This window comes from Xiphias gladius, chromosome 17, assembly GCF_016859285.1.
Source record: "Xiphias gladius isolate SHS-SW01 ecotype Sanya breed wild chromosome 17, ASM1685928v1, whole genome shotgun sequence".
Classification (NCBI taxonomy): domain Eukaryota; kingdom Metazoa; phylum Chordata; class Actinopteri; order Istiophoriformes; family Xiphiidae; genus Xiphias; species Xiphias gladius.
Genome location: NC_053416.1, coordinates 13,579,284 through 13,701,751, shown reverse-complemented (window position 1 = coordinate 13,701,751; position 122,468 = coordinate 13,579,284). Strand labels below are relative to the sequence as shown.

The following is a 122,468-nucleotide window of genomic DNA, read 5'->3' as shown; positions in this document are numbered from 1 at the left end:
ACAACCCCACAGATTTATGTAAATGCAACCAATCTATAGCTAATATGGTTGTACAGATTTGTGTAGTTGAACTTTGTTTTTCTGCTTTCCTACCCCTTCCTACCCCATCCCAACCACTGGGTTGGCAGGCACAAAATAGTTAGAACAAGCTCCACCTCAACCACCTACAACAGTAAAATGCAGCTTACAAATACAGTACATGCATCAATAACACCTGAAGTGCAATATAAAGTATAGAAAATATATCAGTCACAGGGGCCGTTCTACTTTAAATTGAATTTTGAATTCAGGGCTTTTATTTTGAATTGAGTTTTTTTTTTTATTGCGCTTTTCCTCAAGTAAAGGCTCTGAGTACTTCTTCCACCATTGCTGACATGGTTCCTACACACATCCCACAAACATCAAAGAAGCTGGTGCAGGTGAATAATCGGTCATGCTGCTGTGTCCACCTGAGACAATGCAAATGAGATGTACAATAATGTCCACAGAGGCAAAGTGGTTTTTGTTAGTAACACTGAAAAGACTTGAAATGTCTCATATTGTTTCCAGCCTTGCAGTTGTCTTCCTGTACAAAAAGCAGTTTGAGGGGTGGCTGTGTGGGTTAGTGTTGTGCAATTTAATACATAACAGATGCAACAGTTGTCTAATTTTGGTCAGAACATGACTATACAGATGAATGAACAGGAATATAAGTGCTCACAGATCATCTCTGCAATATGATATATATCTAATTTCGGCCATGTAATTATTGTGACCAACATGTGCGTGGGTTTGGATGGCCTTCACTGTAAAAACGCAAAACAATGTGAAAATTTGGAAAATTCTTTTATCTAATGTAAACACAGCTAGTCTATAGCCCATGAGATTCAAAAGACCATGTTAGCTGAGGCCAAAAAGAAATGGATAAACTGAATTTTAGCAGTAGAGAGGTTCAATGGTTTGAACAGAACAGTGTAAAGTTCTGTTTCCAGCAAAGTCATCCAACATACATTACACATCAGCTTTTCAACATAACCTATCCAAAATTTGAAGTAATTTGCAGAGAATGAAAACCCAGAAATCATCAAACATTGACAGTGAACTGCACACATCGCATTCATACAACACAGGCAATATGGTAAAGCTTTATACCAAAGGATGCTAAAGGATGTTATTTAATTTCAGTTTATCTCTTCCCATGGATGTGATCAACATTTTGTTAAAGACAGTTTAGGTTTGGTGACTATGATTCCTCCTAATTTAGATTTTTTTTTTTTCATGATTCATAGCCAAATTGAGTGTGGTATTTTTCTCTTTCTGGCCTCTTACAATCAATAAAGTGAAGATGCCAGACAAGTCACAATAACTCAAAGACTTTGGCTGCTCAGGATCTTATTAGTTTCCTGCAAGCGGTCTCCTAGTTGCGGTGGAGGCACCTCCAATCCTTCATACCACACATCCAAGCCATCACCTCCCAGTGAGGAGTCAAATTGTCCTCTCCCCACATTTTTACCACTGTGCTTTGATTAGAAAAGTCACTGCTGGGTATTTGAAGCTATACCACCAATTTCATCTGTTTGAATCCTATTGTTGTTAATGGGTAGCAATCTCCCAAATGTAACTAAGTTAAGTTACATCAACTGGGCAGGAGCCGTCAGCCCATCTGCCCTAGCATTGATAGGACTAGAGTTACCTTACTTTTGGTTTATCCCTACCACACTGTTAGCGACGATTGAAGATCCAGTTGTTCTCAAAGTATTGCAGTTAAAGGTGCTTTATGCAAGTTTTTGCTATCGCTACATAGCAAAGGTTAGCATTAACAGCTGTTTACTTACCAAGAGCTTCAGCCATCTTTGTGTTTACAAGAGGTTTGAATACGCCCTCTGGGCAGTGCTACTTCTTCATCCTCTCATGTTGGACTGGGGGATGCTACAGTTACTCCCTATCTAAAAGGGATGAGATGGGCCAGGCTGGGGATTGCTGGTTAGCATGATACCTTCAATAGAAGAAAATAAGTGACAGAAATAAAAGCAAAACAAGAGTTAACAGTAGCATTGCTTTCCACAAGAGACAGCTCCTGGTGAGTAAAGGAATGAATTCTGATGCTGAACTCGCGACATCTGTTCTAGACTGGTAAGTGAAAAACAGCTGTTGTTGTTGCTGCTGTTGGCTATGTAGCCATAGCATCTTTAAATGAATAATTTGACATTATGGAGACTGCAGTTATTCTTTCTTGTCAAGAGTTACATGAGAAGATTGATACCATAATCCCAGTCTTGTGTCTAAATCTGTTCCCCTGTCAAATAGTGTTTCCCTCCCTTTAGAATGGTGTTTTTCCATACTTCCCCACTCTACAGCAGTGGTTGGGACTTAGGTTGGGTCGTGGTTAGGCGTAGCAGACGTAACTGTATGGGGTCAGATTACATTAGGCAAAACACATATTGACATGGAAACAGACCTCAACACAACACCGGACCATTTCCTGGACTGACGCAGTAACCTCCTGGAGTGTCTCATGGTTGCCTGGCAACCTCACGATGATGACAACACTCCAGGATGTTACTGAGCCAGGCCAAGAGATAGGTTAAGATATACATGTGAAAATGTGAAAAATGTGAAACTGCAACATGTTGCTTTTACACTTTTACACTTTGGTATGCATTAAACAGATGAGATATGAGATATAATGTGTTAATTAGCTAGCTTTAGCTAAACTAACCTAACCTCCTGCTGGCTGTAATTTCATTTTTCCCATACAGACATGAGAGGGGTAGAAAAAGAGGCTTTTTGCAACATACATTGGCAGCGACATATTAGGGCCATTGGACATGAAAAAAAAAAAATTAACTATAGATTTATATGAGAGGAAAACTCGGATATTATCTGACATTATTAAATTGTAAATTTGAGAGAAAAAAATCAAACATTTTCTGAGATTAAAACCATAAATTTAGAAGAAAAAAAAACTCAGAAAAATAGTGGGGGAGGTTTTGTCAACCAACCACATTGCTTCACTTTGAAAGGTTGGATCAACCTCATCACACCAGACGTCTGCTTGCTGTGTATTGTTGATGATTTAATCAAATTATACCTTGTAATCAAATTTAGTAATAAGGAAATACTCGTGATTTTAGCCCAAAATCACTATATTTTCACAAGCATCCGGACTTTCAAGAGACATTTCCGTGAGCCACATTGCTTCACTTTGCAAGGTTGAATCAACCTCATCACACCAGAGATGTAACCATCGATATCCTCGCATCTGCCGATGGCGTTGTAGTTCCTGATGTAGAAGTATTTCACGGCAATGTCTCTTCAGAGTCCAGATGCTTATTATTCCAAGTTTGACTTTATAATCTCAGAGAATATCCAAGTTTTTTTATTTCGTGAATTTACCCCCCTCTCCCAGCTCCGTAATTATTATTTATTTATTTTACCTACAACGGCCCGAATATGCAGTCAAAACATGCACAGTCCTACTGATTTGGCTTTTATTTCACTCTTTTCTCTTTGCTGATCATCTCCTGATGGCCATCCAGTTAGGAAAACACAGCAGCCCTATCTGACTCATACCTTACCAAACCGTAAATCAAATAAATCCCATTCCTACTGGCTTTGACCCCTTCCTCATTTTGCTCCACTCTCCAGGGCCAAAAGGAGAACATGTGGTCTGGTGGAGGACGGACAGGGAAAAAGTATCCTCTGGATCATTGGTATCAGACAGAGTGCTGCGGAACAATTATGCTCCATTCTAATTCAATGTGTGAAAAAAAACAAAAAAAAACTGCAGAAAAAAAGAAAACCACACAGTGACACACACAATGAGATTAAATCTGCCAGAATCAGCTGGTGATGGAATTGTTATTCTAAACCCCAGAGCAAGTTTTTCTACAAAGCCTTAGAAAGTCCTTATAATTAAAGAGTCAGTGCAAGACTGCATTATTGTAAATCAATTACAGAGACAATACCTTTTCAAGTTTTATTCTCACAGAAAGCTTGTAGAAAATGAAAACATGAGAATTGAATATTTTCACAGATTTTATTTGAGACAAAAGTAAAGGCAAGATATGGACATGTAGGAGATAAAATACATTTCTTAGCTGGGACTGAAAGGGAAACTAGAAAAACTGAGAAAGAGAAATTAAACTTTTAGATTAACACCAAATATACTACATAGAAAGTGAGATTTTGTCGATAAACTTTGCCATTTTGATGTCCCGTTTTGACAGTCCTCCACAGTCGTGTGTAGTCAATGTAATCTGGACCTGTTAGGACACGTAAGCATTGTTTGCCATCACAAAGCAACCGCAGGTCAAGCAGAAAAATTATAATTATTGTTGCAATTAAAATAATCTTACTGGGTTAAAGATTTCTAGTAATAGGTGAGGAGACTACAGGAGTTGAGTATTTGATCATTAAGTAATAACTTTTTTGGTGGAGTATTCCTAGTGTTTTGCAACCCTGAAATAATAACAATGCAGTCTGCTAGTCATTTATGCTTTCATGCTTTAAGTTAACATTACTGTGTATTGGCAACTGTGCCTTATATTTTTGTTGTTGACTTACAAGTTTACTTTCACAGGGAGTTGGGTGTTGGAGGTATTTTCTTGACTAACAACAGTTTATCCAACAACTCAGTAATTCTGTGCAGCATCTCCAGTTATCGCGCAGGTTGGACTATAACTGACTCCAGCTCTGTACGTAACGCACAGACATGAGATTGATATTGATCTTCGGAAGGAAAGCGAATACACATATTTCCCAAAAATGTAGAAATGTTTTTTTTATTTAAGTCTTGAACCGCAAAAAGTGGCATACACTCAGTTGCCAGTTCATTAGGAACACCTAGCTAAAACTAATGCAGTTTAATACAACAGTCCTGCAATAAATCCACCCTTCATGAAGGTTATAATGTTTAGTTTTTGTTGAAACTGGTTTTGATTCAGATGGTGGTCATTTTGGAGGCTGCAGTTTGTGGATGCCGTGTAGGCGTACCCAATGAACTGGCAAATGTACGTATATTGTATTGAAATATGGCGGGAACTGTGATAAATTCAGTGGATGTCCAACTCTTCCTTCAGCAGAATGCATTCAGATACTTTTGAAGGGACACTTTTGGCTCCAACCACTGGAATTTGACTCAGCCAATGAGGTTGCTCCCCTGTAGAGCCGCTCTGGCTCAGAAAAAAATGATTACTGTATAAACTCACATTTTAATATTGAAAGCCACAGAAAACAGAACAGACCATGAATGAATATTAATTGAATATTAGCAGTAGCCCAGTATACAGCATCTATTTTGTCGAGGCTGAACCTCAGGCATTGTGGGATTTATGTTCAAGTGTCTGTGTGGAAAGTGCTGCGGGGCCCAGAGACCTGTAGCACCATTCTACAGCCACTTTAATAAAGAGTGGATTAGGTGCAGCATTCCTCTCTGAGCGGCCCGGTCCACCACACAGTAACTCAGTGGCTACAGCCTAATGCTGAGAGATTTTCAGGGACTGGGTTTGTCATATCAACCATTACTTTATTTCTGAGGCACAGAAAGTGAGAGAGTGTGTGTGAGTGTTGGGGGGTTGTGAGGGCTTCGTGGAGGGGAGGTAGAGGTATTTGCAGAGCTTTTCACAAGAAAAACGATGGGATTACATTACGAAGCTACTGCGTTTTTTTTTTGTTTTTTTTTTTTGTTGCTCTGACTAATGAAGTGTGTTTCAAGCTTTGAGTGGAGAGCTCTCCAGAACAAGTGAGGATTGTTTGACATGAAAAAAATCTGACTTTATCCAGGGTTGATTGATCTCAGTGTGTCTGTAATTTTTTATAAACCAACCGTAGCATTGTAAATATGGCAGTACTCAAACACGTAGCCGTGATAACACTGTTTGATTCTACAAGCCGTGATTTCTGTAATGGATACTAAGATGCAGAACTGTAAGTGAAACCTCAAACACTATTACAAAGTGTGATTTGAACCATAATGCGGAGACATTTATTACCTTATTATAAACATTGAACCATTCTGGGTGATGGTTCATCTTCTCTGCCTGCAGAGCCACCCGAGACATGAAGCCAAATGCCTGGTTAGGAAGAAACAATCAACTGTCACTCAAAAACAATTCAGGGAGTGGATTTCTCCTCTAACAAAACCTGCAAAGCTATTACCATTATAAGGCTTTTTTATGCAATTCTTTGTTGGACTTTTTCATCTAATCTGCCCTCACTGATATAAGTGGGGTGGACAAAATATTGGAAACACCTCTCAGTAAAATGCAATACAGTTCAACAGCACCACAAAATGTGGTTGAATCATCGCTTCTATGAGGAAGCGATGATTCAATTTAGATTTCTTCCCTAGTGATTAATGTTAGCTGCAAAACCGAAGCATAAAAGCTGCCTCTTTGTTTCACACTTAAAAATCTCGGCCTAACTGCTCAACAGTAAAACCTAAGCCAACTGCACTCTGATTTGCCACAATGTACTTGACACAAAAACATCAATGTCTAAACCTTACTGGAAGAGATAACTCCTTACTTGGAGTTCTCCATTTTTTTTGCCATTTATAAGCATTACACAAACATTTAAGAAGACATGTCATATAATTGTAACTGTGTTTTACTATATTTTCATTCATTATCTGTTTATACACCAGCAGCCACTTACGGGTGGCCACGGGAGGAGTTATAGTTGTTGACAAATACATTAATAAACACTTGTAGCTGCTTATACCTACATTATAATTTGTTATTAACCATTTATTAAAAGCTTATACAGCATACTGCCTATAAATGCTGAATAGTTGGACTTAAAGGTTAACGAGAAAGGCTGAACCTGAAGGACAGACAGTTTCAAAAGAGATGGAAAACAGATTTTACATTTAATTTTTCGAGCTTAATGTGACTGCTTCAAATCTCAGCTCCAAGAGGAAAACTGCCGTTCTCCAGGGATGGAATTTAAAGCAGCATGGCAGGAGAGGAGAGGAGAGGAGAGGAGAAGGAGTTTTGTTCTGGGGAGTATATAAATGAAAGTTGCTCTAAGTAAGTGACAGTAAAAATTTAATAAATTGAAAATTGGCCAAGAATATATACTCAATCATTTTGTTAAATTTTAAAATCAAAACATTTAATTTGATTTGAAAAAATCTTCCTTAAAGAAACTCTGGATCTTACAAAAATTAAAATATTCAATCAAAACGAATGCCACTGTACCAAAAAATGTTCCAAAGCACTGAAACCACCTTTTTCTATCAAGGTCTGGGTCAATAAACTGAGGATGAAAAAAAAAGTAAAACAAGTAGTGGACGACGCATGCAGTGCAAGGAGCTATGCTGCCATCTGAGGCACAGAGAAGCAGATGTAGAAAACCCTCATGAATGCATGTGTGCATACTTTCACGTAAGGAGCAGAGAGCTTGTATGCAAACACTCGGAAACATACACACTCTTCATATTTCAAGTTCGGCATGTGGCTCTCTCCAATCACAGGCCATCCAGGGAGTGATTATGGTTATTCTAATTATCTACAAAGAGAAGAGTGAAATCCCCCGTCATGTCCACTGTGAGGAGAGGAAAAAAAAAATCAGGTAGACCTATTTCAGAGCAATTTCCCACTGCAATCTCAATTAAGCCCCTAAATACTTCCTCCCTGCCTAATTAAATCCACTGAAACGCCATTGTTTACAGGTCCTGGCTACAGCCCCGTCCACCACCTGACATGACGAAACAGAATTACTCTCACAGAGGAAATTGCGTTTAGCCTTTTTAGTGCGTTGTAACCAATTTCTGAGACGTCCTGTTCGGTGCCCGTAGAGAGCGACGCATGTAACACAATCGGCAGCTTGATCAAATTGGTTATCAAGGAAACCGCCTCCTGATCAATTTAAGTAATTGGCATATTCCTGCAACTTGACCCCACTGGCACCAATTTGGAGACTGAGTAGGTCTGCTTTTTCTCAGTTCTCATTGGCTCTAATGGAGATGGTTAAGCAGCCTGTCATGTCAGGTGTTGCCCAAACATGTCCTCGCTCTCTCAGGGCCAAGCTCAGGCTAATCTGCTGCTGAGGAACATTGAGTGACAGGCAAAAAGATTCAATGTGAACACTTAAGGGTTCACGCACACGATCCCCTTTCAAAACACCACGTTCTTTCAAAAACTCACTTTCCATTACCTGACTTATTAGTAAGAGATAAATATCAGTTTCTGCTTCAGAAATCCAGTATTAATTGGACTATACTTAAAGCAGCTACAATTGATCATTTTAAAATGTATCAAATGACAATGTAAAAACAGTCTGACACTGTGAAAGAAGTCACTTGTAGTGATGAACCTACAAACAATTACCATCTGAATCTGAAGCTCCCCTTGGCTTTACAGAGGTTTATAGTGAGATTCGGGTCGTTGTTTAGATGTCCGGCCCACACTTTACTGGTATGGTTCCCTCTCACCCTCTCACCACTCGTGTAGTGTCGTTTTTGGTTACAGCAGGCAGTCTTTAGTGAAAAAGCTATAAAAAACCTACTCTACACTACCTGCTCAGCACCAAAAAGCAGACAGACACAGGTAGCGACCAGCTGCTGAACATAGTGGAGCATTTAGCAGCTAAAGAACCAGATATTTCCCTCAGGAGTTGGTAGAGAGAAAAAAAAACAGGGATAAAAGAGAGTGAATATTGGGTTGACATTGACACACATACACCAGACTCCAAATGAATTATATTGTTGGTCTGTTACTGCTGAATGTGTAAATAAGCCACTCACCACATTAACGTAAGAGGTGATGCTAATGTTGTGTTTATAACTTCTTTACACTGCCCCCAAGTGGCCAAAACCTGCAATAACTATTTAATTCCTTGGCTAAATTGGACCACTTTGGTTAGCAGTCCAAATGTATGCTGATTATGGCTGTGTTCATGACGATAACAAAATAGGGTTGCTTTTCACTGGAACGATTTCATATATGAATCACCGAAGACAAAGTGGCTCCTATCCTTGATAAGCATGTGTGAATAATGGGTGTACTTCCCTCTTTAATATGGGGAGGATACCATGTAACACCACGTCTGCCAACTGGGTCACACCACTCTAAAGCAAAATTATCACAATAACACAGTTGTAGATTCACTGACATTATGAAGGGTCTCTAACTGCAAACATCTGCAGTCACATCTGTGTGATGCATTTCCACAAGTTTCCAAACTTGGCAGGGGAAGAAACTTCTAAACTGGACCGATAATTGGTCACTTCACATCAGTTTTAATTCAAGAAGTATATTTTTCTTCCAAAGCCAGCTCGTGGCATGATGAAGCCCGCCAATAATTGAGAACAAATGCTGTATTAGTATTCAAATAAGTGTGTTTTTTATTTGCACTTTGAATCATTTGAATTGACAGTGAACCAACCCCAACCAGAGCTTATACTCATTATCCAAACTTCAAAGTCCCTTACCAGAAGCAGGCTGCTATGCTCAAGAGAAGTGTTACACTTCCCAAAAAGTCACATGTCCCTGTTTAGAACTCATTGATGTGCAAACGAACCACAGAGCAAAATGTAATGTGGGGAATGTGAAACAGAAGATGACAAATTCAGTCTGTATGCAATATGAACCCTGAGAAAAGACACTGCATGTCTCAAGAAGAAAAAAATAAGAGGAGAAAAAGCAAGGGAAGTAGTAAACTGCCAATACAAATGAATTGAAGTTGAATGTCCAGAACACCTGAAATCCTAAAAAGGCCTGAAAAATCGTGCCCTGCATCTGCGTCCTCTCACAGGTGATGGTCCGTCAGGGGCAGTAAGCAAAGAAGCAGTACACAATACTGGCGAAGTGGCAGCGAAACGCATGTCTGTCACCTGTAGGTCATCTCTACGCGCTCCACTTGGGCCAAACAAGAAAATAAAACCAACGCTCCCATCTGAGGTCTTATGTCAACAGAGGTCAAGGACTCTCTTTCTCAAAGTGCTTTGTTTACCCCATTTGTATTGCACGGGCCACACTTCTGGAGTCAACAGGTCAGCCAGCCAGTCGGCTATCAATCCTTTCAGCCAGCCAGCCAGCCAGCCAGCCAGCCATTCTTTCCAACTGGCCCAACAAGCTGTAGCTGTCAGAGTCAAATAATTTGACATGACATTATGCAGGCCCCCATCTCAAATAATCAGAAACACCCAAAGGCAGACCCCCACTATGCCCCTTTCCCCATGCACCCGCTTCTGAGGAGTCATTTTGGTGCTATTACGGCATGATTGTCATACAACACTGGATGAGACAATTTGACGTCGGAGCAGAGTGGTGTTCTCTCTCTCATTGCGGCCATGGGCTGGAATACAGGACTCAGTTTCAAACACATGTGTCTGTTATTTACAGATCGGTTTTCCACTGCCGCGCGGTCCAGGGGCTTAGAAACGCCTGCTCTGCCTTGCCAGGACTAAGTGCATGCAGATTGTGCCTACTCTTACTAGCCTCTGATAGACACACACATGCACACTGATGCATGTACAAATCCACATATGCAAACCTCCTCGGCGTGCACACAAGTATGTGCCGACACACACAAAGACGACAAGCCGGTCTCCTCCATTACACACCACCATGACTACCCGATGATTACCCTGGAAGCCCCATCATCACCCGCGTCAGCATCAGCCCCCTGGAAAACCTTCACTCCTCCGCAGTGAAAGGCAAGAATGCTGTGAATTGCACGGTGGTGCTGGTGATGATGATGATGATGACCACACCTCTTATGTCTCATTTCTCTCCTTTCCCAAACAGCTCTTCACAAGCTTCCAGCTGGCCAGGCAAGGCTGCCCGCTAAGTTGACATGAAACTTCAAACAAAATATCGAATAATTACGAAGCGAAGCTGCCAAGCGCTGAGGTTCTTTCATGTAGTAGAGAGAGCTCTGCTGGGCACCCGTAACATCAGCGGTAATAATCTTCTCAAATTAACGTCCTCAAAGTCAAGAAACACAGAGAAGAGCTTCAATTTGATACTCTGACAAAGGTGATACATGCTCTGCTGTGCTATGAACACTCAAGTGACTAATATTGTGTGTAACAAATGTTCACACACGTCAGCTCCTATTTATGTAAAGAGTGTCATGTAATGCTCAAGCATGGCGTTAACGCCAACTTATGCAAACCCCCTCATTAACTGCAGGGTTACCAGCAAGGGTTTAAAAAGACATTGGGCTCGTCAAAAGACAGCAGACGTCAGGGCCATCTTAGCTTACCCAAGGACTGATAGCCAGATTATCTAACCACCTCCGCTTGGGCGCCACACCTCGCGGCTTCCCTCTGGCCATTTTCACAAGATGAGATGAATGCAGGATGCCTCCAATTCCCAGGGAAAGTTCCATTTTGGAGACGGAGGTAGGAACTGTACACCGCTGAGCCGATTAACCGGCCTCTCGCTCTGAGTAAGGGATATGGTGTGAGCGCTTGTGCAGGATGTATGTAGACGTGTACATACGCGGGTTTAGATTAGATTTAGTTGACTATTACTTAATGTTTTTTGAACATTTTCTTGCCCGTCTTCTGTCCTTCCACCAGAATTTTATTTTTGTCATGGTGGAAATGCTGCTGAAACAGTTTATTTATGACACCAAAACTGTCCACTGACAGAATTCTTTGAGGGTTAGCAGCTCTTTAAAAACAAGTTGACTCACCGTGACCTTTCCATAGTAGGGAAACTCTGGGAACAACATAATTAAAACAAAAATTGAACAAAATAATTAAGTTAGTCCTGGAAATAATCAGCTGTAACTAGTCAAGGAGTTTTTCAATGAATAATTTCATCCTTATTCAAAAGTATTCATTTTATAATAATATGACGCAAAGAAAACCATGCAAATCATGCAGTATTTTTGGAGCTGTAGCCAGCAAATTGACGAAATGAGGACTGATCGTCATAATTCAAAGTATCTGTCACACGACAAACACTCTATCAGCAAAAAATGTAATCAACTGATTAATTGCCCAAATAAAAAACAATTGAAATCTGAACTTTGTACACATAAATAGAGAGTACACTGAACTGATATCAAGGAAGTGGCCAATATGTGTGTGTGTGTGTGTGTGTGTATGTGAGAGAGAGAGAGAGAGAGAGAAACATGAGTGGGGTGGCTGTGAGAGTTTGGTTTACCCAAGGGCTCAGTTTTAGTTGTAGGACAACTTATTCAACACAAGCAGAGCGAGGCCCATAACGAGAGGCAGAGGCTTGAAGGAGATCTGGTGGTGAGGAAGCCCCTGACTGAATATAAAAAGGGGGATCAGCCCCTGAGAATGGAGCGAGGGGAGCAGAGGGAACTGTCTGAACACAGCACCACTCTCCTCAGAAATTACAGCACCTGCCTCAGTCTCAAAATTGGAACCGAAGTCCAGAATCTGTGTGGACTCGGCCGCTTTTTCTGGTTGCTTGTAATGCAGTTATTGTCTGTGGAGAACCGCAATTTTGGTGTGTTGTTTGTCTCAAGTTTGTGTCATATTCTTTTTTGGTTTTTTTTGCAATATTCTTTGCACGACTAAGATTGTACATGTTGTGAATTTCAATTAATTTGCTATTTGATTAATTTATTCTAGAAAACATCTTGACACTGAACAGCTTTGACCTCAAAACAGTTTCTAAAGCAGCTTGATGGAGTTTTACTGCATCGCAGCATCAGTCTGGGACAATTTTGTGCTTGTTGAATGTGGCCAACACATCTCCCTCTCTTTCCAATATTTGGAGGCCTGATTGCTGAGCATTAAAAACTGAATTTCGATATACAAGTATGTCTTTTCATCTTATACATGGACATGTACAGAAGTCACTGAAAGGTTTGGGGAACATAAATGCAGCAATATAGCCCCTACTAAGTAGATATTACCAAATTAATAATGCAAATATTTACTAAGGATCTAACAATATATTATATCATATTGGTTAAAACAGCAATAAATCCTTTCAAACCATGAGTTTTGTGAGTTTCCCAGGACCTGCAAGGAAATGCTGTTTAATATTTGATTTTAATGTGTACATTGATAATGGTGTAGACAAATGAGGCCATGTAATATGAGCTGTGTGGTACTTCAATTAACTACGTGAACTCAGTAGATGAAGTATCCAAAATAGGGCTAAAACTAAAGTTTGATTATTGATTAACCTGTTGCTTAATTGGTCGATTGTCTGGAAAACTTAATGACCTCTTCACTGGTGGACACCCTAATTTTCCTGTTTATCTCGTAAATAAAAATAGTCAAAACACACTCTGGACAAACATTTACCTGGTTTGAAAGTCTCTGCTCCTTAGTTAAGGAATGGCTTGCTCACTTTGCAAGAGAGACTCACGACAACCATTGGCCATTTTTCCATCCCGAATGCAAATTTTGAGGGATTTTGTTTGTGGGGAAAGAAGGAATGTCATCGTCGTGAGCATGCATAGCTGAGCATGCATAGCTCACCTCCCCTGTACAAACTGCTTCTTAAGGCTACCCATTTCACTTGTGTCACATGAATGTTTCCACTTCATCCACCGAAATGTAAAACAGATGGTCATCTGTAAACATACATAACATAAAGTTTGACGCGTAAACAATATCAGTGCCTGCGACTTAAAAACATGCACATCTCCAACCAAAATTTACAGTATTAAAGACACACACACACACAAACACACACACACACACACACACACACACACACACACAGATGTTTCCACATATGATTGCAGGGATTCTCACTGACCAAAGTAACTCCAGAGAGAGGATTTCACCTCTCAAACCCGATTAAATACACTGGACTTGACGAGGAAAATAACTCACATTTACGTCTCAGACTACTGCCACTAACAGCGCAGAGTATACCCACATGCCGCAGATAAATTACTGTGCTGGTTACAACAGCGTCATTTCCACTTGCTGTAATCAAAAAAAAAATAAACTCGAAAATGCAAGTCCAGCTGTCATGTTCTTTATAACTTCATTTGCAGCTATGAGTGGCTCTATGCCTCTCGTATTCGGCTCCCCTTCAACAGATGGTCACTGTGGATTTACATAGTCATGGGTACAGCTCTACCACCCCCTAGAGACCACAAGAGGAAGTGTTTCAACTCACAGAGAGGGGATTTGTTATTCTCATTATAAACTCTCAGGGATCTGATTTCCTCAAGCCCATCACTGGCAGATAAGTGGCGAATGGAAATCAGCCAGCATGTCGCTCCTCATCTCCACTCCCCTCTGGTATGGCCCTTTAAGAACAACCCTGAAAACCCAGCTGAAGAGTTTGTGAAAATGCATCAGAGAAATGGGGGGGTTGCTGGAGAAAGAATAAAAGAGAGTGAAAAAGACGGACTGAGAGACAGACGGAGAGAGTTGCCAGCATGTAAAAATGGAACAACATGAGCTCATTCCCCAATAACATGGGGCACAGAATGGGAATGAGAGACAGACAAAGATGGAGAGAGAGAGATGGGGAAAGGAGGGTGGCAACGAGCAAGAAAAAAAGAGAAAGCAAAGCACATCTACCAGAAGGAATGATGGGGTTGTTAGTGGTTTGTGAACCAGATGAAACATTTTAACCAATTTGATTGTTTGTGAAAGAAATCATTCTGATCGAAACCCCAATTGCTGCCAACTGGCTGCCTGGCATGTCTCAGGGTAATGCAGCCTGACGTGTCGGGGTAAGAGGAGAGGCTTTAGAGCCCGGAGGAGCAGATGGGGGAGGTGAGTGCTCGCCCCCCGACTTCAAACACGGGGAAGTGTAAAAACAGACTATTTTGGGGGCTAAAACAACTAACGACAGGATTAGAGGAAGTCCGCTAAGTGGCCTTGAGATGTTACAGTTTACTTCGCCCCAATGCAGGGCTGATGCAAAATAGAAAGCTACCTACCAGTGCTCTGCCAAAAAACATTTCTTAAAGCTTTTCTTTTATCCCCAGAAGTGTTAGAACTGGTATCAACTGCCATGAAGGAAACACAATATCTATGATACTGCCGAGAGGTCTCCTGACTTGTCCTGATTTGATCAACCCCGCCCATCGGGTACAACCAGGTTTTTAGATTAAACACTTATTATTGTTTGCAGTATTTCTTGAGGTAGTTCTATTACTCAGAAGATCCTGAAGAACAGACTCTTTATATAAAAAACTTTCAATCATATCACAGCTTTATGAACTGGTCATATACGGCTTGTTTGTGTTTCAGATCTTATACACGTGACCAAACTGTGTACTAGGGTAACACTGCGAAATTTCCATTTGCTGAAGAAGGCCGGAAGAAGCTAGTGAGTGAATCTTGAGTTTTTAATATTTTACAGTAGCACTGTAAATACAATGCATTTTCTTCATTTCACAAGCTTTGGTGAATTTGATGCAAGTGTAGAATGTTATATAAAGTTTCCATCACATTTTCTCACAACTCATCAGGACAACATAAAGTTTACACCAACTAAAAACCCACTTTTTAAGTGTATGGTGTATATAACTGCATATTTTCTCCCTTATCTATTTTTCACTTCTGACACGTCTATTATTTTTTCACTTTTGTTTTTGATATAAATAACTCATCCACAGTATCCTTGGGTGGCTTGAAAAACACTTCAAAATGAAATACCTTGTCATTAATGATATGAAAAGGGTGCACACAGATATTGGGGCACGAGCCTCAGCAACATGGTGTACCAAAGTGACTGACATGACCTAAACTGTCCTGTAGTGATTAGGGCTGGGCAATGAACCCACAACTTGTCGAGACCAAAATGTGTCTTGTGGTATAAAGTAACGATTTGGCATTGAATGCTTGTTTGGCATGCTTTGTGAAGAGAAAAAAACAGAAGGATTGTTATATCTTGGTCTGAGACACAAGTAAATTAGTTAAATTATAACAGATTGTGATTAAGCTTTTTTGAAATAATGCAATGACTTTAAAACTGACGCTTTTACAATGTCAGTTTATTTAATCAACACATGGACGCAAAAAAAACGGTGTTACTACATGTGTATATCAATATTCAGTTTTTTTATATGGGCAAATCATATTTTCTGTTTTTATAGGTACACATATTGTTTAGGAACATGCGTAGTATGTGGTATGCAGTCATGGTCTGTCTTCTCATTGTTAACTGAAGTCTTTATTTATATCTGGTGTCATTGTACTGTATGTCATGCAATCCAGTGTCAGATGGGACATCTCAGTGGTATGACACAAAAATGAAACATTAATTTATTCATTCAGTCATTCATTTGAAAAACGTGTTAATACTGCTCAAAGTAAGGGATTTAAAAATTGTTCTCTTTGCTATCTGTAATGTAACTTAGGTACTCTGTTGGCACTGTTATTGAAAATTTTGAAACAATACCCAGTCCTAGATTTGATAAGCCTGATCATGCATGTCCCACTGAGCAGATAACAGTGAGAAGGAATAAAGGTTTCTTTCATAATCAACCTTTCAATAGTCATTTTTCAACCATCAAAAGTCATTATAGAAAAAAAAAAAAAAAGACTGTTCATCACAAACTCTGCCATCCATCTGGAATAAGAAACTACAGACACCGAAGCAGATGTCAGCTGCCTGTGTTTGTGTTCTTATATATATATAAGAATATACACGCTCTCACCAGCTGCACATTGATGCAGATTTTGTCGGATTTTGTGATCCCAGAGACGAGCTATAACTGTTAATCTCAATTATTTATCTCAATAATCTAACATCTGCTCTAAAAAGATAAGAAGTATATCAGCATAAATGTATATGCACACACACCTGATTAAAGGTTTTAAAGTGAAGCTCTTTGAAGATGGCATCGCGGTCCTCCACCTCCATCCAGCCAGTGGCCCTGAGCTCCATCACCAGCTCCTCCCGGTCTGCAGGAGTGAGCCAGTGGGAGTCCGACGACTGGAGACAATCACACACGAGTACATTGCGCATCATTTAGTTGTTTGTTTTTTTTTGTCATAGTTATAACTATGCTAACTGCTTACTCTGTGTCTATTCGTACTAATGGCAAACAAACAGTCTTCTGTATCAGCTTCAGTTGTAAAACAGGGAATCCTTCATTGAACAAAGTCACATCTCTAAAACTAACATTTCAACTGTCAAACCACATCATTAGTGGTCCATGGTGTTCATTTTGAAGATGTCTTTTGAAACCAAGGTCACTTTGACGCAAACGTGCCGATCAACCTTTCCTGGCCGTGTGCAACCACAGGCTTAATGATTCATGTGTCCAGCTGTCACGTGCGTTGCAGCGGTGTCCCGGGCGCTGTTACCGCTGCGGCCGCAAGGTGGCGGCCTAGCACCAAAAATGAGCACTAGTGCCAAACCAAACGAGCAATGGCCACGCAGGAGTGACACTCACGTTACCTGTGTAATCACTGAGTGTGAACTCTCCATATGTACACTTAAAAAAAACCACACCAAACTTAATCATTCATTCTTAATCAGTTTAATATTGGCCTACTTATTAGCGAACTTAAACTCGCAACAATGTGATTTCAACCCATGACTGACTCGTTAAAACGCACCCTTCTCCTCGGCAATTCAACAATCCACACATCCGAGCTCAATGTGAAAAAATATTCGACTTAATGACATCGCCATCGCCGCAGAATTTAGGTCCCGCACGACGAAGCAATAACCGTTCGGGAGGAAGGAGCACAAACAAATTAATGAAATTTAGATTTCAAGCCAATATTGTCTGGCGAGATACAGCCGTCAAACTATTTACGCCGAGTTGAAGAGTAGCTCCGATGAACCCGAAATGTGTCACAAACTCTGCTAAAAAGGGTGTATCAGTTCACAGCTATACATGCAGACGTTTAATCCGGAGTTGCTCGAAGGGAGTTTGGCATACGTTTTTGCCCCGCATGGCATTAAACGGAGCGGGTGCCATGGGGCTTTCCCCACTTGTTATGTCAGCGCCTACAAGTTTGCACAGCGCGTCGTTTGCCTCAGGAGCTTTTACTCCCACCTGCATCGCTGCAGCCTCGTATACAGTCCGTAGATAAGATGCTTGTACATGCTAACGCCGAAAGACTGGTTTCCACTGCAGCACTCACCATTTTAGACGAGTTGTTCCTGGAGAGCGGAGGCAGCAGCAGACCGCCCAGCCGGCACAGATGGCTGCAGGGCCATGAGCTGCCCGTCCTCAGGCTAAACATTAACCCAAACATAACCAGCGCTTTGTCTGCTGTCCTCTTCCTCCACTGTCACCTCTTCGGCTCTCTGCTTGTCCTCTCCTGTCGTCTCACACTGCACCATAGCTGTTCAGTTTACTGCCTGATTAAAATCCCAAATGTTACATGGGAGTCTGGTTATGCCAAAGGGAATACTAGGTCTTTTTCATACAGTGATATGGGAGGTCTTGTGAGCCAGATCCTGTAGTCAGTGATCATGAGCACATTAGTATCAAATCAATTCTAAATCCAGAAGTGCAATAGCTTTTGATTAATGTGATCCTTCATCCCACTTGACCTTAATAAAGTTACAGTTTATTTGTACTTTTAGAAAAATACACTGAAAACAAACACAAGCTCATAGTTTGGACTTCTGTAATACGGCCAACAGTCCTTAAATGTTAACACCAGAAAATTAGTATATTCTTTATTATAAATCACAATGGCTCAAATAATTAATTTTGTCCATCAAACCCTGAAAATATAAGCAAATTAAGAACTGTTAAATTTAATAACAAACTAAACTGTTCATCAAATAATGTTTACATCCAGTGATTTGTGTTTGTGGGGGTGTTTTCAGTCCTGATGCTCGTGCTCCTGGCCCGGTATTAGCCAGCGGATGCTGTCTGTCCGCAGGATGGCGTACAGAGTGAAGCCTGTGATGAAGAGGATGGAGAAGACCAGCAGCCAGTCGATGCTCTTCACCGGGACGCTGGGGAGGGGGCCCAGGTGGTCTGCGTCTGTCACGTTGCTGTCGGGGCCGGCTTCAAACCCTGCAACAGACAGAGTTTCTTAGGAAATGCAGCATGCTTACCGAGCGGTGTTGGAATATACATGGTTTAAGGTTTTACGAGTTTTTAGCAATGGTCCTTAAACCTTTTCAGGAAAGCCAACAACACCTTGTCCAGGGCAAGGAAAAAAAAAAAAAATCAGTGATTCAGAAGAAACACATGGGATTTCTTTTGTAAAGAAACAATCTATTTTCAGAAATATTTTTACTTTTAAATTATTAATTTTTATTTCATCATGTCTGGTCACTAACAAATAGCAACCAATCAAAACTAAATCTGTACAGAGAAAGAGAGCTGAAATTACCATCAATGGACAAAACAAATACATTTATGAATGCCTTCAGGACAGCTGATGGTGCAGTGGTTAAACATGAAAACAGGACTACTTCAGACTGTTTCCACTTCGTTTGTACCTGTCTGGTTAGCGATGAAGGAGGTGAGCGTCTCCAGCGTTCTGTCCGTGTGGTTGAAGCGAGCCATGGGTTTGGCCCCCTGGAACAGAAGGATGTTGGGCACTGCCACAGTCCCGAACCTCGTGGAGAGGCTGGTGGAAGATGGAGCCGGACAAGGCACACGAATGACAAATGATGATTCAGTTCTAAATATTCACCAGAGTTGCTGGTCTGGTCTCTACACAGAGTAATCAAACCAAACATAGAGATGTTCTTAATAGACAGTGTTCTTTTTTTGGATGAAACTCTTTCAAAAGGGTGTTGATTGAACTCTATGGTTTTTTTTTTAATCTGTAGTTATTGGTGACGCTGTGCTGCTATTACCCTGAAAGGTGTTTCTAATGCTTTGTGCCACCCCATTTAGATACATGAGGGTTACAGATACAGATGTTAGAAACATCTCTTTATATAATGCAATCCATACTTTAGTAGCTTTGTAAGCTATTGTAAGCACTGTCTAAGGCAGTGGTTCCCAACCTGAGGGACAATTCTGTAAATCTGAGGGGCCACCAGATCATTGAAGGAATAAAAAAATAATTTTACAGAAAATTGTTTATTTTTTTCTTACTTTTCTCTCATTTTGCTTTTTACTTGTAAAATACTGGCTACTGTCACCTCTTCGGGCCTCCAAGTCTTTAAAATGACTGAGGCCATAACCTGTGATGAGGGATCAAAAACAGACATTTTGTGACACAGGTTTAATGTTAAAGTGTGTGAGAAAAGAATCTTCGTAAATTTATTTTAAGGGGTTACGAGCCAAAAAGATTGGGAACCGCTGGACTAAGGGTAGGGAGCGTTTTTGGTTTACACAAAGCTTCTTTAAATAGGGTTTTTCACACCCAAAAACAAAAAAAAAACCTTATTTTACAGTTTGTATTTTTGTTCACAGGTGCACACACATATGTATTTTCATCTTCTAAATACATTTTCAATAGATGTCTAATCTAATAAGCTTAATGTTAACTGAGCCACAGACAACAAAGGGTAATTAAAATCGGAAATGCTTTAATGCCCCTTTAAGGTGGGCTTTTACAGGTGGAGGGCTGACACATTTTAAAACCATTTACCTGCTGTGTTGAGAGGCATCAAGTGCCAGGAAGTGCATGCTGGGAAAGACTCGGGGCAGGGCATTGAAGTGAGGTGCCAGGCTGGCTGAGAACTGGCACCAGGTGGTGAAGAACAGCACCACAGAGCACTCTGTGCTGTTAGCATTCAGGAACTCCATCAGGTCCTGAGAGAAGTACGGGAGAGGGACACAGATTGAGGAATGGGTTTAGTTTTCTCCTCATGAAAGAAATAGGAAATCCATCCCTTCTTTGTGATTTTTATCTGAGGAATAAAAACAGAGGAACTTCTGGACTTTTTTAGAGGGCGACTGTCAGTCACACACACAGTATAACACTACTGTCTTAGGTCCATTAGAATGAAACAAAACTGGATTTATACTATACACAACTGGATCTCTCATTTTTATATTAGGCTACCAACATTATGAATGAATAATTCGGAAAATAATGGCAAATTTTAAAATGTGTTAAACACCAAGTTGTCTTAAATGTAAGATATTAAGGAAACAGCATTCTAATGTGTAGTTTTAAAGGCGCTCCTCAACTGGTGAGCCTCAGAGGGCAGCACGAATACCTGCGAAGCGTTGAGGACATGCACAGTGAAACTGTCCATTCCCGTGATGTTCCTCTTGTCACAGTTCACTTTGTACGTCTTGGCGGTTTCTGTGATGTTCTGCTCCTCCGTTGCCGTCCCGTCCGCATGCACTATGTCAAGGGTGACCTGGAGGTAAAGACCCAAGGAGAAGTCAACTGCTGGGTACTGCACTCTTCATTGTGTTTATTTTAACTAATCTTACCTGAGGGCTTCAGAATTGGCGCTCAGAATGACATGAAAATATAAAATCTAAACCAAAACAAAGCTTAAAGGGAAACTCCAGTAATTTTATTAATGATGATCAGTTTACTTGTCACAAGAAGTACCACTGAGCCTATGATAACAGTTGCAAGATGTTTTCTGTTGCTCTGGAGGGAATCTCCTTGTGACTATCCTCCAGTTAAAGGAGTGCTTCACTGATTTAGGGTCCCTGAGAACTACTGATCTCAGTGGTTTACAAGTAGTATGTATTCATCAACTATTTTGCCATTCACATTTATCTGCTGCAGGTGTGGCATTTAATTTTCGTGGTATATTTAAAAATCGGGTTGTCCTTTTTTGCTTCTTCATCTTACCACAATGGGTAGCACAAACAAATATTCTCTGGCCGTTTCTACTGATTCATTCGCCTTCTTGATTTGAGGGAGAGACAGGAAACGTCACACAATGGTTTCTTATCACCAGCCACAACCAGACTGTAGTAGCATTTTAGAGGAGGTATCTACTCCTACCACACAATTCTCTTAGGGTCTCAATTTGGAACAGCTCCTATTCACACCTCCTCATTATTGTGCTTCTAGGCACCAACCTGCTGTGACGGTTCAGTGCTCTTCTCCTCCAGCGACGCTCCTTTAGCAGCCAAAACAGGCGAAACACGCTGGGCACTGTTCTCGTCACAAGGCGGGGAGAAGCCTGACTGGAAGTCTTTCACATTTTTGGGGAAGAGGGACTCGATGTCAGACGGATCGATGGGGACTTCAGTGCCCATCACAGCATCTGCAATCTCAGCTGTCTTGAACTGCCTCTTCGGCAGAGATTCCAGGTCTTCTGATTCCACAAACTTGGGGCTGTTCTCCAAGTCGGGCACTGCATCATCTGACAGCATGAGCTCCTGAGACTCATCGTTCTCTGAAAAAAAGTTTTAAAAATTACAATACATGGTGAGCTCCGTACATACAGTCTCCCGTAGCTGTCCTTCCTGTTTGCCTTTGAATAGTGTAAGCCACACTGCTAAAGATAAGATTTCTGCGAATTTCTTTTGAAGAAAATCTCTTATTTCTCTGCCACAAACTTACATTTACCTCGCATGAAAATTATGTAGTATTCCATATAAGGACGGTGCACTGAAAAAGGTCTAGCCTAGTTCAAGACCTCTGGATCACAAACCATAATTTATCTGATTCAAATAGAATGAATAAATGAAAGTGAAATGGCAATTCAGTCGGACTATCAGGCTAGAAGAGCTCAATCATATACATTCAGTTGCCAGTTAATATGATACACCTTTTTAGAACAAATTATGGTTGCAACTAAGGATTAGTTTAATTATGGATTAATCTGCTGATTTGCTCGATTAATTAATTAATTGTTTGGGCAATAAAATATCATAAAATTGCAAAAAAACAAAAAAAAAAAAAAAAAACAAAGCTTGTTGACATAAACTGCAAATATCGTGTTAAGTGTCAGTTCGCAGTGTTTTGCTAGCACTGTGTCGCTAACAAGCGGCTCTCAGCCTCTTACCTTGTGCTGTCACTGACGAAAACCTCAAAACGCCAGAATGATGCAACAAAAATAACAAAACACACGAAATGTAAAGACTGTTCCAGATCCCCGTCATATTCTTCAAATGTTGCTAGACACAAGTATGACTGCTTATCACGACATGTTGAGATGTGGGGTCATGTTGTTTGGCTCGTAGGAACCGATGTTTCGAGCTGTGGCGGAAGAAAAGAAATGCTACACCTCCAGCTTCCGTTGTGCTAAAGTGGGAGACGTGAAAATGGCCTCTTTCTAACGGTGTTCACTTCTGGGGGTTTTTCCAGACTTCTTTTATTCAGCCATCATAAAAGAATACAAAAACACGAGGAATACACTTAATAACAATAAAAGAACAACAGCAAGAAAAAATGTACCTTTCAGACCATTTGCATTTATGGATATAAAACTTACCATATAAAATGAGAAGATTTCAAATAAAGACATGACTCCTGTCCAGATCATTTTTCCCACACTAAAGAATAACATCTCTTTTCTGTAAATTTATCGTAGTCCAGCATAACATATCAAATACATGTTTAACATCAGTTCAGAGGAATTTAACATTATTGCATTCATTAAATAAATCTAGTGAATTGTTTCTGTGCAAGTAATTTTTAAAAAAATTATAATTTTTACATTTTTTTATAGAAAGTTTGTTGGATAGATTAAATGCATAATTTTAAAATACACTCCAATAACTTTATTTTTGGCAAAATATTTGTTATAGTAAGTCCAAATCAAGTTGCTAGGCAATATATCATTTGTCTAAAAAATCTGTCATTATAATTGTCATCCTTAATTTGATGCCATTTAACAAAGCCTCTGTCTCAAACATTGACTGTTCATTAGACACATTGCTGCCTTGCAACAGTCTTTTAAAAAATGCAGGTACTGCATCAAATGCTCGTGCAGGTATTGGGATAACAAATGTCTTTAGGAATTCAGTGGATGTAAATAAGTGACCTTTCTCATCAATCAATTGTGACATAAGCAAAATATTGTTTTAGACCCATTTAACATGGAAGATTGACTTTTTTACACTTTATATTTTCATTATTCTATATCAAATGTTTGTGGGGAGAGAAATTGTGTTAGAGGCTGTCTGTGAAAATTAGATAACTGAAGAGGGAGTTTATTTACATCAAAATTGCATTTAAGAAGAAACTCTATGCTGCCTTTTTCTTAAAGATAAAATTTGGAATTAACTACTATAATTTTTTTTACTTTTAATATAATGTTTAATCCACTTGAAGTTGAAAAATTATATTAGATTTATGGAAATCAAGCACATTTAAGCCTCATTGATTGTATGAATTACATAAGATATTTCTGTTTAAATAGTGAGGCTTGTTTTTCCATATAAAGTTGAATAAGGTAGAGTATTTTTTAATAAAAGATTTTGGAACACCTAATACTTTGGCTGGATAAATTAAATATGATAATTCTTCAGTTTTGGATAAAGTAACTCTCACATATACCTTTATACCTTTAACTTTTGGAATGAGGGGTTGTACATTTGACTGTACTCTGTCTAGGTGATTTTTACTGATATAAATTCCTAAATATATTACTTCCTCTTTAACTGGAATACCTTTCAAATTCTGTTGTATGAATATTGTCCTCTTTAAGTGGAAAAAGGGTGCATTTTTTAATGTTTAGAGTCATTTTTTAACCTGCTTTTCATCCTTTAAAAAGATAGCCTTATCATCAGCTAGCTGACAACATTTGATTTCTTTTTTCTGAATATTTTGATGCCTTGCAAGGAATCATTACGCATATGAAAGGCCATTATTTGCATGACTAAAAGAAACAAAAATGGAGCCGCAGGACCTCCCTGTTTTATACCTCTGGAAATGCTGAACCTACGAGTGGTTCCCCATGGAAGTTAAACTGAGCTACTGCAGTCACTATACAAAGTTTGTAACACCCTTTTGAAGAATTGACCAAAGCCAAAAAAATTCCAATACATCAAATGTACGATTGTGTATTGCAGTGTCAATGGCTTTATGTATGTCTATAAATAAAATGTAACTGTTGTCTGATATGTAATCCTTATAGTGAGTCAAATTTAAGATCAGTCCAGTATTGTTACAGATGTGTCTTCCTTGCATAAAACCAGACTGATAGTCATCTCTAGTTGTGTCTAAACATAAGTTTAGTCTCTGTGCAAAGATGTGAGCCAACAATTCATTATTTCTGCATCATTATTAAGTGAGGTTATGGGCCTCCAATTATCAAGCAGTAACAGATCCTTATTGGGTTTCAGTATCAAGGTAATTAAACTGTGGCACATAGTTAAGGGAAGCTTACAAACTTCTATAGCTTCCCTTGTGATGGAGTTCTCGGCAGAAACCCCGTGTCTCAAGCAAAAGCAGTTATTGCAGCTTGATGCATCAAGGAGAAGAGTGATGAGCAATACAGTGTTAACAATTTAACTTGTATCGTGCCACCCCAAATCTGCCGGCTGTCCTTGGAAGGGTATACTTAAACCCATGAATCCTCACCATACATCCTCACATGGCACAGATTAACATGTTGCAGACTATACGTCCATAAAAGGTTATTCTCTCTTCTAACTACATCTTTTATATATATGTGTGTAACGATTCTATTGGATACCTAAATCTAAACATCAACTTATGTCCGACCTAACTCGACTTCTGTCTTAATAAAGAGGGAAGACAAATAACTAACTCAATGTCCACGAGACTTTACGGTGACACCTACTTATCCTGCATGTTTACATCTTCCTCCTCCTGCTTATCTCCATGGCCCTGCTGTAGCTTTGGTTGCTATGGCCACGGATGACGGAATGGAGCAGCTGTGAACTATGGTGACCTTTGAATAACCTTGTGTGTAGGCCCTTACAATACAGCCCAAGACAATACAGACTTAAAGAAAATTCCTTCACATCCCGAAAAACATACAGTAAAAATTCAGAAACATGATCTTGAAATACCTCATAAAATTTGCCAGTAAGGCCATTATTACCTGGGGATTTATTATCTTTCAATTGACTAATATTGTTTTTCAGTTCTTCTAGGGACAAAGCTTGATCACAAGCTTCTTTCTGAGTTTTGCCAATACTTCGTGCCTCATTTTTTTCTCGAAGAAAAAAAATCAAGATGACCTATGACTGTTATTTAGTTCAGAGTACACTTTTTTAAATAAAATTCTTCCACAAAGTTAGAGATTCTTTGGGGATTTTCAGAGATCTTAAAAACTTACTTTTTTTTAAATTCATTTTTTTATGTTAACATTATCTGAAACATAAATGTAAATTTGTAAATGTTAATAAAAATGGCTACACTTTTGCCAAACATATTTTAACCTAAAATGTTCTGTATTCTTACTTTCACTATCATGGTATCACAAAAATCTCTCTTTTTCATCCAAAATTTCTTTAAAATCAATTAGCTTTTAAGGATGTTTGGTAGCAGATAAACACACGGGGAGATTGATGAAGGCAGTCAATAACCTTTGGTGGAGGCGACGGGTTACTTTACCAGAAATGGCAAAATCATAAAATGCATGCAAGTTTTTTAATATTGACTGTTTTGCTAAGGACAAGAATTCAAGGAAAGTTTTCAACAGACTGTTTTACTTTCAGATTTATTACACAACTTTTGAACATTCCACAACAATCATGCAGGAATAAAATGGGAATTATACAAAGCTTTACAGGCTTCGCCAATCACACTTTAGGAAGAACTGGGCTTCACATCTTCTCAAAAACACCCAAAATGTGAGATAATATTTCTTTTAAATCATCATCTACAGACAACAGACCATGTGTTGATTTAATGCTGAAGATAGTGATACAAAAAAATCACTCAAAAAACAATAAAGAAAACACAACCATTAGTATCTGTGCCTTGTGTAAGTGTTGATTTAACTTGAAAGATTACAGCTAAAAATGACAGGAATGTCAATAAAATAACCACTTGAGTCTATTTTCGGTTTTCCACCCTCTATAATCATCCTTTAACCCCTTGTCCCTCCTGCGATGTCCTCCTCAGGGGGTCTTGATCCAGAACGTCAGTGCCTTTCATCAGGTAAACAAAATTCAGAAAAGAAATATAGCATATAAATTCTTACACCTTATCCATACATTTATCAAAAATATTTTAGATGAGAACTCAGAGCTACATAGTGAAACAGATGTACACAGACTTTGAGGGTGCTCTGAGGTTACACCTAACATGCTGGCAAATGCATCGGTCATTGCACTGTCATCATCTCAGGGTCTCGGATTTTCACCATTTAGAACAAGTCTGTGAACGGTGCAGAAAGCCAAATGTCTGACATAATATGACACAAAACCGATGTGTTGTTCAGGTGCTCTTATGGTGAAGGAAGTCCTGCTTACATTCTTACCAAAACCTTAACCATGTCAAACACTTGTCTGACCACAGCCATCTCTAATCCCTGTCTAAATGTACGAAATGCACTTCAAGCAGCTCGATGCTGATCAGTCCGCTTTTAGAAGTCCCTCTCCCCCTGACGTAGCCAAACCAACATTTATAACTCACTTTTTCTTTCATCGGTCTGAAGCTGAAACATGTTCCTGGCGTTTTATCTCCATATTCTAAGCTAAATTAATATCTACTGCTACTGCACTGGATAATAAACTTTGTGCAACTCCTAATATTAACCGAGTCAATACGACGTCATTTTGTAAGCATTCAACAACAATACATCCCATAAAGCCACAGAGAGCCTAAGTGAAACCAAAACCTTTGTGTTCTTCTCCTGAAGAAAACGTCATGAAAACGTCATTCAAAATCACATCTGTAGTAACACAGATTATTAAAAGTCCAGACCTACAACATATCCTTGTCTAGCCTGATAATCAGACTGAACTGCCATGTTGTTTCTCTGAATCGCTGAACAAATCTGACACGAGGGCAGCAATTCAGGAGGTCTGGAGCCAGGCTAAGCTAAGCTTTCTCAACAGGACATCATGCTGTTCACTCTATATGCTAGAGACGGAAAAAAAAAAATTAATTTGTTGTTATTTAATTTATTTTAGGGTTAATTTTTTCACCAAACAACATTTTAAACAAGATCAAGACCTCCACGGGCCTTCGCAGCTAGCTGCGGAGCAGCTGCCGGGCAAACTAGCCCACTGTCAGAGCCTTATTGGAGCTGCAGCTGTTGAAGCGACAGTAGACAGTCCATTAGCCAAGGATATGGAGGAAAAAAACGCAAAACATGTTTCAGTTATTCAGTAAGAAAGCCTCATTAAGTGTCAGACGCTATGCAGCAGAGGCTACCTAGAAGATGGCCTTTTTCAGAGCAGATAAGTTCTGAAGCTGTGTCTAGGAACAGTAATGAGCTAGTTAGGTGTCCCAGTGAGCCATGACAGTGTGACAGTGAGCTAGCAGGCACAGCACCAGGACCCTGAAACTGAAGCAGCTAAATGGAATTAAAACACGTGACATCTCAAAGTATCTGCTGTGAAAAAGGCAGATGGAGCGAACAGTGCATCCTACCAGCATGTTAATCTTATTAGGCTCCATCTTACTGTGTGACTCTAAAACCTTAAAAAAAAAAAACAAAAAAAAAAAACAAATGATTGAAAATAAAATACAAAACTGAAAAAGAAGGACACATACTTCAGGATGTGAGACGGCCAGGCATCACGTCAGCCGTTACCTCAACAAAAAATGGTCAGTTACATATCAAACATGGCTACATAAGAATTCCATACAAAAAGAGAGCTCTTCCAATGTAGACTGACAGATGGATATAAAAACAAAGAAATGTAAGGAACTAAGTTTACATTGTCAGTGTATTGCAATTTACAATGCATTCCATATACTGTTACGTCAATCATTTGAACTGCGAAACACGTACACCGGCATGGTTAGCGCTCCAGACGCGACATTTATTCAAAGGTTTTGTATTGATCTTATATGTGATAGCTGTCTCCAAGTGCTTTTTCATTTACATTGTATACAGGAGTTTTCATGCTAAGGTTATTTTGTGAGATGTTGGAATATTCAAATCAAATAGTATAAATGCCTACAGTTGGATAACATCATATTCTTTGGTAAAGGAGGATGAAAAGGATGTTTGTATGTGACGTTTCAGTCACCTCTGTTAACACTACACACATCATCAAAACAAGTGATAAAAGGCCTTGTACACCAGTATCAAAATACAACAATAATAAAAAGTGATAGTATCAAAGTTTCCACAGTACAATACATACAACAAATTATTGCACTATATTTAACAATTTAAAATTTTGTCATGAGAGAGCAACTCAGTCAAGATGTACTATTTCTTCACTCTCAGGATTTGAATTCTCAATAGATCACTAATACCAAAGACTGAATGTTCATCGGGGCAAGTTGTAAGACTACACAAAACCTCATTTGCCAAATGCTGAAAACTTGAATACAACACAGTGGCAAGAAGTCCAACAGCCGACCGGTTATTTTGGATCAAAATCATATTTGACCATTTGTGATTGACTGTATTTACTATGCATTAAGCATGTTGTGAAATATCAAACCAATAAAACTATTGCATCTCCTCATTGCTTCCTTAAGCCTGTTTGAAGTAAAGGATTTCATGTTACATCAACATTTCACAAAAACACCACCTTCCCCAACAGTCAGATTCAAGTGCCCTACAGGGATCTGATAATGTACCTAAAAAACGTAATAAATAGCAACATTAAAAAGTCAAGACATGACTTGACCTTGCGATTACTCCTTTGAAATACTGACAGATACCGTTATTGTTCAAGTGACTGTGCAAAGTAAGAAGTAACATGTAGAAATTAAAAAATCCAGACATAATAGTCAGATTCTTAAAACTCTGGTATAACTTGGTGAAATCATTAACAACGATGAGACCATGACTGAGTTGGCTTGTTGTCTCCGTCACACACCTGTGGTAGTGGTTATAGATGCTCCGCAAGTCTCCACAAATGTGGCTATGAGTTGTTCTTCTCCGGCGTGTGTTGACAAGGATGAACATGCCGGAACTAATCTTTCTATTCACCGTTGACTCTTTTGATCTGCTTCTGATATCTCTGACGGCTACGGGCTTTCGCTCCGGAGGGAACAGCGCCCTCTGTTTGCAGATTTCCCACCATGTTTAACCTAATGGCTCACAGTGTAAAAACGCGGCAATAGGGGCCAGCAGCGGCGGGGCAGCCTTCTCAGTGATGGTCTCATTTGTTCACGATAACTTCCTCAGCATTAAATTGTAAATCAAAACACGTGTCTTGTAAGTGTCTGCTGATCTGTGAACAAGGACACCAATAACATATTTGAGGCTTTACTGTATATAAATGTCTGTCACACGAATATCACATCAAATAAATGATAATAATAATAATAATAATAATGATAAATGTTTTTTTAAAGATAGTTTGTGTAAAAAAGTTTACAACTACAATGTTACTGCCATATCAATCATAGTCAGTGCATTCAGCGACACATTCATGTTACAAGGCTGATATTTTGAATATCAGTCTGCTCATTTACTTGGGACAAATGTAACATTAAAGCAAAATCTACCGTTATTTGTACTTGAATTTTGCTCCTTAAGTAAGTTTTTCGTATCCTTGTTTAGCCTAAATAATGCAACCAGTGGTCTTGATGTATAGCACAAAAGATACCGAGTATTTCTATGGGTGACAGACTTTCCCTACAATGTGACAAGACAAAATTACAAAGCGTCTCTTTTAAGTAAAGCAATGTAGTCTCTCTCAATATATACATATATGAGAAGTCACAGAGGTACAAAACTGACCTGATTAGGCCAGATTTTGTTGTATGAGTTGGGACATTACAACAAAAATCACAAAATTTAGTCAGCTTGGATGGTAACCACAAAATAAATTTTTAGATATATTGCCAAGAGACATTTTAGGACAAGATTAAGGCTGGGTGTTTCAATACTTTGGAAACCAAACAAAATGTGTCTGTAGCAACAGGAATCAAACATTGTCAGGTATCGAAAGTTTGAACTGAATACAAGGTCAAATTTTTTTAGTCTTGTATGCTCATTCTTTGATCAGATAATACCTGATTTAAATCAAAATGTTGCTAATTTAAGACTGTATTTTATTTAAGAAAAGTTTTGTTATGCTGCTTTAAGGTGAGACAAAATTAAACACAGATGCTTTTGAAAATTTTGGAGAATTCTGTATCATGCAAATCTAAAAAAAAAAAAATTGGATTGTGTACAGAAACAAACAGTTATAAAACATGTAATTTTGGTATCTGTAGCAGCAACCAACCCATGGCAAGCTGACAAAATGGGACCAGAGAAACCACTTCTACCAGGAGTACACTACCAAATTTCCCATTTCCACAGTGAGTCCACTGTGGGAATGGGAAAGTAGGGGCGAGTAGGGGTTTTGAGCTGTCTGGTGGCCGAGATGATCTACCTCAAATTTTACTTTTATGAAGAGCAGTCAAGTACCGAGCGGAACATATAAAACTGTTCATCCACCTGTTTGCCCACAGACAACCTTTCCATGGCGACTACTGAGCAAATGAGGCAACTGCAGTCCACATTAACAGATTTTTGAAGCAGGTTGTAAGAAAAAGCAGGAGGTGAACTGAGTTGCTGCAAAAGTTTATGCATTTTTAGTTCTATACTTTTAGGTTAAAAAAAAAACAACAAAAAAAAACACTAGTTCGGACTTGGATTTCTCACAAGAATCTGTAAATTGACTCAGCTTTTATGATAACATTTGCATGCAAATAATATGTAAACATTTTGTGAGGTGACCTTCAGAGAGTAAACAGTAAGAGTTTATTAGCAGGAGTCATGTTTGTCATGTGTTAAGTCTGGAGCTGAGTGGAAAAGGTTATATTAACTAGATTTCAGTATTGGAGAGCTGCTAGCCTGGGGGATTATCTGTACATCTATCACTGAAGTGCCATTGAGCAAGGCACTTAACCCCAACTGTAACTCTTGAGTCTGCCCAAATGCAGACACTCAAACTAAAGACTTGAATCCAGTGTTTATGCCTCTCATTTTACAAATGTGACACATAAAAGGTTCTACATATAGCATTTTGTTTTTTAAATTAAAAGCCACATTTCCAACAAACTTTCCTGCTGCAAAGACTACATTGCTGCTTGTCCCTTTCTTTCCTTCTTTCCTGCTTTGCATGTGTTTGTTTAAAGTGGAAAAGCAAAAACAAGAGTCGATATCCAACAAAATGAGCTAATATAATATGCAAACTGTAGTGTGATGGACATACAAAGTAAAATTAGTCCTTGTTTTGTGCTGTAAAGCATCCCAGCAAATTTCACACAACTGTGGCTGTCAATCTTCTCAACAATGGTCTCCTTTGTTTACAGTAACGAAACATTTTTAAATGAATCTTTCAATCATTTGTTGACGTGAAAATGCTACATATAGCACACTAGAAATTAAACTTGTCGGGAATTCCCGCTACAGTTGTTAGTAAGATAAACCCCCCTTGCTCAATGAACATCCGGTATTACTTTTCCAAGAAAACAGATACAGCAATGAGTAGTTAAACCTTTCACTGGCTATGGATCTCCAGCAGTAGCACTGAAAAACAGTATCATATCAGGTGGTAGGCACACAGATGACACCAACACAAATCAGCGAAAATCTCCTCCTCTCAGCCTCACAGCAGACTGGGAAAGATTACTGTCGCCCCCCAGTATCTGGCAGGAAACCTGTACAAATGGGACTCTTATTCCACTGATGGAGGGTGAGTAGAAACAGCGTTTAGCCTTTACTCATTAGCCGTCTTCTCTTTGCAGGAAGGTTCACAGAGGATTTCTTTGTGTGGTAGCGGATAGGGGAAAGCCGCTCCGCTGCAGGTGCTACCATAGGCCAGTTTGTTTAGGCGAGACAGGCCTTTGATGCTGCCAGGAGGCCGTCCGGGGCTGACCTTGTACCCCGCTGCTCTGGTTGTACCTAGTGGCCTTCCCGGGCTCGTCTTAAAACCGGCAGCTCTGGTGGTGCCAAGGGGTCGCCCCGTGCTGGTTCTGTAACCGGCTAGCTTAGTCGTTCCCAAAGGCCTCCCGCGTCTGCCCGTCTTCCCGACAGCCTTGTTCTTCTTCTTTGGGTCGTCTGGCGCTTGATCAGTGCTTTTAATGCCTGGCATTTTTCCAGGTGTGTGGGGGTCACCCCCAAGCACTTCCTGTCTCTGGCACACCATGGGCTTGTGGCTCTGTGTGGGTAAGGCCATGGGCGTCAGTGTCATCTGAAGGGACGATGGAGGGGGAGGAGGGTAGAACTTGTTGGACTGGGAGGTGCACAGGTCAAAGTGGGAGGCGGGGTGGTGGCCATCCTCTGCCAGGCAGGAAGGCCTGCTATTCATGCAGAAGTCACTGCTTGTCACCTGGCGCATCATCGTCTGCTGGGACTCTGAAATAAGTTGTAAGTGTGTTATTATCACACAAAGATAAAAGGAAAAATATCTCTGTGTAAAGTCAGTGCTGTTGTCTGGGTAAAAATCAAATGAAACTGAAGACAGCATTCAGACGAACTGCGAAACTTCTTCAACTCCGCAAAAAAACGTGAAGACGTCAGTATTTTGACCTGCACAAAGAAAAGAAACCTGGACACACTTAAGGCTTTACAACCTTCCATTCTCAGGCTTGGGGTTTAGGTAAGTCCGAAGCCTAAGACATGCAAGGGGGAAAGCCCTAAAAATGTCCAGGGTTTAAATACGCCCTAGCCGTAAGAAAGTCTAGGCCTAGTCTCCTTTGGGACCGTCTCATTCAATGCGTGGGAGACTGTCCTGAATGGTTTAGGGGAGGCAGCAGTGCGCCGCTGTTTACCAGAGGTGGGGAAGTTATCCAGACATGCATCTTCTAATTTTAGCAATACATTCTGTTCTCCTTTCCATTGTTTTTTCAAACTGTCAAGGTGTCTGGATGTGTGCCTGTCCACTCAAGGTGCCATCCTGATGATCCTGCCTTGAAATCCAGTTTCACGCTCAGTTTTTTGCGTTATGCTGGGTTTTCCAAGCCAAACACTTCTCCCTGTTTTCTTTTGCTTGTTTCGGATTTTGATTAAACCTGCCCATTTATGAATATGAATGTTGTACGAATATAAAAGCAGTTTTGCAAATGGACCGGGGTCCGGATGTCCTGCAGCCCTTTCCCTGAGGGTAGTCGACCAAACAGTCCTCTGGACAGGTCTCTTTAATGAATCAAAGAGCTAAAAAGACAATCAAATTGTCATGGTGGAGGAGGATTCTCCACAACCTGGCGACACAAAAGCTGTTGTTATTAATAGCTTATAACTGAGCTACACGTCATTAGTAAATGACATGTTGACCATTGATAAAGCCATCAATTAAAGTTAAAAAGCCTTTATAAATGCTGCCTCGTCAGAAAGTGGTACCATTTCAGCAATACGCTGACGCTATAAATACTTTTAAAAAAAAAAAAGCAAAAAGTCAGACTGCTGCCGGTGAGACTCCCGTCTTCCCTCCTCTGCACAAGAGGACTGAGGATGCAAGGAGGTGTGGACTTTACTACCACATACACTACACTGTCTGTAGTAATATTCATTCACAAAAAATATGCACAGGGATTCCGCATCTTTTGCGCCCGGACGACAAAACCTCCCGCTCTCCGTGTCACTTTGCCCCCGTGCAACGTTACAGCACAAGGCTCGTTTTGGCCTGAATAACGGTGTTTGTAGAGGGGAAGGAGGGGGGGGGTTAAAATTTGACGAAAGAGCGGAAAAAGTGCGCAAGCAGCTGATTTGGGAGCCCTCGTCTAAGCCGTTTGGTCAACCCAAATACACCCCCCTGCCACCGACGCTAGACACGAAGGTTACTGTACCTCGATTGTTCGCAGATCACGGAGCAGAAAGGGTTAAGGAGAAAAATGATCTTTCATCCCTCAAAGCTCGCGTCGATCCATTTTCCCCCGAAATATTGTCGCACCACAGGACATCGGCCGGCTAACGTGTCGTCACCACATCGGATTGTTCTCGGTGCGAACGCTAGTGAGACGCGACTGGCTTTAACTGGTTTTTAATTCCCAGCTCCAGAGGTTTGGATAAGAAACGCAGCCATTTTCCATTAAAAATTAATAAGACGAGGGAGCGCAGTCTGAGCATGCGCAGAGAGGTTCGTCTCCTTCCCCCTCCCGAACCAGCTTGACATCCGAGCGCTGTTTTCACTTTAAAATCCAGAAAACCGTTCATTTGCATCCAACGAGCGTTGAGAATGCCGCAAAAAAACCTGCTCTTGCTTTTAATATTATTGTCCAGAAAACTGAGCCATAATACAGTTGCGCTGCTTTCCAAGCAGCGCCTCCCACTGCTGATGAATAATAAACAAACGAAAGGCTATTGAATAATTGAAACAGTGCACAGTGTCTACCACATTTGTTCATGCAAACAGCTGTACACATCAAGTTTACTTCCTTAGCAACACATTGTTTTTATTCTGAGGGAAAGTAAAAACGTCTTTCATCATAGGATTGCTTCATAAAGACAATGGCTGGTGTAATCTGACCAAAAAAAATAACAATAAATAAAATGTGTCTTAAAACTAAAGACATATTTTAGTTAGCTTATTTTAGAATTGTGATGGTTTGATGATGACAGAATATGAAAACAGAATCATATTTTGGTATTTCTGATGTGTTGGTATGAAAATCACTGGAAAATCAAGTGGAGCACAGAGGAAACTAAGGGGAAAAGATGAAGAATAAAAACAAATAACAGACACTAAACTTATGTTATTGAAGTTAACATTTTTAAAAAATATAGACTAAAATATTCTTCAACCAATCCGATGAAACAGTAGAGATGACAGGAGACTGTTGACAAATGGAAACTCCTCCAACAATCCTTGGTTTCTCCTCTACAACACTTTGTACCGGCCTTTGCTCGTTGGCTGGTAGGAATTTTGCTAGAGTGAAAAAAAGAAGGTAAAAAAGGGCAATGAGCAACATATTTCATTGATACTTGCTGAATACTAACCTACCACATTTTATGTTTCCTGCTCTAAAATCTAGCGACAGGAAAAATGTGAGACAGGCTCCTGTTTAGCCTGATGTCAGTATGAAATCCACTACTGGTTATTGATTTTAAGAGGCACAAGATACTTACTAATCTGATGAGCTCCTCTTTGATTAACCTTGTAATCTCTGTTTTGGCTTTCTGCACAGCCAGTTCATTGGCACCTAGTAAACACAAGAAAACAGGAAACATCAGATTCCAGAGATAGATATGGGATGTTAAAAGAAAGAGTGGGACTAGCATTTAGAAAGTGTAAAAATGTCCCCAACACATACTCTCAATAGCCAGGTAGATCTTGCGTTCTCCCTCCTTGGGCTCTTTGCCTGGAGGGAAATAGGTTCCTCTGATGGTGATAGCGGCTTCAGAGTATTCACCAATCCTCTGCAGAGCTTCTTTAGATGTCACCTTCCACCTGGCCGTCTGGGGAAGAATGGAAGAAGGAAAATTTTATATGACTTTTATTCAATTCTTTTCTTTCTCCAGTTGCACCAGAGTGGCCATCAAAGTAGAAAACAGTAGGATAATACCAATTGCTCTGAATTTAAAAAGCAGGTGAAAGCATGTGGAATTCTTACATGCAGCAGGAAAACAGACAAAGTGTAGATTTTTAAATACTCTCTATTTTATCAACCAGTCTTTCAACATTAAAAGGACCTGAAATCAAATATTTGCAATTAGCCTTTATGATGTGCGATGGAGTCCCACATTATCACACAGTCTTTTGTTATTTCTCCCTTTATGATAGTTTTGGGATTGTTTGCTTGTGTTGCCATCAGTGTCAAACAAACCTAACAAACCACACCCATGCAGTCCTTATGAAGCAGATTAGCTGAGGTTTTGAGTGCTAAACTGTTAATAAATAATAAGTGAGGAATGTTTTTGGTGCTGTGTTGCACCTGTAACCAACAGTAACAGTAATGTCATGGGATCCTGCGAATACACATGTACATCACTGCAGCAAGGTGAGAAGTTAAAACCAGTGGAAGTCAACAAAGACAAGATTTTCAGGGGTGTGTTAAGTTACTTTGAGATTTGACACCAAGTTTTCAGGAGCTTAAAAAAGCTTAAATCTGGGAACAAATAACAGTATCGCAGACGATCAAAGGGAAATAATTGATGAGGTCGTGGGGAATTGCTCCTGAGCAAGCTGCATGTGACCGGGCTGAACTACAGTTAGTGGTGTTTATAATGAAACCCTGGCATTGAAAAATCCAAAGCCAAAGATCAACAATAAAAGAGGAATCTGCTTCATATTTTAGCACAGCTCTGCAGCGTGTGCTGCTGACCTGAGGGAAGTCGTTAATCTCCAGCTCCTCTTCGTATCTCTTGACGGTCTCTGCCTGTTCAGCTGCCTGCCGCTCCTCCTCCAGCTTCTCCACAGGAGTGTAGTTCAGCTTGGCATTGATCTTCTCCGCCAGCTGCTCTGCGATGGTCTTGGCTGACACTGAGGGTGTCATGATGGTGCCGCCCCGCAGGATGGCGTTTGTGGCCTGCTGCATCACGTCCTGTACATGAAGAGAAAGCCAGTTTGACTTGAGTTGGTATTTTTGGGAGGAAACAAATCTTGACACATGATACATATTACAAAGTGATCAAACAGTATAAAAACAATTGAAGAAAAATGAAGTGAATGGCAGAAAATGACCAAATTAAAGAGGCATTAGGTGAAGAGCCTTCGCACATTTTAAGTTTAAGTTTAAGATGAATAAATAAGAACTGTTGGACCAACAACCTGAGGGCAGCGACCACAGATGGAACAACAATCACTGTGACTATATATACTGTGATGAAAAATACAGTTATGGTGCAGTTTTAGTGGTAAACACAGATTTATAATAGGAGTGAGCACGTTCTACACAGCACATCAATTCAGATTTTATTCCAAAAGGAAAAGACATCACCCGAGCAGGTGGCTAATCATTGTGGCTTCAGAGTCTATATGCTTGCGTTAAACTGACATCCTGCTCACTGGCAGATACACAACTGAATTTAAAGTTATTAATCACTAAGTACAGTATGTGATGATTCAAAAATGTAACATTTGGAGAAAAAAAATTCCCTTCAGTCGTTACTCTGGTAATCTATGTCCTGCAGTGCACGCGGACACAGACCTGCACTTATACTGTATATTAAATCTTTTTGATGTACCTGAGCCTCAGCGCCCAGGTTCTTCTGAGCGTTGATCTTGAGCGCCAGCCTCTTGGCCATCTCCAGTTTTTGGATGTTTCCAGCAGATGTTGGTCCGAGGCCTGGCAGCCCTCCGGGGGCGGCTGCTGTGGCGGCAACTGCTCCTGCAGGACCGGCAGCTGCCCCGGAAGCAGACAGATCCTTCACCCTCTTCTTGGAATTGAACATGCTCTCGATTTGCTCCTCAATCTGAGGAAGGGGGAACAGTAAGAGAGATGATTGAGATGGGCTGGAACTAATCTGGTATTGATTAATTAGGAATAAATATGTAATTGTAACTGGGAAGACAACTCAAGATACCAAAAAGAAAATACATCTTCAATATGATAACGATAAATCAATATATCTTCAATATGATGCTGCCTTTGTTCCATAAACATGATGCCAATTTAATGAAAAATTATCAGAAGTTTAAGTCATCTAATGAACAATGAAATTTAAAGGTTGCTCACATCCAGGGCTCCATCCTCATCATCAGAGTCCTGCAGTCCAAGAGCAGCTTTCTGCAACTTCTTTCTCTCATTAGCCAGGGCATGTTCTGTCTCGTCAAACTTGAAGCCTTTTCCTGAGAAGCCACTGCTGCTCTTAATGGTCTTACCCTCCTTTGTGGATGAAGAAAAAAAAAAAAAAGGATGAAAAATAGGGGGAAAAAACGTCAGTATGGATCACTTTTAAAAGCTGTACAAGAATATCTTTCTTCACAAATATTCCAGATCATCTCAAACTCCAACAAATTGGATCCATTTAACTATGATTAATTTCAAGTAATGACATTATCTTTCTTAGCAAATCTTCTTAATACAAAGCAAGTGATAAATGAATGAAGAGTAAAATATAAAACAGAGAGCTAGTACTGTGCAACTGTAAAGAATGTGTTGTAGAAAAACTTCCAACAGTGGTTGAAAAACAACAAACTAAGAAGATGATCTTTAAGTCAGAGGACAGCTTAGGTTTCCAGCATCCTGACACACAAATTCTGGGTAATGACATCAATTAAAATTTAGAAATTCAAACAATTATCTCAAGCTGCCATTACGTTCTCTCTAGTGTAGCTGTAGGCTTTGATGCGCACACACTCTTTTAACTGCTTCAGATTGCCCGTTTTTTCCCTCATCTTACCGCTTTCTGTTGGTCTTTGAATGAGGCCCAAAGCTGCTCCAGTTCTGGCAGGACAGGAGAACCTGACAGCTCCAATGCTTTGATGATGTCACCCGCATAGCGAGCCTGATCCTCTGTTATGAAGGTGTAGGCGTAGCCCTGAAGGAACAAGATGTAGAGAAAAGCCGATGTGTCAAGCTTTAAACTCTGTTTATGACACAGCAGAACCAGGGAAGATGTCTTTTTTACGTCACGCATTCTTGTTCCTTGTCAAAACCTGATGCCCTACATTACCCACATTGCACCTGAACCGCCAACAGTTTGGTTGGAGATTCAGGCGTATTATGCCAGTAGCACTACTCCCTCTGGAGCCACAAAAGGTTTCATACGACTTTTTTTAAATATGCAGAAGTACTCCTCGAGAACCTGTAAACAGCCTGATGTGTAAAATTCAGCTCCCCTTTAAAGGACCAGTTTGTAGGATTTAGTGGCATCTATCGTTGAGGTTGCAGATGGCAACTGACTCAATAATAACCCTTCTCTCCCCTCACCCCTCCCTTTCCAAGCGTGTAGGAGGACCTACGGCGGCCTTAGGAAACATAAAAATGCAAAAAGCCCCCTCTAGAGCCAGTGTTTGGTTTGTCCGTTCTTGGATGCTGTACAAACATGCCGCTGCAACATGTCATGCTCCGTGGGAGAGGACCCGCTCCCTATGTAGACATGAGGGGCTCATTCTAAGCTAACGAAAACACAACAAATCTTAGTTTCAGGTGATTATACAGTAGTGAAAACATAGTTATGAATATTATATTCCACTTCTGTAAATAAATCGCTGGTCCTTTAAGCGACTGACCTTGTTGCCTGCTCGGCCTGTGCGTCCGGCCCTGTGGACGTAGTCCTCGTAGTGGTTTGGACAGCTGTAGTTGACCACCAGGATCAGCTGCTTGACGTCCAGGCCTCTGGCTGCCACTGAGGTGGCCACCATCAGACGACAAGCTCCATTCTTGAAGTCGTTGATGATGCTGTCTCTGTCGTACTGGTCAATTCCTAGGCGGAGCACAGGAAAGGAATATGAAAGACCCCAATACTAGACATATCTCTGGCAGATAGCAATCAACATTTGAGCTTCACAGGGTATTTCACCTTCATCTATATACAGAGTTATGATAAAGGCAGGAATCAGAGCATCTGATGGTGAATATACTGTATTTATTCCTTGTGCATGAGTAGAAATATTAACACTTAGGACTTGGCACAAGGCCAACTGACTTTATTTGGAAGTTAGTGGACTATACAGTAAAATCTCTTCAATGTACAGACATTTAATTCACAATATGATTGTATTATTATTATTATTATTATTATTATTATAGATTTGATACACTGGTCTTATACTGCTGTCAGCAGAGTTAGAAATCAGAAAATGCTCTACAAAGCCCCAGGTTGCATCTGATTTTCTTTCCATATTGAATGTAGGATCCTCTGTGTATGTGGTGAATTTTCTTTCCCCATCAAGGTGTTTCTAAACACCTTCAGAAATCAACTGTCTCTGATTCAGCTGTTGCTCCAGCAGCAATTGAGCTGTCTTAACCAAATTATTCTTAATTTCTTTCTGTCATTTCATATATTAGTTGATAAATTTATGTTGACATTTCTCTAGCGTTTACTGTCACAAATTTGGAATTCTGGATTACTTTAGGAAATTGCTCACTCAAATTTTAAAAACCTCCAAGTATCACATAGTTGTCATCAGCGCCTTACCTCCATGCAGTGACATGCATGGGTAGGAGGCTTTCATCAGGTCTTTTAGCAGTCCGTCTGCGTGCTCCTGTTTGTCCACAAAGATGATGACCGAACCCTTCTCCTGGTAGTGACCCAGAATCTCCAGCAGCTTCAGGAACTTCTTCTCCTCATCAATCACCAGCTACACAAACAAATACAAAAAGAAAAGGAGAGAGTCAGTGAGAGGTGAGGGGTCTGATGGGTTACCAATAGGAATTTGAAAAAAGGACAATCTAACAAAAACTAAACAGAGAATACTGGTGAGCTACCACTAGAGTTTAGGTACTGGACAAAGACCCAAAGTTTTCTTTTACATAAACCCTTTCCAATCAGAGAGAGATGAAATGTAGATAATTTACCACGTGTTGTTCCACATCAGAGCAGACGACACTGCGGCCTCCCACCTGGACCTCAATAGGCTTAGACAGGATCCTACGAGCCAGTGCCTCCATAGCTCTGGGGAAGGTGGCCGAAAACATGACTGTCTGACGGTCTGGGCGCACGTTATCCACGATGCGCATCACCTGGTCGAGGACAGGTACAACACATCGAGGTCAGTGAATTTTGTCTACTCATTCTTACTTTTGAGCTTAATGTGTTTTAATCTTATGTTTCGGTTTTACACAGCAGCGTAAAATCCAAGGTACAGAAGAAACTACCACTGTTGGAACACAGTTTCAGTATCAATCATTTTTAATTTTCCCAGGCTTTAATTTCTTAATTTGTGCTTTTTCTCAGTATTTGTGTAGCTACACCTCCCTTTTGCAACTAACTTGAGAGATAACTGTTAAGACTATTCTTCACAGCAACAATCACATTTGAAACGGCTTCTGGGGCCACCAAATGTGCAGAGTTGACAATTGCAGCATTAGACAAAATATTATGAGAAACCATGTAGGCTTAAGTATATATATGGGTGACACCGACCTGCGGCTCGAAGCCCATGTCGAACATCCTGTCTGCCTCATCCAACACCACGTATGTAACTCTGCGCAGGTTGGTGACTCGACCTATACGCCAAGGGAGACGAGCATGGGTAAAACAGTTAACTTCAAGAAAAGTCAGTCTTCATACACATCCTGCCTTCTTGAAATACACTAATCTATCAAACAAAAAAAACCTTTTTCAGGATACGACTACTTGACATTACTTGACAACAAAACAGGGCATCCTAAGTTCAGCACATTTTTCAGTGGTCTAGTTTCAAATGGCCAGGGTTTTATTTTATTTGTATTTAAAAATAGTTTTTTTGCTTGTCTCTTGTCTTGCGTACCATCTCAGGGGCATGAGGGACCTGTAAAAGTCAGAAAACAGCCTCAAGTTACAATACAAGAGATGGAGCCCCATCAAGCATTATCTGACCAAGCGCCTTTTCACCTACAAGGGAAACATATTACAGATTACCTCGCATGTGTGGAAACCACAAAAACCGCCTTCTACTATAATAACGTTTTAAAAAAAGATTTACATTATGCACAAGAAAAGTGTCAGCAAATATAACAGCTAGTACTTTCTAAAACATTTCCAGCATTTATTCTCATTTTTATGCAAATGCTCAGTGCTGCACAGGGCTCTACAATGGTAGTTATTCTCAGAAGCCATTGGGGAGACAGACGAGATATTACATCTTTCTCTGTGCTTTGAAAATCAAGTTGTACATGTGTGCCATTCATTTCCTCTTAGCAGTTTGAATTTATTTATGAGTATATGTACTAAAACAACACCACCATAGAATCCTGGTTGAGCATCCAGACTATTCTCATTTAATATAATAAATTGCAGATACTGACCAACCTACATCAATATTAAGATGCATTTATCAAACATTATGATCGTCTCTGGCTTGGAGACAGAGGAACCATGGAGGCAGCACCAGGTCCACCTACCTGTACTTGCCCTGATCTTCAGGAAACACATCACTGTCTTGTAGATATGACTGATCCCAAAGGTGGTCAAATAATGTCAACAGTTTAGTAAGTGGTACTGATTTGGTTCATTATGTATGTCATCATACAGTTACATTTATTCCATGCAAGGTAATTAACGAAAGGTTCACAAAGCACCAAACGTTTTTATTTGCATTCACATCCCATCAGAATATAGAAGTGAGCAGGTCAAGGTGTATGAACTCACCGCTGTTGGCCCCCAACATGTCAATCATTCTTCCTGGTGTGCACACAATGATCTCAGCTCCTCTCTTTAGCTCAGCAATCTGCAACCCAATGACAACTGACATTATTAATGTAATGCTCAAATAGTATTTGTCTTCACAAATGTATACCAGGTACTGCAGAACAAAAAAAAAAAAAAAAAGGCAGAATCTTTCACCATTTACAAACTTTAACGGAGTTAAAAAAAGTTAGCCTGTCAAGGAGGTGTTAACTAAATTAGGTTTTAGCATTGAGATTGGATATGAAGCTTCTAATATTCACCCCCCCTTATGTATGTAAATGCATGAGATAATCCACAATCCCACCACTAACTATGACATCAGTATTGAACGTATAATTGAAATTAAAAAAAAATTCTGACAATGCCAACAAAAAGTGAACACTCTAAACTTCTCAAACTTCCTAAAATTAAACTATAAACTGTTAGCTGTTTTAGGTGTACTGAATAAAGTGGCCACTGACAGTATTCTCCCTCTCAGGGCTAGGGATTAGCCAAATAATAATCGAAGTTATTTAAAACAACTATACTCACTGACAGGAGACAAAGAAACAAGTGTGTGTTTACCTGTTCGCTGATACCCGTGCCTCCATAAACACACACCACCCTGAGCCCCAGCGGTTTAGAGAACTTCTTACACTCCTTGGTGATCTGCAGAGCCAGCTCTCTGGTCGGAGTCATAATAACAGCTGTGGGAGAGGGAGGAAAACAGGATGAGAATAGAAAATATGTTTGCTATCTTTAGTTTGCGCGCTCACATTTTCACAATATTTATAAATTCTGATACAACATATTTGCAGAGAACATTAACTGAGGAAAGGATGACTGTAATGACTCATAGGTTGGCTAATAAAGACGATTAGAAATGCTGTGGGAGCATAACAGCCAGGGGTTATGATCCCAAAGGGAGATTTAGTAATTTAGTCTTCCTTTGACCTATATTTGGGTCGTAAACAAAGTCTCTTAGAAGCACAAAAGCTGGACATCACAACTGCACTTCTCAAAATCCAAGCTCTTACTTTCTGTCTTAACCCACTTCAGTTATTGATATATTCTATTTGAATATTAAGAGAAATTGGAAACATTTTTGTACATGTTGGATTGGAGTGTTGCCTAAAGGAAGCATAAAGTGATCTATTCCTTACAGATGGGTCCCTCAGACTCCTCTAAAGGCCTCTGGTCCATGATGTGTCGGAACATGGGCAACAGGAAGGCTATGGTTTTCCCGCTGCCCGTCTTAGCGATGCCAATGAGGTCTCGGCCCGACATGATGGCAGGGATGGCCTGGGCCTGGATGGGGGTGGGCTTCTCGTAAGTGTGCCTGGGTACATTTTTGACAAATAAATGAACGCGAATATGATGTGTTGGTCACAGAAAATCAAGTGTAATATACAATCTGAATATGATTGTCAGCTGATCTGAAAAAGGAAAAATGCAATCAAGTTTTATATATGTATTTCAAAGGACAGAATTAATTTGATATGAGCGGTTATAGTTTTTAAAGTTCATTGTTAATTATGGTTTTTGTCATGGCATGTGCACACACCAGGTAAATAGTTCTTTAACAGTGTTTCAAGAAGAATGTGTCTTGAAACTGTTGCATTACTTGCAACTTCACATCCAGCTGAATATGAATTAATTTAATTTTTCTTTTTTTCTTTTTTTTTTTTAAATATAAATGGGAGCTACTCATTGCACATGAATGCAAATCAGCGCTCACGCCATTTACACACGAGACGACTTCCTAACTATCTTTTCAAGAAACTGATCATCATCTATATTGGACAAGGCAACCTTTTGGGGGCATCGCAAAAGCAGTCACCATCAGAAAGACTCACTTCTTCAGAGCGTTGAGGATCTTCATAGACACCCCACACTGTACCCAGGTTTTGATGGGTTTGGGGCAGCCTTTCCCTTTTACAGTAATGCCTTCCAGCTCCAACCTGTATGAGGTCAATTCTGTATACATTAAAAAAAAACAAAAAAAAACAGACAAACAGAGATAGGTGGTGAAGGATTACGATAAAGACATATACTCTGAACACACTAAACAGCAGCAAGGACAAACAACTGCTGGAAACAACTACATTTTGTACCTTCGGTTCACAGCAATGGTTAGATAACTGGATTATGTTTACTGTTCAATATAGTCACACTTGAACAGATCACAGCAATGTCCACTAAGGGGTACACTGAATAATATACACACAAGATAGATGCTCCCAATGATTGAAAACAGTCGACCTCTGTTTATCCCAAACTATGTTTAGTCTTAGTTGGACAAAAACAGTGGCAACACAAGACCTCATTTACAAATGTATTTATTCAAAATACGGATAAATAATACTTATATTCAAAGGGTTAGCAGTCAGAAAAGGTTGAGGCTCTACATGCAGCCCAAACAATAGACCAATATCAGCCTGATAAACTGGTGGGTATATCATTGTATACTTGACAGCAGAAGCTTGTATTTTGAAGCTACAGCTAAAATCACATTTGTGCACCCTTTGTGTGCACCTTAACAATTCAAATCATGGATGTACAGTGGGGTAGGGGGAAGATGGCAGTTTTCATTTTAAATCTCTATGTGGTGGAATAAGAGCTAATCGAAACAGAAATCACCATCTATTTCCAATTTTCTGTTTACTGACCTTCTTGAGTCATCCTGGCCAGCTCAGGCACCTCTACATAGAAGTTTTTGCGGTACGACTCGTACTGGATCTTCCCGTGGTCAACAGGCTCCAGGATTTTCCTCTGTTTGGTCTGGAAGCCTGTGAGAGCTGTCTGCAGATCCACCTCCTCCTCCTCTGATGAGTACTGTCAAACACATCCATAAACATATCAGGAGAAACTTTAAGAGAATATCAAGCTTGTAGACTTCTTACTATTAATTAGAACCTCTATTTCATCCCTGATACACCAGGAAAATTGAAATAGTTTCATAAGCACATAACTTAAAAGTAAGAAATGCTGTAGACACTCAGAAACTAAGAGTGTTCTTGTAAGAGAAGAAAAAGCCATTAAAAGAAATGCAGGTTTAATCACCTGAACATGTGACCTCCGTCACAAACAAAACATTAACGCAGGGAAAACTCACCTCCATGGCATCCTGGTCATTTTCCATCAGCTCACCCTTCTTCTTGTGAGTGTGAGGTCCTTTCTTGGTTTTAACAACTGTCACCACTTTGGTTACTGTCATTGCTCCTTTCTGTTGAGGATGATAAAAACATACACATGATGTGACAAAACAGAAGACAAAAACATCAACAAAGACAACATCTTGTCCTAATGCTGGTTGACAAACTGATGTTGACAAACGACACTGGACAATAAAAATGACAAATTTAGATTAAAAAATAAGGAATAGGGCTGTCCAGTCTGTTTCACAAACTAAATATTTTGAATAGATGGTTTGAAAATAATGTTTCATAACCCTGATGACATTAAACATCAGCAGATTTGTCTCCAAGCTAAACCGATGCAGGACTTCACCTTCGCACTCACCTTATCGTTTCCTTTCATTGCTCCCATGTTGAACTTCTTCACCTCCTGTTTCACCTCCTCCATGTAGGCGTCCAGAGGATCCACGTCATCCTCCTCAGCCTGCTGCTCCATGGGAGTCTCCTTATCCTTTTCACTCTCCTCTTTCTTCTCCTCCTTTATCTCCTTCTCTTTCCTTTCCCCCTTGCCTTCCCCGTCTTCGTCATCATCTCCTTCCATCGGCGCTGAACTATCCTCGTCATCGTCTGAAATGAAGAGTCAATTATAAGGTTCTGCAGCACTAAAGCTAAGTTCTGTACTGGTCAAGTGATCAGTAAGCTGATAAACATATATTTATCAATTATAACCTGATTTACACTGATTAATTTAATCACTTATTGAGCACAAATACCAAAACATTCGCTGGATACAGTTTCACAATGCGAACAATGCTTTAACTATTCAAAATAACTGTTGAATCAATTATACTTCTTACAATGGATTCAAATTGTAAATGACAGTAAAACATCACATCAACTTGTAATGTGAAATAATAATCAATGATTCAATTGCCAATTAAAATAATCCTTGGATACGGGGTGTTTGGGTACAATTTTAGGAGTTAGGAGAATCTGCTTTCTCATTTAGACTCCAGGATTCCTCTACAATAAAACAACACACTTGGGATGAAACTCTAGAACCTTAGCGGTCTCAAAATATTTTCTCAAATCACAGGAGAAACCTGCCAACTAAAAACTTTATTTGAGTGACTTCGGCGTACTCCTGGTCGGTTACAAATTGCTGTTTATAGTGATAACCTGGGCAGGTTTAAATAGAACTATTGCAGGTTATTTTTTAACAGTGCTTCCTCACCATCATCATCCTCCAGGCTCCACTTCTTGCCCTGTTTCATCTCCTCCAGTTCTTTCTTGATCTCTCCTATGTTTTCAATGGCCTTCTTCCTCTGCTCTTCCCTCCACTTCTCCACCCGCTCCTTCCTCTTCCTCATCTCCTCCTCCAGCTTGTTCTGGTCAAAGTCTTGCTGCATGGACACAAAAACAAGGTCTGAAATATTTTCCTTCTACTATGTGGTAAAAATTTTAGTGGTTAGCAAGAACTGAATCTATGACACTTACATCCTCAACCTTCTCATCCTCTTTCTCCTCTTTAACCTTTTTCTTTTCAGATAAAGGATCGAGGCTGTCTTTCTCTTTGCTCCTTGACCTGTACGGATGATAACAAAAAAGTGAATAAAAGAAACAGTAGTCAGTGCCATCCTCACAACAATCAGATTAAACAGGGCAAGGAAAGTGACTATGTAAGATCACACAGTGTTTGGCTTGAGAAAATCTGCATGGCCTCTGACAGAAATCCCACCTCTAAGCCATCATAACCATTTGCTAGCATATTGTCTAAAACTTTTTCTACTTAATGAAATGGGGTACGGTTTTGGTTACTCTAGCTGACAATTATGTCATGAGATGATGTTTTAAAAAGCCCTACTTTTCATCTGTTCTTCTGCTCTTGCTGGGGCTGGCAGATCGGGACCTCCGCGCTCTGCTCCTGCTGCCCGACCTCCTTCTGTCTCTGCTTCTGGACCTCCTCCTTTCTCTGCTCCTGGATCGCCTGGACAGCAAGGGCAAGCATGTGACATGAAAACACAAAAGACCAGAGGGAAATAACACCGGTCTCTTTCTCAGGAATAATTGGTACATGTCATTATCTCAAGTGAATTCAAACAAAGATTAAAACCATGGATTTTTAGAGCATATGCAAACAAATCCAGACCCGCCTAAAACAAACTGCAGTTATATCTGAAATTTACGGTATTTTTAAAACTCTGGAAAAACTGCATTAATAATGTCTGTTTTTTTCAGATTATGGTGCGAATAACATGGTCCGAGATCTCATCAGAGCTAAAGTGGACCAAAAGGAAAACAGAGACCTGTCTATTAAGCTGTAAATCAAACTGTAAACATCTGCAGTTTTTCACTGTAACACTCGACCTGTACATAGTACAGTTACGTACAGCACCCACCTGGCGCGTTTTCTGTCTCTGGACCGGGACCTGCGGCGGTCTCGGCTCCGTGACCGCTCCCTCCTGCTCCGGTCTCGGTCCCGGTCGTCTTTCTTGGAGCGTTTGTCCGGGGAGCGACTCTTTGATCGGGTACCTGACCGTCCTCGAGACGCCGAGCGCTTCCTGTAATGTCTGAGGACCGAACAGCAGAATAGCCGTGTTAGCTGACGGAGGGTTGATGGAAAACTACATTCATGAAAAACTTTTAAATTCACATTCCACAGCTGTATGAGATTAACCGTTGGCTGATCGCACTAACAACTGCATGTCTCCACTAGCATGCTAATGTTAGCCATCGAAATTAAAACAGCTAATGTTAAGCGGCAACAGGAAGGAAAAACACCAAATTGACCTGATAATTCTGACATACCTCGACTCACGTCCCATTACTATTCCACAAAGTTAGGTCTTTTAAACAGCGAAAGTGGGTTCACAGATTGTAACTACTGTTGCACGGTGAGGGGTTGTTTGTGTCTTTGAACCTGTACGTATGAAAACTGCGACGGTTCAAGTCACAAACTTGTGGCGTCGGCAGAGTAGCGCGCCGCCCCGCGGCGGGAGGTCGGAGCGGCGAATCCAAATACGCACTCAACTCTCTTTTCTCTAATCACTCTGCGAAGTTTTCCCTCTGAGGTTTCAGCATTATTTCCATCACAATTTTTTTTAGGTCTTCCTTAGACTTTTGACCATAACAAAACTGTACAGGATTTCATAATTTTAAAAAATCAAATAAGATGTCACTGAGATCATATTTTATTTGGAGAATTAAGATACCTTAGTTTATAGCCAAGTGCTAGCCCTGTCTCTGGCAGCGCAGGAGCAGCGTAATGAAAGTAATTTGAAGGCACAATACATATGCAAACCAAATCGACAGCCTCAGTATTTAAATTTAAAGCTCGGGATTAGAACATGCTACCACTCTCAAACTGATTGACTGGTCTTAATACAGGGAGTGTTGCTAAATAATGGCTCAGTCTGAGTCCACTAATTCCTTACCTGCACCCCTGCATATAAGATGAGAAACAGAGACTCATTAGAACCCCAGTTCTCTTTTAATGGGATCTTGCAGAGGTGGTCAGTACTGGAATTTATGTGAGTATTTTTCTTTAATACTTATATACAGAATATGTATATTCATTTTGATATATTATACTCTATCATATCGGAGGGAAATGCTCAATTTTTTACTCTGCTACATTTACTAAGACTTAATAGTGGAAAGACAACTTCATCTATTACTCAGGTATTTTATGTCACACATTTATATACACACACAAACATTCTGTGTTTGTGTGTGTATGACTGGCCCTCTCAGCCAGTCATGTTATTTGTAAAGTAGCACTGACCTGAACTCCAGGTTTTTCTAAAGGACAGCCTAGAAGCAAGCTATGAAGGGGAAGTAGGTTTTAAGCCATGTTTATTAATCTGCACTGCCCCCTGTTACATAACCCAATAAACAAATCAAGAAAGTGAGTGTCTAAACAGTATGTCACACAAGTAATATTTATTTGGTATGAACTGTCCGGTTATTCATTCCTGTGTATGTTTTTAGGGCAGCAAATGTTTACATCATGTCAACACTAAATTTGTTCCGTAAGTTCAAATATGTACTGTAGGAGCCATTAAAAACAGTTATTCTGTAAACATTATCAAAAACAATCAAGTATGTCAGACAAGTAGTAAGATAAATCACACCAATTCATTTACATGAAAAAAAAAAAAATTCACATTAATAAATTAATTTGGATGAAATTGAAAGTATGCAGCGAGGACATTAACAGCACAGAAGTAGAGAGTATATTATATATAACGTGTGTATGAATGAGGCTTCAAGAAGGCAAAGCAGGACAAGTCACCAGAATCACTTAACACAAATAAGTGTACGAACTCCCACTGCCTCACGCAAGACTGCAGTGACAGTACTTTTCCAGTAAAACCCAAAACATTCCCATCAATCCCACTTTTCTTTACGTACATTTACTGTATGAAGTTTACTGCGTTTTTTTTTTTTTTTAGCTCACAGCCGTGCAAAAATAATACACTCCGCATTCCAGGACTAAATGCTTCTTCTGACTTCACAACTTAAACAAAAGGAAGCCACTTGTTCATAATGTATGTGGACCCCTCTGAACACTGGATGACAGATCTCAACAGAAAACACAACTTAAAGCACAGCCCGTGAGGAAATCCGTCACAACACAAATACATACGATTCATATCCACCAATTAGATAGTTCAAGTTCTTAAGACGCCAGTTAAAATCATCAGGAAGTGGCTACTCTTGCTCTATCGAACCAAGTTCGTTTTTTTTCGGTTTTTCAGTTGTTGAAGAATTCAGCATCTCCTGCTTGTGGTGCAAGATGACAATGCCACAAAAGAAGGGCCTCTAATGTTCTTAAAAACTCAAACTATCTTTCTAATCTCTAACTAACCGAAGATTTGAGGCACACCTGTTTCACTGTTCCTCGCGGTTTCTGACCTCAGAATAACAAGCTGTGAGTTTGATGCAATAGAGAAAAGTTTGTCATTTGCTCTCAAACCATTTGTACTCATTTGTTTCATTGATCCAGAGTAGTAGTCGTCCCCCCCCCCCCCCCAAGTCTTCTGTTCTAACCTCTAGCTCAGTACAAGATTGGGCTGTTTCTCCTGCAACTAGATCATTAGTGTGTTTAAATGTAGGCTGATTTTAGGGATGTGTTTACTTCCTGAGGTCCTTGTTTTCAACAGAAAGCTTTAAGGTGCCCTCGCAGACACGCTGGAGGTCCTTGTCAAACTATATAGCAGGGAAGAGGGCGAAATTTTCAGAGAAAATTGTCGGATCTTTAAACTTAATCACAGAATTAGCAAAAAAGACGAAATAATTCAAAGGTTTGAATCCGAATAAAGTCAGAGATCAAATGTTCTTAACCTTGAAACCAATCTCAGAGCACACATTTTCAAATGTTCCTAAACCTCTATGTAATTAAGCTTTTTTTTTCTTTTTCTTTTTTTTTTATTTAAAAAGGAGGTTCTTTGTTGGACGCCACAATGGTTACTATTGGTGATACAAATGCAAAGCCTCCAGGTCGTCTACAGCGTGAGGCACAGACATTGCAACAGATCAGCAGGGGTCGATGATATTCTGTATGAGGGAAAGTAAACCACCTGCCTCTGTCAGTTCTTATGATCTTATGACACTCAGCTTAATACAGTTAGCGACTGTCAATCATAATGGATCAAGAACCTTAATAAACCTCTTCACTCCAAGGTCGTTGTCAATTCATTTGCATTTCAGGAACTAGATTATGTCAAAAAGTAATAAAGTGAGTAAGTTGTACCCTAAGAAGGTCTGTCAGCGGTCTGTGAACTTTAGATCCAGGTTTTGAATGGCATGAACTGAAACGCAGTGACCCCAACCCTGCTGACCGACCGCAGGGCTAACTAATATGACAAAAAGGCATTCATAGTGTTGGATACTAGTTGGGACATCATCTACCTCAGAAGTAGATTTGGTTCTACAGAAGGGTAAGACACCTGCTGAGGAGTCTGTTTTGTATTAGCTGAGGATATGACATCTTGCCAAGCTTATGCACCATCTCTGAAGTTCAGTAGGGTATAGAAAGACTGAGGGCTGGGCAATAATTTAATATTAGCGCCTATTAGCTTTCACTGGAATTGGATCAGGGCAGTTTGAACTTCCTGTGTTATCTTTTAACAAGGTTCAGTCAAATCCTCCCTGGGAGGGCAGAAAAACACTGCCTTTCAGCCTGGTATTAAGTTACTCTCTAAAGATTTTGTTTTTGACACATGAGGAGTTTTTATGATGTATATCGTGATATGCATCAATATCAGAATTTTCAAATTAATGATACATGAGCTTCAGTTCATATCGCCCAGCCCTTGAGGGACACCAGTGTTTCCCATTCACAGGTTAAATGGCATCTGTGGCTGCCAAGTGTAATGTAAGTCTGATGATAAACTGGACTGATTTCCACTTTTCAATACGACATTTACCATTTTCTGCGCCTAACCTGACAAATAAATATCACCAAGCATTACCGATGGCTGTACAGTTTTCACACACACAAACACAGACGATTGTTCCTTTTCTGAGCTTCTGTCCCGAGCAAAGATAACTTGGAGATCTGTAACACACACACACTGGAGCTTAGCCTTAGTGGAATCCTGAAGCGCTGAAGTGATGAGCACTCATCCAGCCGACGCGCGACCCTGATCATGAGACAGCAGGAATTTCGTTTCCACACTGTCAACAGCAAACCCACGTCAGGGGGTGTAATTGAGCATGCTTTTTTGCTATGGGAGACAGAGGAAGGGGGTCAACGATAAGGAGGGCTGGGTTACTGAGGTCTTCCCAGCCCGTCAGGGAGTCTCTGAGCCAATGAACAGCAGGATCTCGTGCGAGAGGATGAAGGTGAAGAAGTAGACGCAGAGGTCAGCGAAGACGTCGCCCATCCTCCTGTAGGTGTCCATGGAGCGGTTGATGACCTCAGCGGGGATGCCAGACAGCAGCAGGGCAGCGGTTAGAACAGTGGTCTTGGTCTTCTTCTCTACCTGGAGAAACGGGAGTGAAACGCACAGGCACTATGATACACAGCTTGTGTCTTCGTACCTAAGTCACCCTCCAGGCTGCAAACACTCGGCTTCTCAATGATATTCACTATTCACTGATGAGGACGAGATGGTTGAGATGGTTTCTGTCTACCAAGACTGGGCTGCCAGCCATAGCACAAAGAAGTCAGAGCAACAACAATGGGTTATCTCTGGATGGAAAACAACTCATGTTATAAGTGATACCAAATCTAGAGAGACTGTGCACTGAAAAATAAAAAAAAAGTGAAAGTGGAAAATAAATCAGCCGTAATTACGACAAAACCACACTCAACCTTATTTTTCACCACGACAACTCCAAAGTATCTCTTCATCATCGATTGATCACGACTTCTTTTAAATCACAGCTACATTATACATGTCTGCATACATGAATGCAAAAGGGATCATAAAAATCTCACCTTTGGAAAGTATTTGGACAACCCCATGTAGGCCAGTTCAAGGGTCAGAAATGGTGCAAATATTGACTAGAGTGAAAGAATAAGAGAGTCACATAATGTATATTATTATACATTACCGCAATATTAATATCTGATACCAAAACAGATTATATGCATTAATTTTTCTGTGCGTCTCTAATTCTAATGTCAAAACACCTGCATCTACTCTATGTGTGGCCTAATGGTAGGTGATAAGAATTAATAAAGAAAGAAAGTCGCTTGTCTTACTTGGTTATTGCTAGTTACCTGCTGTCACTAAACCTTGGGACTGACTTTACCCATGAGAATATAGACGCTAAGGTAACTCGTGCATTCGATAACACACAGAATGACCAATGGGTCAATCTCACAGCTGTCACAGCAACAAAGTGTCGACACTGGGGAGACTCACCAGATATTTGCAGACAAACACCCTGACAAAAACAGCGAGGAGGATGCTGCCGATGAGCCTGAAGATTCTGAAGGGATCAAACTCCTCTGAGTCAGACCCTCCGTCCTGGGGCGGCTTCTCATTGGCCAGCTGACCCCGCAGTTTCATGGCATCGTCAAAACGAGACAGGTACTTCTGGAGGCCTCGGCGCGGAGACCCGCTGAGGTCATCTAGTGCCCGCTCCCCTCTGTGTCTCTGGCGGACCCCTACAATGTCGTCTTCCAGAGAGCCTCCGGGCGGCTCGCTGCAGTCTGGCAGGGGGGAGCCCCTTCTCTCTGGGGTGGCACAGTGGGAGCGGCTGCCGAGCCCCGACGCCTCTGGCAGGAAAGGAGACGGCCTTGGAGAAGATGAGGATGAGGACCACGGCTCTGTCCGGTCGAGATCGAGGTGGAAGCGGGGTTCTGTGGGACGCCGAGACGCTCCTGCTGAGGATGTACAACGTCAGCGATGTTACATTTAACCAGTACTGAAACAATAAGTCTATTAATTGTTTAAGTTGTTTATTAAAGAAAACGCAAAACGTTCTCTGGCTCCAATCGAATGTCATCAAATGTGTCACTTTGCTGCTTTTCTCTGTTTCATATCATTGTAAATTGAAAATCTTGATGTTTTGAAGTGTCGGGGAGACAAAACAGGCAATTTGAAGATGTCCCCTTGGGGTCTTGTGATTGCCATTTTTCACTATTTTCTGATATTTTGTAGACTAAATGATTAATTACTAATCATAAGAATATTTGGCAGAGTAATAGCTGCAACCCTACATTTGACAACAGCTACTATATGTTTTTACTTCAGTTTAGATATAACAGGAATTGAATAATGGCCAGAAGTCCAGATGATAGAGGAAGCCTCTTGATGACCGGCCCCAACATCTCAAGAGGCAAATTTAAATCTAGAATCCGACGTGAGTCTGTTGTGTTTTCTCCCCGTACGACAAAACATGGCTGCAAAAAAAAAAAAGGGGCGGCGCACTGGCCTTTCTCGGTAGCAAAAAAGTGAAGCGTTTCATATGTCCATAGTATGTTAGAAAAGATTTTGAGGACTTTCTCCCTGATACACTGCATCCAACCAAGTTCTGCTCCTCAGAAATGATAAGACAGCAACTGTACTTAACAAGAATTGATTAAAATGGCCGATTTTCTTGGCTGGTTTTAGCTGATCACACAATAACTGGTATCGGCATATATGCTTGTCGAGAAGTAACCAGAAATTACAGTGCAGAAATGCCAAAGTTGAATAATTCACCGCTTTAGAAACATTTGTCCACTAGAGAGCATTGACAAGTTTATTTATTCGATTTCAAATTTTAAAATGTCCTGATCAGAACATTTCACGGTCACTTTTCTTTATAAAAAAAAAAAAAAAAAAAAATTAGGGATTATCCTTGTAGCCTAGTTGCTAAGCTTCATACCACATAACCATAATGTGTTTGGTTCAGACCTTTGGTGCATGTCATACCCTCCTCTCTCTCCCCAGTTTTCCTGCCTGTATCTATATAGTCGCTTTGAAATAAAAGCAAAATTCAAAATGCAAAAGTTACACACAAAAAAAAACCAAAAAAAAAACATTGGCTGGTTTTTAAACACCCTGCACGTCCCCACAGGTGTTTAATTTATCCCAATAAGGCTGATTTGGCCTCTGCTCAGGCTGAGGTTTACTGGAGCGATGCTGGGAAAAGCAGACATTTTGACATTGATGAAGGCTCTGCTCTGTCCAAGCGTTTCATTTCTAATTCAATGCCAGGACCCTTGAAGGGATGCAGCTGATTGGAATTCAGCCATCACTACTGTTACTATTTACACCTGTGCTTTTCCTACGTGTCAAACGTCTTCCGGGAAAAGGGCCTATTATCTCGTCGACTCATTGCACTGATAAAACTGGGAAAGGCAAGACAGATGTCCTGTTGGAGACAATGAAGTTAAATTTAAAAACACAATTCGAGGAGCCAGAAATCTGTGAATTATTGACCATTTTTACTTTAAAAGTGACTTAAATCATCTTTTGATTATAAAATTTGTTATAAGTGCTGATTAATTCTCTGTGAAACTACCAACTGATTAATGAATTGATTTTTCTTTTTTTTTTTCCTTCTCCCAGCTCTACGTGGAACCAAAGATGTGCAGCAAGTCACTGCAGATACACTGGGACCAGGGAGTTGCTGGTTTGGATCCCAGGCTGGGAGAATGTGCCACATGTACGTCTTTAATTATATTTCTATTGAAAATGAATATGGAAACAATGACCCAGAGTCCTGCTTGTGGACAAAGGTAATGTGCTGACTGCGGCTGGATGAAGCAGGTGACAGCCTCAGCAGAAGCAGCACTGTAGTGCTAAATGGGTCAGCATCGTTGCATACCGTTATTTTCAGACTCGTTTTTGGCGAAGCCCACGATTCTGTTCATCCTGTCCTCCGAGTTCATGAGCAGTTTTCTCCTCCGGATCTCTGCTCTCCTCTGCGCCGCCGACAGAGAGCCCGTCTTCTCCCCGTTGGCCTCCCCGGACTCCATGTTGAAATAAATCCGCGTTAACTACGAAGTCTATTCACAGTGCATAAAAAAACCCAAAAACGATTCAACAGCTCAAAAGCCTCGGGTCACTGAATTAAACGGTAAACACATCGGGATGGACACTCGGGTTGTCTGAAGAGAGGACGCACACTGATGACCTCAACGCCGAGCATGACAAAGTGGTTTGTGCAGTTTTTCAGCCCTCAGCGCCGACTTACAGGAAACGCCGGTCTTGACTAGGCGTAGGCCGGGAGCCCCGAATCAGTATTGATATCGATGCTTTTTATTGTTAAAAGCAGCTAATGTACCCCCATGTAAAGGATTTATGATTATTATATAATAATTATAATTACTATTAATAGGCTAACGCTGAATATATTAGAATTACCATCAAATAATTTGCGATATATGGAGCATTTTTCTTTCAACCGTTCACTGTAAATCACTTAATCACATGCTTGTTTAAACACGTGCCCGGTTTAGGTACTAAATAAGATAATGTTCATTATGTGAATTCACTGAACTAAAGAGCTGATCTCTGTGTAAATGTGCGCACCAGCAGCAGAGATGCAAAATTAAGACTAAGAGGAGTGTTTAAAATGTTCAGTTTGCTATCATAGAGGACTATGAAAACCAGAAAGGGTATACAGACATATTCAAATGCAGACAGTTGATTAAGGGCATGTCTACCTCAATTTATGGTTAACTGTGGGAGTGGAAGGCTACTGCTCTTAAATCCATTTTCACAAAAATTGAGATTTATGAAACAGAGCCATGCCTATACAGGGCTTATTAAATCTAACAAAAAGAGTGCATATGCATATGTCTGTATTCATATTTTTGTCTTGCACGTGCAAAGTTTTTCGTCTTGAATGTATACAGATTTTTATGCATCTGCTGACCCCTGATCAGGATCCTGGAGCTTGTAATGGATCATTCTGTCCCCGTTTACTGTTTCAGGGCCTTGAATGAACGGCTGTCATGAAGAGTTTAAAACATAAAATAAAATAAAAAAGCAAGTCTGCTGTCAGTAGTTTGGCAGGTCCAGTCAAACAAAATAATGTATTTAATGAAGAGTATAAACAGGGATCAAAATGAAACAAACTAAGTGGGTTATTCATACCGAGGTAGAAAATGGAGGCCTGATCCAGATCTGTCAAAATCTGACTTAAAACATACTGAGGCATATTCATTTCACCCATTATACCTGAACTACAGGAAAAACAAAAACACTGAAATAAAAATACATAAAATAAAAGTTGAAGGCGTGTGGGGCTTTAAATTCAAACAGCGTACTGATAAGGTTGGCAAATATTTGATGTTACTGCTGACGCTGTGTAATCACAGGATCTTATCCTGGTCCAGCAGTCTAGAAGAAGGTAAATGGGAGATAATGTATAAAATGAGAAATAAATCTACTGCATCACCTTCTTGGAGTCACCTTATCATTGTTGGTCAGTGGTTATAGTGGTTAACACAATGCAGACATGTTGTTTTAGGCCGCATGAAAGCAAAGCTGACACTTTGATTAAACACAACCTTATTTAATCCTGCCTTTTATTATAGAAGCAGAAATCATTGTCATGTTACTGGTCTTGAATTATTGCAAATGGCAACAATTTATCAGTACATATTGATACTGGCTGATAACATCTTTAAAGAGTAATATTAAAGTGGTAGATATTAATAAAACGATCAATTTATCTGTTTTTCGCATGTAGTAAGGTTTACAAGTATATGTATGGTCTTGGCCACAGGGATGGGAAAATCCTGAGTATTGTTATTTAAATTTAACAATATTGCACTGAGGCATCAGTTTCTGGCCATTCTCTATGTGGAGCTGCTGTAGCCCACGATTTACCAGCTGAGTGACCAAGCCATTGTTTTTCAAGTCCTAAGTAATCCTCAAATCAAGGCTATGAAGTCCAAACTGAAGTCCAAGTCTTGAACTTCAGTTTGGACTTCATAGCCTTGACTTGAGGATTACTTAGGACTTGAAGAACAATGACTTGTGTTGAGTCCTACACAAGTCACTATGTGCCATTCACTATTTTTTAATACCATTTGTACAATCACACGTTTAGTGTTTTTTAGTGATCTCAGCAGTATTTACGTGTCATGAAGCAAGACTACCAGTGAAATTGCACATATTTCAGCAATTCGTGTTCATTTTCAGGAAATTCTGTTTCATACAAGAGGTTTAACTAAGTCTGATCTAAGTTACCATGGAAAGTTCCCCAGACTAGTCTGGTCCTGGTCAAACTACTTTTCAGGCTTAACCAGTGTTACATCCAGCCAGAGTGTTTGTTAGGCTTATTTAAGACTTTCCCACAATGCATCCTGCTTTTCTGAAGCCCCCTTTACAGAGCGCCCCGCAGAATGTGTTAATCTGAGGCATATCATCTGTCTGCTGGTCTGCAATGCCAAACGCACCTTTCCAACCAGCACACACAACGACTATATCTGTTGTCAGGAAAATGAAAGAAAGATTAGGTTCCTTGGTAACTTTTGTAATAACACAATTATTATTCTTGGGGTTTTGGCAGGAGATCAAGTCATTCCAAGTCAAAGTGAAGTCACGTGTCATATCTTTTTTATTTCATTCGCTCTCTTATGGACAGGTGAAATCACAAGTCATTGGTGTCTAAGTCCAAGTCCTAAGTCTTTTTATTTTTTACTATTTTGTCAGGTATGAAGTTATGCGATTCATGACTGGAGTCTGACTCTAGTCCAAGTCATGTGACTTGAGTCAACAGCTCTGCAATTTACTCTGTACAAAAACAGGCTATTTTTATTTTCATCAGTTTTTTTTTTATGAAAGACAACTTTGTGCATGAAGACCAAAACATATTAGTCTGCTCCTAAATACATGTTTGCTTTTATAATACATAGATTACAAAGTGTATGAAATCAGACCAAATCAAAAGCCTTCAATTCAATCAAAGTCAAGAGAAATATTGACTACGCTGGTCCATATTCTGTTTTGCAGTCTTCATTTTCACCGAATAAACACTGTTCACCCACCAAAACACAAACTACATTTAAAAAGTCCCAAACATTTTATTTTCTTATCGTAATTTCACCTTAATGTTTATACTAAAATCATTAGCATTTCTTCACCTTTATATAATGCAGCCTTTTCAATATAAGTATCAATAAGCATGATTAAAAGATCACAATGGCTTTGTTATGTCTGTGTTAAAGAATTTCCCATATCCTGTTATATTAAAATATTTAATATATAGAGTCTGTATTTAAACAGAGGTATAATAATAAAAATTGAGTTCCCATACAAGGCAATTATAGAATTTAATCAGATTGGGAGTCTCATAAATTAAACAATCAGAAAAGAAAAAAAGAAATAAACAAACAGAACAATGATGTCATCAGAGGTGTTCTGCATGTCCAGAGAGAGAAAGGATGACAGAGGTTTTCTGAAGGACAGATCAGACCAATGAAAATGAGTCCACACATTCAAGGCAGCGATGACAGTGAGGTCGATGTGCCTTCAAACACCTTGAACATTTCTACCTTTAACAACAGAGTCTAAGGGTTGGTTCGACACACAATTATAATGACTGAGAAATAAAAAGCACATGTTCTGTCCTTCAGGTACGATATTAAGAGTGTTGTTAGAGCTCAGGTGTTCTGTGTACAAATACTCCAAGTGACACCCAATAACAGTCTTTAAGCACAGACATACGAACCTTCCTTATAAACCTAATCTTAAGCAGACATACATACATACATACATACATACACCGTTTTGATTTGTTTTAGTAAAGACAACTGTGCTTTTTGATCAAAAACACTTCTGTTTGCTGCGACTATCTGAACCTCAGTTAGACAGCATTGTTCTATAAGAATAAACACCAATCCATTTGATCATTGACATACATCATCATCATCATCATCATCATGGATTTCTTGATTTTCTTCTTCCAACGCATTGCTTCAGCTGGGTAAAAAAAATGGCAAAAAAAAAAAAAAAAAGAATCAGAATCCATTCTTTGTCACCCTCCGTCCTCGCACTGTCCGTCACATAGTTTGATTTGAGCGACACTTTGCATCAGTTCAGCTCAGAAGGTTTTCCTCAGAGAGATGCTGGACCACAGCTGGAAATGTAGCGAGAGGCATCGTTGGGTCTGCCTCCCACTGCTTTCAAACACACACACACAATCACACACGCACGCACGCACACACACACACACCATATACATATACGCACACACATACACTGATGCGCTTCCTTTCTTCAGTGTTCCCTCATCTCCACAGTCCCACTGAAGATTATTTGGAGATTTGCTGTTGGAGGTGGAGCAGGAACTCGTAGTACGACAGGGCGGACTCTGTTCGGTCCTCGATCATGTTCTGCATAAAGCTGGCTTTCAGCTGGCTCTCGTCCCTGAGAACACCAAATGATAAAGGGTGATAAAATTAAACAGACATCAGTTGCAGTTGCTCAGTTCTCATTTCAAAGTGGTGACCAAAGGTAATTCAAGACTTGTTTTACTATGAAAACGCTGAGGCTCTTTGGATTGAACACCTTTGATTTACACATTAGCCCTCATTTTTTCCCTTGTTAAATCTACTGGACTGAAACCCTCAAGTGTTTTTCTTATTTCTGTTCCACAAAAGCGCATGTGTAACTTTCATGCTGCTCAGTTTTCTGATTTGTTAATTGAATCAGCTGTTACACTGATTGTTAACAGTTCATTTCAGTCACAGCTTTCAATTTTCTATCATTCACTCAGTGGAACAGAAAGGGACCTTAAAATGACATTAGAATACCTGCCAGAGAGGCTGGAAGACAAAAGTAACTTCACAGCCAAACTGAAAATCTGCCAGCAGCTGTTGGCTGGTTCTAATTTCCCCAAAAAGGAAATAACCATATGTTGTAGTGCTCCTGCTACTTGACTGTTTACTCTCTAATACACATTATGGTGTGTTTCCCCACCTGATGACATGCAGAGAGGGGAAGAATGGCCTCTGATCCCTCAGCCAACCAATGAAAGCTCTGGTTCTCTGTGACTCGGCGGTGTCCAGCTCTGGGAGCAGGTACTGTGGGAGAAGAGCAAGAGTAAAGTTTCCTTCATCAGGGGGAGGATGCAATGTGTGAAACTGTACCTGTACTGTATGTAAGTTAACAGATCTGAGCAATATACCATCCTCAGGACAATTCGTTGGAAAATCCTGGTGCACAGATACGTTAAAGTAAAAGTGGAGGAATGAAGAATGAACAAGTCAGGTGGAAACTCTGGCTTTTAAGTGTGACTGCCTGAAAGTGAGGTTTCCTACCAGGTTATCAGGCACGACAGCATAGCTGGGAACTCCCAGGACTTGTGTGAGGAAGTTGGGGTTGCAGTTCCGTCCGACCCACAGATACATCACCTTTTGGAACAGAATAGGGAATATATTAAATACACTCAATGATAAATCGTGAGTATTGTAGCTCGAGTGCTATCACTGTGAACGTCTGCCCACTTAATTACTGGGTGCTTGAAACATAACAGATATAAAAACTGAAGCTTGTGCTGATGTTTTAATTCAAAGCCTCACTGGATGATAGTACGACTTCACTGTGTTGGCTAGTCAAAACAAGTGTTCTACAGAAGAAAGAACCACCTGAAAATATTCTAAATCTCTCATTCTTACTCAGGATTTCTTCATAATTCAGCCTGATTTTAGTCATCAGCTTCATAATTTCTGTTAGCTCGTTACGAGTGCTTAGTGTAAAACATACTATGCCGGCGTCCATGAGGAAAGCTCCCTCCCGGCTGAGCTTCTCCACAGACAGCTGCAGCACTCTGGGCTGAGGGATGGTCCGCTCGTTGATGTTCAAAGCTCCCTGGGGATGCAGGAAAGAGAGGAAAAGAGATTGCTCAGGAACAGAGGGATACTTAAAAATAACAGTAGATACTACTGGATTCACTGTTCAAGTTTCAGCCCACTGCCAAAAAAAACCCTAGATAGTCAATTGAGAAATGACTAAAAGTAGTCTTTAACACAAATTAAAAACAAAAACAAAACAACACGGCAACTTTCCAACCGAAACAGCTGTGTTTTCCACATATCAGTAAAGTTTTCAGTTTTACTCCCATCGTATCATCTAAATCATAAAACACTGACACATAAAAAAAAAAAAAATCTCTCTTTTGGCCTTGTCTAAAACTTCTGCCTTCAAGGAAACTTCATCCAGGGTCGCTACTTTTTTTCAATGCTGCGTTCACCGAAATCTCTCTCCACTAGCTGAGATGTAAAGGCGCTCAACGGAAATGTCCTTCTCCTCACCTCATCGGTCAGGTCGTCGATACGGTACAGAGCAGGGTGGATCATCAGCATGGTGTAGGCCAGTGGCTGGTACTTCAGCTGACACATGGCAAACACCCGGTCATCCAGCCTGGTGCTGGTGCCTGTCCTGAAGGCTTTCTGCAGGACGCACACACAAACACATACAACTGAAACAATAAAGCTTGATGCCATGTTTTACAACACTTGATCCTGGGAGTAGAAGCATTTTCTCAAGGGCTAGAAAACTGCGGAATAGTTTTATTGTAATGTTCCTTGTAAGCTAAACTAATAAATTCAATAAGACAATACAGAAGACTGAACCCTACTCTCCACATATTTAGATTTCAGGTAGGACTAAGTGTAGAAGGAGATGGAAAGAATTTCAGTGGAGAATAGAAGGAGAAATTTAATGCAAAGCACAAGGAATCGCCCAACAGTGCAGTTGCTGTGCAATGATTGATTGTGTGAAAAAACGGACCTGTTTGAGCAGGGCAAGGATGTAGAGGGGGAAGAGTCTGAGGCAGGCCGGGGCCAGCAGGCCGGGCTGCTGGACTGTCAACACAGACTGCCGGTACGATGAGAGGGAGTCAATAGCAGCGTTAGTCATTGCATCTCTGGCGTCACTGAGACTGGCCGTCATAGAACGGTCCACAGCTGGAGAGAGGGACACATTTCCAGTTGTCAAGAGAAGGACTGAGGATCTCATCTCATTCTCTTAAACACTATATAGAGTATTTAAAAATTTCTGATATTTTGGTGGCCCCCAGTGGTACTAAAAAAACTGACAGAGATAAAAACCAGTTTTCACAGGTATTTGTCTCATTGCTCTTTTTAGGGTTCTTTGAAAGGATTGAATTCTAACTGTGCAGTTAAGGGTGTAGAGGGGATTGTAGAATAATCGGTGATGGTATGAATGGTTGGACTTTCTATGCATATTATGACATGTACCGAAAAGAGTTTGCCGTTATCGCCATGTTGACATTTTGATTGAGAAAATGTGATTGATAGATTAATGTGATTTATAAATTTATGGTAATTTTTTGAGCACGTTGTTAGTAGCGGTACATTATAGTTTTTTTTTTTAATGCAACTTTAAGACTTTTCGTATTGTGTACAGTAATGAGCAGTTTAGAACAGCTGTGGGCTATCAGTCGAAGTAAGGAACAAAACAAATCATTCACACCTTACGTGGCTTCAACTGATTATACATATTCAGTGGTAGTGTTCAAAACAGCTGAAGTTCTACGTTTGAATTAAATGTCAAACTCTTCCGTACCATATTTTGAAGAAAGCAAAATATGAGCACATGTCCCTTAAGTAAATGTCAGATGAGCCCAGACAGATCTGATGACTCAGTATGCAATGGCTGCTAGGCAACCGCAGTCATGTCCATCCGTCAGTGCTTATAACAGTGAAGTGGATGAAAACCCTTCAAGACTATTTACTACAACAATGAGGAATATTATCAGAGTGATGCTTTATAGAAATTTAAGACTATCTGTTTTTTGTATACCTGCATGCAGGCACATGCACGCACGCAAACACACAGAAACTTCTCTTTTGACGAAAATATTCATGTTGAAAACACTCTTTATCTGATGTATTCAGAAAATTATCACTGCCATAAAGACAAAACTCATAGAATGTTGCATGTTTTTACTTTACCAAGTGAAATTATAAAAATAACTGGCGGGCCACAAAATTGGAGGCTATTGCTGGTATTGAACGAAAGCAAATTATCTGATACATACACAGCAGCAGAACATTTTGGTTCTTCAAGTTTTCTTAGCAAGGAAACTGTGACTTGAGGAACATCATAAATTCTAAAATTTAAGAATCAAATCATTAAATATTGTCCAGTATGTATATAAAATAATTATACAACCTGGATGATAATATCCTTCTTAAATAGTCTCATCTGACCTGTTCCCTTGAAAGTGTTACATAATGTGGTACATACCCATGCAAGCCAGCAGCCCAGTAATGGCTTGAACATCGGCTCCAGCAAAGATATCTGACAGAGAGTTGACCACAGGCAGACACAAGGTGTGGACACGGATCCTCCTCTCTCCTGTAAAAGAAAGATCTTGTTACTTGAACAAAAGAGACAGATGAATTATTTCTTATTTTCACAGTGGATTTGAAAAAAAAAAAAAAAAAAACTTCAACAACCTTGGTTGTGTGTGTGTGTGTGTGTATACCTTTGCTAGAGGTGTAAAGCAGAGCAGCTTGGAAAGAGACAACCTGCATGTCGTCAAGGTTTTCCTCGATGGACATCTGAACTGCAAAGCCAGCATCTGGGTTCACGTTAGGGAGGGACAACAGATCTGTGGAGCGCACAAAGAAGTTTCCGTGGAACGTGTGGATGGATAGACCTGCAGAGACAGAGAGGACGAAATCAATCAATCTGGAGTGATAGCACAAAGTCTACCTAACAGAAGCAAAAAAAATTATTAACACTCTAGAGACATTATGTTTTCTTCAGAATGGCTGACAGAGTTCAAACTTTAAAGTCATATATCCATCAGGAACATTTTAATATATACAGAAGAGCTTGTATTGTTTTAGTTTTGCATAAAAAATGATCTAAATAGTATTTTTTGTGTGAAAAAAGTTTATCCCAGCAGCCAGTTACTGTATTATTTACAGTTAAGAAAACACATAATGTGATTTATCATCATTAATATAATGCTGCATAATTACGATAAAATGAAAAATAGCAAATCAGTAAAGTCAACATTGAAAAGCATCTACTAATCAGAAAGGAATGAGCGTTAAACATGAAAAACTTAAAATTCTCTGTCACATCGGGGACATCATCTCATCATCTCATCATCTCTCTTGTGACAACGGACCTTTGGTGCAGCGTATCCTCATGACAGCCTCGAAGCCAATCTTCCTGGTTAAGTATCTCTTCAGATCCTTCTGGAAGCGCTCCACCTGAGCAGGGTTGTGCTGGTGGTGGTAGGAGGGGTAGTAGTAGACGCTCCCTGCTGAGTATCTGGATATGCAGCCTGGGAGAGAGAAGGCACACAAGAGGAGAGAGAAGGCAACGATGAGTCGCTTATTGTTTTATTTATGACACTATAAAAAGTACCCCAATCCCCCTCTCCCTCCTCATGCAAAATTATTTCCCCCTGTTGTTTCCTATGACCGTCATATAACCAGATGATACTCATAAATTTACCAAACTTGATAAAACCCAAATTTGCAGTATCAGGTCAAAGTATCCTGTAATGAGCACTAAATGTGTAAACAATTATCAATAATCCGGTAAACCCTCCTTCCTTCTTTCCTTCTATCCTCCCTCTCCCATCCATTCAGTTGGGGACTCACCAAGCGATGCCAGGTCGCAGTACTGAGCGCTGAGCAGGAACAGGTCAACAGCCACCTGCTGGCCGGAGCAGTCCAGAGCCAGCTTCTTGTAGAAGTCTGTTGCTGGGGATAAGTGCTGGATGTCCTGAAAGGAAAACATAAACAGGTGGACCCATGAGCTAAAAATCTGAATGTAACGCAACTACCCAAAAGTTGTTTGAATCAAGACATTTTCTCCAGATCTTGTTTGTTTGATTGTTGAAAAGCTAGAAAAACATTTGTCCAGAATGCTGGCCCTTTGGCTTCAAGATTCCCCTCTGAATCTCAGCCCTGATATGAAAAGCGATTATTTTTCCATGACTATGTCAAACATTTTGCATGACATTAACTCATTTATTCTGCCTTGTATGTCTGGGCAGTTAAGGGTCTGGCTCAAATTGCCAAGAAAGGGTGAAACAAGCAGGCAAAACAATAATCAGCTATACTTTTGTGCTTCCTCAGAGAATTTTGACCCACCTTGTCTGGTATAGTCCCCAAAATTCAATTATACAAGTGCAGGAGTAATGGCTAATTAGAAACCTGCCATAAGTAAAACAATTAATGGTCATTTTTGGCAGCTTTTGCAGCAATTGATCATTATCCTTTATTCAGTGCATTCCATCTTAAATTAAAAAAAAAAAAATCATATCTGGTATCATAGCACTATAATGAGCATTGTCAACATTTGTAGTTTTAATTCATTATTTATCTAATCTGACATCTGGAGTTTTAAAGTAACATAAAGCTTTTGTACAGTTATTTAATCCTATTGAATGCTCAACACATTTCTCACTGATGTCCTGGGGAAACGTCGTCATCTTACCTTGGCAGATGCCCGCTGGTTGGGGTCCTCCCTGGACTGCAGTGCCCCCACACCGAGATTGGGAAGTTGAGTCTGAAAGACAGACATGCGCCCTCCGGTGGGCGACAGCAGCTTGAAGGCTGCTTGCAGAGCTGATCCCAGAGCTGATTGGGTCTCCATGGTCTTTTCAAATAAATTTGGCAGACTCTTCAGCAGATCCTGCACGAGCTGAAAGACAAATACGGGGTGTGAGTTTTATTTTTGTGACCCATTATTGATCCCTTACGTCATTTCGTCTTTAATTTTTCTTCAAGGAGGTCAGAGCCCTGTAATTTAAGTTTTGTCTCACTCAGCAGTGTGGACACAATGTTTATAAATGAAATAACATCTTAAATATAAAGTAGTTATCAGTTTTACTTAGTATACACAGTAAAGAAATAGAAAACACTAGGCTAAAATTAAGCTTAAAACTCAGAAATATGATGTGATACTAAATATTGGACTGTTGAACATTCATGTTCACAACAGAGCTTTAATCAAGGTGAAGTTTCTTACTTCTTTGCATTCATTGAGGTTTACTAGAAGGCTGTCTGGTGTTGGTAAAAAGATATCTGTGAAGGACAGAAAGTTATTATTGAAACAAATATGCAGTCATATACACACTGATATTTCAATAGTGATGAGACTCATTTTCAAAAGTGCAGCTACTATAAATTGATTGAGTTAAACAAAACCATTAAAACAAAGAACTTGTCTGCTGTGCAGTTTGAGATCATGAATTAAATCAGAAAAGTTCGACACCATCTTGACGACTTCTCTGTGTTATCTTTTGGATTTTAGTACAACATTTAGAAATTTGGATCCAGGTGAATGTTTGAAAAGTTTTACAAAAACTGCTTACATCACAGTCCCGTTCACTGACCCAGGCAGTCTGTGATCTCTTGATACTTTATATATTTATCAGCTTTAAATTTTCCGCAGTCTGCAGACAGCTGTTGTAGCATTTGCTGTTGGCTGTGTCTCACCTTCAATGTCTGACACGATGAGCATCTGAGGCTGGGAAAGCCCCTCCTGCAGGTTGTAGAAGTGGATGGTGCTGTCGAAGGTGATAAAGCCTACCTTTGTCCGCGAATCTCCAGGAAGCCTAGGGCACACACATACACTTACATAAAGAGAGCACTCTGGCGACAGGGATAATCTACTGTCATCTTTCTTTACAAAGCCCCACATCAACCTTACAGTAAGAAGTCCTTTTGCTTCTGCTGAGTTATATTACTTCACTTTATGGCATTTTAATTAAATAACTATTTACCTATTTTTCCCAGTTTCTATTAGAAATATTTACATGTTGGCCCACTGCTGAATGAATAAAGGAAAACATTCATTCCTATTAATAAGGTTTATTTATGTAGGATTAAATATCTTCATGAACAACCTCAAATATACTGGTTTACCTACACATGCAATGTCAAACATCTACACTGATTTTGTGTTTCGGCCCTCCGTAGGCTTTAATAGCAGTAGGAAAAATTAACTTAACATCTGTAATGACTGGAAATTAAATGTTGTTAAATGTACATACGCATTGATGTTGTCCAGCAGTGACTGACAGAACACATTCAGGTAGCCTGTCTCCACTGCATTGTGGGATACGTCCAGAACGAAGAGGTAAACAGCAGGCTGCGGTGGCCTTAGCTGGACAAAGTCAGGGCAAACACATTACTTAAACACAAGGCCAATACAAAGGCACCATCTATCACACATTCAGATTGCTATACAATTTGTACACAACACTGAGCATGCCGATAACTGTTCAGCTCTTAAACAGCAGCAGCATTAATAAAGCTGTTGTAACCCACCATGTATTCTGAAGGAGCAATGAACTCAATAGTGGCGTTCTGGACCTCGGGTCTTTTGTGTGGTTCTCCATATGATCTGCTGACTGGGTTGTACATAAACTCCTCTGGAACTACACACAGACACACACACAACATCCAGTAAGATTTTAGTATCAAATAGTACACTATGTACTTTGTGTGAGATTTAATTCTCAATTTGAAAAGAAGTGTATCCACTTCAAATGCATCCCTTTATGCACTGTATTACTACTATTATTACATATGCACGATACAAAAATCATCTAATAAACAGTAGACAACTTCTTTCTTTTTCCATAATCTAATCATGCTTAAAGTCTCCAAGATTAAAATATCTTGTTCAAGAGAGACCTGGCCAAGAGGGCAACATAAGAACATTGTTACAGAAATAAATACAAAACAGACATAAACAGACTAAGACAATCTTCACACACAACAAATAAGAATAAATAATACCCAGGTATTATATAAGATACATAAATGTGTTTGTTTCCAAAACTATCAAACAAAGTAAAAGCACGAGTTTTGCCAAAAAGTGGTATTTTTCAGATTATTTAAGATTGACGAGAATTCACCAAAGGTAAAAAAAAGTAAAAAGTTAAAAAAAAAAAAAAAAATTCCCTGTCATTTTCTCCATTTGTTACTTAATGGGAAGTACATTTTGCTGCTGTATTAGTTTGGCCTCTTGTCAAGTGCCTCCAGCATTCTCACTGACAAAAGCTCTTTCAGATGATCATATCTCTTTCATCACAACTCTCCCATTTCTTACCATCATTGACCCGATAGCACAGGTTGCACTTCCACCTCCTCTGGTCCAGGAAAGAGACGAAGGGGTTGATGTATGTTCTGCAGGACCGACATCTGACGATGGTGCTGGATGTCACCACAGGAAGTTGCTGCATGAAATCAACCAGAAAAGCCCTGTGAGAAGTGCCTCCAGGCAAACTTGTTTTCTTGTTTGCAGGTCACTGTAATTGGCATTTCAATAAAGACTTTCTTGTTGCTGTCTAAGTTGTGCTATGCCTCTGTTGTCTGTCCTCAATTAACACAGGAACAAACACAAATTAATTCTGAAAGATATTGCTCAGAGGCATATTTAGTCAGATCCTATTCTGAAAAAGGTGTTTAGGGAATTCAGTAAAAGTCTGATATAGTTATTTTATCTAAGTCTAAGGAAGAGATGAGGCTGTAGATGATTTTAAAAACTTATTCAGCAAGAGTTTTGTTGAGCAAACAAACTAATAATTTCTCCTGGAACCACTTTTCCTCACATTAATGTAATAAAACAAATACAGATTCACACCCTTATGTGCTGCATATTGCTTAAACAGTGAAGCAGCGGTGACCACCTGCACATCAGAAAATGGCTCTGGAGTGCATTGCTTAAAGGTATCACTGGCTCCCGTTGTAGGGATCTTATTTACTGAACATCATGTTACAAGTTAATCAGAATGTTTACATACAAAACAAGAACAAACAAGAAACCAGAGGAATCAGCAGTGTACTATGATGTTTCCTTTAATCCCTTCACACTGCTGCCACAGAGATACTTTTCCTGTCTGACATCTTTCTCATTAACATGCTACAACCAATTAGAAACCTGTTTAGGCGCAGAAACTGCCAGAAAAATTTGGTTGCCCCAGGAAAATTATAGCAGTGTTCACCATGTTCCTCCTAATACCCTAACGTCTTGATCCAGGTTTCACATTTACATGACATCTGAGAAATAACATTATTATAGAGAGCTGACAATAACAAGGTTAATTAAGTTGATGTACATGCACTGACCGATGCGCATGCACATTAAATATTGAACTGAGGTGTTACCGAAAGGTCTTTAAAGGGGTGGAGCAGTAGGCCCAACGGCATCTTGGCTTTATTGAGCAGAGACTGTGTCTGGGGGATGCTGGTCAGCGTACAACGGAAAACCCTGGAGATACACAAACACATAAAGGTACTGTACTTGAACTGGATGAAGAGAGATTATCTTGTCTCTGCTGTTTTGTGTGTACCAAACAGTATGTGGGTGACTGGGTTATGTTAATGGACAAACACGTAAATGATCATCTGGGGGTTTAATCTATGTCTAGGAACGTCACCAAAGGCAAGTTAATGCTTATGCCGATCTACTGAAAATGTGTCCAGTTGCACAGTTGGCAACCAAACCATTATTTCTTCACTGTAAGCAGTAGTTTAACAAGCGAACGGTCTCACTTTTGGAGCACATAATAATTTTCTTTGCACAAAATTACATAGTGTAATTTGAAAAATTAAAGTGAAAATACTTAATATCACAGTAATATGAGTTTTTAAGAATAATAACATAATCAAATGAAAGAATAAATATAGACGCTGTTGATATTAGTCCACCATGGCTTACTCTGGGTTGCAATTAATCTTCTGCAGATCCTGGGGCAGGCAGGGTGTCGGGGCAGGGATCGGGCTTGGTGGCAGCAGGTTCCTCTCCTGCAGCAGGTTGACCACTATCAGGGCCTCTGGGGTGCTGGACTGGAGGCTCATGGCCGCCAAGGACGGGCTCAGCTGTGCCGGCCCTGGGCCACCAGGTGGCTGAGAGAAGGGAATACAACAAGCTATTTAGCTGATCTATTTACCAAAAACATATAACAGCCAGATCAGTTAGCATAGATGGCCACCCATGCTATAATCGACTGGTGAAGATACCTGCTGATATCACTGCCTCCAACTTTGGCCACTTTAAGGTCAAAAGGATTTATTAATAAAGAATTTTTATCTTGTCATAGCGCAGCCAACATAAAATTCAATATTTAAAAATTTTTTACAGACATGGATGACACTGACTACAACCTATTAAGTGACAAAAATACAACAGCAATCAGTCCGATATATCAGCAAACCAACTAATTTGCTGGCATAAACATAAAAATTTGTTTAGGTATCTTAATACTGTAAATAATAAAAGTATATCACATAACAAATAAAGCAAGCTGTATGTAGATTCTGTCATGCTGTAAAATTAACCTTGTTTTGTCAGCTTTGCTTCTACAAATACACATTTACACTGCATACACACACAAATGCAGATATATCTCAATGACAACTTAACATTTCCATATAGTCTTTACAGATGGAAGGGTTTTGCATGTGTACTAGGTGAAAAACAAATGTATGACAGAAGTGGCAGAGCACATTGCTCAACACCCATTAAGAACGTGTAAAAAAAAAAAAAACATGTGCAAAATGCTCTAACAGTACAAAATTCCGTGCAAGGCTGTAACTTCCATCTCACCTGCTGGTATGGCTGAGGTGCTTGAGTGTAAGGCTGCGTGGCGGCTTGCATCGCAGGGTGCATGGGGGAGCTGGCATTGTGGGGAGCCGAGGTGTTCTGGTACCCAGGGGGGAGGGAGGGGTAGTGACCCAAGTGCCGACCAGGTGGTCCGAGCTGGGGCAGACCAGCTGTGAAGGAAAAGGGGACAGAAATAAATTCAATTTACATAGGCAATTAAACTCGTTAATTAGCAGGGGGCACTGATAAAGTGAACCCTTTTCAATGATAAGGCTGGCCTTACTCTATATTTTTTTGATGTTAACAAATCCCATTAAAAAAAAGTCTTTACTGATGATGTAATTCTTTAAAAACAAGTTACAAATATGTAGTTTCATGTTTTAAAAAGATTCTTTCTAAAAAACAGCTGGGCACTGTCGCTTTTAGCAAACATTACTCAAACAGGCGTAAATGGTGCATTTGCTGGGGACTATTTACAGCTGTGGATTAATACACATTTTGTGGCTGATGAGTATTTACAGCAGCATGACGGTGTATGCGGGACTGACTCAAAATTAACAACAGTGGCAGTGTTCCGTGATAATGAACGAACATGTTACACAGTGTAATGATTTGGCTCACTGATGTGTTTTTAAATAGTTTGTGGAGAACAGTGGAGGTTAATGGCACGGAGGAATAAGCTACATCAGCTTTGGCTACACAGACAATAGTGGTTTGTGGGATCAATTCATTGCTGGTTTTGGAATTTGTTGACAATAATAAAAATATACAATAGCCAGACACGTCCTTTAAACCTAAGAAAATTAGAGATTTGTAATTGGTTACAATGCACTAGAATTGATGCATTGATGTACTCTGGGGGAGTTCTAAACCTGCGATACTGTGTAGCTAGCCATTTTATACATGAAAATCAATGCAACAGGTCATATTTTTTAAGTGTTACAACAGTACTGAAGAAAGGGTTTACTAGTAAAGATTGTAAAATAAAATGTAGAAATGCTTTGCCTCCTCCAAAAACGGTGATGTGAATTAAAAGAGGACCGTTTACCCAATCACTGCATGTGTGGCTGCTATGAAACCCCATTTAGTAAACGCAAGCGTGTGGTTGTTGTGAAAAGAATCTAATATGTGGCAGAAAATGGCCTTACCCATTTTGTTGTCAACATGATTATAGCTGTTTGATGTTTGCGGGCCATTGCCAGCCACAGTTCCTGTTTTAAAGCAAACACAGATTTGATGAGTAATTTTGGTGACACTTTTCACTATTCCTGTCCCGAGTCCCCTAACCACAGAAGGTAGATGTGGAATAAGATGAACTACAGTGCAAGATGTATGAGATGCACACAAAGGCGTACTAAGGTATAACATTATCAACAATACTAGTGATGATACTAGTGACAGAAACTGATGGATGGTGTTTTAAGGAAACATTTGGTGCTAATAAGATGTTTATTCAGAGGACATATGGGAGATATGATACTAACAAGACATATGTGTTACCAGGGATGCACTGATACTAAAAAAATACTGGGCTAAAGCAGCACTAATACCCAGCTATATAACTCTAGGTTATATAGATCAAAGCAAAGCATCTTGACTAATATCAATTAACTAATATAATTATTTTCTGCATTGTTCTGTAAAAGTAACAGATTGGAGCTCAGTATTAGCTGATTCTGCAGAGCTTCAAATCTGGTATCTATTTAAGGGATTGAAAAAAAAAAAAAAAAAGAATTAGTGCATCCCTGGATACAATGGACAACAGCACGGAGAGGACAGGATGAGCACTACAGCACTGACACAGCATCTAACAGCTACTGACAGATTTGGCCACACCTGGACATTCAATATCCCCCTCCTGGCAGTCGGGCCCAGTGGGGGACAAAGTGCTGTTAACAGCCGGCCCACACTGAGCTGGCATGTAGAGGAAGGAGGGGAGGGACCGAAACAACGGAAGGTGATCAGAAAAAAAAATGGCTGACTTGTAAGTAGAATGACACACAGTTCCTGTTCTAAAGTGATATGTTATCATGATCATCACAGACAGCGCTCACACTTAATAATAAGCACAGACCCACAAATTGTTTGTACTTCAAACGTCTAATTAACATTGCATATACTGTAATAATAATTGCCTCGTGTGTGGGAAAAATGTGCTGTACTGAGTTTGACCTCTAACATTTCCACAAACTTACAAACCTAGTTAAAATATACCATTATCTATATGTCTAGAAAAACAACTCATTATGTAGTTTCATGGGAAACTGGCTCCATTTCCTTTATTGTTAAGCAAAGTTGAGTCCAACACTTTTAAAATAAATTGTTAGTCTCAGGTTGCTGAGCTCATACCAGGCTGTAAGCACCTTTAAGACCATTCAAAGTGAATTGCCATTATAAAATGTAAATAAATATACAAAGTGATCCAACAAATCTAAACTAGTTGTCATAAATGAAGACAAAGCACAAGTAAATATGTCAAGATTTAAAAACAAAAACAAAAAAAACCTTACCATCAGCTTTGGGGGGTGGAGGTGTGGCATTGGTCACTGGGGGTCCAGTGGGAGGTGGTGTAGGTTTCATGGCTGGTGGTGGGCCTGTAAGTGGGGGTCCTGTAGTTGGGGGCCCATAGAGAGGTCTGCTTGGTTGGTATGTGCGGGAAGCCATGGGATTCATTGGTGGAGGTGCAGTGCCTGGGGAGAAAGACCCTGTTAGCTCTCCAACTGATGATAATTTTCATTGTAGATTTATGCATATTTATTTAATATATAGATTCATTTTTATTTTCCTTTTTGATTAATCAACTACTCATTCAGTATATAAAACATCAGAAAATAGTGAACAATGTTCATCACAATTTCTGAAAGAGAAAAAGTAGTAAATCCTCAGTTTTCAAAAAACTGCAACCAGTGACTATTTTGTTTCTTTGATAAATGACTAATACGATTAATGAAATATCAGAGTTGTTGTTGAATCCATTTTTTTCAATTGACTTATTGCTTCAGCAGTAGTTGTAATGAGATGATGGTACAGTTTCACCTACAATCACCATCATCTCAGGTAAAACTGTTATCAGTGAGTCAATTTAAGCAGAGTTATGACTTCTAAAATTATGTTAGCGTTACTGTGTCGTGTAAAACAAGAGCCCTCTGTAGTGTTGCCTCATATCATGTAGAAGAACGACATGAGGCATCACAGAGGCGTTGTAACGTTATAAGCTCTGACTGGAGGTGACAACAGCTGGTGGTGCTAATGATCCACAGCCAGCTAATGTGAGAACTGTGACGGAGCCAAGTCCATCTCTACTGACAAACCAGCCAGTTCAAATGTATCTGAACCAAAAATAAACTCCTGATGAACTCATTGATTAATAAAGGAAACAAGCATGTTAACTTTTGTGTAAACGGTGTAGACAACACCAATCCTTTCACAGTTCACTGAAGGCATGGTGTATTTAAAATGCCCTGGGTAATTACTCTAACAGCAGCAACAGAAAATATTAACTGCCAATCATAATCAAATTATTATCGATCTATAAAGAAAAATCTATAATATGAGGGACACACGTAAAGAATTTATTAGATAAGAGATCAAACTTAGATGAAGCTGCATGATAATGACTAAAATGACTTTACTACACATTGTGCATAGTGCATTTTTGCGTTTTATATTGATGTTGTGCTATTTAACATTTATTGAAACATTTTACTGACGAAATAATCGGGACTAAACCATATAGAACTGCACAATGAAAATTTCAGCAGCAAACATAATAGCGCATAAAGTGTTCCACAGATTATTGTGGCTTGTGGTGAAATGTGAGAAATTTTACAATTGCTTTAAATTGTGTGACATTTTAAAGCAAGAAAGTAGTCAACAAAGTATACAGTACTTCTCCAAAAAAACCTAACCAATTCTCTGGTTAGCCACCATTTCACTGTCACCATTGTACTGGGTAGATGTGTCCTAATGGTGCTGCTGGGGGAAAGGTCACTAAACTCAAGCAGACTCTTTTTGTTGGGGTGTGAACGTGAACAAGAATTCTCAATTCAAGTCAATTAAGATAGCTTAAAAAAAAAAAAGAAAAAAAAAATCAAGGTTATTTTACAAATGAAAAATCATTCAGACACTGTGGCCACAGATTACACAACCTATTTCTGTCATGCTCATATCATTGAGCAAGCCACCTCCTTCAGAGAAAATTATAAGGACTAGTTGGCATACACAGTTACTGAGATTCTCTACAAGTGTTTTTTTTGTTTTTGACACTATGAGCTAACTATTTCTCAGTGAGGACAACCCTTAAATTCTAAACCCTTAAATTAAACTACTAACTGCATCTATCAAAATGTTAACAATGCAAGCAAGTTAAATAATTTATTTAACAATAAAAACCTGCACCAGGAAACTGAAACTGAAATCTGGATGTGTCCTAAAAGCCATATCGTACTGCTACATAAAAATCCCATTGGAAACAATAGGATTCTTGATTGAACTTTGTACAAATTCAGAGTAAATGACTCTCTGTAACTGGGAGGGAGCCAGAGGCAGCAACCATCCAACATGTTCAGTGTAGGAGCAGAGGGCAATGTCCAGCTCCAACATATCACCATTCTAGATATGAATATCTGCAACACGTCACTGAAAGACAATGAAGGCAGAAAGGCACAAGATGAAAACTGTGCTATAAAAAGTTATTGGACTGGGACAGACGTCGATATCTTAAAAGTACAGTCTATGTTATTCTATGTTTTAAAATAATTAAAGCGATTAAGTGATGGGGACCCTCAACATTAATTGGCTAAAGTTCACTGGTCTGATTTTGTTGAAACTTGAAAGGATGATTAATCTTTTTATTGATTTGAGCCAAGGAGTGTCTGCATTATTAGGGTCACAGTTTCTACAACTGAGAATCAGTGCCTCATCTCTGTGTAATTATTTCATCCTTCATTTGAAAAATAAAATTGTATTGTGCATTTGGTACGTACAATGGTTGTTAAAAGTTTGGCTGTCAGTGGAGCCTTTGTGTTTCTACCTGGCTGGGTGTATCCGTGCAGAGAGGTGGGGGGCATCCCAGTGCCTGGAGCCTGGGTGGGACTATGGGACACATGGGCTGGTGGTGCAGAGCTGTAAGCTGCCGATGACGGTGGCGGCGGCGCTGTCAAGCTTGAAGCTGGGTTCACATGATTTGCCACAGGGCCGCGGGGAGGCGTGCTCATGGAAGTGGCTTGCCCCATTGGTGGGGGAGCTGTGTTGTACTGCCATTTGGGAGCCATGGATTGTGGCTGCTGGGGGTTTGGGTAGTAGCTACTAGATGATGCAGCAGGAGGAGGGGGTGTGGCCTGTGCAAAGGGCAACCTGGGACCAGGGCTGGGACTGGCAGACTGAGGAGGGGTACTGGATGGAGGACCTCCCATTGGAGGCCTGGTCAACAGCGGCTGGCCTGGGGGAGCTGGGTATGAAGTGAGTGGTGGGCCAGGCTGGTAGGAGCTGACTGGGGGAACAGACTGGTATGCCCCAGAAGGGAAGAGTCCAGGGCCTGGGGGTGCGGGAGCTTTGGCCAGCATTGGATTGTAGGTTGGCTGGTGAGTCATGCCATAGGTGACCCCTGGTAGCTGCTGTAGGGCAACTGGATTCTGTGATGGACCTGGAGTCACGAAGAAGAAAAATAAAGGCATTATAGGCAATTTAGGGTATTAAAAAAAAAAAGAGACAACAGGTTGATGTACACTTAGTTATCTGATATTTCTTTTAATAAAAACAACACACATCCACTCATCAAATGACACTAAAGCCCTTTCAGAGTTGCACTTTTAAAAATGTTCTGGCAATTTTACATGTCAACTTCATGTGGAATATTCTTCTTTCTTTCAAACTATTCGCCAGCGGTGCTGTCACTGTTAAGAACAGGCTGTTGGACTCCCTCTTGTGTACCAAACGCCAAAATGTGTACAAGGGTTGTGGCTCTCTAGGTTACCGTTTTTTCATGCTTGACCAGAGCCATTATGGAACATTTCTATAAGGTAACCTTATGTTTAAAAGTTTAGAAGCCAAGCCATTAGCTTCCCAGACAGATGAAGCCAGGAATGTTACAGATTCCATGTCTGAAAAAAGCCTTTGTTTGTGATCCAAGTGCCTCTTATTTAAAGCAAAGCTTGGGTTTAAATCTGTTCAAAAAGATATATGAAAAACACATGGCACAGTAACGGTAGCGACAACACCGGGGGGAAAAGCGCTCAGATCCACCAAATGACCAATGAACTGACAGGCCAGGGTCTAATCTCTTTACCTGGATTTAATTCAACATGATCTGCTCTAAGTGAGTGTGGGGCTCTAAAGCAAGTCTGGCCATACTTTATTGAACACAGCAGTAGTAAAACACCACAGACACTTCTGCACAATTAAAAATGCTCTGATTGTGTATTTTGCGGGTACCAGGCTAAAATTTCGCATTTATTCCTAAATTTCCCAAGTGCTGAATTTAAGTACCAAGAACAATGGTGTCATACATAGCAGATAATGCAAGATCTTTCCAACTGCAAAAAAACTGATAAAAAAAAAATACTTATCCAATATAGTCAGTCAATCAATCAAATGTTGCCTAAATAACAATCTATCAGGAATCAGTGCTTAAATTGCAGCATCGGTGTACTGCGGTTTGGACCCTAAATGATTACATAATGCAAACAGATTCACTACTATCCACTTAGTCCTGCACTACATAACTGGAAGCAGAGCTAAGTCAGCAGAGTGAGAAGAGATTAGAAAACAACCCCTCTCAATGAGCAAAGATAGACGAAGGCACATAATCCACCACAAATCTTTGTCCTTCCTAGGAGCAGGGAAATTTTAAGAACTAAAGCTCCTAGTCAGTTACAGCTCCCGTCCAATCAGAAAGAACCTGATGTGGAATCAGACCTCTCAGCCAAACACAAATCCACCCACTGAGAGGTAAAACATAATGGAAGTCAGTTAGAATTTTTTTTTTTTTTTTTAAATGAATAAAAAAAAAGTTTTGAAATGGTGAGCATTTGGTTAATGAAGTCTGGAGATCTTTACCTCCAACCCTAAAACTGAGATTTTTTGTAAAAATAAAAGAGCTTTCCAATGGGAAGTGGGATATTGCAGTTATTAAAAAGGCATCTTCATCACTTCAATCATGTACTGCCAGCAAAGCTGCCTGCTTTTTTTTTTTTATTATTAAATGTCTATTAGAATGGCCTAAGGATATAGAAGAACAAAGCAGAATGACATCTTTTATGTCGCTGGTGTATAGAAATAAGGCTGTCTGGGAAGCCTTTACTATTACAGTCTTTGGAAGAATATGCTAGAAAATATAAATTGAACGAGAGATGAAACACTCAAGTGTGATCTAATGTGAGCTTACAGTAGGTAGGTTCACTACATTGGCCTTCATTCTTTATGCATGAAATTTATGGCCGTCCTATGTTATGATCAACAGTTGTGGAAACATTTTGGTATGGCACTATATGAATTGCAAACATGCTGATCTCTTTGCCATGATTGATGACAAAGCTACTTAAATCCAATTGATTTGTTCATTCACCTTAAAGATATCCCATGATAAGAACTAATTTACAAGCATTGTTCTGAAAACTCATCCCATTCAACTTTAGTGGCATGTTTTCATTCTGTTTCTACTGTCAGAAAAACACTTTGTTTTCAGATTGATCAGATCTGGATTAGCATCCTTTAGTGACACTAATTGGAAGTTCAGACACACGTTTATCTACAGCTTTACAAATCCAAACAGATGCTTTATAAAGTCCAGCTGTAGTTGCTTCGTCCGCACAGTACAAGAGAGGTCCTTCCCATGCATGGATAAGAAAACGCTGCTGAAGGCTGCACACAATCACAAATATGTCAGTTGTCACGGACTTGGTTTAGATTTTTTTCCCTCAGCGTTTATGGGACCCGTTAGAAATGTGTGAATAATCCCAAACTGAAGTAGGTATCTGGTTGAGCCTGTAGAAAGCACTGCAGCAACCTATCTGGATCATCCCCAATGTGCCACATGTACAGTAAAACGTACGACGCAAACAAACCAGAGCTATTTAGCCTGCTAAAAAATCCGTATTGCACAACAACAGTGAGAGAACTAATAAACCCGCAAATGGGATTACTCGCTGGAAATGACACTATACAAGGGAAAATCCTACAGAGACGCGAAAAGACAAGTCAAAGCTCGTTAGTTGTTTTTAAAGTGATAGGAAACGTTCTGGCTAACCGAGCAGCTTGACAGGAGAAGAATACAAGTGCTAAGTTAAGGGTGCGATCACATCATCGCAGTCATGTTTACTGTTTACATCTGTCTTAAAGTTACGATGAACGTTCACCCATCGGTTTGTCACTTCAACAAACCAAAGGTAGCAAACACTGACTAAATTCCGTGAGCAAGATAGTTGTGCTTAGCGTACCTTGACGATAGCAACTATTTTGGTCATCCTAAAGCAGTAAGGTAACATAGGTCAAGATTAACCACAGTTATCCCGGCACAATTACACTTGACAGTTCGCTCTTGCTTGGCAACCTTACGTTACAGCGTTACTAAGCAAAGCAGTTAGCGAACTGTTAGCAGATAGCCACAGTGACAAGATCCAATACCTGCTGCTAGTGTTAGCTTGTTACTTGCGTCGATTGCTACTTGGCCTTTAACCGATTTTACCTAAACTTAAATGTTACTCACCATTCACATATGCCTGCCCCGTCCCTGTCCCGCTCTGAGAGTTGATTCCCGCAGTTGACATCTTGAAACAGACACCAGGATCTAATTTAGAGGTGCTTAGTTGGCGAATAGCTAGCTGCGTCTTTAGCTAGCTACCTAGCTGGCAGTCGCGGGGTAACGTTCAAACCAGTGGCTCTGACTATGTGGCGTTTAGTCAAAACGTTGTCCACGGCGACTTCTCCTCGTTTCTTTTAAAACACGTTAATTAGCTGACTTCCTGGCGATCACAGGGCCATGGCTCTTACCGAAACCCCGTTCGACTAGCTACGGGTGAGTAACGACAGGCCTTGGCAGAGTAATCGTGTGAGACACTTCTCCTCTTTCACCGGAAGTTGGGATCACCCAGCAGGATCAACGTAAAAATCGTCGGGCATGCGCAGTGTGTACACGTGGCATTTCCTCCTGTGCTCTGGATTTTTCAAGCGTACTAGGAACTAGATGAGAGAATTTATTTACCTGATTCAATCTCTGAATTTATGTACAACCAACAGCATTTGCTCATATAGTTGGATGTGGCGGAATCAAAAAATATCTGCTAATATCCATTTAGAGTTCAAACGATCACCCGAGTAAGGGCCACCCATAAAAAACGTGACATTTAAGTCTTTTTAAGCCTAACAAGAATATTTTCATGACTTTATAATTGACAAGTAAATAGTATAAGCCAGAAAGCTGGGGCAATCGTTTTTTTAGGGTTTGTTTGGTTTTTAAACCAGTCACATGTACCTTAATAAAATATTGTATGAAAGAAAACACAGTGAAATATTTGTATGGAAATTATGAAACAAGAAGAACACTAGACCCTCGGTGTATATCGGTTCTCCAGCCGGAAAGATGATTGTGAAACATAAACAGGAAGCGGCTGGGCAGAGTTTTGGGGAGTTGTTGGACAGCCATTGCAGTGTCGTGGCTCAGTAACAAAATACGAAAAAGGAGAGGAAGAACTGGCATCACGCAGGCTCTCTCTTTTTTGACCGGGAGACCAATTTACATGAGTATAAGAGCGATTACACTCGTTAAATTAATCTACAACTAAATAACGGGTAAGTTGATTCGATACATTTTCTCCCCGATGAACAGAAAAGAGTCGTATGTGAGCGGTCGGCATCCCGGCTAGCAAATTATCCCCGCTGCTAACGTTGCTACGTTAGCATCGGTAACACTAAGTTGGCTAACTCGCTTATTATCGATGAGCTTCTAGCTTGATATAAACTCAAGTTTAGCCGCTGTTATATGTATTGAAACATCCACATTTATTACTGGAGGGAACAAACTGACACTATCACATGTCTCTGATGTTAATACCTCGGTGAAGTATAGCTTCAGCTAACTGGTAATTAGCTAACGTAGCCAGTAACCCCTCGATGCAACGTCGCCTCTTAAGAGAATATGACACGTAGCTAGTGGCTTCCTACTAGCCAGCCTGTTAGCCGGCCTCACCCAAGCTTGATATAATTAGACTTAATATATATGTCTAACTTTGGTTTGACTTGCCATGATTCTGATATTCGGGCCCTTTTATTTTTATTTTTCGCCAACGCAGAACCTAGCGGAGATCAATCATCCATGTAACGTTAGCCGTTAGGGTAAGGGTTAGCTAACTTTGCTGCTACGTTGATAGTGGTTTGACAGATGAGTAAAACTGCATCCAGTGTCTTTATTGTATTATGGACTCATCATTTTCTCATGGTATCTGTGTGAAGTTATAACACCTGCTCGAGGGTGCCTGAGAAGATAGGAATTTGGAGAAAAATGTGTCTTACGTTATAATTTGTGAGCTAAAACACAATTCCAAACTAGCGCTGTTATTTTTACATAAATAACACATTATATTTACATAAATAATACATCTTCTTTATTATGTAGGTGTGAGGAAACATTAACAGCTCTTCAGACACCGAAGAATTAGTTCAGAAGGTGGACAGTTATAAGGGCAAACTCTCAACACGTGTAGTTTGGTGATTTGTGAGTAAGTACACTTAACTTAAACTTGAACCATGGTCATTAGCTCATCTGATAGATTTAATTAATAACACATTCCTCTGTTATGGCGAGTTTTGCTCTGAGGGCTTTTCTAGCCAAATTCATCCTGTACATCTCCAATAATCTTACCTTGGCAACCAACCATTTTTGTCACACCTTGTTATTATAGTCATTTTAATGTAGAAATTCAATTAGTTGATTAATTGATTAGTCATTCAAAGAGAAATTAATTTGCAACAATTTCGATATTAAGACATTTTTCAAGCAGAAATGCCAAACACTCTCGTTCCAGCCTCTCAAATGAGAATGTTCTGCTTTTCTTGGTCTTACATTATAGTAATATAATATAATACTGAATATGTTTTGGTTTTGGACTGTTGATTTGACAAAACAAGACATGTAATGACATCAGTTTGTGTTTCAGGATTTTGTGATTGGCATTTTCCACTGTTTTTGGAAGTTTTATAGACCAAAATATTAACCAGTTAATCAAGAAAATAACTCATCAGATGAATCAATGAGATAAACATCATTAGTTCCAGCCTTACTTCAATGTAGTTGGTCATTTTTGGTTTAAACTCATGTATATATTACTGTCAAACTGCTTAACATTCACAGCTGTATCACGTCACACATGGGAGCATCAGACTGTAAAGCCCACTGTGTCATAGAAAACTGGTGGTGGGAGTGGCAGTATATCGGACTGGAGTGTAGCAGCAGCTGACGTGTAGTTCAGCTGTATTTGCGTGGTCTTGACCTTTGGCTACTTTATACTTTAGCCCTGAAGTTGTTTGCACATTACGTAACTAGGGCTAGAGGTCGGCACCAGTTTACTTTGTTATGGGACCTCTGTAACTGGCACAGAGAAAATTTGATCAATTTTGCAAACTGTGTGTATGTGTGTCACTTCAGTGGATCAAACATCATTATTTCATGGGCAAAAAAACTTTGGTTTAACCAAAAGATATTCCTTTGGTCACAGAGAGAGGAAGTTTGGTAGTTTTTTCTGTCCCCATTTTCATGACTGTGACACTTGCTAAAGCATTTGATCACATGCCACTGAAAAGAGGGGGGAAAAGAAGCTTGTGAGAACTAGAATGACAAATTAACCAAACAAGAGATTGTCTTACGTAGAAATAACCAGCTGCTGTATGTAACAAGTCAGTGGGCTGTTGATTTCACACAGTTATAGCATGCCCTATCTCATATCTATTTTGTTTTGTTTGAAATTCTATCTGACTACCTTATCTTGAAAGGCTAATGCTAGGCTTCATTTCCAAGGCCATTGCAAATGGCTTGTGTTGAACAAAACACTCATGTTACCTGTTTAGGAGCTGTCAGCTGGTTTGTGATCAGTCCTTTGAAACTTCTGTCCTCCTGTCCAAAGACTCCTACTGGAATAAGCTAATCATTGGCTGTAGAAAGTCAGTCATTGTTCTTATCACCAGTTGCCGATAGCTGTCTTATAGGTTGAGGCAGGCCTCATGATTATAGAGCTGAGTACTATCACTTTTTTGAGGTCTGTGGTGAGGAGTGCTGATTGGTTCTCATTGATCTTACTTTCTGTCCCCTGTTGTCGATACTTATAATTGTGTTCTATTCATTTGTTGGTGTTTTCAGGTACTTTCCCATGTAGTCTCTGGGCCTATAGTCAATATAGTTATTAATAAATCTGAATATTTTGAAATGAAGACCAGTTGGACTTGAAATTGCAGTGTTGTCAACCATATAATTTTTTCATGATAAAAAAAAATCTTACTAGATATGTGCAGTAATCTCCCAAATTTATCTTCATTTTTAATCTTCTCCTAAAATTTCAAACTTTAGCGTTATACTGTATATCACAATTTAAATTTATGCTCTCACCTTTTTCCTACCATCTAGTTTTTTCCATGGACAATTTACAGGTGTGCAGTGCCTCTTAAGTGCTGCTATTGTGAAAATGATTTGAGCTTCAATATTTTGTCCATGCTGATGATAAAGAGCGAGACGGTCCAGATCTCCTTCAAGTTTTCCTGTCAGAACAGTTTAGTGATGACGCTAATTTCCCAATGCAAATTATGCAGTATTGGTAATACTCCTGACCATGAGAACAGAGACACTGTGTAAGGTCACTGACAACCTACATACAAAAATAAATAAAAACGTAAAACATTATTGATAAATATTCAGAGGAGAAGTAATTGGAAAAGATACCAACACTAGAAAGATTGTATATTGTAATTTTGCTCACTTTCTATATAATAATTATTGATATTACAGCTAAAATAACATTTCTTTAACAATTCTTTTTTTTTTTTTTTTTTTGCTCGGTCTATGTGTGTTCATGTCTTCTTACCGCTGTTTTTTCCCATTTGTTTTCAGGATTCAACAGCTCCGGATATGTCATTCCTATTCGATTGGATTTATAGCGGTTTTAATAGCGTACTACAGTTTTTAGGTGAGTACTGGTGAACAGACACACTAACTTACAGTAAACAGGAATTTAGTATTGAAAACCTTATAAAGATTAACAGAGTTAGTAAGAGTTAGTAGTCTGATTAATGTCTTCAATGATCACAAGAAGAACTTTAGGTGTTACAACTACTGTTCTTTCAGGTGTTCAATGAAAAGCAGGGCTGCAAGACTGGTGTGAACAAGAATGGGCTTTGTTCCAGGCCTGTTGTGGGAGAAACTGATAGGAACAAGTTTTTGTTTACTTTGTGCTTGCAGACACAAATCTGAAACACAAATACCCTGATGGTTCAGCAGACACGACTTCTTAAAGGGGTATGGCTCTGTTCAGACTTGGCATATACATGTATTTTGGGTGATCCAATCACAAGTGGACAGCTCTAAGTACAGGTGTGAATGCATCCAAGATGCTTTGAGGACACATTGAAATCAAATCACTCAGACCACATTCGGAGGTGGTCTGGACCGCATATAGCCACATTCTTTTGAGTGAACCACTTACTCAACTGACGTTCTCTGTGTAGGAAGATGTACATACTCATTTGCAAACAAATACAAGTTGTACAAATCCTGTAGGCTGGCTCTGTCCACGACGTCTTAAAATTTTGAAAAGCCCATACGGATATATTACGAGTGAATCAAACATCTTGGGTGATCTGGTATGTCCGGAACACGGCAAGGAATAGATCCAGTCTGTATTGATTTGATTTCTTCTTCTTTTAATTTCCGGCACACTAGGCACGAGATGTGCATTGCTACCTCCCGCTGGTTAAAAACAACAATGCATCTTGGTCTTTGCAAACAGAATTAGTGTATGTGTTTATTTGCAAATAGAGCAGGGAGGTGAGGTCCGATCACAAGTGGTCAGTCAAGATACATGTGGAAACACCTTCTAAGTCCAGGTAAACGTACTTAGAGCTGTCCACTTGTGATTGGATCACTCAAGATGCATGTTAATGCCAGGTATGAAGAGGGCCTATATGTAAGTTTTTGCTATTGCTACATAGCCGACATTAGCATTAACAGCTATTTACTTACCAGTTTAGAAGAAGAATTGCTATTGAAAGATTGTGAGGTCAGCATCAAACTTCATTCCTTTACTCGCCAAGAGCTGTCTCCACCGGTGGAAGGCAACTTCTATGTTACCTCTTGTTTTGCTTCTATTTCTGTTACTTGTTGTACTGAAGTTAGCATGCTAACTAGCTTTGCGATAGTGAGTTATGTCCAGTGTACCCCTCAACACGAGAGGATGAGGAAGTAGCGCTGCCCACTGGGCGTATTCCAACATTTTGTCTTGTAAACGCAACAATGGCTGAAGCTCTTGGTGAGTGACCATCACCACCACCCACTACTGGCAAGAAACTACATTCGGCGCCAGAGAAGTGAATGAATAACCATCATTGCTGGCCACTATTCCCTTAAATGCTTCTGTGTAGCTTGAATGGGTCTCTATAGCTCCTTGGTTAGAGCACTAACATAAGCTGGCTTATGGGTTTGCTTCCCATTGCGATCAATCGATTGATTGAATAGTAGGTACAAATCGATTTTCTTTGGTTGACTACAACAATAGAAGTGTCTCTTGGAAACATGATATGATTTTTTTACCCCAGCTTTTTAAATTTGTCTGTGATGAAAGTGTCCATTTCAGATCTGCTGAAAATCTTTTTGTGTGTACCAGCTGCTCCTCTCCCCAGCCTGTGCTGTTCTAGTTTCTGTCTCAGAGCTGCTCCTGTGTAGCAGTTGTTCCTGTTTTCCCTGTCAGACAGGTTGCATAGTGCGGTTGTGAGTAATGACAACATCTATTTGAGCTTACTTAGTCAGAAATTTCACAAATCCACTTTGTTTCTCTATGCTGCCTCAGAGAGTGGTAAACTCAAAGCCTTGTAATCTCTTCAGCAAAGTTGAGGAAGGGGGTGACCTTAGTTGCACCTTTTTGTATATTCAGGTAGTCGGTACGTCCATATGTGAGACCTGACAATGAGACAAAAATCTTGCTGGTTTCCCTTTAAAGTATAAAGCGTTTTTGTGCTTTTTAAATAAAAGATGGTTTTATTGTGAAGAATACTGTGTTTATACAATGTGACTGAATGCCGTTCCTCCATATAAAAACAAATCCAACTCTGCTTACTTTTTAAAACTCCACACAGAAGAAAATACAAGAGTGTAGCTTAACTTGAGCAAGGATTGCTTCATTTTATTTTGGTTTCATTTAACATTAGTAATGTGAAGTAGAGATTAGAGAATAGCAAAATTGGTAGGTGGACTACAGCCATTGTTTCATTTCAAAATAGTCTAAAAAAATCTCTAGTGCCCAGGCTTGCACTCTGAAATATTTCTGGCTTATTTTCAGGACTGTACAAGAAATCTGGCAAGTTAGTATTTCTTGGCCTGGACAATGCTGGCAAAACGACGCTACTGCACATGCTCAAAGATGACAGATTGGGACAGCATGTGCCAACTTTACATCCAAGTGAGTTTGTGCTACTCTATCTCTCTCACATGCACATTCACACATGCTCACTTAGTTAAGAATAGAAAGGAAAAAAAATCAGGCTGATTATTCACAGAAATTTGTTATCCATTTTTAAATTAACATTTTCAAACAGTCCTGTTGAGTGGGCATTTTGTTGACATATTCATTCATGCTATACATTTGTAAATACACTAAGCTACTGTGCGTCAGTGACTTTTGAGGTGCTAGATTTTTCAGATTAACTCATGATCATCTTCTTTCCTCCAGCCTCGGAAGAGTTGACGATTGCTGGCATGACCTTCACCACCTTCGACCTTGGGGGTCACGCACAAGGTGTGTGGGTGTGTGTGGGTGGTTTACCTACTAATGTATTTGAGTTTTGTTGGTCAGGTTATGTCTTAATGAAGATCTGATAAAACTTTTTCACTGCTGTTATGATCTGGAATTAAGATTATTGGGATATAAGCAGTTTTCCTTCAGGCGACATACCTGACCCGCATGTGGGGAAAACATTGTGCATTTTCTGCATCGCATCAAGGAAATTCTGTCCTACCTACATTCTTGCTAACATAAGGCCAATACAATATACCGCTGTAGCAGACAAACAAGACTTTAAAAATCTCATCTTTGTTTTTTTGTTTTTGTTTTTTTTTGTTTGTTTGTTTGTGTGTTGGTTCACATAGCCCGCAGAGTTTGGAAAAACTACCTCCCTGCCATTAATGGCATCGTCTTCCTTGTGGATTGTGCAGACCATATGCGATTGGCCGAATCAAAAGCAGAACTTGATGTAAGTACCTGCTACCTGCTTGATCACCATCGCGCTGTTGCGAGCAGGGCAGGGCTTTTGACAGCATTCAGAACTCATTGTAATAAATGTTGTTTAATGGTGCACATAAAGCAAAAAAAAAAAAAGGTTTTTATAAATGAATTCAAACAGATTTTTAATGATTAAATCCTCAGCAATTTTTTTTTTTCAGTTATCTTTTAAACAACATAGATGGTGCAAGAAATATTTTTATAAAAACCAACTTACTGTAGGTAAAACCAATTTACTTTAAGTAAATGTAAGTAGTTTATTTTTTTTTCCTAAGGTCACCTTTTAGCACAAATGTTAGTAATTGTTTAAAGAGGAATCCATTGCAGAGGAGGCAAAGGTATGAATTTCTCACAATAGCTCATGAAATACAGTGCCCTGTTGGATGGCATTTTTATAAGTTGAATAAGTGAACTCATCACAGTACTAAAAACCTTGCAATGCGATGACTCTCTACCATTTACATATGTAATTGGGTCCACTTCTTGAAGTTCTTAGGGATAACTCCAGTGTAATTCTGGAGAATTTAGGAAATTTAGTAGTTAAAGAACAAGAAAATTACTCACAAAATTACTCCTGGAAGACACTAAATATCTTTCAAACATCACAGGTTAATGTGTAATATAGTATCTCAGGATACATTTTTTTTCTTTATCATCATAAGGATACAAAGGAAAGCCAAATAGTAATACCTTGTCTACCCTCCCAGGCATTAATGACAGACGAGACCATTGGAAATGTGCCTATCCTGATCCTGGGCAACAAGATCGACAGGTCAGAAGCCATCAGCGAGGAGAAGCTGAGGGAAGTTTTTGGATTGTACGGACAGACGACAGGCAAGGTAAGTAAACACAAGTTGTGTGTCAGGACAATACGCTATACCCTATTTTAGACATCTCATCATAAGAATTTTAAGTCAGACAAGTGTATAAAAAAAATGAAAAGAAAATATCACGTCACCAGAGACTACACCAGAGAAAAGACTGCATGAAGAGCAAAAGGAAGACTATGGCAAGATGAGCCTTCACCCCAATACACGGACACTGAAAAGTTATTCAGCTATGGTGTCAAAATAGACTCAAGTCCCTCCAGTCCTGGTGAAATATATTACTGCTACTTGGTCCATTTGTAAGCTTATGTATCACAAAAATGATCACATATCAAGTTTTAGTTTGCAGGGTAGATATTTTTCTTGCAGGAGTTCCTTTCTTTACCTGTTTGCACAGTTAAAGAGCAACTTAACACCCGTTTTACATATTTAAATATTCAAGAAATGTATTTCAACCCAGCGCTCGCTCTTGATCTCCTTGAAAGGTACAACTTCAACAGGAGTTGATTTCTGACTTTATTAGTTTTTTGTTTAGAAGACAGGGTTACTATATTTTCTCTGGAAAAAGGAAACAATTTTAGACACAATCAATTAATGGTATAAGAACGTGACAATGCATACGACATAAATTTGTAGTCAAATTTTTAGAAAGTGGATTTAGTGTGACTTTTCCCCCCTGTTTTTCTCTCAGGGTAACATTCCCATGAAGGAGCTGAACACAAGACCACTGGAGGTGTTCATGTGCAGTGTGTTGAAGAGGCAGGGCTATGGCGAGGGCTTCCGCTGGCTCTCCCAGTACATCGACTAAATAAGCCAAGCAGCCATAACATACCAACACCACCACCACCATCAGGGGGGCGCTAAACCCAACCACTCAAGACGCCCACCATTGCCACCAGTACCATCCAGTACCCCATCCATGTCAGCCCAAACAAGTCTGCCTCCACCTTCAGAGAAACCAGTACAACTTGATCCAACCAATATCCTTTTATTTTTTTCCATTTTTTTTTCATTTCTTACACTTTTTTCTTACAGCCTTCACAGCACACACACACGCACACACACACACACACACACACACACACACACACACACACACACACACACACACACACACACACACACACACACACACACACACACACACACACAAAAACACACTTGTCTCCATCTTTCTTTCTTTTTCTAAGAGAGTAACATAGCATTGGTTCCACAGCAAAGGGTATTCAAATTTAAATGGATGAATCTTTTCTATATTGTGTCTGTTGTTTGCTGCCCTCTCTCCCTCTTTCCTGCCATCTGTTGAGTGTGATGATAGAAGATGCGTTATAAATGTAAATCTGTACATGTATCAAAATCCCTGGCGCCTCTTCCCCCTCTTCATCTCATTTTGAGCTATGACAGAGAGCAACATAGTTGTATACATTACAGTACACTTTTTTTAACAGTAAAGACATTCATTCAACATCGTATTTAATCACTGCATTTGATTTGTCCTGTTGTTTGTTTTCCTTTTCTTTTTTTTTTTTTCCAAAATGATTTGAATAAATAAAATGTGTGGCCATGTATACAGCCCTCACTATAGATGTGTGGCTAGTCCACTGGTCCATTTTTTTTAAAAATGAACCAGTGCATTTATCTTACTGATCCATTTCTTTAGTTTACTTGTAAGTTAAAATACTCTTGTTCCAGACTTCTATCTTGTGGGCACAGTCGAATTGAATGGGTCTAAGTAAACTGGGCTCCCTTTTTAAAGAGAAGCATGGGGTGGTAGTAAAACAATGGGAAGAGAATTTTAATAGAAAATAATACTGGCTATAATCCCAGCGAGGTTTGATGAAATCGTGTAGATAGCACAATGGTCAGTTGATGCAAAGAAAACTATTTAAGTAAATGAAGCTTTTGAATAAATAGCTTGTTAATAACATGCAGTAAGAGATGAAGGGAGGAATAAACAGATGGTTGTAACATCTAGTAGTTGTCAATATTAACAGTTCATCCTACAGATGTATTTTGCAGCGCAGACCTTTTTACAGGGTGAATCTAGTGACCAAGCGTAGATAACAGAGGACACAATCCCATAGTGGGACCAGGTAGATAGGCCTATGACACCTAAGAAAGGGACCATGTATATATGAAATGTACACAAACATCGTACATGGATTTTGTATTTATAAGTGGTATCCTTTGACCTATGTGCATTACCAGAAACTATTATGCATGCCTTGTTCTTTTGATTTTAATGACCATTATTCCAGAGTACAACAAGAGGGAAGAAAATGCCAAAACTTACAGTGAGAGTTGATTGTCATGTTTTGTTTTGTTTTTTTAACGGAAACAATGGAATTGCGCGTAATACACACTTTTTCTGTCCCTGTCCCTTTGTGTCTCTTTCATTCCTTCATGACTACGTGATGAGCTGTTCCAACAAGGGTGGGACTTACTGTTGTTTGCATCATAAAAATGTAATAAATGTTTGCAATGAATAACAGGCTTTAACAGTGATCCACAATGCAGACTTTTTTTCTTTTGTCACTTTTCTTTGGTGAGATCAGTAATTAATGAAGTATTCAGTTCCTTTACTTAAGTAAAAGTACCAATACAACAGTATCAGAAATACTCAACTACAAATCCTTCATTCATCCCACTTAAAGTACTCATGAAGAAAAATGGCTCTTGTGACTGATCTATTATTATATATAACATTAGATTTTTGATATTTATCAACCAGTGCACAAACAGTAATTAACTGTTGTAGCTGGTCAAGATGAAGCTAGTTTTAAGTACTTTATATAGATTTTAATAGTTTACTCCAGTGGTTTACTGTCTAGGGGTCGGTCCTCCTGCAGTGGGTCAAAGTAGATCAAAGTGACATTATTAATGGGGTGTGAAAATTAAAAAAAAAACAAAAAACTTTTACTACATAAATATGAATTACCTTTTTGGACAATTCATTAATCTTGCCTTTTTTTGTGAAGTATTGGAGAGTTTGACCTCTTTAAGCTTCAAACATTTATTGAAATAAAATACTTAAGAGGGGAAGCCACTTTTGATGGAACTGTGAACAAGTCATGGACGTCTGAAACATGAAAAAGGGGCTTCGAATAGATACTGGTTTTCTGGAGGAAAGGTGCAAGGTCATTCAAGAAAGCATATTTTTAAAAGTTTAATTATATGTTTTAATGTAAAAATATTAATCTAAAAAGTAAACAGTTACTATAGCTGTCAAAAAATGTAGTGCAGTAAAAAGTAGAATATTTTTTTCCAAAATGCAGTGGAGTAGAATTAAAAGGGACCTTAAAAAATGGAAATACTCAAGTAAAGTATCTCAAAATTGTGCTCAAGAATATTACTTGAGTAAATGTTTTTACTTTCCACCACTGGGTGATATGACTAGATTTAATTATCTTGATCTGACAGTTATAGCTGAGAATATCTACACTGGACAGTTTGTATTTGGGGCAGGATTAAATAGCAGCATGTATACCGTTAACTGGAGGTTCATTACAAGCACTTTCCTATTAGGCCATTAGGTGGCGCACATGATATTAAATCATTTTTAGGAATGCTGTACAATTAATCTTTACTTTTAGCACAGTGAATCATAGTATAAATGGCATCAAAGGAGTTCTTAGAACAGAACAGTACTGAACTCCAAGGTTTTCTTTTAACAGTAACAAAACTGGTGAATGCAATAATAATGGACAGTCACCATTAATCCTTGAATGCTGGAGGTTCCTTAAATGAACCACAAGGAGAGATTTTGAATACTCTCCCTTTTCACAACCGCAGTCCCACCCAAGGTTAATATACTGTAAATCTGTGGCTTAAACTAAAGGCAGTGAGATGTACACTACAATAGATTGACTCTCAAGAAAATTTGAATTCTCTCCAAGTTGATATTCGCACGGTATGTGAAAGATAAATTAGTCTAAAAACTATGATATTATATGCCATGAAAAATATCCGTGATATCAGTAATGTGTACATAATGGACAACTAATACTGTGGTCCTTTAAGTTCACTTACTCTAATACACACAAAACCCTTTATAATTCTTCTCTTTCACATCAGGTCATCTCATAGAATTTATATAAAGATATATCTTTTTATACTGTCTATGGGTCATCCGCAGAGTCCATGTCTTTCCCACGGACATGACAGCACTCTCCAGTCACAATATCAGCCATTCATACTCCCTCAGCGATCAGCGGGAAAAAGAAAGCCAAGACAACAGCCAGCAGCAGATTCCCAAACACCCCACACCCCCCTTTCCACCGTTTCTTTTCCCCTCCAGGGCTGTGCTCACAGTGGAGACTGGGGCTCTGGGTTTGGGCTGAGGTCCGAGACGTTGGCAGTGGGTCACAGAACTTGTCAGTGACCCCTGTAGCTGTCCTGGCTAGATAGACTTACCACTGTCCCTGTGACAGAGGAAAACTTTGGTTTTTCAGGTAGGCTCGATGGGTCTGAGTGGGTTCTCCTGAGCGCCCGGACATGGCGCTTCCTGCCCTGAATGAGATGCTAGGGGCTGGCCTGGGCAGGCTTGGTGAGTGCGGGGCAGGTTTTCTACTCCCAGCACAAGTGGAGTCTTGAAATGGCATGAGGCAGGAGTATGAAAGGAGGGATCTCAGCTAGTTGGACTGTTGATCGACTGGGATAGAAAAGACTGTTTTTTAGGGAAAAGATGGAAGTGAGAGTCATGAAAATGTCACTGTTAGTATGGTATGGCAAAAAACATTGCCAGAAACTTCTATATAATGAAGAAAAATGAAAATAAATTAGACAGCAAAGCATCAGAGATAATGATTGTACTTTAAAAGTACTTTAAAACAATTAACAACAACAATACATACAATTATACATATATACAATTATATAAATAATTATAACGATATTAACATGAAGGGAATTACAAACCAGTGTTCCACATACAGGAACAGTTATCACCCACGATAAGACTATTATAATATGAGGGAGAAGAAAATTAATAAATTGCAGTGGTATAAATAGCAGTATTTAAGGTAATAGTGTATTAGTTGTCAGATATCTTACCTCCATGTGTGTGAAGTCTCTGCAAAGGAAACTGATGCGGCTTGTCCTCCCTCACAGTGATTTAAGGATATGAGACACCAGGGATGGTGACTTCCCATTACTGGGGACTTTGCTTCCATCACTCTTCCAATCAGCATTCAAGACACGCCTAAACCAAGCAACAACCCAACACAGGAAGTTAGAAAGAAGGGTTGGACATCTACAGTATACGATCATCCATTCGGAGAAAATCTTATCTGATATTTGAAAAAAAAAAAAAAAATGCTCTTCCTGTATTATTAAATAAATGATGCTGGATAGCTTAGAAATTCAAACGCATTTACTTGTGAATTTTATATGATGATAGTCATTTGGTCAGAGTATGTGAAGTGAAATTGAAATGTTTGTATGTACAGCCCATTTTTGCAACTGGAGCTCTAATAAGTGTGGGGATAAATTTAGAAATGTGTTTTTAAAAATGATTTTGGACTGTTACAATGAAAACATGAGTGCAAATCCTCTTTAGCTCATTCTTGGAGTTGCTTAAACCCCTAACAACATTGGCTCTAGTACAACAATGTTTGAAGTGCTCATAGGATTATTCAGATGATTTAACTGCTGATGAAACCACTCTTACCTATTACAACCAAACAATTTTTTACACTAAATAAGAGACATTGAACTTTATCATGATCAGTCTTTAGATATTAAAAGAATCAAAACAATAAAGAGTGCATTGGTGATTTATCTTTGACATAAAAGCAGAAGTGTCTCTGAACAAAGAGTTTCACCCTGAGATGCCAAGCACTGTCAGACTCAAAGATAATGTGATGGATGATAAGATGCAGAGCTTCATGTTTGTTTTTTGTTTTTTAATATTCCCAAAGCTAAAAAGACGCCTCGTTTTCATTAAGTTCCGTCACTTCCTGTACAACACACAGCTTTCGAGAGCTAATACTGGTGAAAGTCAGGTCACACTTCTCTGATTACATTTAGGACCTGTAGGCAATGTACATGCATACACACATATACACAGTTTGCGGAAGTTTTCTTGAAATTCCACAGACAAAAACAGCACAAAAAACTAATATAATAGTGATAAAAAGTGACAGCATGACTCCCAGTGGTTCATTTGACTACAGTAGCCTAACAACATTTTCCGACAGCTTCCTGTTTATACCTTTCTCCTGTTTGAATTCTGATCCATCTAGGAGCAACCGAGAGGAGCAAAAGAAATAATTATTTGTATGAAAATGTCATGTTCTTCATTTGGAGGTCAGAAAAGAAGGTTTCTGACTGTAAGAAGCTGAAAACAGCCTATTAAAGCATACTCAAACAGCAAAGAAGAGTAATAACTGTATTCACGTGAAGCACCCTCAGTTTTAATCTTTTGTATGTGTTAATATAGAGTAGCCATTGTAATGTAGTGAGTATCTAGAAAAAGGTTGTACCTATAAATTTGAGAGAGTAAAAAAACCACATCAGTACCTTTACTTACAGTGCTTGAACTTGACATAAAGAATTTCCCCCACGGGAGCTGAAGCCCTCCCACTCCTGAGGCATTTTTAATTCATAGACTTAACATTGTGAGTGCAGCTATACTCAGTTGAAGTCATTCTTGTAAATCAGGTTCATAATTAGGTTCACTTTATCAAAACTCTCAGTGCAGGATTAATGGTTTGAGAATATTAAACACCAGCAATTTAACACACTCATTCATACAAGATGGACGTCGTCACAGATTTTCATTATAGGCTTTAAGACAAATGTTTTATATTCTGATAATATGTGCAAGAAATAAAGGGGGCAAAAAAGTAAAAATAAATCACTGTGTGGATTTGGCTGATGCAACCATATTTCACAGTGATCTATGGGGAAAAAATTAAATTACTTGAGGCATAAGATCTGAATTGAATCAATGGCACCTTTAAAACCTGATAGTATTGAGTAAAGAGTTCTTACATTTATAATAGCCACTTGCAAGGCAGCAGTGACTAGAGAAAAACCCAGAGGACCAGGGTTCAAACCCCATGTAGCACAGACTGCCACCCTGCTACAGTGTCCTTGAGCAACATTCTCTGGAAGCTCAAGAAGAGCTGCACTTTGGGTGACCTTTGGTCGGAAGGGGTCAAAAAGATAATAGCAATGTTCCTATGGGAATCGATTCAGTATTACATTACTGAGATGAGAAATGGGAAATTGTCTTGGGGATATGTCTGTACACGAGTCGCCATTTTGAAGAAAATGGTCATGTCTAGTTGCATTACTTTAAGTAGTAGTAGCTGAATTAAAACTAGCATAGCCATTGTGGTATTAGAAGTACCAGTAGCAGTACTTGTAAATGTAACTTGTAGTACCAGTTGTAGTGGAAGCAGTAGAAGCTGGAGTTTTAATGATTAAATGGTTAACACTTTTTCTTTCTCCTCTGGCTTACATCCTGTTTAGTTTGTGTTCAGTTCCTTTCTCTTTAAGTTATGTTAAATAAGCTTATTTTTAGTTACAACTCATGTGTGGCCGCCCCTCCTTTGTCAAGCCTGTAGTCGGGCTGTGACAGTAGTCACATAATGAGCAGGATCTCACAAACAGAACGAAAACAAAGCAATCAAGAAAAGACACACAGATGATATGATAAACACTTTTATTGTGTGGGGCCTTAAAATAAACACTTGGATCGGATTAACTGGGTGAGGAATTACCCGAGAGACAAAGCCAGGCATGTCTCCCCCCTGAACTCTGCTTCCTTATTACTGAGAAAAGAATGATACTGTCAACATATAAACAGCCATGCTCACAGTATCAGGGGCAGACAAAGTGATGGAAACAATACATGAAAAGGGGGGCATCAAAATGATTAAAATAGCAGTGAGAGTATACCAGCAAATCCAATTATATTGTATGCCAACTGGTAGTATAACAACCACCACTGATTTGATGAGTTTAAGGCAGAAAAAAAGCAGAAAGTGTCCTACGCACAGATCCGACCTGAATGAAGGGGTGGATCTAGAGGGGTGGGGGCAGTGACTGCCATCTTTTAAAATGAAGTGATGCTTTTCCCAGGGAGGCAACAGAAACTGAGACTCCCTTTATTTTTAAAACTCGCTATCCCTGTCACTTTCGTAAAAAGAAAAGTATCTGGGTGATATCAGCTAGATTTACTCAAACATTTGCTTTTTAAAGACACTAAAAGACATTTCACACGACTTGTGGTGCCTGAAACCACTTGGAAAGATGTGAAAAGATTCAATTGAAGGTCACCACAGGATCTCCACTACCTGCTGCTGTTTGATTATCAGCTCGTAGAGATTGTACTTGCCACCTCATATGCCAACTGTGCTCTATTTAAACTGGTTTTCCTGCCCTTGCTGCTATACATTAGGCGGCACGCTGGCATGGCCAAATACCAAACAATGGTATAAAAAAGAGAAAAGCACCAAAATCACACACTGCAGAATTTGCAACCAGAGAATGGTTAATGGTTTTCCTATTAAAATGACTTAGACTATGAATCGATCAGGTTTATCAAAGTAAAAGTAACGGATTGATCGACGAGATTACTGTGTGGTTTTTGGTGTTAAACTCACTGATGTGTACTCCAGTGTAAGCTTTGGATACTGGTTATATTTCATAAGCTAAGAAAATGCATGAATGTCATGTACCTGTAACAATCTTTGAATATAATCTATTGGTTGTATTGCATCATCATTGAATATGAATATGTTAACTCTGCTTGGAAAATGACAGCAGCAGGGTCCCACTACCTCTGTCTGACTTGACAATTAACAGATATTTCTTACGCTATGCCAGAGCTAAAATGAGCTCTTAGTTTCGCGGTTCATAATGCTCCCTTTCTAAACAAGCCCCACCTCTAGTCAACCTCAAGAACAGCTTCACAAGTAAAGATGGGGTGAAATTCCCTCTATGTACTCTTGTAGGAAGTTGTATTTTTGTGTTCTAACTCTTCGAAACAAGATGGAGGTTTTCCTTGCTGGAGATTCTCTAATATTTCTTGTCAAAGTTTTTAGTAAGAGGATTTAAACATGCTATGAATACAAATTGTAGCCTTTCATCTTAAAGGAATTATTCATTTGGGGTCAGGTGTTTAGTCTATTTATTTCGTTTGCCCCCTCTCCCTCTAAATTTCTCAGCTCCATTTTTTTTCTTGCTCATTTTGTCTCTCATATTCTTCCCCCCTCTCTCTCTTTCTGTCTCTTTCACCTTCTCCTAATCAACAGTCTGGCAAATCTCTGAAGGAGAGGGTACCACACAAACACAGACACACACTGTAAAAACACTGGAGGTTATTTATAGTTGAGGGTTGGGGTGGGGAGGGGGATGTGTCCTTCACCACTGCTGTGAACAATGCTGCCTGCTCATAAACACAACACCCAAACACAGACACACGTATGCCCACGCACAATATGGACATACAGGGACCTGAATTAGAATCATATGATATGCAGGCCAGCATCCAAACCAACATACATACAGTAAATGTACACACACAGGCTTATACACATGCACGAATGCACACTGGTAAGTGAATACAGTGAATAAACACAGGTGTACATGTTAATACAAAGATGCAACCACGCACAGAAAGGCACGCCAACTTTTTATGCGGATGCACACACAAAATAACGCCCCCTCTGCCAGCACTTCCAAAGTGCTGGAGGTACCTTGATCTAAATATATAAATTTTAAATGATTGAGACAAATACAAGAGAGAGAACAGTTAACTCTGTCAACAGCCTCAAAACATATCAGAGCCAGAGGGAGAGTTGGAAGGAGTCAGGGCTGAGGTATGAAAGGCAGAGCGGCTACTGAATCAGGTTTTCAGAAGAGCCGGCTGTTGGTTGAGTTGCCACTGAGATCATGGGAATGTAAACATTAAAATGTGTACTTGGTAGCTTATTCTCCATGGTGCTAACTCGCTAGTACAGGAATGGAGGGCCACTGTTTTAGCATTACTCGTTGGTGTTCATTTTATATACAGTGACTTTAAACTTGCCTAAATAACCACTCTTAGTTTAATCATTTTGACTATGTGTGAATAGGTTTGGTAGTTTTGTACAGCAGATTTTTCAAATTTACACAAAATAGAGTTAACACTTTATTTTTATAGGTCCCATACTCTGCTTTTAATTTAGAAGGAAGCTAATATTGATCATAAATTACAATTAGGAAGGTTCTTGGAGTACCAACTTGCATAGCTTTTTGTAGGAAACTTCTTTGGAAATTATGTCCAAGAAATTATTCGGACACAATAGGAACTGTAAAATAAAGCTTTACCACAATAAAAATGTATCACAAACTACTGAAATACTCGAAGGTAGAATACAAGGCTGCTTACCTGAAACAGTGACAAAAAAAGGTCTATACGACTTTTAATTTTGAAAATGTATCATTCAGTCAGGCTTAAGTAAAATTATTACATTATTACATTTTAATGCAATAATGTGTTCACAAAAGAAAAGAAAATTTCGTGAACAAAATAATGAATCTGGATATGTTATGAACAACTTTTGCTATGTACGACTATCACTTAAGATATATTGTTAATTTATGTATTTGCACGGTAATAGTCTACCATGGACACGGATTGCTTTCTCGTCTTAATTTAAACATGGGCAGACAGTCAAAAATCTACTTTTAATGTAACAAAGATAAACTCTACTACTGTGTTCCACTGTGGGCAAATAAATATTAGTGTTAGTTGTGTTTACCTTAGTAAAAGTTCCTTAACAGGATCATAAAAAAACACTTTGGGTATTCTTTCTTAGAATAGACAGTCCATTGCAGTTAGAATATGCTTCTACTGTTTGTAGAATACACTGTTCATCGTTTGCCTTGCAATGTTCGTAAAGCTGTGCTTTCCTTTGTACATTTAGTGTAAGTAAGTATTACAAAACTCTTTAAGCTTTTGAAGTCTTTGCACCAATATTTTATCAAGATAAATGATTTTGCATTTATTACCTTTGGTAGTCGAAGTGTTTACTGATGGTTCTCTGGTGAAAATACTATAATGTACTATAGTACTGTAACTACTGTGTCGTGTCCTATCATGCCACCAGAGGGCAGTACCAGAAGGCAGCTGAGGGTCTGTGTCACAATCTCCATCCTGGAAGTCTTTGTGAATATATTCCTTTTTTGCTGTGACTTTGGTTGTCCAAAGCAGTGATTCATGTAGTCAAAACGGACAGTGGCAGCGTCTGTACTTAATAACAGACCGTTGAAGTAAATAGTTTAAAATGCATCAAACCAGGACCCGCTGAGTCCTGTAGGACAATCCAGCTGATCAATACTAACTTTAAATTAGCTTCCACTCACTGCAGACTCTATTGGGTAGCATGTAATCAACTGGAGATTATCAAACTAATCTGCAGTTTTTTTTTCTCATAGATCAGCACCTGATTGAAACTGATATGGCTGTTTGTCTCTATTTTTCTCAACCTGTAAAAAGTCTTTTCCTGTTTTTATTTTGAAGTGGTGCTCTGATTGATTATTGTCAAGTGAACGGATGATTTGATTGATCAGTCACCTGCCGTATCTCATTTTGCGATCAATGTAGTTATGCTTTTTTACATCATCACTAACCAGATAACCATGTAAACAATTGCCTGATTATAGTATTAGATATCATTATATATGTGGCCTTTGCTTTTCGATATAGTGGCACTGCTCACTTTCCCTAAAACGTAATAAGTCTAATATTCTATTTCATAAGAATGTAATAATTTCTTCTGATGTAAACAGAGACACTGAAATTTACAATGCTGTCAGAATCTCTGAGTTGAGGTGGTAAACCTGATATATCTCCTCTTGTGATCAATTTAGTTAATAGATAACTGCCTCATAAAATATACATTATGTAGGGCATTTTCTGTGTGAAAAAGTGCCTCTGTTCTTTTCCCTAAAGGTTAATGTTTTATTAAAAAAATGTGTATTAATTTTTCATGTTAGCGGAGCTTGTCTATGTTCTGGGTGACTGCCTCTAGTACAAAACACTGCGGGAAACCCTGCACTGTAACATTTTCACTAGAATTGTGAAATACTATGGTGGAAGGGTGAACTTGTGATCTGTTCATTTGCCATTTTAGTTGTTGTCGTCTGTATTCAGCTCTTCACCATACGGCTTCAACTATTGTTATTTTTCATGATTATTTTCTATCTATTAAAGAGGTACTACACACTTGAACATGTTTTCTTTGCGCTGTAAAGTAAATGTTATGACTATACTGTGATGAAACACATTAGTGCTGGTGTTGATATTGACATTTCTTACCAACACCATCTACGTCATGACATTTATTTTAAAAAAAAACAAACAAAAAAAACGAATGCTAACGCCCTCTGATTAGAGGGCTATTTGTCAACCAACAACAATAGCAATGTTAAAACACCTCCCCCAGCACCCATCCTTGAGTGGGAGTCTGTGAAATTCCGGACTGGTTCAGAGTTGTTCTTTTGATGGCTGTAGAAGCACCACCGGACTGGAACGTTTCACACCAGACCCTCATATTGCATGGCAATGGCTGCAAGTGGCAGCGGGTCCCTCAATAGTAACACACTGCTATGTACATTTGCATTCGGCATTTTTCACCAGAGTGCTATTCTAACTACATGTTCAGCTCTGAGAACTCTGGCTTCAGGCATTACTGGGGCTGGAGTCAACGGCTGGAAGTGATACAACCATGGTTCTCCACCATGGTGGACCCATGGTTCTCCACCACTAATATCTGCTTCAGGGGATTCTGGAGGGGCAAAGACCTCCACCTCAAAAGAGCCCTCTACATAGGTGCCTTGCGATTCTATGTTGCTCTCCATTTTTGTCTGGGCGGGGTATGTCACTGAGCAACTCCTGCCTCACACATCAAGTGCCCCCCTTCTCTTGGCCACCTTTGAACATTTTTCAAAATTATGGACTGGGTGGGGTTTGGCTCAGAGCTGGGGTGAAGTTACCCTTTAATCTGACAGTTATTTTGTCAATCCATCTATCTGTTAGATAGTGAAAAATTATGAAAATTAAGTTATGTTGATAGAGTGAACTAACAAAGCCAACAGTGCAAAGATAACATTATCAGCCATCAGTAATCAAATATTATTTAGGCCTGCCTATGACAGTCATGTGGCCTTTAGACAGACTGCCTGCATGCATATCAGATTTAACCATGTGGTCTATTCTGATGTGTTGTATCACCAAATCCTTAACTTTAATGATAATAATCTTTAGCTCTCAAGCTCTCATAAGAATGTAACCGATGTCCTATCGTTATGTCTGTTGTGTTTCAGGCATACTTGTGTTAAACTTTGCAACGTGCTTCATGCAACAGACTGAGTCATTTATGCATATGCTATCTGAAGTATACAACTCCTGATTTATGTACATTATTAAAACTTATCAATCAGTTTTTAATTGCGTCTCCTGGAAATGGCTGTGGAGGCAGGTTTTTGTCTTCGTTTTGATGCAGATTCTTTGAAGTATGTTATGCCTGCAGGGAAAGAGCTATTTTATATACATGTACATCTTTAAAATTAGGTTTCACTTGAATTATTTACCAGAGGGAAACAAACAGTCATCCACTGGATTACAAATGAGGTTCAGCTGCATAGTCTCTTGTCCTTTACTGCCTCAAGTGTGACAGTACACAGTCGGCAGTACTTGATGACTGGCTCCAGACTTTCATAATCTATCTGAGCAAAAAATCCCATTGTCCCTGTGATTGCCTGTCTGAAAGGAAGGAACATGGCATGAAAATAACTATTACGGCAAGAGGATTTGAGAGGGCATTTTGTACTGTGGTTATGTTTACAGTGGTTAGGCAATACCTGCGATGTGAAACTGAATACTCATAATCAGAGGAGAAAATTCTGAAAGGCATGACTGCTTTTATACAGCAGTAAACAAACACAACGGATCTTATGTAAGAGCATATTTCTATTCTTATCCTTACCCTTCTCTTACTTTTTTTATTGTGAGGTTTAGTCATGAGTGACCAAGTAGGATTCAGCAAACTGTTTTCACCAAACACAAACTATTTCCCTCCGTTTTTGAAGAATCAATAGCTTCGCGGTTGTATGCCTCCGCCAACCAGTGCAGTTGCAGTTTACATACATGTCTTTCCAGACTTACATATCATTTATGTAGTGAAGACTTTGAAGGAATTTTATAAAATGCAATAAGTGTATTTTATCACAATTACCTTACAAATTCTTGAGTTATGGCCAAAAACGTGTGTTTTGAAGTCACAGTGACCTTGACCTTTGAACTTTGACCACCATTTGGTGGTCAAACAAAGTGAACGTTTGTGTTAGATGTGGAGAAATTCCCTCAAGGCATTCCTGCGATATCGCGTTCACGACAATAGGATGTATGTATGTACGTACAGGCATCCTGAAAACATAAGGCCTCTGGCCACGGCTGTTGCTGGCACGGCGGAATTAAAACATTACCATAGAGTAAAAATAAGATTTCCACACTACAGTGCTTCAAGTTCTGCTCTCTGAAACCAGCAGATAGAAAAGATAACACATTAAACAGTGTCAGTAATGGTGTTAAAGGACCAGAAGCAGTTAGGTAATATTAATAGTACAGCTGTCAACAGTGTGTCATCAGAGCAGCGCTGTACCGAGACAGTCACAGACATAAGGCGGAAATGGTCTGACATAAAGTTATATGCCAGAAAATGTCTTTCTAAAGCAAAGTGATGCATGACTAATATGAGAGGGGGTAAAGGGGACGTGCCGGTCATTGAGAGATTAGATGAGAGAATGTTATAGCCTACAGTAGGTGGTATTACATTGTCAGCTGCAACAGGGGATGATGCTGGACAGAGATCTGCATAAAGATCCTGAGGCAGTTGTCAGAGCGAGAGAATTTTCCTATCAACAGTTTACTAAGAAACAGAGATAAGTGACAGAATATGTTTCTTTATCATTTGGGTGAAAAGTCCCTTTCAGATTAAGATTCGCATATGATACTTGTTTTGTGACTGATTACGCTGCAAAAGAATGAGGTCATTTGTTAAGGCCTGAGTTCAGGGATTTTATCTGACCGCTTGCAGTCCTCTGAGTATTGTTTTAAGATGGAATTTTAAAAAAATTGAAACTGTTGTTTGATGGAGAGATATAAGAGTGGTATCAATCTTCTCAAGTAACTCTCCACAAGGAAGAAAAAATGTTGATCTATAGCTTTTGACTGCGAAACATCCTGCTCAATACATATCTTGGTCACAAATCTTTAAAGATTTTTATCCATATTTTATGTGTTTGTGTGAAAATAAACTAATACTGGCCAAAGTGTTTTCAGATTTCTTGAATTAAACTCTCAAATACAAGTATTAGTATAGGACCCATAAATCCAGTCTTGGTCAGGCTATAATACGTTGTTAATGAACTAAAACTTACAAATGCAATGGTCTCGGCTCTCTCCATCTGTTTTTTTTTTTTTCATAGTCCTCCCTCTTTCCCACCTTACCTCGACCCTCTTTTGACTCTACTAAGTATTTAAAAGGGATCTTGTATGGGAAGTGCTGCATCACTTACTGCAGAGTGGCCTGGACCTGGACCAAGAGCAACAAAAACAAACTATCTTTCATGTCCACAGGATCTGGCATCTTTTCTTCTTTTAAAAGCCAAGCCCTTAGCTGAGTCCATTGTTTGTTGCTTTAAGAGAAACTGGATGACTTATAATTCATCAGGAACACACTAAACCCCAGTGGCCTCTTGACATTTCAGCCTGCTGTTGCACTGGATGGTTTCAACACCTTATGTGAAAATACTGGTCTGGACTGGATGTGTTACTGTAGTAGATAAGGATCTCCTGGGAGTAGGGAATGAAAAAAAGAGAAAAAAGCTCAAGTGCTTGTGTCAGGACTTTGATGATCTGCTGATGAAAAGTTAGGTGAAGAATTATTTGGAAAGTGGGACAATTTACATATGTTTACCTCTGTACACCATCACCATGGAGTTAAAATGAAGCCATCAAGATGTGATTGATGTGTGGACTTTCAGCTTTAATTCAAGGGGTATAACAAAAATATCCCATGAACTATTTAGGAATTTCAGCCATTTCTATACATAGTCCCTCGTATTCAGAGGCTCAAAAGTAATTGGACAACTGACATTCAGTTTCATTGCCAGACGGGCCTGTTCCTCATGATTCATGACAAATCAAGCAGATAAAAGGTCTGAAGTTGATTCCAAGTGTTGAATTTGCATCTGGTAGCTGTTCATGGGAACTCTCAATATTTAGTCCCAAGAGGTGTTGATACAAATGAATGAGGCCGTCATTAGGCTGAAAAAACAAAACAAACCTATCAGACACATGGAGAAACTTTAGAACTGGCCAAATCAACAATCTGGTCCATTGGTAAAAAGAGGGAATGCACTGGTGAGCTCAGCAACACCAAAAGAGCTGGAAGAAAATAGAGGACAACTTAAGTGGACAATCACGTAATTCTTTCCTTGGTGAAGAAAAACCCCTCACAACATCTAGCCAGGTCAAGAACACTCTCGAGGAGGCAGGCCTATCATTGTCAAAGTCTACAATCAAGAGGTGACTTCATGAATGTAAATACAGAGGGTTTACAACAATGTACAAACCACTGGTAACACTCAAGAATAGACTTTGCCAGAAAACATCTAAAAAAGCCTGCCCAGGGAAGGGAAAAGTATGGAGAAGGAAAGGAGCGGCTCATGATCCAAAGCAAACCACATCATCTGTCAAACATGGTGGAGGCAGTGTTATGGCGTGGGCATGTTTAGCTGCCAATGGAACTGGGTCACTGGTGTTTATTGATGATGTGACTGCTGATAGAAGTAGCAGGATGAATTTTGAAGTGTACAAGGCTGTACTATCTGCTCCGATTCAGCCAAATGCTGCAAAACTGATAGGACAGTGCTTCACAGGATAATGACCCAAAACATACTGTGAAAGCAAAAGAAAAGCCTCTCAAGGCAAAGAAATGGAATAATCTTCAATTGCCTTCAGGTAGTTATTTCATCCAAATATTGAAAATAATCCTTATATTTATAATTATATTGGTTTGTCCAATTATTTTTGAGCCTCTGAAAATGAGCGACTATGTATAAAAATGGCTGTAATTCCTTAATGGTTAATGCAATATTTTTGTTAAACCCCTTGAATTAAAGCTGAAGGTCTGCACTTCACATCTTGATGGCTTCATTTCAAATGTGTTGTGGTGGTGTACAGAGGCAAAATTATGAAAACTGTGTCCCTGTCCAAATACTTATGTACCTAACTGTATTGTCACTATGTGTGTGCGCGCATGTGTGTAGCACAATATATCAGATGGTAACAGATTGAACTGTTCCTTGTTTCTAGCGCCCCCGAGCAGAGCCATCCGCCTCCTTCCTCTGTCGTTTGCTGGACGTCCTGAAACTGATGTGGATTTCACGGTTTCACAGTGGTGGATGTCAGCTGCCGACTGTCTTTCCAAACAGCTTTCTGCTCTCTATTGATTCTTCAACAATGTGTCAGATTAACTGACTGTGAGAAGAAAAGGCTGTTAAATGGATTCCTTGACATTTTGAATTTTCGTCTGTCATTTTTCGTTGCCAGCCACTTGTCAAATTGTGGAGGAAACTACTTTCCGCCTTGTTTTTTTTTTTCGACTAGGACAAAGCTTATTAGCATTCCTCATCAAGCTTGCGTGTTTACTAGAAAGCCACTGAGCTCACTGATGATCCACAATACTTTGTATTCCTAACTGAAACATGGTAGGACAGTTAGCTGTAAGAATAATATGGTTACAGGAGGACAGGAAAGACAAGTAATACACCAGTGAAAGTTACAGTATCACAAATAATATGACACATTTCTATGAAAGAAAACAAATCTCAGTGAAATTACAGGGCCAGAAGTGGCTATGTGGGAAGTAGATCAATTTTTTTCACCGCTCATCTTCGAAGCTTCTTTAACCAACTCAAATAGTCTTCAGTTATCAGCTGGTGATCCCATTAGATTTTGCTTTTGGGTGTCTGCAATTTTAGTCAATCAGGCTTAAATTTCTGCACGGTCGGGGTAATGGATCAGTTGACTGACTGTGTGAGAGCTGCCCTCGAGTGAATGACTGACCCTGCAAAATGCCTTCATATTGCCACATTTCCCCAGTTCAAAAGAGGAGAGGAACACATAAAATGTTAAAACCTAAACACAAACAACTGAACTACATCAAGATTCTTCCCCAGGACAAGGTATTTCCTGAAGATAATTCATGTCATATTGAAATTTTATTGTGTCAAAAACAAAACAAAAAAAACATTTTCTCACTGTCAGCTATAAAGTGGATAGTTGCTGGTTCCATTTTCAAACATCTAAGATTTTTGCCGACTCCCATATGGTTGAGTAAATGGAATTTTGCTTGTGTTGTTCACAGCATTGACAAATTATAATCAAAAAATCAACAGCAAACACATCTCTCTTGGGAAACAGTTACTTGTGATTATTCACTAACTATTTCTTCAGTAGAAAGTAGTTCCAAGAGATGTTGATGTTAAATTTTGTAAATGTTGTTTTTTAACCTCATTACCTAAACAAATAAAACCAAAACTACCTATAAGTTAAGTTTATCACTTATCTCTACCGATAAACCAGAGATAAGAGATAAAATAATTTGGGTGAAAAGACCCGTTCAGATAATTAAGTTCTGCAAGTGGTAATTGTTTTGTGATTGATTACCCTGCAAATGAATGAAGTCATGTGTTAAGGAGTTTAGGATTTCATCTGACCACTTGGAGTCCTCTTAAACAGCACAAAAAATTGCAAACAAAGAGTTTCCAGTTGATTGGTTGACAGGTGACTTGAGAAACTATGAGAAATAAAACATACATCAAAACACGGGAGCCCGACGAGGAACATGGATGTATGGATGGATTTCAGTAACAAGTATTTTATATATTTTATAATCTGTGTCACAGAAACTAAATATGCTGTTAAAAGTTATTTATTTATTGCTGCATTTTTGTAAAACGAGGACGGCCTATAGTGAGCAAGTTTTTAGTGACGTGACCTGAGTTTAGTGTTAAAATACTTTGTGAATTACCCTTACACCAAAAGGTCTTAAAGTAAGAACTGACTCGCCTTTTATTTTTATGAATAACTCCTAACTCCGAGCTACTCTTAGCCTTAGGATGATCTGTCAATACAGCATATTTCTGGGAATATCTTGCACAACGTCAAACAGTCCTGGTATTATAAGATTTAGTTTAGATGTTCAATTGAAAGAAGTTGATCAGTAAGAAATCTGACCTTTCTAACATAGAAACCATTGAAAAAAAACCCCCAATAGCACCAATAATCACAGCACGTGCGTGTCAACAGTCCATTTCTTCTATTGATTTATGACAGAACACCACAGAAATGAAGAGGCAAAAGATATAATGTGAAGCTAGTTTTTGGTGGACTGAGAGCAGGACATCAAAGAATGTGTTGTATCATAATTAGTGGGGAAGATGTGATGTAATTCTATACTGCAGTCTTACTTTGAGATGTGGACCGATAACTCAGGTGAATTTTCACATAAAAATCTTGCCTACCGCAGGCCTAAATAACTGCTGCTTGTAAAAACAGCAGGTACTGTGGCAGGTGCATGAAAAAGTTCTCCAGAGTCCCCCGTGGCACATTGAGCTCTGACACACCATCTGAGGATGTGAAGCTGGACGAAACAGGAAATAAAGCCCTGAATTTATGCACGAAAACATGGCATCCAAAACTGCCTTTTGAGATCCCTGAAGTTGTGGTGGGATAGTGGGTTAGTAGTAGAACTATACAGCACATTGAACCAGGTAACCCTCCACAATAGCCTGGAAAAATAAAATTCAGATTGGGGGAAAAAAAAAAAAAAAAGATTTTCAAAAGGGCCCCAGAGGAAAAGGTTGAAAATGAAAGCTTTGTGAGGATGTGAGGAATGCCAGGTGCATGAAGTCTCTCCAGTTGCTTTTGCCTTGTGCTCCTAAATTGATTTACATTATTATGAATATTTCTTTTTTGGTGGGCTTGTTTCTAGGGTGTGTTTGTGTGAATCAGATAGATGAGTGATTCGGGGTCTATGTTATTATAAGGCAGATGGAATGAGATAGAAAACAGCTGGAGGAGATGGTCAGATTATGACAGAGAAAAAACAGAGCCACAGTAAATAAAAAAGAGAACTGAAAAAGAAAATGATGAGAAGCGGATTAATCAACCTTTGTTTCTCACTCCAAGGCCCTGAAGTAAACCCATGAGAACAGAGTCTGTATTTACTGTGCCTTCATAAAGTATTTGAAGTCCCTGCCTTTTATGGTGCTACAGCTTGAATTCGAAAATAATTCAAGATGTGTCTACTTACTTTAAATATCACGTGATTTAAAATTCTTTTGGAAATGAAACACAGAAATATGGAGCTATGGGGAAATCAAGGGAAAGAAAATTCATGGGCTCTATTAAGTAATTTGTGCTCTCGATTTAGCATAACTTATCACTTTTGTGCCATTAGTCTTGTCTTGCATGTACTCTTCACACTCTCACTTTGAATTGGTAGGATTTAACAAGATTTTATATTCATCTGAGACTGAGATGTGGATATACTTTGTTTTAGCTGTTAAACACAATGTTATGTTATTTTTGACATCCCTTAAATGTGTTTTATAGGTTAACGGACTGTTGATGGCGATACTGCAGCTGTCATCCAGTTCATATAAACTGGAGGGCTTCATGAAAGTTGTCTTTGGCATCTCATTCAGACTCCCGATGATGTGCCGTTTGCTGCACTCTACAAGAGGGGAGAACACAAAACATAAAATATTAAATTGAGACGAATTTACTCATTTGCGGGCTCATTTGTGGGCACAAATTAATTTGTTACACAGCTATTTCTGTTACTTTACATGTAAACAACCCAGTGCAACACTATGAATGTCATCCAGGATAGACTGTCTGAAAATGTGCACTGTTATCCCCGTTTTTAAACGATATTTCATCTCCCCTCCTCTCTATCATTGCTAGGTTTTCACACCGCCTTTTGAGTGTGTCCGTTTGGATCAGGTATAAACAGTTTTGATTTTCTAAAGTGGTTGGACAACACATCATATGAAACACTCCTTTTCCAGTATAACCTGGCAAATACAGAGCAATATTAGCATTTATTTGGAGTTGTGTCTATGGCCCCCAGATAAATTTAAGACCAGTGTTAACTATTTTTTCGTTTTTTTTCATCTCAACAAAATCCAGAGGGGATTATGCTACATATTGCACTACGTTGCAACATAGCTACTCGCTATCTTTAGCCCCATTCGCACAGGATTAACATTACAAGGGAAGGTGGGGAATAAAATATTCACTTTTTCCTCTGTAACTTAACTCATTGTTCCAGTTGGCATTTTAACCTTTGCAAAATTACTGGATTTGGTCTGCGATAGACATGGAAATTCCACAGGACAAAGACAAAAATCAATACCAGTACCTGCCTGTAGCTGATATTACAACACCACGTGATGAGCTTTACGTGTCTTGCTCTTCTGATGTTTTTAATTTTATGCCATCCAGTTGCTCCAGTTGGGATTTTAATTACAGGAAGACCAGCAAGTTCACCAAAAAAAGTAGGCAGCTGCAGCTGTAAATATTAATGAAGAGTGCAGGTGATGTTAAAGTTGCCCCTCCTCCCTTTAAATCCATTAAATAAATCCAGTCTGAATGGGTGGGATGGTTAGCACTGGGTAGATAGTCTACTGTGGGTTTAACAGAGATTTTTTTTTGCTGAAAACAGCTCCCTGCTGTGGCTGGAAATGAGGTTGATAGTAGTGGTGAGAGTGAACCAAAACAGTAGAGTTGTGTGACCTCATAGACCCTAAACACCCGATAGTGCAGAGCTGAGTGTTAATTCTCTGTTGGTTTTTCACAATGGGCAACCCCTTTCACATTACACATATTAATTTGATCCATTTTTAATATAAAAATAATGATTAATTCTGCATTTAAGAAATTCAAATGTGAGATGTTACTTTGTGACGGCAACTCTTCCTCACTTCTTCCTGGAAACATCTACATCAGCTTGGCACATTTGGATTTTGCCGATATGGCTCTATCTCAGAGTCATTCCACAGATTCTCTCTGGGATTCATGTCTGGACTTTGAGGCCGCTGAAGGACTTTAACATTCTTGTTGTGAAGCCACTCCAGTGTTGATTTGGCAGCATGTTTGAGTACTGTTGAAGCAGAAATTCGTTGGCCCCACTCTCAGGCCTTTGGCACTCAGAAACATGCTCTCCTCGAGATTTGCCTGTGTTTTGATCCCTGCATTGTTTTCTGGCCCTCTGGCCAAGTCTTCCCGTTCTCTTTGGCCAAGTCTGACGCTGCACCACCGTGCTGTGAGGTATGGATGGTGTTAGAGGATTGATAAGCTCTGCCCAGTTCCAGCAGACACTGTTTGTCCAGCTGAAATGATTTGAATTTTATTTCATGTGGTCACAGAATCTTTTGCATCATGCTGTCTTTCACACATCTTTTAACAAATTCCAGGCTGCTGCCATGTGTTGTTTTTCAGTAGAGGTTGATTTCTGTTCTAGCAAAGTTATTCCAACATGATTGAAGAACACTGGAGTTTTGTTGGAGTGGTCTTGAGGTTCTTGGCTGCCTTCCCGATCAAGGTCTTTCTTGGCAGGTTGTTGCTTTTGGTCAAATACCAGCTGCAGGATGTGTCCTGGTAATTTAATTTTTGTTCTTCAATCTCTTCATGGTGGGGGTCTGCTGATTACTCTAAAACCTTTTATGTTTTTTTTTCTCTCCTCCAAAGATCTTAGTCATGATAAAAATTTATTTGTACGGATTTCAAAAGAAACACTGTTTCCCTTTAAATTTTGTCCTGTGCTTTTCATTGCCCACCAGCAAACTCCAATACAAACACACCTGAGGGACATTAAAGGTTCAGTTCACCCAATTACAAAAAAAAACAAAACAAAACTTTTTGTCATTTACCTCTATTAGTATCTGGCCTCTCTGAGATTTCTAGCCAAATAGGATAGAGGTGAATGGAATTTCGTTTGTGGTGCTCACAGCATTGACAAATGGATAATCAACAGACCCCACTGGTATTACTTACTACTAGTTCCAGTAAAAGCTGTTGGCAGTGGGTTGGTGCATTATCTGGAATAACTGGGACAGCTGCCCTGTAAAGTGATGGTGCAGCTGAGTTTTTCAAATTTAATTTTAGCCATGCTAGTTTCGTGGAATCGTAATAACTTTGGTGATTCCCCTGACTTTTCCTTTAGCGCCGCCAACAGCTCAAAGTTTTCACTTATCCTGTGAAACATCTACTTGATGGGTTAGTATGAATTTTGTACAGACATTCACGGTCCCCAGATGGTGAATCCTACTGACTTTTGTGACCCTCCGACTCTTCCTCTTGCTCCACCATGAGGTTGAAATTTGTGGGTTTGAGTGAAGTGTCTCAACAATTACTGAGGGGATTGCCATGAAACCTGCAACGTGCATTCATGCCCACCTCACAATGAATTATAAAAAATTTTGGTAAAACCTTAGCTTTTCCTTAACCACCATCACGTCAAAATTTCAAATCATCCAGTAATTGGGTTTATGACCACATACCTTCAAAACTAATGAGATTTCAATCAGCAGTTGCTGTACTTTTTATTTGGTGTTAACAAGCAAATGCTAACACACTAAACTAAGATGATGAACATGATAGACATTATACCTGTTAAATAATAGCATGTTAGCATTGTGACTGGGAGTAAGTTATTATGTTGGTGTTAGCATTTAGCTTGAAGCACTGCTAAAGGCACAGAGCCTCTAGCATGTCTGTAGACCGTTTGAGTTACTTAAATGCTTTCAGCAGCACAAAGGAAACTCCATTCACTCCACTGTATTGGGATAGCATCAAAAACCTCAGGACGTAAAAGTCAAATTATAAGCATGGCAAGTGTAATTTTTTTTTTCTTAATTTAGTTTAATTTTTAAATTTGGTCGAACTGAATTTAGATGTGCTTCAGCTTGGTTTGGTGTGTCACTTCGAAAGAGATTTTAATACTGACCCACGACATTCCTCAATTTAACAATTTAAGTTTGTAAAAATCTGTAATGGTTTGAAAAAAATCTCAATTTAAATGCTGATACAACACCTGAGAATTCAGAAAAGAAATGCTGAAAGAAAACACTTTCAGAGGAAAAAGACAAGAGATCACCTCACACAAATATTGTACTTAAGCTAAATGATTATGTTTCATGAAAACAACTTTCTGCTGATCCAAAAAGATGAACACATTTTCTATAATTTACAAAAGTATGTGTTATTAAAATAATTAAGATCTATAATGAATATACTATAAATTTTAACTCATGGCTAAAAAGAGCATTTCGTAAATTTAAGGAACTCTTATTTGTAAATCAGTAAGAAAGACTAGTGAGACCTCAGGGATGAAGGATGAGAGGCACAAAGTTTTGTGTACACAGAAAGCACTGCTTTATTGACTGCACTGGACTGGATTGGTCTGGACTGGATCAGATGGGACTAGGACTCCATTCAATGAGGGTGGGAGTTTAGGCAGTGGGGTCAGAGTTGGGAGGGAGGGAGAGGGCAGACAGTTTGGGGTTGGGTTGGGTGGGGTAATAGTGGGATGCAGCCATCATTAAGGCAACACAAACAGCATGCAGATACAGTCACAGGAAACATCATCATCATATTGCTTTTCAAAGTCTCGCTTAAAACATCGAAATTGTACAAAAAGGAAGAAAATAGGTTTTTCGCACTAATGAAAAATACATTTTTTGATTTTTTTCCCTCCTACAAAGAAGATTCTAATACAAGAAAATAAATATAGCAAAAAAAGCCATAAAATAATTTAAAATAGCTCTTCTTTTTCATATATGTTCAATAGTTCTCTTTGCTATTAACAAATGGCACAACATTCTTTGAAACAAAGAATACAGAAGGATTAACTCCTGCAACATTCATATTATTGTATTGAAGAACCGATGCAGAGTGGAGGAGAAACTGGACACAGCAGCAGAAATTTGAACACCTTTATAAGGACAAAGAAGACAGGAGGAGGAAGAGGAAGGGAAAAAGCCTGTGTCCAGCTCTGCTCTGATTGGATGATGCTGATTGGTATTCAAATAGTGCCTAAATATGACCAATAAGATGTAGAATGATACTCAATAATATTTGAAAGTGTCATGAGAGAGCAGAGAGAAGGGAGAGAAACTGTTCAAACAAGAAGCAGCTTAATCAATTAACCTTCTTTCAACAAACAGGTTCACACTAGGTACTTAAAATAACAGATTAACATTTAAAAAAGAGATATTTGTAAGTCTTCCTAGGAGAAGGTATATAAAAAAAAGTTGGTTGTTGAAGTTTTGCAAACCAGCCCTCCACTGAATTCTTGTTTCATAATGTGTTTTAAAACCTGAGGGAGAAAACTTTGAGCATTGGAGGTCAGGAGGGGGGAGCGAGAATTTTCTTTTGTTATTAATGAGAGTCAGAAACTGCCTGCTCTGCACTGCACAGGAAAGATACAGAGAAAGACGGGAGGAGAGAGTGAGACAGGAAATATCAAAGTAGCACAAAGTTAAGGAGAGCAGGTGAGAGAAAAGACACAGACAATGATAAAGAGAGAAACAAACAAGGAGGAGAGAGGGAAATGCTTAGGAGCACATTCACAATAGGTTGGCTAAATCTGTTTTGGCTCATTGTCCACACTAAGCTGCTGCCTTCCTCAACATAAAATGAAGCTTCTTGAAAATGATCACCTGAGTGGATAAGTGCTCGCCTTGTGTTTTACTGTCAATGAGCTTTTGGAAAACAATGACGTAAACCTGATCAGGGGCTGCGTGGCAGTAAAGTTAAGAAGACAACTTTCTGACCTTCTCTGTGATTGACTGTGTGACTGAACATATCCAATCATACAATACACATTATGTCATTATGTCAGGGCTTTGGAATCATAAAACTGTGATTTGATCGATGCTGCAGCACAGCAGTGCAGAAAATACCGTTTCTCCTGCAATCAAATCACTGTTTCCTTAAAGTTAAGCCCAGTGACAACAGAACCAGAAAAATATATAAATGAGAACAACTAAACTATGAGTTTTTCTGTACAAGTGTTTCTACAGCACAAAAGGGGGAAAGAAAAATGACCTAAAAAAACGAGTGACAACATAAATCATTTTGTCACAAACGGTGTTTTCAAAATTTAGCCAGCTTAGTGTGAACATTTACTAAAGGTGTGTTCAGACAGCAAGCAAAGTAAATTTTTGCCTTGCATTACTCATGCAAATCTGACCACTGGACCATTTAATCACCCTCGATAATCGGTGTACCGACTGTACAGATATTAGCCAGCAACGTATGCAGTGACAGCATGTGTTTGACAGCTCACCCCCTGACTGATCTCAGTACACACCGGAAAATGATTTTATTTATTTTTCGTCAGTTCCTCTCCTTACTCCTCTCATCCCTGTACGTTAACAAAGTAGATTCATAAAGCCCTGCGATAAGCACAAATTTTTCACTCGAGGTGAAACATTTTCAACTTGTGCGGTCGTGTCTTTGCCTCAGTTCGCGCAGCCCTGGGTAATTTAACATCTAATTGCCCCCACTTGCGTCTTTCCACTCATGCTGCATTTAAGTTTCCTCTTTTGTTCTGTCTGAACACACCTTAAGTGAGAGAGACTGGTCCAGTTCCCTCCAGGTTAGGAGGAAGAGGAAGAAAAGGAGGTGAGGAGAACAAAGGGAGACCAAAGCAAAAGGATAGTCACCTCCCTGGGAGAACAGCTGACCTGCTGTACTGTCTTAACTACATTCAACCCAGAGTCTCTCTCGGCATGAACACACAAACCAGGGTTCATGCTGGTGTACACTCACTCATTCCTGATCCTCCTGGTACCACACACATCCTGTATTTTCAAAATAATGCCATAAAGAGGGGCTGCACTTTCTCCAATTTAGCTAATCAAAACACCTATTGCTCCCCTGCATGTATCAAAGATTGGACCACGGAGGCAAATAAATACATATTTGCCTCCAAGGAAGAAGATAAATGTTGGTTTTGTGTGTGAGAGAGACAAAAAAAAAAAAAGTCAGTTTATGAAAGCAGAGAAGAAAAACGGTAAGGAAAGAGTTAAGATAACAAATTAGGAGAAGGAAATAAAGCAGAAAGAGAGCGGTGAAATTACGAGTGGGAGAAGGAGCAGGGACAGAAAAACAGTGCAGAGGGCCTCTTAACAAATGGTCTTAACCCGCATCCTAAATCCAGATTGTGTCTAGACGTGATTTATCCAGATTACATTTACACCTGGAAGTAACTTGTCTCTGGTGCTCGTGCTGAAATCCCTCTTTCCTTCATAAAACAGACTCCCACCCACGTCCTTTTGTTATATTTATGCTTTGTGTACAGTGCCCAGCTGAATTTAAATTAAATTTGTGCAAATGTTGATTTGAGTAAGAGTGGGACATGGTGGCTTTGACCAAATGGATCTTCAGTGAGTCTTGGTTGCACTTACGCCTCAGTTTATCTGCGGTGATATATGTCTGAGCAGAGTCTGAACCTCCCAGGAGCCTAATGGTAAAACCAGATGTAAAGGGAGAATGAATAAATGGTTCAGATTGTGAGGGAGGAAGCATAAAAGGGACTCGAGCCATATTTCCATCCAGGTTTCAAGTTAAATTGCATATGTATATGTGTGTGTGTGTGTGTGTATATATATATATATATATATATATATACGCACGCACACACAAACATATATACACATACACATGTGTAGTTATAGGTCTTAACTGTTGGCTAACGTTAGCCGAATTTACTTGGTCTCAATTAAGACAGATTCATTACAAAAAAAATCCAAAACTGCTATTTAAATTTAAAAAAAAAAAGGTTTTCCCTGAATTTTAAGAATAAGAATAATCTCAACAAGTCGAATGGAAATACCAAACCCAACAATGCATCAGTCCATCTCTTCGATACTCTGATTTACTTTGATAGTGCTTTGACCAGAAAATAAAATCTCAATTTACTTAAAACTTGGGGAGGATTCACGATTTCAATGGATTTTTCCCCAACAAAACATGACTCACAACAGCTATTTTAGCCAGCTATCACCTATGTTACTCTATGATAGAAAATAAACGTGTTTGAGCACTTTGTAAAAACTTTATCAAGACATTTTACGTCCTGTGCAAAAACAAAAATTAGAATGAATCAAATTAATTTGCTGTATCAACCAGACCATTTGTTTCTACTGTAAACATGAATATCTAAAAACAGCTCAAGCAGCTGGGCACTGTAGTTCTTAGCAAACCTTACTCAAATATGAGTCAACTGTGCATTTCTGGGTGACTCGTGGGTGTGATTAATGCACAGTTGGTGCTCCAGTGAGTATTTACGGAAGCAGGACGGTGTGTGTGTGGGAATGACTCGAAATAAAATACATTGTGTGTGGCCACAGAAGGAACATGTCAGCCAGTGCAACGGTGTGACTCACTGATGAGTTTTTAATCGTTTTTGGACGATGGAGATCTATGGCACGGAGGAATTAGATATTTCAGACTTTGGATATGCAGACAGGACTTGTAAGATGAATTAATTCATTGTTGGTTTTGGTCTTTACATGGGATCTGTTGACAATACAATTAGCTTTGTAAGACTTGTTTGTTGTTGGTCTTTCCTGCTGAGTAATGCTGCGTAAATTTATGCTTTTGTCTGAATACAAATAAATTTATCAACTAACCACAAATAGCAAAAAAGGTTGATTTATATTGGAAGTCACGGTGGATATTAAAATATTCTGTGACAAAATTTAATGCCGTTCATGCCATTTAATGCAAATTTTACCCAATCCTGATTCGATTGTTACAGTTTGTTATAGAAATACTTGGATGGAGACCCGGCTGTATGGAGAGAGAGAGAAGAGAGAAAAACAGCGAGATGGAGATGAGGAGGCGAGAGGGCAAGAAGAAGGGAAGGGCCTAGTGTTGTTTATATTAGCTGCTTGTTAAGTTGACTGTGGACAGGCTGCAAAACAGAACGCAGGGGAAAGAACAAGTTGTACTCTTTCTCTGTCTGCCTCTCTGGCTCCGGTTCAGTTAATGTCTCCCTCTCCTCTTTTCTTTTTATCCATCTCTCTACTCGCCTCTTCCCTCGCTCTCTCTCTCCAACCCAGAGCAAAGCAATGTTTTCCCCTCTTCACATGTACTTCCACAACACGTGCCTGTCAATTTTTGTCCTTAAAGCTACAGACATCCTTTTTTCTTCTTTTACTTTTTTTTTTTTTTTTTTTTTTTGGCTCATCCTATGCTTCATAAGCGATTCGAAAAGAGCCATGTGCCAACCAAGGAGGCTGATCACCAGACAGGAGAGGAGGAGAGAGGAGTTGTGGGCAGGAGGGATACAATAGGAGGGGTGTTTTGAGGGATTCAGGATGGAGCAGCAGAGGGGACCTTGCTGTTGGTGGGAGGAAGAGGAGGATCAAGCAGGGAGGAGGAAGATGTTGGATGGCGGAGGCAGAGTAAGGTACGCAGTTTGTGCAGATGGGAGCTTTAGTCTTAAAAACATTTCTTGAATCTGCTCTGGAGGAAGAAGTGCTCTCATTGTGTTGAACCTTAGTGGATGGAGCCAGAAACCGAGTGCATCTACCCTCAGCTGGACCAAAGCCCACTGAAATGGCAAACGGAAAAAGACATTATTTGGACGTGTGCTTCTTCAGGTTTCCTTCAACCTTTAACACGAAAATACAAGAAAAATTGCTCTGCTTGGTGTTTTTTGCAGAGTGGTGTGCTTTCAAAAGTTGAGAAAGCGCTAACTTCCCAGGGAGCTGATGAGTCATGTGAAACAATTAGTTGATTAATTCATAATTTGATCGAAAGAAAATTAAATCAGCAACAATTTTGATAATTGATTCATTGTTACAGTTGTTTACCCCAGCAAAAATTGCAAATACTCTCTGGCTCCATCTTCTTAAATGTAAAGATTTGCTGCTCTTCTGTGTTTTCATGTAATTCCAAAGTGAATAGGTTTGGTTTTGAACTGTTTGTTGGATGAAACAAAGCATTTGAAGACGTCTCTTTGGGCTCAAAAAATGCGTTTGACATTTCATTAACGAAAGGATTAATCGTCAGCAACCTTGGCAGCCTTGTTGCAGGCTTATTGCGATTTAAGTATTTCTTAGAATTTGGCAGGCGGTGAAATTGGTAATTTAAGACGTGCTGTTAAACGATCTAGTCTCAGGGATGAACATGAACCAGGACATTCCTGTTTTGTGTCCTGACCAGGACTTTTGTTGAACGTCATTGCCTGTCTCTCTCCTCTTACATTTCATGTCATCGCTCCTGTCACTGTACAATAGAGGCATAAAATGCCCAAAATAATAGTGATATTGATAACAACATTTTAAAAAAAGATCTAGTATCCCAGTCAACCCAAGTTGTGAAATTAGATCCAGCAGAGGTATATAATCTATAGGCTGCAACTAAAGATTTTGTCTATAGAATATCAGATAATAATGAAAAATGGCCATTACAATTTCATCCAGCCCAAGACGATGCCATTAAATTGCTTGTTTCAGCTTATTCTGTTCAGTTCAGTTCAGTTTATTATTATATTATCAGACAAAGAAAAGCAGCCAACCCTGATAACTGCTGTAACTGTGGAATGTTTGGCATCTTTGATTGAAAAATTACTATGGCTACAACCAATTATTTTCATTATCAATTAATATGTTGAATATTTTTTCTATTGTTTTGTTTCTAAAATATCAGAAAATATTGGAAAATGTGCCTGTTACAATTTCTAACACTTCAGGGTGATTTCTTCTGATATTTTTTCCAACAGTCCAAAACCCATAAATATTCAGTTTACCGTCATGTATTATAAAGAGCAACATTCAATTCTCGCATCTGAGAATGAGAAGCTGGAACCAGAGTATATTAGCCACTTTTGGTTAATAAAAGAGACAAAAAAAATAAAGATTATTCAGTTATCAAAATGGTTGTGATTAATTTTCTGACAATCTACTAATGAATTTATTGAGTTGTCATTGCAGGTCTAAAAATAACTTAAAACAAGTAGCTGATTAGGCATTGGGCATTGTATTTCTCATATATGGTTGTAGTGCTCCTAGTTTAGCTAGTTAGCCTAACTGACCTTCCAAGTTCATATTGACCATACTTTCCTGTATTGATCTTGGTATACCAGTAAGCTACCTTGCAACATCTTGAATGAATGACAAAAGGCCCTTGGATTTCAAATCGTTGTGGTTCTTTGACTCCACCATTTAAGATTTAACTCGAAAATTCGAGCTTGTGTCTGCCTCCACAGCAGCTCTGCCTGTAAGAAGCGTTTGTATGACTAAACCTCCAATCTGTGCAGTGTGTATAGGTGGTGGATGTTGAGACCTTGAAGCCATAACTTTTCTGTAACAGAGAGGAGAGCAAAGCTGCAGTAAAAACGGAGGAAGCAAATAATGAGTCAGCTTTCTAGTATGATACGAGCCATGGTGGCCAGCTAAAGCGTTACCAAAAAAAAAAAAAAAAAAAAACAGCTTGCAAAGGCTTTTTCAAAACACTGAAAATGAAAATGTCTCTAGTAGTAGTAGTTGAACAGTATTATACATTATTGTAGATGTATATAAACTCCAGCGGTAGGTAGGTAGGTAGGTAGGTAGGTAGACAGGTGGGTTTGTATGGCTGACGTAGGGCAATAAAACAAGGACTGTCAATGATAGCAGAAACAGGAAGCACTAAGCAGTCATTAAGTTTCACTCGATCACATAACGAAGTCTGCATTTCCAAATGGATTCAGGCAGACCATGAAAAAATTCTACTTTCATCCAGATTTCAATTCCAGATTCTAGTCTTTTTAAGAAAACCCAATGTATGTAATCTGCAGCAAGATGTATTAAGAGTAATCCCACTGACCTTTGTTACAGAGATAATGACTGCTTTCATATGAGCCCAGCAGGTATTTTGTGTCCCAAGACTTCTTTAATTGAATGCTCACTTTGTGGGTGGGCGGGGCGGGTGGGTGTGCGTGTGGGCAGGGGGTAAAAAAAAAAAAAGGCCTGAGAGAGAAGTTGGGGCATCAAATTAAACGTTTAAGCATTGGCCAGTCCTGACTTCACTGACCTGACGACAGCCTCAAACCACTTTCTTACTGGACGAAGGAGCAACCACAGAGGAAAAGAGATATTGTATTGACAGCATTCTGGTGCCCTTCTGGTTCCCCAAAACCACATCAGCGCAACCGTCACTTTCTGTCTTAAAATATTGGAAATCAAACTCTTTCATCCACCAGGAGCGACACCTGGAATTTAAAGGCTGTTTTTATTTATTTCTTTGTTCAAGTCATGCACAAATTGGCATGTACAACAAAATTTTGCAGCATTATATTGATGGCCCTCACTTGTCTCTGTGCTAATAAAAAGCTTTAAACATGATCTTTGCGCAGCTGAGGAAGTTCTGAGGAACCCAGCCCTGCTGGTGCGGTGATGTCTTTCAAAGGAATTTTGCAACAGTGTTGGTACAGTAGGCAGCAGCTGTGGGAATTGCGGGCGAGGTTCCAATTACCTGCAGCAATCAGTGCTGGCCTTTGTCCAGCTTTTCATCTGAAGTCTAAGAATTCATCACTGTATGTGGGTGTGTTTCTGACCTGCCATTACATGAACGATGCCCACTAGCTTATTTCTGTGGTGTAGCATTCATGCCAACACCTGGGGGAGAATTTCGTTTCTGACACATGCACCAGCTCACGACTTAGAAAACTGTATGGTTGTATATTTATCCATTACGCATGATGTCTTAACCATGCACAGAAGATGGCACAGAAAACAGAACCTCTAATATTTCATCAGATTTTTCTGCTGATACTGACACTGATGCTAAAAATTTCAGCACCATGACTGATATTATAGATTAAATTTGGAAAAGAGAGAAGAAAATCTTATCTGGATCTCATATCATGTGGATATTTGACCTGACAGAGTTGCAAAATTC

The 122,468-nt window shown here is 39.4% G+C and overlaps 7 protein-coding genes across 9 annotated transcripts; 1 reads left to right on the top strand and 6 right to left on the bottom strand.

The window, feature by feature from the left end:
• Nucleotides 1-4,003: 4,003 nt before the first annotated feature.
• Nucleotides 4,004-18,308, bottom strand: LOC120803069 (pterin-4-alpha-carbinolamine dehydratase 2-like). Its single transcript, XM_040151374.1, has 4 exons — nucleotides 17,996-18,308; nucleotides 16,701-16,832; nucleotides 5,973-6,053; nucleotides 4,004-4,244 (listed from the first exon to the last, which is right to left on the bottom strand). The coding sequence occupies exons 1-4, from the start codon at nucleotides 18,107-18,109 to the stop codon at nucleotides 4,149-4,151; spliced, it is 423 nt and encodes a 140-aa protein (XP_040007308.1). The 5' UTR covers nucleotides 18,110-18,308; the 3' UTR covers nucleotides 4,004-4,148.
• Nucleotides 18,309-18,525: 217 nt separating this feature from the next.
• txndc15 (thioredoxin domain containing 15) lies at nucleotides 18,526-23,019 on the bottom strand. Its single transcript, XM_040151373.1, has 6 exons — nucleotides 22,758-23,019; nucleotides 21,826-22,145; nucleotides 20,997-21,143; nucleotides 20,423-20,586; nucleotides 19,317-19,447; nucleotides 18,526-18,885 (listed from the first exon to the last, which is right to left on the bottom strand). Exons 1-6 carry the CDS (start codon nucleotides 22,852-22,854, stop codon nucleotides 18,689-18,691), a joined length of 1,056 nt encoding a protein of 351 aa, XP_040007307.1. The 5' UTR covers nucleotides 22,855-23,019; the 3' UTR covers nucleotides 18,526-18,688.
• Nucleotides 23,020-26,410: 3,391 nt separating this feature from the next.
• On the bottom strand, nucleotides 26,411-34,869 carry c17h5orf24 (chromosome 17 C5orf24 homolog). Its single transcript, XM_040151504.1, has 2 exons — nucleotides 34,589-34,869; nucleotides 26,411-33,158 (listed from the first exon to the last, which is right to left on the bottom strand). The coding sequence occupies exon 2, from the start codon at nucleotides 33,142-33,144 to the stop codon at nucleotides 32,521-32,523; it is 624 nt and encodes a 207-aa protein (XP_040007438.1). The 5' UTR covers nucleotides 33,145-33,158; nucleotides 34,589-34,869; the 3' UTR covers nucleotides 26,411-32,520.
• A 304-nt stretch (nucleotides 34,870-35,173) lies between these two features.
• On the bottom strand, nucleotides 35,174-49,074 carry ddx46 (DEAD (Asp-Glu-Ala-Asp) box polypeptide 46). The gene is made up of 23 exons (XM_040151006.1): nucleotides 48,941-49,074; nucleotides 48,532-48,702; nucleotides 47,997-48,119; nucleotides 47,630-47,717; nucleotides 47,367-47,535; nucleotides 46,518-46,759; nucleotides 46,111-46,221; nucleotides 45,665-45,830; nucleotides 44,852-44,972; nucleotides 44,159-44,334; nucleotides 43,581-43,702; nucleotides 42,978-43,056; nucleotides 41,772-41,854; nucleotides 41,204-41,368; nucleotides 40,824-40,986; nucleotides 39,916-40,109; nucleotides 39,084-39,221; nucleotides 38,417-38,566; nucleotides 37,926-38,153; nucleotides 37,064-37,282; nucleotides 36,053-36,197; nucleotides 35,868-35,941; nucleotides 35,174-35,667 (listed from the first exon to the last, which is right to left on the bottom strand). Exons 1-23 carry the CDS (start codon nucleotides 48,955-48,957, stop codon nucleotides 35,620-35,622), a joined length of 3,192 nt encoding a protein of 1,063 aa, XP_040006940.1. The 5' UTR covers nucleotides 48,958-49,074; the 3' UTR covers nucleotides 35,174-35,619.
• A 985-nt stretch (nucleotides 49,075-50,059) lies between these two features.
• On the bottom strand, nucleotides 50,060-56,787 carry camlg (calcium modulating ligand). 2 transcript variants are annotated; one of them, XM_040151326.1, is made up of 4 exons: nucleotides 56,405-56,787; nucleotides 54,010-54,473; nucleotides 53,580-53,645; nucleotides 50,060-53,121 (listed from the first exon to the last, which is right to left on the bottom strand). In XM_040151326.1, the coding sequence occupies exons 1-4, from the start codon at nucleotides 56,553-56,555 to the stop codon at nucleotides 52,930-52,932; spliced, it is 873 nt and encodes a 290-aa protein (XP_040007260.1). In that variant the 5' UTR covers nucleotides 56,556-56,787; the 3' UTR covers nucleotides 50,060-52,929. The 2 variants fall into 2 exon arrangements, with proteins under 2 accessions (XP_040007260.1, XP_040007262.1); XM_040151328.1 differs by having other exon boundaries at nucleotides 54,010-54,470; nucleotides 56,405-56,786.
• Nucleotides 56,788-59,359: 2,572 nt separating this feature from the next.
• Nucleotides 59,360-81,291, bottom strand: sec24a (SEC24 homolog A, COPII coat complex component). The gene is made up of 23 exons (XM_040149956.1): nucleotides 80,849-81,291; nucleotides 77,177-77,788; nucleotides 74,655-74,834; nucleotides 73,293-73,355; nucleotides 72,148-72,314; nucleotides 71,260-71,447; nucleotides 70,707-70,809; nucleotides 69,649-69,775; nucleotides 68,862-68,971; nucleotides 68,585-68,697; nucleotides 68,028-68,146; nucleotides 67,558-67,613; nucleotides 67,024-67,230; nucleotides 66,183-66,306; nucleotides 65,702-65,860; nucleotides 65,048-65,221; nucleotides 64,807-64,917; nucleotides 63,325-63,500; nucleotides 62,847-62,984; nucleotides 62,299-62,403; nucleotides 61,854-61,946; nucleotides 61,513-61,616; nucleotides 59,360-60,960 (listed from the first exon to the last, which is right to left on the bottom strand). Exons 1-23 carry the CDS (start codon nucleotides 80,907-80,909, stop codon nucleotides 60,846-60,848), a joined length of 3,405 nt encoding a protein of 1,134 aa, XP_040005890.1. The 5' UTR covers nucleotides 80,910-81,291; the 3' UTR covers nucleotides 59,360-60,845.
• Nucleotides 81,292-81,710: 419 nt separating this feature from the next.
• Nucleotides 81,711-90,346, top strand: sar1b (secretion associated, Ras related GTPase 1B). 2 transcript variants are annotated; one of them, XM_040149958.1, is made up of 8 exons: nucleotides 81,711-81,930; nucleotides 82,754-82,856; nucleotides 85,235-85,310; nucleotides 87,675-87,794; nucleotides 88,065-88,130; nucleotides 88,481-88,584; nucleotides 89,321-89,452; nucleotides 90,132-90,346. In XM_040149958.1, the coding sequence occupies exons 3-8, from the start codon at nucleotides 85,253-85,255 to the stop codon at nucleotides 90,246-90,248; spliced, it is 597 nt and encodes a 198-aa protein (XP_040005892.1). In that variant the 5' UTR covers nucleotides 81,711-81,930; nucleotides 82,754-82,856; nucleotides 85,235-85,252; the 3' UTR covers nucleotides 90,249-90,346. The 2 variants fall into 2 exon arrangements, with proteins under 2 accessions (XP_040005892.1, XP_040005891.1); XM_040149957.1 differs by lacking the exon at nucleotides 82,754-82,856 and having other exon boundaries at nucleotides 81,713-81,930.
• The last annotated feature ends 32,122 nt before the right edge of the window (nucleotides 90,347-122,468 follow it).

Coding starts and splice junctions, on each gene's coding strand:
- LOC120803069 (XM_040151374.1), bottom strand. CDS start 18,109: ATGTTTGGGTTAATGTTTAGCCTGAGGACGGGCAGCTCATGGCCCTGC. Junction 6,054..16,700: donor ACTTTAAAACCTTTAATCAG/GTGTGTGTGCAT, acceptor CTTCCTAACCAG/GCATTTGGCTTCATGTCTCG. Junction 4,245..5,972: donor GGTTCAATGTTTATAATAAG/GTAATAAATGTC, acceptor GTGTCCTAACAG/GTCCAGATTACATTGACTAC.
- txndc15 (XM_040151373.1), bottom strand. CDS start 22,854: ATGACGGGGATCTGGAACAGTCTTTACATTTCGTGTGTTTTGTTATTT. Junction 22,146..22,757: donor TTCGTCAGTGACAGCACAAG/GTAAGAGGCTGA, acceptor ACTTTTTTTCAG/AGAACGATGAGTCTCAGGAG. Junction 21,144..21,825: donor GCACTGAACCGTCACAGCAG/GTTGGTGCCTAG, acceptor CTTTACCTCCAG/GTCACCCTTGACATAGTGCA.
- c17h5orf24 (XM_040151504.1), bottom strand. CDS start 33,144: ATGATGCGCCAGGTGACAAGCAGTGACTTCTGCATGAATAGCAGGCCT.
- ddx46 (XM_040151006.1), bottom strand. Junction 46,222..46,517: donor CAATGAAAGGAAACGATAAG/GTGAGTGCGAAG, acceptor CATCCTCAACAG/AAAGGAGCAATGACAGTAAC. Junction 40,110..40,823: donor ATGCATGTCACTGCATGGAG/GTAAGGCGCTGA, acceptor TGCTCCGCCTAG/GAATTGACCAGTACGACAGA.
- camlg (XM_040151326.1), bottom strand. CDS start 56,555: ATGGAGTCCGGGGAGGCCAACGGGGAGAAGACGGGCTCTCTGTCGGCG. Junction 54,474..56,404: donor AAACGAGTCTGAAAATAACG/GTATGCAACGAT, acceptor GTACATCCTCAG/CAGGAGCGTCTCGGCGTCCC. Junction 53,122..53,579: donor TGTCCAAATACTTTCCAAAG/GTGAGATTTTTA, acceptor CCGTTTCTCCAG/GTAGAGAAGAAGACCAAGAC.
- sec24a (XM_040149956.1), bottom strand. CDS start 80,909: ATGTCAACTGCGGGAATCAACTCTCAGAGCGGGACAGGGACGGGGCAG. Junction 64,918..65,047: donor GCTTTACACCTCTAGCAAAG/GTATACACACAC, acceptor TTTCTTTTACAG/GAGAGAGGAGGATCCGTGTC. Junction 61,617..61,853: donor CTGTCGTGCCTGATAACCTG/GTAGGAAACCTC, acceptor CTTCTCCCACAG/TACCTGCTCCCAGAGCTGGA.
- sar1b (XM_040149958.1), top strand. CDS start 85,253: ATGTCATTCCTATTCGATTGGATTTATAGCGGTTTTAATAGCGTACTA. Junction 85,311..87,674: donor TAGCGTACTACAGTTTTTAG/GTGAGTACTGGT, acceptor GCTTATTTTCAG/GACTGTACAAGAAATCTGGC. Junction 87,795..88,064: donor TGTGCCAACTTTACATCCAA/GTGAGTTTGTGC, acceptor TCTTTCCTCCAG/CCTCGGAAGAGTTGACGATT.